Source organism: Oncorhynchus masou, chromosome 18 (assembly GCF_036934945.1).
Source record: "Oncorhynchus masou masou isolate Uvic2021 chromosome 18, UVic_Omas_1.1, whole genome shotgun sequence".
Classification (NCBI taxonomy): domain Eukaryota; kingdom Metazoa; phylum Chordata; class Actinopteri; order Salmoniformes; family Salmonidae; genus Oncorhynchus; species Oncorhynchus masou.
Genome location: NC_088229.1, coordinates 49,567,533 through 49,711,711, shown reverse-complemented (window position 1 = coordinate 49,711,711; position 144,179 = coordinate 49,567,533). Strand labels below are relative to the sequence as shown.

General features: G+C 42.1%; 1 protein-coding gene, 1 long non-coding RNA gene, 19 other non-coding genes and 1 pseudogene across 21 annotated transcripts; 19 read left to right on the top strand and 3 right to left on the bottom strand.

The window, feature by feature from the left end:
• Positions 1 to 28,757: 28,757 nt before the first annotated feature.
• On the bottom strand, positions 28,758 to 28,874 carry LOC135505329 (U5 spliceosomal RNA). The gene has a single exon (XR_010450262.1). It is a non-coding gene; the product is annotated as a U5 spliceosomal RNA (small nuclear RNA).
• A 331-nt stretch (positions 28,875 to 29,205) lies between these two features.
• Positions 29,206 to 29,429, bottom strand: LOC135505313 (U2 spliceosomal RNA; annotated as a pseudogene).
• An 11,222-nt stretch (positions 29,430 to 40,651) lies between these two features.
• On the top strand, positions 40,652 to 40,768 carry LOC135505328 (U5 spliceosomal RNA). Its single transcript, XR_010450261.1, has one exon. It is a non-coding gene; the product is annotated as a U5 spliceosomal RNA (small nuclear RNA).
• Positions 40,769 to 43,748: 2,980 nt separating this feature from the next.
• On the top strand, positions 43,749 to 43,821 carry trnav-cac (transfer RNA valine (anticodon CAC)). The gene has a single exon. It is a non-coding gene; the product is annotated as a tRNA-Val (tRNA).
• Positions 43,822 to 45,632: 1,811 nt separating this feature from the next.
• Positions 45,633 to 45,705, top strand: trnav-cac (transfer RNA valine (anticodon CAC)). The gene has a single exon. It is a non-coding gene; the product is annotated as a tRNA-Val (tRNA).
• Positions 45,706 to 46,057: 352 nt separating this feature from the next.
• trnav-cac (transfer RNA valine (anticodon CAC)) lies at positions 46,058 to 46,130 on the top strand. Its single transcript has one exon. It is a non-coding gene; the product is annotated as a tRNA-Val (tRNA).
• A 6,313-nt stretch (positions 46,131 to 52,443) lies between these two features.
• On the top strand, positions 52,444 to 52,516 carry trnav-cac (transfer RNA valine (anticodon CAC)). Its single transcript has one exon. It is a non-coding gene; the product is annotated as a tRNA-Val (tRNA).
• Positions 52,517 to 55,106: 2,590 nt separating this feature from the next.
• trnav-cac (transfer RNA valine (anticodon CAC)) lies at positions 55,107 to 55,179 on the top strand. The gene has a single exon. It is a non-coding gene; the product is annotated as a tRNA-Val (tRNA).
• Positions 55,180 to 55,742: 563 nt separating this feature from the next.
• Positions 55,743 to 55,815, top strand: trnav-cac (transfer RNA valine (anticodon CAC)). The gene has a single exon. It is a non-coding gene; the product is annotated as a tRNA-Val (tRNA).
• A 990-nt stretch (positions 55,816 to 56,805) lies between these two features.
• trnav-cac (transfer RNA valine (anticodon CAC)) lies at positions 56,806 to 56,878 on the top strand. Its single transcript has one exon. It is a non-coding gene; the product is annotated as a tRNA-Val (tRNA).
• Positions 56,879 to 58,057: 1,179 nt separating this feature from the next.
• Positions 58,058 to 58,130, top strand: trnav-cac (transfer RNA valine (anticodon CAC)). Its single transcript has one exon. It is a non-coding gene; the product is annotated as a tRNA-Val (tRNA).
• Positions 58,131 to 60,373: 2,243 nt separating this feature from the next.
• trnav-cac (transfer RNA valine (anticodon CAC)) lies at positions 60,374 to 60,446 on the top strand. The gene has a single exon. It is a non-coding gene; the product is annotated as a tRNA-Val (tRNA).
• Positions 60,447 to 60,802: 356 nt separating this feature from the next.
• On the top strand, positions 60,803 to 60,875 carry trnav-aac (transfer RNA valine (anticodon AAC)). Its single transcript has one exon. It is a non-coding gene; the product is annotated as a tRNA-Val (tRNA).
• A 2,012-nt stretch (positions 60,876 to 62,887) lies between these two features.
• On the top strand, positions 62,888 to 62,960 carry trnav-cac (transfer RNA valine (anticodon CAC)). The gene has a single exon. It is a non-coding gene; the product is annotated as a tRNA-Val (tRNA).
• Positions 62,961 to 63,945: 985 nt separating this feature from the next.
• trnav-aac (transfer RNA valine (anticodon AAC)) lies at positions 63,946 to 64,018 on the top strand. Its single transcript has one exon. It is a non-coding gene; the product is annotated as a tRNA-Val (tRNA).
• A 349-nt stretch (positions 64,019 to 64,367) lies between these two features.
• On the top strand, positions 64,368 to 64,441 carry trnav-cac (transfer RNA valine (anticodon CAC)). The gene has a single exon. It is a non-coding gene; the product is annotated as a tRNA-Val (tRNA).
• A 2,911-nt stretch (positions 64,442 to 67,352) lies between these two features.
• On the top strand, positions 67,353 to 67,425 carry trnav-cac (transfer RNA valine (anticodon CAC)). The gene has a single exon. It is a non-coding gene; the product is annotated as a tRNA-Val (tRNA).
• A 355-nt stretch (positions 67,426 to 67,780) lies between these two features.
• Positions 67,781 to 67,853, top strand: trnav-cac (transfer RNA valine (anticodon CAC)). Its single transcript has one exon. It is a non-coding gene; the product is annotated as a tRNA-Val (tRNA).
• Positions 67,854 to 68,204: 351 nt separating this feature from the next.
• On the top strand, positions 68,205 to 68,277 carry trnav-cac (transfer RNA valine (anticodon CAC)). Its single transcript has one exon. It is a non-coding gene; the product is annotated as a tRNA-Val (tRNA).
• Positions 68,278 to 72,235: 3,958 nt separating this feature from the next.
• trnav-cac (transfer RNA valine (anticodon CAC)) lies at positions 72,236 to 72,308 on the top strand. Its single transcript has one exon. It is a non-coding gene; the product is annotated as a tRNA-Val (tRNA).
• A 15,234-nt stretch (positions 72,309 to 87,542) lies between these two features.
• LOC135503715 (uncharacterized) lies at positions 87,543 to 87,999 on the top strand. Its single transcript, XR_010449995.1, has 3 exons — positions 87,543 to 87,614; positions 87,737 to 87,817; positions 87,928 to 87,999. It is a non-coding gene; the product is annotated as an uncharacterized LOC135503715 (long non-coding RNA).
• Positions 88,000 to 116,772: 28,773 nt separating this feature from the next.
• On the bottom strand, positions 116,773 to 130,950 carry LOC135559381 (low-density lipoprotein receptor-related protein 2-like). Its single transcript, XM_064993540.1, has 6 exons — positions 130,863 to 130,950; positions 130,531 to 130,638; positions 130,077 to 130,319; positions 123,571 to 123,910; positions 117,009 to 117,126; positions 116,773 to 116,861 (listed from the first exon to the last, which is right to left on the bottom strand). The coding sequence occupies exons 1-6, from the start codon at positions 130,948 to 130,950 to the stop codon at positions 116,820 to 116,822; spliced, it is 939 nt and encodes a 312-aa protein (XP_064849612.1). The 3' UTR covers positions 116,773 to 116,819.
• Positions 130,951 to 144,179: the final 13,229 nt, after the last annotated feature.

Genomic DNA, 144,179 nt, shown 5'->3' with positions numbered 1-144,179 from the left:
ATGTCTTTGGCAGGAACCCAGGAGTGCTCCTCGGGACCGTAGCCTTCCCAGTCCACCAGATACTGCCAGGACCGCTGCACCCGGCGGGAATCCAGTATCCGATGGACGGTATAAGCCGGCTGGCCTCCAATGACACGAGGCGGAGGGGGAGGTCTGTCTGCCGGGACAAGGGGAGAAAAAACAACAGGTTTTAACAATGAAATGTGAAATGTGGGATTAATCTTAAGGGATCTGGGTAAGTGTAGGCGATAAGAAACTGGGTTAACTCTCCTGGCAACCTTGAAGGGACCGATGTATTTTTGGGACAGCTTGCGAGACTCCACCCGTAGAGGTAAGTCTCTTGTGGAGAGCCAGACTCTCTGGCCGGGGCGCAGGGTAGGCCCGGGACGGCGACGTCTGTTGGCTTGTTGTTGGTACCTCTGTGAGGAACGCATAAGATTAAGACGGGTCTTCCTCCACATAAGCCGACAGCGTCTGACGAACTTCAAGGCTGAAGGCACTCTGACTTCTGCCTCCTGGTTCCGGGAACAATGGAGGAGCTTAGCCAAACTGACACTCGTGCGGGGACATACCAGTGGAGGAGGAGGAGCGCAAGGTGTTGTGCGCGTATTCGGCCCAAACAATAAAGGATGACCATGTGGACGGGTTGTCACGAGTCATACATCGGAGGGTGGTTTCCAGCTCTTGATTCATCCTCTCTGTTTGGCCGTTGGACTCCGGATGGTACCCTGAAGATAGACTGGCAGAAGACCCCATGAGTTGGCAGAAGGCCTTCCAAAACCTTGAGGCGAACTGGGGACCTCTGTCAGAAACCATATCTTGAGGAATGCCGAAGACTCGGAACACATGATTAATAACCAACTCAGCCGTTTCCTTGGCAGAAGGTAACTTAGTCAGAGGGACGAACCTGGCCGCCTTTGAAAACCTGTCGATTATGACTAGGATAGTAGTATTGCCATGGGATGGAGGAAGTCCAGTAATAAAGTCCAATGAGATATGGGACCAGGGTCTGTGGGGAACAGGTAAAGGGTGAAGGAGTCCTTGAGGGCGGAGCTGAGAAGATTTGCCCTGGCAGCACACGGGACAGGCATTGACGAAAGTGGCAACATCTTCTCTTATGGTAGGCCACCAGAACTTACGCTGGATGAACTCCAAGGTGCGACGTACGCCCGGATGACAGGTGAGGCGAGAGGAGTGCCCCCACAGAAGGACCTGAGTCCTCACTGCCTTGGGGACAAACAACCGATTGGCAGGACCTCCTTTCGGGTCCGGTTCGCTAGCTTGAGCACGTCTCACGGTATCCTCAACTTGCCATGAGATCGGAGCCACAATCTTAGCAGCAGGAAGGACAGGCATGTCCGTGTCATCTCGAATGGCAGGAGCGTAGACTCGGGACAGGGCATCCGGTTTGAGATTCTTCGACCCGGGCCGATAGGTGAGGATAAACTGGAATCGATTGAAGAAAAGAGACCATCTAGCTTGTCTAGAGTTCAACCGCTTCGCCTGCTGGATATACTCCAGATTTTTGTGGTCCGTAAGCACTTGAAACGGGTGAGAAGCCCCCTCGAGCCAGTGTCTCCATTCCTTCAATGCCATCTTAACCGCTAGGAGTTCACGATCCCCCACATCGTAGTTCCTCTCAGTCGGGGTAAGCCGGTGTGAGAAGAAAGCGCACGGATGAAGCTTCTTGTCTTCACCCCTCTGAGACAGGACAGCTCCAACACCAACCTCTGATGCGTCTACCTCCACCACAAATGGTTCATCCGTAGTCGGTAGTATCAGGATGGGAGCAGAGAGAACGCGCTGCTTGAGTCCTTGGAAGGCCGTCTCAGCTTCTCTTCCCCACAAAAACCTTGCATTGCCACCCTTGGTTAAAGCTGAGAGAGGGGCTGCCATCAAGCTGAAGTTCTTGATGAACTTGCGGTAAAAGTTTGTGAAGCCCAGGAAACGCTGAACTTCCTTAACGGATTTGGGGGTGGGCCAATCCGCTACCGCCCCTACCTTCCTGGGGTCCATTTGGACTCGACCGGGTTCCACTACAAATTCCAGGAATTGTACTCGGGATGAATGGAATTCACATTTTTCCGGCTTAACGTACAGATGGCTGTCCAGGAGGCGTTTGAGTACTTGTCTGACATGCTTAGTGTGTTCTTGAAGGGAGCTCGAAAAGATGAGGATGTCATCCAAGTAAACGAACACAAATATGTTAAGCATATCCTTAAGCACATCGTTTATGAGCGCTTGGAACACCGCTGGGGCGTTGGTCAGGCCGAAGGGCATCACCAAGTATTCATAGTGACCAGTAGGCGTGTTGAAAGCGGTCTTCCACTCGTCACCAGGTCTGATCCGCACAAGATGGTATGCGTTCCGCAGGTCAAGCTTAGTGAAAACAACTGCTTCCTGGAGCAGCTCGAAGGCTGTGGCCATAAGGGGTAGCGGGTAACGGTTACGGACGGTTATGGCATTGAGTCCCCGGTAGTCGATGCAAGGACGTAATCCACCGTCTTTCTTGGCCACAAAGAAAAACCCTGCTCCTGCCGGGGAGGTGGATGGACGCATGAGGCCTGCTTCCAGAGCGTCCTTGATGTAGGTATCCATAGCAGCTCGTTCGGGTGGAGATAGGGAAAAGATCCGACCCCTGGCGGGGCAAGTGCCCGGAAACAGGTCAATGGGGCAATCGTAAGGTCTATGGGGTGGTAGCATGGTGGCCCTCTGTTTGCTAAACACCAGTTTGAGGTCATGGTAACACTCGGGAACTCGGGTCAGGTCGATGGATTCTAAAGACTCGGGAGTAGAACTCGGGAATTCTGGAAAATACAAGTAGCTTGGCACGTAGGACCCCACTGCTTGATAGTGCCCACAGACCGGTCGATGTGAGGGTTATGGCTGTGAAGCCAGGGGTATCCAAGGACGAGAGGGAACTCGGAACAGGAGATCAAATGAAAGTTCATCAATTCCTGGTGTTGTGAAACTGAAAGTCGCAAGGAGGTAGTGACATGAGTGACAAGTCCAGATCCCAAAGGGCTTCCATCCAATGTAGTGACCCTCATGGGTTCACTTAGAGGTTCAGAGGGAATTACGGCGCCATTCTCCTTCGCCCAGACACCATCCATGAAGTTACCTGCGGCTCCAGAGTCTACCAAGGCTTGAAGGTGAAGCTTGTGGTTGTCCCAGGAGAGGGTGACTGGAATGAGCAGACGGGAGTTGGACGGATGGGAGGAGGTTATGTTTCCCGTTACAGTTCCCCCGGTCTGTACGGGACAGAGCGTTTCCCTGGAGCCCGGGACACGTGGAACGGAAATGGCCCGGTTTGCCGCAATATAGACAGCGTCGCTCCCTCATCCGGCGGTCTCTCTCAGCCTGGGAGATGCGTCCAATCTGCATGGGTTCCGATGGAGCCAGCGAGGATAAAGGTGGGGACTCGGAGCTGGGACTGATAGGGGCTAGAGGTCTACGGTTGAGTTCTCTCTCTCTCAGACGCTGGTCAATGCGTGAGGCCAACTTGATCAGGGACTCGAGATTGTCCGGTGGTTCCCGAGTGGCCAGTTCATCTTGGATAGTGTCGGAAAGGCCTTTCAGAAAGCACACCGTGAGTGCCTCGTTGTTCCAGCCACTTGCTGCTGCCACCGTGCGGAACTGGATGGCATAGTCCGTCACGCTGCGCCAACCTTGGTGGAGAGTCAGGAGCTGTTTTGCTGAGTCAGAACCACTGCTTGGGCCTTGAAACACTCGTTTGAATTCCTCAGCAAATGCAGAGTAGCTGGCACAGAAGGAACTATGGGCATCCCACACAGCAGTAGCCCAGGCCAGGGCTTTCTCCGACAGCAGGGTGATGATATAAGCGATCTTAGACCGGTCGGTGGGAAACGACGAGGGTTGTAGCTCAAAGGAGAGAGAACATTGGGTGAGGAACCCTTTACAAGCACTTGGATCACCTGAGAACCGTTGGGGAGGTGGAAGACGAGGTTCAGCCAGGGGGTTAACTGCCATGGGTACGTGAATCTGAGGTACTGGGACGGGAACTGTTGCCGGGGTAAGACGATCAGATATTTGCTTAATGGAAGTCAGCATCTCCGACAGAAGATGAGAATGTCTAGCCATTAAGGCCTCTTGCTGAACCAGGGCGGCTTTGTGGCGTTGGACAGTCTCCTGGTGGTGGGACAGTATGGCAAAAAGGTCCTGGGAACTGGCTGCCTCTGGGTTCATTTTTGGCTCTGTGTTTCTGTCAGGACCCGGTTACGAACCTGGGTCTCCGGAGTGAGAAACAGTCACTTAACCAACTGAGCCACGAATAGTCAGCAGAACCCAGAAGATGAGGCAGACACAGCAGTACTTAAGACGGTGTATTTAATAAAGTAAAAAGGAGAAGTCCTTCAATACAAAAAATGGCAAATCCAAAAGGTGGTAGGAATAGCACAAAAAAGCCTCAAGAGATACTCAAAAACAAAAACAGAATTCCACAAGAGCATCCACCGGAATCGACAAGAATACACAGAACACTAGGGCTGGGTGCTAACATACATACACAGAGCACAGAACTGAGGGAAACTAAGGGTTTAAATACAATCAGGGGAAAAAGAGGCACAGGTGCAAATAATAATGGGGAACAAGGGAAAAAACATAAGGTCAAAAAGCACAATGGGGGCATCTAGTGACCAAAACCCGGAACAACCCTGGCCAAATCCTGACACTATAATAGGAAATTGTTTCCATAACTTTGTACAAGTAAGTAGTCACCGCCCCTTTGAGTGAGGTTTGAGAGTGTGTTAGCCTCACGAACCGGCCCTTTTGAAGAACTGCATAAAATGGTTTAAGAATTGACATATCAGACAAGAAATATGTCGACCTGCAGCTCATGTCCAAAGTGGTTTGAATTCTGAAATCTCAACGAGGTAGAGACGATAGTCACCTCCCGGACAATCACTGATGAGCTCCGTAGTTCTGTTCAGGACTACAGAACGGGTAGCCGGATGCCGGACGACGGCAGAGGAGAGCAAAAAGGCCCAACACCCTTTCCAAGAAGGACTGTTTCTGACAGAAATACACGAAGAACCAAGACATTTACACAAAAACATTAATGATTTCCTACTCCAAACGGGCAGCAGTTTGTGTGCAAAGTATCTGATTACTGTGAGAGTAGTTTCTAAATGTACCAAAGTATTATTCTCTGTCCCTCTCTCTTTTGCCCTCTCCATGTCTTTTGTAACAAGCCGCCATATTGTGTCAGTCCTCTAGAGACCTGTTTCTAATTTATGAAGTGTTTGTCGTATTTTACCATTTAGTTAGCTAGTAAATAAATAATTAAACCAATTTTTGTAGTACTGAATTATAAGTTGTTGTTTTTTTGCAGATGTATTTTTTATTTATCCGTTATTTTACCAGGTAAGTTGACTGAGAACACGTTTTCATTTGCAGCAATGACCTGGGGAATAGTTACAGGGAAGAGGAGGGGGATGAATGAGCCAATTGTAAACTGGGGATTATTAGGTGACCGTGATGGTTTGAGGGCCAGATTGGGAATTTAGCCAGGACACCGGGGTTAACACCCCTACTCTTACGATAAGTGCCATGGGATCTTGAATGACCCCAGAGAGTCAGGACACCCGTTTAACGTCCCATCCGAAAGACGGCACCCTACACAGGGCAGTGTCCCCAATCACTGCCCTGGGGCATTGGGATATTGTTTTAGACCAGAGGAAAGAGTGCCTCCTATTGGCCCTCCAACACCACTTCTAGCAGCATCTGGTCTCCCATCCAGGAACTGACCAGGACCAACCTGGGTGGTATAAAATGTATTTATATAGCTCTTCATACATCAGCTGATATCACAAAGTGCTGTACAGAAACCTAGATTAAAACCCCAAACATCAAGCAATGCAGGTGCAGAAGCATGGTGGCTAGGAAAAACTCCCTAGAAATGCCAAAACCTAGGAAGAAACCTGGTGAGGAACCAGGGTATGTGGTATGCAGCAGATTACAACTGTTCTGAATGAGGATATGATACAATGTTATGGTTAATAAGTTCACTGTTTATAGATGTGATAGGTCAAGACCTTTAGAGTTTAATTTGGGATATTGTAACTTTTAAAGAAACGTTCTTGTGGTGCCCCAATTCCTAATGAGTTAATAGTTACATTATTCATTTAATCGGGTAACAATTAAACATAGTTAGTTGATTAGATAAATAACAGTCATCAGATTAATGAAAGTAAAGTCACGACACTATGTACTTTCAATATTATTAAATATTTTGCAGGGTATATCAACATTTTAGTTATTGCAAAATCATTATAAAGCAACCATTTTAATTACAATGTTTCTACGCAGGAACAAGCAACTTAATGTAAAATGAAATGTACTGTGAATTATTCATACAATTACTATGTAGCTACTATGTTACAAAGATGGCAGTACTTGGGAATCCTTTAGTTAGTGGTTGTAGATGGTTTTTGCAGTGTTTCCACTATATGCATAAGCTCCTGTCGGATTTTAGAATTGCATTTAATTATATGGAAATCTTTCGTGGAATGTGTACTCTCCACTGCACATCTTGAGCCAGAACCTGCTGTATCCTTAACAGTTAAACATACAAAATCATGTTTCTAGGGGATACGGAGCAGTTCCTTGCTCCTCATCCCAGAAAAAAGACAACACATTTTTTTTAAATAAAATGTAATGCGGGAACACATTGTATCTTGCTTTTACTTTCTCTTACATTATCTCTACCGTGTGTGTGTGTGTGTGTGTGTGTGTGTGTGTGTGTGTGTGTGTGTGTGTGTGTGTGTGTGTGAATGAGTATGCATTATCAGTGTTTATTTGAATTTATAAGTGATAGGGGGAAGTTCAATACGCCTTATCTCTTTTATAGCGTCGCTCACCTCTGCTGTTGCATTTTTGGTGATCCTTCTTCCACATTGGTTGGGCGTTTCTTTAGAGCTGTCAAACGCTGGCTGTGAACGAAGGAACTCAGGTGCCACTAGCATGACCTCTGCCAAGTGGGCACTCCTCGCCACAGTGTTGTGATCCACACCCATGCTGTGGAAAGCAGTGGACATGCTTCCCTTCTTTTTGTAGGTCGCCGCGACCTTCTTGTACCTTTTCGCTATGTTGTCCGTGGTTTTGGCTGCTAACATATATACGTAAAGCAATTTGTGATTGAAATCTGAACACAATAGCATTTATTCTAAAAATACATATTTATATCTTTCCTTTTGACATAACTCAAATAAAGCTTAAGCTAGAAAAACAAATCAACTTCAGCATGTACAGAATGGATGAGGATGTTTAATTAGAAAACATGATAACACAGCCTTAATTAGGTTCATGATATACAGTAACTACATAGTAATGCTCTTAGTAACAACAATGGAGGTAAATAGTAATTGCAATTTAATTACAGTTGTGACATGTTATTACAGGAAGCCTTCCCCTGAGTCCTCCCTCTGCCATACCTTGTTCCACCGGTGTAATAATCTATGGTTCTAAACAATATCACCATGTAATTACATATTTGCAATTCCAATAAAACTACAATTGTTAATAAAATAATTACTATCTGGTAACTAATACTATGTAGTTACTATTACTACTCAGGTAATTTGTTCATTTTATACTTTAAACTATATCAAATACGTTATATTGCTTTTGCCAGCTGGCTCCCCACATGCGCAGGCGCAGAACAAGCTGTTCAAAAGATGTGATAACTCAACGTTGAGGCTGTGTGAACACTGTGTTAATAATAATGATTGGTGTGCTCTATCCTATGCAGGGTGAAGAGCAGTCAGCAAACTGTACGGTTGGTGCATTTTAGCCTTAAAGTGATAACTGTCAAAGGGCATTATGCCTAAAACTTGCCCTTAACTTCTTGAAACTCCCCATCCCGGATCCGGGATCGTGACTAAAGCCTCAGGCTCATTAGCATAACGCAACGTTAACGATTTCTGAAAATCGCAAATAAAATGAAAATAATGCGCCTACTCTCAAGCTAAGCCTTTTCTTAACAACACTGTCATCTCAGATTTTCAAAATATGCTTTTGAACCATAGCAATTCACTAATTTGTGTAAGAGTATGCTAAGCTAGCTTAGCATTTTGAGTAGCATTTAGCACGCAACATTTTCACAAAAACCAGATAACCAAATAAATAAAATCATTTAACTTTGAAGAGCTTCGGATGTTTTCAATGAGGAGACTCTCGGTTACATAGCAAATGTGCAGTTTTTCAAAAAATATTATTTGTGTAGGACAAATCGCTCCGTTTTGTTCACGTTTGGCTATGAAAAAAACCTGTATACAGTTATAGCCTGAAGCTCATTAGCATAATGTAACGTTAACGATTTCTGAAAATCGCAAATAAAATGAAAATAATGCGCCTACTGTCAAGCTTAGCCTTTTCTTAACAACACTGTCATCTCAGATTTTCAAAATATGCTTTTGAACCATAGAAATTGACTAATTTGTGTAAGAGTATGCAAAGCTAGCAATGCATTTTGAATAACATGTAGCACGCAACATTTTCACAAAAACCAGATAACCAAATAAATAAAATCATTTACCTTTGAAGAGCTTCTGATGTTTTCAATGAGGAGACTCTCAGTTACATACCAAATGCGCAGTGTTTCCTGAAAGCGTCTGTGTGTAGGAGAAATCGTTCCGTTTTCCACATTGCGTCTGGCTACCGAAACGAACCGAAAATTCAGTCACCTACAACGTAAAACTTTTTCCGGATTAACTACATAATTTCGACCGAAACATGGCAAACGTTGTTTGGAATCAGTCCTCAAGGTGTTTTTTCACATATCTCTTCATTGACATGCAGTTCGTGGAAGCTTGCTTTACTCTCTGTATCCCTTGGAAAAATAGTGGCAGGTGACTTTTGCGCACCAATTTCGGCGCAGGACACCGGGCGGACACGTGGTAAATGTGGTCTCTTATGGTCAATCTTCCAATGATCTGCCTACAAATACGTCACAATGCTGCAGACACCTTGGGGAAACGACAGAAAGGGCATTCTCATTCCTCTCGCATTCACAGCCATATAAGGAGACAAGGGAAAACAGAGCCTCAAAAATCCTGTTCATTTCCTGGATGCCGTCTCATCTTGGTTTTGCCTGAAGCTCATGTTCTAGGGCACGCATAGAAAATATCTTTGTATTTCTGGACACGTCAGAGTGTTTTCTTTCGAATCGTAGCAATTATATGCATAGTCGAGCATCTTTTTGTGACAAAATATCTTGTTTAAAACGGGAACGTTTTTCATCCAAAAATGAAATTGCGCCCCTAGAGTTTCAACAGGTTAAAAGTTTCCACGCTAACATATCCACGTAGGTCACTTACAGAACCCTTAAGCAACTGAAATTTTCCAAAAGTAAACATTAATTTTAGTGTTGTAAAAGTTAGTTTGTCCCATTTTTCTACTGCATCTGTTCAGAGCTCTACCCATAGTGCACTATTTTATTACAGGAGGGTAACCCAAGCAACGAAAGAACATCAAAGTTTTCATCTTGCACCTCTTTGCCAGCTAGCCTATGCAGGAGTGAGCTAGCTGCACTTCAAAGTGATTTTAGTAAAACAGGAATATGTGTTGACATAAACAGCAGGTATTGTATGTATTGACATGCATTATATATAATATGCTTTTGTTGAAATAGCTGACAGCAATTCAAAGACGTATGACCTTAGTTGTAAAATGTAATAATTTTGCTGGGAGAGACATTGAGTGACTGCTTTTGTTCCCCTTACAATCATCGGTCCTTTCCGATGTGACCCTGGTATTTTCCTTGGGTGTGGGCAAATATGGTTGAATTTCTACTCTATTGAGAGAACTTTAAATGTACATTTATTTACCAGGGAAGTTGACTGAGAACACATTCTCATTTACAGCAACAACCTGGGGAATAGTTACAGGAGGAGGAGATAAATGAGCCAAATGTAAACTGGGTATGATTAGGTGGCCATGATGGTATGAAAGCCAGGTTGACAATTTAGCCACGACACCAGGATTAACACCCCTACTCTTACGATAAGTGCCATGGGATCTTTAGTGACCACAGAAAGTCAGGACACCCGTTGAACGTCCCATCTGAAAGACTGCACCATACACAGGCCAATGTCCCCTATCACTGCCCTGGTGCATTGGGATATTTTTTTAGCCCAAAGGAAAGGGTGCTTCCTATAGGCCCTCCAACACCACGTTCAGCATCATCTGGTCTCCAATCCAGGGACTGACCAGGACCATCCCTGCTTAGCTTCAGAAGCAAGTCAGTAGTGAGATGCAAAGTGGTATGCTGCTGGCTTTGTGTTAGTGTACAATGAATATACATGCCAAATGACAGCTTGACTGTGCTAGATTGCCTTCAAAACATTTATGTTTGGTGATTTCAATTAAATCATTATTTCAAATGTATGCAGTGTTGTGACACATACAGTTGAAGACGGAAGTTTAAATACAACTGTCACGCCCTGGTCGAAATATATTATGTTTATTCTTCATTTATTCGGTCAGGCCAGGGTGTGACATGGGTTATTGTGGTGTGTTTTTGTCTTGGGGTTTGTGGAATGTCTAGCGTAGTCTATGGCTGCCTGAGGCGGTTCTCAATCAGAGTCAGGTGATTATCGTTGTCTCTGATTGGGAACCATATTTATGCAGCCATATTCTTTGAGTGTTTCGTGGGTGATTGTTCCTGTCTCTGTGTTTGTAGTTACAAGATAGGCTGTAAAGTTTTTTCACGTTTCCGTCTGTTGTTTTTGTACATTTCAGTATTTTCATGTCTAGTCATTTTTCATTAATAAACATGAGTAACCACCACGCTGCATTTTGGTCCGCTCCTCCTTCAACAGAAGAACGTCGTTACAGAATCACCCACCACAACAGGACCAAGCGGCGTGGTGACAAGCACCGGCTGCAGGAGCAGCGAAAGGAGGAATGGACATGGGAAGACGTTTTGGAAGGCAAGGGTTGTTACACTTGGGAGGAGATACTGGCTGGAAGAGATCGCCTCCCATGGGAACAGGTGGAGGCACTTAGGAGAGCAGAGGCAGCCGGAGAGAGGAGCCGGCGATACGAGGGAACACGGTTGGCTAGGAAGCCCGAGAGTCAGCGCCAAAAATTTCTTGGGGGGGTTCAGGGAGAGTGTGGCAGAGTCAGGAGTCAGACCTGAGCCCACTCTCCCTGTTTATCGTGAGGAGCCAAGGAGGAGACCAGAACCAGAGCAGGTGTTGGAGGTGAGCGAAGCAGAGACTGTGAAGGAGTTAATGGGGAAATTGAAGGAGAGAGAAATGAGGGAGTTACTGTGTTGGTACTTTTTGCATGGAATTCGCCCGACGGAACGTGTCAGGGATTTGATGGCACCTGGGTCAGCACTCCATACTTGTCCTGAGGTGCGTATTAGTCGGCTGGTGAAGTTGGTGCCAGCCTCACGCACCAGGCCTCCTTTGCACATCCCTAGCCTTGCACGTCCTGTGCCAACACTGCTCTCAAGATCTCCAGTACGCCTTCACGGTCTAGACCATCCTGTGCCACCTCCACACACCAGCCCTCCGGTGGCAGCTCCCCGCACTAGGCTTCCTGTGTGTGTCCTCGGCCCAGTACCACCAGTGCCAGCACCACGCATCAGGCCTACAGTGCGCCTCGCCTCTCCAGTGCTACCAGAGCCTTCCTCCTCTCCTGCGCTGCTGGAGTCTCCCGCCTGTTTCGCGCAGCCAGAGCCTTCCTCCTCTCCTGCGCTGCTGGAGTCTCCCGCCTGTTTAGGGCAGCCAGAGCCTTCCTCCTCTACAGTGCTGCTGGAGTCTCCCGCCTGTTTAGCGCAGCCAGAGCCTGCCTTCTCTCCTGCGCTGATGGAGTCTCCTGCATGTTTAGCGCAGCCCGAGCTGTCAGTCTGCAAGGAGCTGTCAGTCTGCAAGGAGCTGCCAGTCTGCATGGAGCTGCCAGTCTGCATGGAGCTGCCAGTCTGCATGGAGCTGCCAGTCTGCATGGAGCTGTCAGTGTGCATGGAGCAGCCAGAGCTGCCAGTCTGCAAGAAGCCGCCAGAGCTGTCAGTCTACATGGAGCAGCCAGAGCCGCCAGTCAGCATGGAGCAGCCAGATCCATCAGTCAGCCAGACTCTTCCAGGTCTGCCAGTCAGCCAGACTCTTCCAGATCTGCCAGTCAGCCAGACTCTTCCAGATCTGCCAGTCAGCCAGACTCTTCCAGATCTGCCAGTCAGCCAGACTCTTCCAGATCCGCCAGTCAGCCAGACTCTTCCAGATCCGCCAGTCAGCCAGACTCTTCCAGATCCGCCAGTCAGCCAGACTCTTCCAGATCCGCCAGTCAGCCAGACTCTTCCAGATCCGCCAGTCAGCCAGACTCTTCCAGATCTGCCAGTCAACCAGACTCTTCCAGATCTGCCAGTCAACCAGACTCCTCCAGATCTGCCAGTCAACCAGACTCCTCCAGATCAGCCAGTCAACCAGACTCCTCCAGATCTGCCAGTCAACCAGACTCTTCCAGATATGCCAGTCAACCAGACTCTTCCAGATCTGCCAGTCAGCCAGGATCTGCTAGAACCGTCAACCAGCCAGGATCTGCCGGATCCAACTACCTGGCTGAGCTTCCTCTCAGTGCTGGGCTTCCTCTCAGTGCTGGGCTTCCTCTCAGTGCTGGGCTTCCTCTCAGTGCTGGGCTTCCTCTCAGTCCCGAGCTTCCTCTCAGTGCTGAGCTTCCTCTCAGTGCTGAGCTTCCCCTCTGTCCCGAGCTTCCCCTCTGTCCCGAGCTGCCCCTCTGTCCCGAGCTGCCCCTCTGTCCCGAGCTGCCCCTCAGTCCCGAGCTGCCCCTCAGTCCCGAGCTGCCCCTCAGTCCCGAGCTGCCCCTCAGTTCCGAGCTGCCCCTCAGTCCAGTGGGGTTCTGGGTGAGGACTACTAGGCCATGGTCGGCGGCGAAGACGGACTATCCTAGGACACTAGGAGGGGGGACTAAGACATTTATAGAGTGGGTTCCACGTCCCGCGCCGGAGCCGGAGCCGCCACCATGGACAGACGCCCACCCGGACCCTCCCTATTGTTTTGATGTGCGTCCGGGAGTCCGCACCTTATGGGTGGGGGGGGCTTCTGTCACGCCCTGGTTGAAATATATTATGTTTATTCTTCATTTATTCGGTCAGGCCAGGGTGTGACATGGGTTATTGTGGTGTGTTTTTGTCTTGGGGTTTTGTGGGATGTCTAGCGTAGTCTATGGCTGCCTGAGGCGGTTCTCAATCAGAGTCAGGTGATTATCGTTGTCTCTGATTGGGAACCATATTTAGGCAGCCATATTCTTTGAGTGTTTCGTGGGTGATTGTTCCTGTCTCTGTGTTTGTAGTCACAAGATAGGTTGTATAGTTTTTTTCACGTTTCCGTCTGTTGTTTTTGTACATTTCAGTATTTTAATGTCTAGTCATTTTTCATTAATAAACATGAGTAACCACCACGCTGCATTTTGGTCCGCTCCTCCTTCAACAGAAGAACGTTGTTACAACAACTAAGCCAAATACATTTAAACTCAGTATTTCACAATTCCTGGTCAAATTTCCCTGTCTTAGTTAAGTTAGGATCATCACTTTATTTTAAGAATACAAAATGTCAGACTAGTAGTAGAGAGAATGATTTATTTCAGCTTTGTCACACCCTGGTCGAAGTATATTGTGTTTGTCTTCATTAATTTGGTCACGCCAGGGTGTGACATGGGTTTATTGTGGTGTGTTTTGTCTTGGGGTTTTGTTAGGTATTGGGTTTGTGGCTTAGTGGGGGTATCTAGCATAGTCTATGGCTGTTTGGAGTGGTTCTCAATCAGAGGCAGGTGTTTATCGTTGTCTCTGATAGGGAACCATATTTAGGCAGCCATATTCTTTGAGTGTTTCGTGGGTGATTGTTCCTGTCTCTGTGTTTGTTGTCACCAGATAGGCTGTATGGGTTTTCACGTTCCGTTTGTTGTTTTTGGATTGTTCGTTTTTTCATCGTCATTAAACATGTGTCAAAAATACCACGCTGCATTTTGGTCTGACTCTCCTTCGACGGAAGACAACCGTGACAGAATCACCAACCACAACAGGACCAAGCGGCGTGTCAACAGGCAGGAGCCGCAGGAGAAGCAACAAAGAGAAGAATGGACATGGGAGGACGAATTGGACGGAGAAGGACCCTGGGCTCAGCCTGGAGAATATCGCCGCCCCAAAGAAGAACTAGAGGCGGAGAAAGCTGAGAGGCGCTGGTATGAGGAGGCAGCACGGCGACGTGGATGGAAGCCCGAGAGTCAGCCCCAAAAATTTCTTGGGAGGCTCACGGGAAGTATGGCGAAGCCAGGTAGGAGACTTGCGTCAACTTCCTGTGGTTACCGGGGGGCTAGAGAGACCGGGCAGCCACCGTGTTATGCTGTGGTGCGCACGGTGTCCCCAGTGCGGGTGCATAGCCCGGTGCGGTATATTCCAGCTCCGCGTATTGGCCGGGCTAGATTGAGCGTCGAGCCAAATGCCATGAAGCCGGCTTACATGGCACCAGCCTTGCACACGGTGTCCCCGGTTTGCCTGCATAGCCCAGTACGGGCTATTCCACCTTGCCGCACTGGCAGAGTGACCGGAAGTATTCAACCAGGTAAGGTTGGGCAGGCTCGGTTCTCAAGAGCTCCAGTGCGCCTGCACGGTCCGGTCTACCCAGTACCACCTCCACGCACCAGCCCTCCGGTGGCAGCTCCCCGCACCAGGCTTCCTGTGCGTGTCCTCGGCCCAGTACCACCAGTGCCAGCACCACGCATCAGGCCTATAGTGCGCCTCGCCTCTCCAGCGCAGCCAGAGCCTTCCTCCTCTCCTGCGCTGCCGGAGTCTCCCGCCTGTTTAGCGCTGCCAGAGCCTTCCGCCTCTACAGCGCTGCTGAAGTCTCCTGCCTGTTCAGCGCAGCCAGAGCTGCCAGCCTGCATGGAGCAGCCAAAGCTGCCAGTCTGTATGGAGCAGCTAGAGCTGTCAGTCTGCAAGGAGCTGCCAGAGCTGCCGGTCTGCATGGAGCAGCCAGAGCTGCCGGTCTGCAGGGAGCAGCCAGAGCTGCCAGTATGTACGGAGCAGCTAGAGCTGTCAGTCTGCAAGGAGCTGCCAGTCTGCAAGGAGCTGCCAGTCTGCAAGGAGCTGCCAGAGCTGCCAGTCTGCATGGAGCTGCCAGTCTGCAATAAGCCGCCAGAGCTGCCAGTCTGTAAGAAGCCGCCAGAGCTGCCAGTCTGCAAGAAGCCGCCAGAGCTGCCAGTCTGCATGGAACAGCCAGAGCCGTCAGTCAGTATGGAACAGCCAGAGCCGCCAGTCAGCATGGAGCAGCCAGATCCGTCAGTCTGCCAGGATCCGCCAGTCAGCCAGACTCTTCCAGATCTGCCAGTCAGCCAGACTCTTCCAGATCCGCCAGTCAGCCAGACTCTTCCAGATCCGCCAGTCATCCAGACTCTTCCAGATCCGCCAGTCAGCCAGACTCTTCCAGATCCGCCAGTCAGCCAGGATCCGCCAGTCAGCCAGACTCTTCCAGATCCGCCAGTCAGCCAGACTCTTCCAGATCCGCCTGTCAGCCAGACTCTTCCAGATCCGCCAGTCAGCCAGGATCCGCCAGTCAGCCAGACTCTTAATCAGCCATATTCTTTGAGTGTTTCTTGGGTGATTGTTCCTGTCTCTGTGTTTGTTGTCACCAGATAGGCTGTATAGGTTTTCACGTTCCGTATGTTGTTTTTGTATTGTTCGTTTTTTCATCGTCATTAAACATGTATCAAAAATACCACGCTGCATTTTGGTCCGACTCTCCTTCGATGGAAGAAAACCGTGACAAGCTTTTATTTCTTTCATCACATTGCAAGTGGGTCAGAAGTTAAACTCAATTAGTATTTGGTAGCATTGCCTTTAAATTGTTTAACTTGGGTCAAACGGTTAGCCTTCCACAAGCTTTTGGCGTCCCACACACTGCGCAGCGTGCACAGAGTAGCCTTTTTGTACCAAACCACTCAGGTGGTTGTTTGAAGAAACGAAGCTTCAAACGTCATTGATCACATGCTTCCGATAAAGTGATACAGGCATCCGCACACTGTTTCGAAGTAAACTGCTTATCGATTTCGACGCATGCTCAGGAGCTCCGGGGTATCAAACAACACCAATAAAACGTGGACCTCGAAGCCGGTTCCACTGCTGGTTTTAATTATTCTCCTCAGATCTAGAACTGATTTAGATGTAGGACACGAAGTGGGAGCAATTCATTATCTGTCAGAACAGTGTAAAACTTCCGGGTTGGAGCGAGCGGTCGCATCTACACTTCGGTCCGCAGGTAGTATAACTTTTCATTACATTTCATTATAGTACAACGGTTTGATTTGTCTAACCTTAGCAATTTCTTCTTAGCTAGCTACATAGCCGTCTTTGTAGCCGTCTTTGTATCAAAGATAATTGCGTAATTATCGTATTTCGTCGTCCTAACGTAGTCTACACTGCTATCTGCCCAGCAGCTAGCTAACGTCCACCGTCTACCGAATACCAGCACTGTAGAAACTATTACACTCAACTGAACGACTTGATTAGTGTAGTGTTAGCTAGCTACATAGTTGTCTTTGCTGTCTTCGTATCCAAGATAATTGTGTAGTTTAGAGTGTGTAGACTTAGAGTGATTATCTTAATTTACCGAGGTTAGCTAGCCAGCTATTTGTCGTCCTTAAGAGCGTCTGCTAAATGACTTAAATGTAAATGTAAATGAGTGGAAAGAAGGAGGCAGAGAGGAATGAGTCAAAGGTAGACGTGGGGAGGTTAAAGTCACCCAGGACTGTGAGAGGTGAGCCGTCCTCAGGAAAGGAGCTTATCAAGGCATCAAGCTCATTGATGAACTCTCCGAGGGAACCTGGAGGGCGATAAATGATAAGGATGTTAAGCTTGAAAGGGCTGGTAACTGTGACAGCATGGAATTCAAAGGAGGCGATAGACAGATGGGTAAGGGGAGAAAGAGAGAATGACCACTTGGGAGAGATGAGGATCCCGGTGCCACCACCCCGCTGACCAGAAGCTCTCGGGGTGTGCGAGAACATGTGGGCGGACGAAGAGAGAGCAGTAGGAGTAGCAGTGTTGTCTGTGGTGATCCATGTTTCCGTCAGTGCCAAGAAGTCGAGGGACTGGAGGGAGGCATAGGCTGAGATGAACTCTGCCTTGTTGGCCGCAGATCGGCAGTTCCAGAGGCTACCGGAGACCTGGAACTCCACGTGGGTCGTGCGCGCTGGGACCACCAGATTAGGGTGGCCGCGGCCACGCGGTGTGGAGCGTTTGTATGGTCTGTGCAGAGAGGAGAGAACAGGGATAGATAGACACATAGTTGACAGGCTACAGAAGAGGCTACGCTAATGCAAAGGAGATTGGAATGACAAGTGGACTACACTTATCGAATGTTCAGAACGTTAAGCTTACGTAGCAAGAATCTTATTGACTAAAATGATTGAAATGATACAGTACTGCTGGAGTAGGCTAGCTGGCAGTGGCTACGTTGTTGACACTACACTAATCAAGTCGTTCCGTCGAGTGTAATAGTTTCTACAGTGCTGCTATTCGGGGGCTAGCTGGCTAGCTAGCAGTGTTGATTACGTAACGTTACGTTAAAAGAACGACAATAGCTGGCTAGCTAACCTAGAGAATCGCTCCAGACTACACAATTGTCTTAGATACAAAGACGGCTATGTAGCTAGCTAGCTACGATCAAACAAATCAAACCGTTGTACTGTAATGAAGTGAAATGAAAATGTGATACTACCTGTGGAGCGAGGCGGAATGTTGACCGGGTTGTTGAAGTTCAATTCGGAAGACGTTGGCTAGCTGTTGGCTAGCTAGCTAGCAGTGACTCCTACGTTAAGGACGACAAATAGCTGGCTAGCTAACCTCGGTAAATTAAGATAATCACTCTAAGTCTACACACTCTAAACTACACAATTACCTTGGATACGAAGACAGCAAAGACAACTATGTAGCTAGCTAACACTACACTAATCGAGTCGTTGAGTGTAATAGTTTCTACAGTGCTAGTGGACGTTAGCTAGCTGCTGTGCTAGTGGACGTTAGCTAGCTGCTGGGCAGATAGCAGTGTAGACAACGTTAGGACGACGAAATACGATAATTACGCAATTATCTTTGATACAAAGACGGCTATGTAGCTAGCTAAGAAGAAATTGCTAAGATTAGACAAATCAAACCGTTGTACTATAATGAAATGTAATGAAAAGTTATACTACCTGCGGACCGAAGTGTAGATGCGACCGCTCGCTCCAACCCGGAACCGGAAAAACTCCTCTCCTCTTTTGACCTCACCCTCTCACCTTCCCCCCCTACTCACAAGGCAGGCAATACGCCCGACCTCATCTTTACTAGATGCTGTTCTTCCACTAACCTCATTGCAACTCCCCTCCAAGTCTCCGACCACTACCTTGTATCCTTTTCCCTCTCGCTCTCATCCAACACTTCCCACACTGCCCCTACTCGGATGGTATCGCGCCGTCCCAACCTTCGCTCTCTCTCCCCCGCTACTCTCTCCTCTTCCATCCTATCATCTCTTCCCTCTGCTCAAACCTTCTCCAACCTATCTCCTGATTCTGCCTCCTGAACCCTCCTCTCTTCCCTTTCTGCATCCTTTGACTCTCTATGTCCCCTATCCTCCAGGCCGGCTCGGTCCTCCCCTCCCGCTCCGTGGCTCGACGACTCATTGCGAGCTCACAGAACAGGGCTCCGGGCAGCCGAGCGGAAATGGAGGAAAACTCGCCTCCCTGCGGACCTGGCATCCTTTCACTCCCTCCTCTCTACATTTTCCTCCTCTGTCTCTGCTGCTAAAGCCACTTTCTACCACTCTAAATTCCAAGCATCTGCCTCTAACCCTAGGAAGCTCTTTGCCACCATCTCTCCCTCCTGAATCCTCCTCCCCTCCCCCTCCTCCCTCTCTGCAGATGACTTTGTCAACCATTTTGAAAAGAAGGTCGACGACATCCGATCCTCGTTTGCTAAGTCAAACGACACCGCTGGTTCTGCTCACACTGCCCTACCCTGTGCTCTGACCTCTTTCTCCCCCTCTCTCCAGATGAAATCTCGCTTCTTGTGACGGCCGGCCGCCCAACAACCTGCCCGCTTGACCCTATCCCCTCCTCTCTTCTCCAGACCATTTCCGGAGACCTTCTCCCTTACCTCACCTCGCTCATCAACTCATCCCTGACCGCTGGCTACGTCCCTTCCGTCTTCAAGAGAGCGAGAGTTGCACCCCTTCTGAAAAAACCTACACTCGATCCCTCCGATGTCAACAACTACAGACCAGTATCCCTTCTTTCTTTTCTCTCCAAAACTCTTGAACGTGCCGTCCTTGGCCAGCTCTCCCGATATCTCTCTCAGAATGACCTTCTTGATCCAAATCAGTCAGGTTCAAGACTAGTCATTCAACTGAGACTGCTCTTCTCTGTATCACGGAGGCGCTCCGCACTGCTAAAGCTAACTCTCTCTCCTCTGCTCTCATCCTTCTAGACCTATCGGCTGCCTTCGATACTGTGAACCATCAGATCCTCCTCTCCACCCTCTCCGAGTTGGGCATCTCCGGCGCGGCCCACGCTTGGATTGCGTCCTACCTGACAGGTCGCTCCTACCAGATGGCGTGGCGAGAATCTGTCTCCTCACCACGCGCTCTCACCACTGGTGTCCCCCAGGGCTCTGTTCTAGGCCCTCTCCTATTCTCGCTATACACCAAGTCACTTGGCTCTGTCATAACCTCACATGGTCTCTCCTATCATTGCTATGCAGACGACACACAATTAATCTTCTCCTTTCCCCCTTCTGATGACCAGGTGGCGAATCGCATCTCTGCATGTCTGGCAGACATATCAGTGTGGATGACGGATCACCACCTCAAGCTGAACCTCGGCAAGACGGAGCTGCTCTTCCTCCCGGGGAAGGACTGCCCGTTCCATGATCTCGCCATCACGGTTGACAACTCCATTGTGTCCTCCTCCCAGAGCGCTAAGAACCTTGGCGTGATCCTGGACAACACCCTGTCGTTCTCAACCAACATCATGGCGGTGGCCCGTTCCTGTAGGTTCATGCTCTACAACATCCGCAGAGTACGACCCTGCCTCACACAGGAAGCGGCGCAGGTCCTAATCCAGGCACTTGTCATCTCCCGTCTGGATTACTGCAACTCGCTGTTGGCTGGGCTCCCTGCCTGTGCCATTAAACCCCTACAACTCATCCAGAACGCCGCAGCCCGTCTGGTGTTCAACCTTCCCAAGTTCTCTCATGTCACCCCGCTCCTCCGCTCTCTCCACTGGCTTCCAGTTGAAGCTCGCATCCGCTACAAGACCATGGTGCTTGCCTACGGAGCTGTGAGGGGAACGGCACCGCAGTACCTCCAGGCTCTGATCAGGCCCTACACCCAAACAAGGGCACTGCGTTCATCCACCTCTGGCCTGCTCGCCTCCCTACCACTGAGGAAGTACAGTTCCCGCTCAGCCCAGTCAAAACTGTTCGCTGCTCTGGCCCCCCAATGGTGGAACAAACTCCCTCACGACGGCAGGACAGCGGCGTCAATCACCACCTTCCGGAGACACCTGAAACCCCACCTCTTTAAGGAATACCTAGGATAGGATAAAGTAATCCTTCTCACCCCCCCCCTTAAATGATTTAGATGCACTATTGTAAAGTGGCTGTTCCACTGCATGTCATAAGGTGAATTCACCAATTTGTAAGTCGCTCTGGATAAGAATGTCTGCCAAATGACTTAAATGTAATGTAATGTAAATCTTTCCACAATAATTTGGGTGAATTTTGGCCCATTCCTCCTGACAGAGCTGGAGAAACTGAGTCAGGTTTGTAGGCCTCCTTGTTCGCAAATGCTTTTTAGTTCTGTCCACAAATGTTCTATATGATTGAGGTCAGGGGTTTGTGATGGCCACTCCAATACCAGGATTTTGTTGTCCTTAAGCCATTTTGCCACAACTTTGGAAGTGTGCTTGGGGTCATTGTCCATTTGGAAGACCCATTTGCGACCAAGCTTTAACTTCCTGACTGATGTCTTGAGATGTTGCTTCAATTTATCCACATGATTTTCATTTTCTCATGATGCCATCTATTTTGTGAAGTGCACCAGTCCTTGCTGCAGCAAAGCACCCCCACAACATGATGCTGCCACCCCCGTGCTTCACGGTTGGGATGGTGTTCTTCGGCTTGCAAGCCTCCCCTTTTTCCACCAAACATAACGATGGTTATTATGGCCAAACAATTCTATTTTTGTTTAATCAGACCAGAGGACATTTCTCCAAAAAGTATGATATTTTTCCTCATGTACAGTTGCAAACCGTAGTCTTGCTGTTTTGGGCGGTTTTGGAGCAGTGGCTTCTTCCTTGCTGAGCGGCCTTTCAGGTTATGTCGATATAGGACTCGTTTAACTGTGGATATAGAAACTGTTGTACCTGTTTCCTCCAGCATCTTCACAGGGTCCTTTGCTGTTGTTCTGGGATTGATTTGCACTTTTCGCACCAAAGTACGCGCATCTCTAGGAGACAGAGTGTGTCTCCTTCCTGAGCGGTATGATGGCTGCGTGTTCCCATGGTGTTTAAATTTGCATACTATTGTTTGTGCAGATGAACGTGGTACCTTCAGGCATTTGGAAATTGCTCCCAAGGATGAACCAGATTTGTGGAGGGACTACAATTTTTTCTCTGAGGTCTAGGCTGATTTCTTTTAATTTTCCCATGATGTCAAGCAAAGAGGCACCGAGTTTGAACGTAGGCCTTGAAATACATCCTCAGGTACACCTCTAATTGACTCAAATGATTTCAATGAGCCTATCATAACCTTCTAAAGCCATGACATAATTTTCTGGAATTTTCCAAGCTGTTTAAAGGCACAGTCAACTTAGTGTATGTAAACTTCTGACCCACTGGAATTGTGATACAGTGAAATAATCTGTCTGTAAACAATTGTTGGAAAAATTACTTGTGTCATTCACAAAATAGATGTCCTAACCAATTTGCCAAAACTATAGTTAATTAACAAGAAATTTGTGGATTGGATGAAAAAGAGTTGGGTTGGAGTTTTAATAACTCCATCCTAATTGTATGTAAACTTCCGACTTCAACCATACATGTGAGCAAGGCAGTTAACCCATTGTTCCCCGGTATGGTGTCATTGTAAATAATAATTTATTCTTAACTGACTTTCCTAGTTAAATAGAGGTTACATTTAAATCCCTCTTATTGTGTGTGAAATTTCTCGGTCCCTTACTTTAAAACAAAACTTTAAAGATGCCAATAAAGAATGCAAATAAACTTACCGATAGAAAAGAGCAGGACTTGGTTATAGGGAGAGAGTCTGACCCCCATGTCCTACAGTAAAGGGAGAAATAGAGAGAACATTCAGGCTAATGTCAGCCAACAGATGATTCGTTAAAGTCATTATCAGTGACAGTCTGTGATATACGCCACCTTCTCTTTTTAACATTTTTTTTTAATTTTTATTTTAATTTAATTTTTTTGAATGATGTATTACAAAAAAGACAAGAAAAGGGTAACATTAAAGTATTAGAACATGAACGACAAACAATACAGCATCAAGACACTTAAACATGTATCAGTTTTTCCACAACAGAGCCATCCGTATGTGTGAGGGTGCGTGTGCATGATAGTGATATAAAATATGTCATAGTTTCCTTTTTCATGATCGCAATCTTGTGAAACCCGAACCCTCCAAGATCCCCCCCACTGTTCCCCAATAGCTGTCCCTCAACCATTTGAGACCCCTCCCACAGCCCCCCCAAACAAAAAATAAAAAATACAATTAATTCCATTCCCCACCCCCAAGAATCCTCCAATGCACCAACAACCAAAAATAAGGAACTAAAGAGAAAAAAAAGACAGACGAAAACAGCAAACAATGCAAAAAAAGAATAAAACAATTGCATGTATGTGTGTGTTCTTGTATGTGTTTATTTGAATGAGAGTGTGTGTATATGCATGTGTACAAACACCTGCACGGCATCAGCCTCAGGCAAACCAGCATTAGTTGTAGTTGTAGTGTCATTCAAATGTACTTTAATTATGTTTTATTTTTCCTTTTTTTTCCTTTATCTTTTCACCATCATTCTCTCTCTCAACACAACAACTCCACTCCCACTTGTCTCCAATTCCACATACCAACCCTCAGCTGCCCTCAGCCCATACCATCTATCTCTGCTGGCCATCCACTTTGTGTTTCTACGCAACACCTATCTTTCAACTATGCTATGATGTCTAACGTACAATTTCAATCTATCTAATCGAATAGAATCTATAGATTGCGTGTTGAAGATAATATACTAATACTCTTAGTGAAAGTATTTATTAATTGACTGACCCATCTCTCCAGATCTCCTAACAGTACTATTTCTAGGGTAAATCTTTAGATCAATGCTATGCATTTTCAGCCATTCCTGAACCTGAGACCAGAAATGGGCTACCTGAGGGCAATACCAAAATAAATGGCCTATTGATTCTGTATCCTCACAACAAAATCTGCAGAAATTCGATGACTTCATTCCCCAAATATTCAACATTTTGTTGGTGGCAAGAATTCTATATAATAATTTTAGCTGAAAAGCACAAAGTCTTGAATGTTGCGTTGTTTTATATATCAACTCATACACCCTGCACCATGGAATTGGTACATCAAACATCTCTTCCCAACCATTTTTCAATCTGTATGGCACAGTTGTCAACATCCTGGTCCTCAAATGAAACTGGTATACTTTCCTATTTATGCTATTTTTATTCCTCCGCCAGTTTTGATCCCATATTGGGCAGACAGACCAGTTCCCTACCTCCGCCCACTGCCACCCGCCTTCTCCATTTTTGGGGCAATGCTGTAATCAATTGGTTGTACTCTTGGATTGAACAGATCTTTCCGTACAATTCTGATAACACCATGAAAGGACATAACTCTACCATTACAATTAAAAATGTAATTTAAAAACAAAATACCATTTTCAAACATCTTTCCCATAAAAACAGGTATTTTATCAACCAGCACATTTGAGTTCAGCCATTATATTTATTGTAATATTTATTCTATCGTTTCAGGAGGATGAAATTGAAATTGTAGCCAGCTCTGCAATGCTTGTTTGATAAAGACAGATACTTTGAAAAAAGTATCATTTTGAGACATGGCAATCTGCACAAAGGCAAAAAGGCCATTTTTAAACAATGGATGAGCTTTTCTTATTAATCTACTTGAAACATTTAAGGTTAAATTAAAACTTTTTAATTAGTGAATCTTTTAAAGAGGTTTAGTTCTTTTATATTTAATAATCTCAACCCACCCAACTCCTATTCATTATATAGATAGGCTTGTTTAATTGTGCCTGGTTTAGCGTCCCAGATAAAGCAAAATATTTTTTGCTCATATGATTTGAAAAACGAATCATCAGGAGTAGGCAGCGCCATAATTAAGTGAGTAAACTGAGATATGACTAAGCAGTTAATCAGGGCAATTTTTCAATAAATATACAGGTATTTACCTCTCCATGGTTGCAGGATCTTGTCTATTTTTACAAGTTTTCTATTGAAATTCATTGTGGAGAGCTTATTTATATATTTTGTGATATGAATACCGAGTATGTCTACTTCACCATCAGCCCATTTTATAGGTAAGCTGCAAGGTAATGTAAAAGTTGTATTTAAGGATCAAATACATAATATTGTACACTTGACTTAATTAGGTTTTAGTCCAGAGAGTCCAGAAAAGTTATCTACATCTTCAATGAGACATTGCAGGGATCTAGCGTATGGACTTAACATAAAATTTGAGTCATAGGCATACACCTTTGTTTTTAAGCCTTGGATTTCTAATCCTCTTATGTTGTTATTGGATCTGATGATAATGCAATAACATGAAATGTCCCCTCATTCATTATTAAGTACAGCTGTTTTCTTATTTTCCTTGATCTTTGCTCAGCTCCAGAAGGTTTGCATTTGAGAGTGTTTATTATAATTTGTCATTTCACTGTGTGAAGTTGTTATTTCATCATTTTATTATTACTGCTAAGCTCGGTACTAATTAACTTTCAGAATTGGGATTTGAACCCACGCCTCCATGGGAGACTGCAACCTGAACGCAGCGCCTTAGACCACTCAACCATCCTGACTACAGCACAGTAACTGGGTATTGGGTTAACGAGTATGGGGTAAAAGTAGAAATAGGCACAGCCTTCTAAAATCACCACAGAGACCAGTAAATTTATGCACGATATTGACTTGCACTTTCAATAGTCATTTGTTTATATCAATGAAAAACTCCAGTCATTGATTTAACCACGATATGGCCTTCAATGGGAAAAGAGTAGTAAATTGTCATTGAATGAACGCTAAACTGGCCTCAGAATATGGCCATTCTGATATAAATGATAAAATTCCTCAGATAAGACTGAAAAAGTGTCTTTAAATATCTGCAACCATCAGGGTAAGAGTGACAACAGGTCCATATGGGGGAAATCTTAACAAATGGCTTAATGGGTATTTTCAACGCAATCGTGTTATTATTCATTTTTAGGGTTTAACAAGGCAGCTCACCTGTGACCTGTGGCTTGACATTTTATGCAGCGACTTTGATTACCCTGCAGACGATATTTTTGTTCTTCCCGCCAATACAATCCACTGACAACGACGTGTCATTTATTTTACAAAGGTGCATGAAATGCAGGCGCTAAAAAGTTGTCAGGAGTGGGTTTCAAACCATGCCTATAGAGGGGAGTCTGCGACCTGAAGGATGTAATGGGGCGGCAGTGTAGCCTAGTGGTTAGAGCATTGGACTAGTAACCGTCATTGAAAAATAAGAATTTGTTCTTAACTGACTTGCCTAGTAAAATAAAGGTAAAATAAAAAGGATTTAATGGTTATTTTCAATGCAATCGTGATTTTTTCTTTTTCTTTTAGGGTTAAACAAGGTTTCTCACCTATGACCTGTGGCTTGACTTAGATGTGGCCAGTTCGATTACCCAGCAGACTTTAAGAGTGTCTTCAGAATATGGCCATTTTGACATGAATTGGCGTCGTGTTGGCTGTAGGCTTATTGTGTGGGCAGGCATAAGCTATGGACAACGAACACAATTGCATTTTATCAATGGCAATTTGAATGCACAGAGATACCGTCACGAGATCCTTCGGCCCATTGTCGTGCCATTCATCCGCCACCCTCACCTCATGTTTCAGCATGATAATGCATGGCCCCATGTCGAACGGACTGCATACTCACCAGACATGTCACCCATTTAGCATGTTCGTGTACAACAGCGTGTTCCAGTTCCCACCAATATTCAACAACTTCGCACAGCTATTGAAGAGGAGTGGGACAACATTCCACAGGCCATAATCAACAGCCTGATCAACTCTATGCGAAGGAGAAGTATCACGCTGCATGAGGCAAATGGTGATCACACCAGATACTGACTGGTTTTCTGATCCACGCCCCTACCTTTTTTTAAGGTATCTGTGATGAACAGATGCATATCTGTACTCCCAGTCATGTGAAATCCATAGATAAGGGCCTAATGAACGTATTTAAATTGACCGATTTCCATTTATGAACTGTAACCCAATAAAATCTTTGAAATTGTTGCTTGTTGCGTTTATATTGTTGTTTGTACACATTTGAGTGTATTGACTTTACCTGTTTCACTGACGGCAGGGGTCTGGTTCTGGGAAGGTGTTGGAGTGCAGTGGTTTTTCTTGTTGACCTTCTTTGTACACTGGGTAACAAACAGTCATTTATACAATAGGGGAAATTGCACACAAAAGGTATCAGTGTTTACCATCATACTGTACGTAATGAATAAAAATAATCTTTATAATTCGTATTTTGATGACATATGTACCTTTGGGTTGAGTCCACAGAGAGCACTGAATCTTCCTCTCTTCTTTTCCTTTCTACCAGTTGTTGGAAGCTCAGAATTACCTACCTCGTCACTGCCAAGTGCATTGTGTGATGACAACTGGGTCATGGAGGGAGGTGAAGAGCTAGCCTCATTGCATTTTAGTTAGTAGTTCCCTCGTTAATAATTTGACCAGGGCATCGTCAAATGCATAATCCGTTGACTTCATTGCAGCCTGGTGCAACTTCTCTGACCCGAATTCTTGAAGAAGCCACTTGTAGACAGCCTTGAAAATCTTTTTGATTTTTAGATTCTGGGGGTAGGCTTGAGTTGGTTCAAGGCCTGAGGTGCCACAGAACTCAGATAGAAGTTGCAACATTGAAATAGATAACTTTTTTTCCATAAACAAGCTCTAAATCATGTTTGATGCACTCTGGATGTAAGATTTTGCTGTGCTGTCTATTTGAGATGCAAGGAACATTGTGGACAGTTTTCAGCAAGTTGCAACATTGAAATAGAGAAGAAGAAAAAATCCATAAACAAGCTCTAAATCATGTTTGATGCACTCTGGATGTACAATTTATGATGTGCTGTCTATTCGAGATGAAATGAACATTGTGTACAGTTTTCAGCAAGTTGCAACAATACAGAAATAACTTTTTTCCAATAAACAAAGATGTAAATCATGTTTGATGCATTCTGGATGTACAATTTCTGCTGTGCTGTCTATTCAAGATGAAATGAGCACTGTGGACAGTTTTCAGCAAGTTGCAACATGGAAATACAGAAATAAGCACTTTTCCAAAAACAAGCTCTAAATCATGTTTGATGCACTCTGGATGTACAATTTTTGCTGTGCCGTCTATTCGAGATGAAACATGAACATTGTGGACAGTTTTCAGCAAGTTGCAAAATGGAGATATTGTTCACGTATCTCCCAAGAAACGCCTTCACCTACTCATCCGTTACGTGGGGATTATACATGTTGACTGTTATTACTCTGAAATTATTCTTGGCCAAGCTAGACACTTCATAGTGACACAATGGCCTCGTACCTCCCACCTCTCTTGCCTTCTTCATGATCTCATCATGTTTATCTTCTTTATGAAAAGTCACATCATAGGCCAATTCCATCGGGTTCCCTTGTAGGCATAAAACGTCTTTTACCTCCAGCTTCATAACCCCCATCAGAATTGTTCTTCCAAATGTCTCTCTCCCAAAAGGTTCCATCTCCTTGTTTTTCCACGTAAACCTCAAAGTATTTACCATCCCGATCCCTGGGATTGACTTGTTTGGCGTGTACCGAGCCATTTCTACCTTCTCAATGACAAGCACACCAAACAACAAAATAAACAGCTCTCTAAACAAGAAGCCACTGAAAAAATAATTTTGGGGCAAAACGATTCCTTCAAAACTGTATCGCCCTCCGGCCTTCGACTTCCAGCGAGGCGAGCTCTGGGGCACCACTGTACCAAGCTTGGTCTTAGCCGGAAGGCCGAGAAGCGATAACCCACAAATGGAACCCTGCAACCGCCGGGCCCCCGGGGGTCTCGACAGACCTCAGCGGGTTAGCAAAAGCCGGCTCCTCCCTCCCTCCCTCCCAACGTTTCCCCGGCGACAGGCAGGTGTTTTTTGGGGAAAAAGTCACTAATGCGTCTTTATTAAGTCACTAGCTCTTCACGCCTAGTGCCACTATTTGTTCAAAGCCCTCGGCAAATACGCCAGCCAGTCGTCCGTCATCGGGCTTGAACTCAATTGCCCGAGCGACGACTTACTTCTAGTGGAAAAATATGCCCGCCCGCCCGCCGGTCATCCGGCTCAAAGTCAAAGGCCTGAGCAAAAAGACTCGGCGGCTGGGTCATCTCTGTATATTTCTCTTGAAACAAGATACCGGGCTCAGCAAGAAGCAAAGCCCCTCCAAAAATACGTTGAACTCGTAAGTGTTCCTCTCCACGGAAGTCATTAGTAAAAGGCGAAAGGCTTGTGCGTAATGAAGAGAAACCAGAGTCGTATGGAAGTCAGAGGTCGGGGCCCGAGACACACTCTGTGCAATCTAGGCGGGGTCCCGCGGGTGCTCCCGGAACCCTATCTTCCAAGTTTTCGGGGGCTGTGGATAAAAAGAAGGTCACAGACACAGAGACACAGAGACAGAGAGAGAGAGAGAGACAAACACACACACACACTGGCCCAAGTAAAATGGTGGGAAACGGGGGACCCCATTGAAGGGCGCTTCACCCTTTTTTCAGTTTGAATGTTTCTTTCCTTCTCTTCTTCTGCTAGCTAGATAGCTTGCTGTTTACATAGCTTTGTAAATGAGTATTTTTCCTTGACAACGGGAGAAAAGTGTTGCACCGTTCCCGGAGGTACTGCAATACCGGGTCGATGCGTGGAGCGGACGGAGCAAGCCCCATTTCCGACTCCCTGTTCGAAAAATCCATTTAATATGTAGTCCCCCGATGGGGGACATATCAGATATTAAACTGATAAGAACAGATTTTTTATTTTTTTATTATTATTCTTTTTTTACCATTCATTTTAAACACTTCACATTTTCCAAAATACTGTACATTTTCAAGACATGGAAAAAACCAACACAATCAAATAGAAAATACACTTTGGCCAGACACTGCCACAAGGCCTCTTAATCATAAAGGTACTTCCAGCGTTCCTTAGAGGCATGGAAGCCGTATTTGTCCACATCAAATTCAAACATTTTCCTTAGATCAGCTCTAACCCTACTGACCACTCCACCCACACCCCAATCCACATTGGATTTAACCAAAACCACCCTTGAATCCCACAGAGCCGTCTTCCTCAAGGAAATCAGGAGCCAAGTTAAAAGGGAACCCCTACCGCTCCTTATCCCCAAACACCGCCTCAACATAATTGCATCAAAAGATGGAAACCCCAGCACCTGGAAGAAAGAGCCCAAATCCCCCCAAACCCTCCTGGCAAAGGAGCACTACCAAAAAGTGTGCCGGAGCGTCTCCTCGGCTTTACACCACCCCCTTGGGCATACCTTGACCTTTGACAGGCCGTGTCTGTAAAGGACCTCCCTAACTGGCAGACGCCCATGTAAACATAACAATTTTAGATCCTTCAACATTTTAGAGAGACCATTCTGCTGAATCGTCTTCCACACCTCCGGCCCCACCCCATAGACACCGACAGGACCGCGCTTAGCCACCAAGGTCCTGAATAAAGGACTTTGATCCATGCAAAGCAGACCCTCCTGGCACTCAGTATGCCTTCTGCTCCACTTCACTGCATGTTGGAAATGAGCCGAGAAGGGATTCCAGTTGGGAGTTGTCCCATGCTACCAACCTTCGCAGAGGGAAGGATAGCCAAAACAAAACAAAAGCCTTGAAGCCATGGTTACACGGGTTAACCAGACTTTTACATAGTGAAGAAAAGAAAATAGTGTCCAACTTCAGAGGGAGGTCAGGAACTCCCCTTCCTCCCTCCTCCACTGATTGCACCATCCAGTCCCTTTTTATATACTCATAGCTCCCCCAAACAAAGGAAAAAATAGTTTGCACTAAATCCTTCCTGTAACGAGGAGGCAAAGGAAAAACATAAGGCAAATAAATCAAGGACCGAAGAATGTCTGCTTTAATGACAAGAACCCGTCCACTCATAGAGAGCTGACGAGCTTTCCAAAGCCCCACCCTGGTGCGCACTTTCGCGATCCTCTGCCCCCAGTTGATGCCCTTGCTACCTGTCCCTTCAAAATCCACTCCCAAGACTCTCATAGGCCCCGAGCAGAGCGGGAGGCCACGGAGGCCTTCCTCTCTCCCAGCCCACGGTCCAAAAAACTTAACTGAGGATTTCCCCAGGTTGACCCTAGCCCCAGATGCCTGTCCGAACTCCCCCAGGACCTCCACCACTCTGGCGACACTCCCCTCGGACGTCAGAAACAAAGTCATGTCGTCCGCATACTGGGAGATCTTGACTTCAGAAGAGCCCCCGCCAGGGGGCCGGAGGCCCTTAATACGAGCGTCTGCCCGGATAGCTGCTGCCAGAGGCTCCATGTACAACACAAAGAGCAATGGAGACAACGGGCAGCCTTGACGTACCCCAGTCTGCTGAGGAACCACCTCCCCTACATGCCCATTTACTAAAACCCTACTTCCCACTGCCGTATATAGAATCCCCACCCACCTCAAAAACCCAGCCCCAAACCCCATCCTTTCCAAAACTGAAAAAAGAAACCCATGGTGCACCTTATCAAAAGCTTTTTCCATGTCTAATCCCACCAACATGAGGTGCACCCCTCTGTCTTGGGCCCAAGCAATACAGTCTCTAATCAAACTCAGGTTCCAATGTATGGACCTCCCCTCCACCCCACAGGTCTGGTCCTCATGTATGACATGGGGCAGAACCTTCCTTAGACGGCCCGCTAGGACACGGGCTACCACCTTATAGTCTGAACACAAAATTGTACTGGGCCTGTAATTCTCCAGGTTGTCCCATTCCCCTTTCTTGTAAAGCAGTGTCAAAACCCCCTCCCTCATTGAAGACCCCAGGAGCCCTGAGTCGTACACCGCTTTAATTACCGAAAGAAAATCTCTCCCCAAAATCTCCCAGAAGGTGACATAAAACTCCCGCGGAAGCCCATCGTATCCTGGCACCTTGTTGGCTGGTAAACCCCGCAAAGCAGCCTCAACTTCCTCAAGCTCGAAAGGGCGATCGAGATCAGAGGCCGCCTCCGGGGGAACCTTTTTCCTCAAAAACCCCAGAAAGACACTTTCTTTCAAACCATCTATGTCCATCTCCCTAAAGGATTCTTGGTAGAAAGAGGACGCTGCTTCCACCATCCCCTTTGGGTCAGAAACCATTCCCCCCCTTCTGTTCGCAACTGGGCAATAACTGCTTTGGCCAGGGCAACTTTAATCTGTTTAAAAAAATATGAGCTGCTAGCCTCACCAAACTCAAACTTATCTCTTTGACACCTGAAGAGAAAGTCCCTGGCCTTCCCCTGAAAATACATCCCCAACTTACTTTTTAAACCCTCCATCCTCTCCACATCCCTCCCCTCACCCTTATTCTCAGCTGACACCAAGGCAGTCAGCTCCCCCTGAAGCCGCTGAAAAACCTTCCTATCTGCTCGGGCCTTAGTGACACAGTGTGAAATGGCCAGGGTACACACATTGCGCTTTACACACTCCCACCATTCAACTAGGGAACCAAAAACATGCTTGAGATCCCCCCCAAATCTCGTAATTGGATTTAAAAGCCTCCCTAAAAGAAAGATCGGCCAAAATTTTGGAGTTTAATTTCCAAAAGCCTCTGACGAATATCAGCACATCTATCGAGAACAACTACCTGAACTTGGCAATGGTCAGAAAACCAAACCGGAGACATAGTAACTTGTGAGATTGGCACAGAAACTGGTAAAAAAATAAAATCTACACGACTACGGGAACCCCTTGAGTTTGCCCATGTCATACCCTCCCCATTGGGGTCGCAGACTCGGAAAGAGTCCCTCAAAGGAAAATCTTTAACTACAGAAACCAAATAGGGTAGGCTAAAATCCCCAGTGACTTCAAAAGAGACATTGAAATCCCCGCCCAAAACCACAGTTCGATTAGTAACACAAACATCTGGCAGAGCCAAAAAAAGATATTTTCTACCTCATGGTTCAGCAGGAGCATAAATGTTAACAAAACGAAACTTCGCCCCCCTCCAGTCTGCATCAACCACTAAAACCCTCCCTTGTATGACAGAAAAGAAACCCACCACACAAAAGTCCCTATCCCCAAACAAAATCCCCACTCCAGAGGAGTGCACTCCCCCTATCTCCCATCTGGACTCTCCTTTCGCCCACCCCCTTGTAAACACAGAAACATCCCCCATGTCCCTTATATGCACCTCTTGTAAAAAACAGAACTGGAAGGAGACACAGGAAAGGTACTGAAACACCCCTCCTCTCTTCCCCATATCCCTTAATCCCCTTACATTCACTGTTACAACTGTAAAGAAACCCATACCAATGAAGAAGAAACTAAACAAGACCACCCAGTCTCTATACGGTGAGGGAAGGGAAAGAATACTCTATACTGTCTGTCAGATAGGAGCCTCCCCCATCCCGAAGCCACTCACCCCTTCCAGGTATAGGTCACTATTCGGCGTGCCTGGTGCCACGAATGAGCGTTCAGGGCTGGAAAAGTCCTCACAGGTTAATACCTGTCCACAGACCTGTGATGCTTCCCCAGGACTGGAAGAGTGGTCTCCCCTGGACCGTACCTGTGCACAGTCCATTGAACCCTCTTCAGGATTGGTATCCATCTCCAACGTGCCTGTCCCAGGAAGCTCAGGAACCAAACAGGCCCCATGGACCTGCTCCCCAGACCCCCCACCGAGGTTTCAGAATCCGCCACCGCAGGAACCTTCGAAACCACGGGATCCTGGTTCTCAGCCCCCACATCTGACCCTTCATCCCCGGTATCCGGGTTCAGCACTAAAAACCGGTTGGAGATGGCCACCGCTGGCTTCTTATGCTCCTCCACCGCCACCCGGTCAGTAACCTTCCTCGACTCTCCATTATCTGAAGATGCCGATCCAGTCGACCCGTCCGCCGAGGACGACCTCATCTTCCAGGTAGGGGTTCGGGTAGCTGGGTCGTCTGACATCTCACTCATCAGACTATCCTCCCAGGCTCACGTCAGCAGCTCCATCTCCTCCTCAGTCCCCTTCGGACAGACCTCCTTTACTGCACTTCCCCCCGGGGATTTTGCCACCTCCACTCCCGCCGCTCGAATTTCCTCAAGAACCTCCACTATTTGCCGGAGGGGAGATCCCGCCACGCCTTCCTCAGGGCCGTCGCCGGCTGCCTCCGCATAGGTCTGTTGTCTATTGGGGCAGTCTTTAAACAAATGGCCCTGCTTCCCACAGCCATTGCAGACTCGAGCCTCCCTGCAGTTGGCTGCCCCGTGACCTGGTTTCCCGCAATTCCTGCACTTCAGCAGGTTGCACCCCGTGGCCACATGACCGAAGCTACGGCAGTGTCTACAAAACTTGGCTGGCCTGAATAAAATAGGTACCCCCGGTCCGCTCCAATGGAGAAATAGGCTGGTGGGTGAACCGACTTATCAGCTCCTTCCGGATCCCTATTCAGTGTGACACGGAACTGTCTTAATTCCAACCGGCACAAGGGGTAAACCTGGAAGTTTGAGAACGGCTCACTGGCTGCCTTCTCTTTGCAGGTGTCCATACATCTCCTGTACAAGGCCTCACTGTTTAGGGACAGGTCATAGCCCTCCGCCGCCATGTTCCCGCTGCAAGCAGTAAACGTGCCCTGGGTCCCCCAGACGCCTCACCGGAGCTACCCTCCACCAAAATGTGAGGGGCTGAAGCAAACAGGGAGGCAAATGAACCCCCCCCCGCCGATCTCTTAGCCCCCACCTCCCCCTCCACACCCCCCTCCCTCTCACTTCCTGTCGAGCTCCCCCTCCTCTTCCCTTTCTTCTTTGGTGAAGGAGGTAGTGGGGAGACACCACCTCCCTTCCCCGCTAGCTCCTCCACCATTTCCATTAGTTCTTCCACGAGGAAGCTCGACAGGCTGTCCCCCCACTCCTTTACTCCATCTTCTTTTTCCACTCCTGTTCCCGTCTCCACTTCTCCCTCCGCTCCCGTCACCGTTCCCTCTTCCACTCCTTCTCGCACCACTGTCCCCTTCTCCCTCTTCTCCGCTCCTTCACCTTCTTCCACCTCCTTTTTCTTCTCTCCTTCTTTTCCAGTCTTTCCTTCTCCTCGCCTCTTTCTTCTCATCCTCTTCCTGTGCCGTCTTTTCCCCTGTGCCATCCATGCTATCCGCACGCTTCCTTTCTCTTCTCCCCCCATCCCCCGCTCCCACTCCAGCTGCAGATGCGTATGACCTGTGACAGGCCGGGCAATCACGTCACAGGTGTACTTTCGGGCCACACCCGTGGCAAGCCTTGGGCTCGTCACAATCCTTGGCCTCGTACTCTCCCGACCCACAGAATCAACACTTCTTGGTGTTGCACGAGGCCAGGATATGGCTGTAGGCCATACAATGCCTGCAAAACGGAGGCTGACGGGCATATTATAGCGTCCCCCTATCAGCCCCCAGGGAGAACATCGCCGGAGGATGGAGGTAGCCATCCACACTCTTCGGTTCCTCACTGAGTAACACCTGGAACCCTCTCCTCCCGATCCAGAAACCCAGGGAGTCCCTGAGGGACCTCGCTGAGGAGACATTGTCCACGTACCTCCCCAGAAAGGCCCTCACTTCCTCTTCCTTCATGTGCGGATTATACATGTTTATGGTGACCACCCTAAAGTTGTTTCATGCCAGGCTGGTCACCGCGTAATGGCACAGGGGTCCTTCTTCTTTCCCTTCCCTCACCGTCTTCATAATCCCATCATGCTGTGTTGCGGACTGCCCAGTTTTGAAAGTCATTGCAGAGAGATTAAATGTGATAGAGAATCATTGCTGAGAGAGGAGGCTGATGGCTGTGGTTAATTTACTATGTTAGTTGTTGGTAGCAGTTGGTATGTTCAGTGAGTTTGTTTGCTCAGATAGAGCTTATACCCTGCTACAACTCAACTCTCCGTGATGTGAAAAAGGTATGGACTGTAGGTGCGAGTAAGGATGACAACAGACAGAATGTGGTACCGTTTACAAGGACTTTATTCCTTTACACGGTAATATGGGGAAAAGGGGCTGGACAGAACCAAAGCAAAGAAAGTAAATCTCAATGCCCCCCCTCTCCTATCTTACCTGCCTAACCAATACTTACCTAATTTACCACCACCTGGTGCCCTAACCAAAATACAGGGGGTGGTCCGCCCAGGTCTTACCTATTGTGCCTAGACAGTGAATATACTATGGGTATATGTATGCCCGCGGGCCTCTTGCCTAAGCACTCCCTAGGTGCCTTCCCCTTCCCCCCTGGGAACAAATGAAACAGGAGAACAAATAATTTCTCAAACAAACTAAGAAACAAAGGACATCAAATAAGCTCTATCTGAGCAAACAAACTCACTGAACATACCAACTGCTACCAACAACTAACATAGTAAATTATCCACAGCCATCAGCCTCCTCTCTCAGCAATGATTCTCTATCACATTTAATCTATCTGCAATGACCTCCCAGCAATCAAAAAATCTCCTGAACAGAACACTGGCTTTTATATAGCTTCAGAATGAATGTGTAACTGGAGACAGCTGTGTCTTGACGAGGGATGCGGGATCAGCTCTCCAATTAGCCATGGAGTCGATCAATCAGCTGCTTGAGGGATTTCAGGAAGCCATTTCCTGAAATAAACACATGCAAATACACAAACTACAACACAAATTGGGGAACATGCTGTTCTTCCATACCTTAAGGGAACATTTCGACATTTGCCATATGGTTAGTGAGAAAGTCCATATTGCAAATGTACGGTCCCTTACTAGACGTCCGAAAACATTTGTAAAATTCGGGGATGGCGTCGCCCGAGCGGTAGGGCCGGATCTACCGGGAAGTCATCAAATGAACTTTGTCTGACATTCGGTTTTCGTTTAACCTCTTGAAACTCCCCATCCCGGATCCGGGATCGTGACTAAAGCCTCAGGCTCATTAGCATAACGCAACGTTAACGATTTCTGAAAATCGCAAATAAAATTAAAATAATGCGTTTGCTCTCAAGCTTAGCCTTTTCTTAACAACACTGTCATCTCAGATTTTCAAAATATGCTTTTGAACCATAGAAATTGACTAATTTGTGTAAGAGTATGCAAAGCTAGCATAGCATTTTGTGTAGCATGTAGCACGCAACATTTTCACAAAAGCCAGATAACCAAATAAATAAAATCATTTACCTTTGAAGAGCTTCTGATGTTTTCAATGAGGAGACTCTGTCACATGCCAAATGCGCAGTGTTTCCTGAAAGCGTCTGTGTGTAGGAGAAATCGTTCCGTTTTCTACATTGCGCCTGGCTACTGAAACGAACCGAAAATGCAGTCACCTACAACGTAAAACTTTTTCCGGATTAACTACATAATATCGGCCGAAACATGGCAAACGTTGTTTGGAATCAGTCCTCAAGGTGTTTTTTCACATATCTCTTCATTGACATGCAGTTCGTGGAAGCTTGCTTTACTCTCTGTATTGTTTGGAAAAATACTGGCAGGTGACTTTTGCGCACCAATTTCGGCGCAGGACACCGGGCGGACACGTGGTAAATGTGGTCTCTTATGGTCAATCTTCCAATGATCTGCCTACAAATACGTCACAATGCTGCAGACACCTTGGGGAAACGACAGAAAGGGCAGACTCATTCCTCTTGCGTTCACAGCCATATAAGGAGATCATGACAAACAGAGCCTCAAAAATCCTTGTCATTTCCTGGATGCCATCTCATCTTGGTTTTGCCTGAAGCTCACGTTAAAGGGCACGCACAGAGAAGATCTTTGTATTTCTGGACACGTCAGAGTGTTTTCTTTCGAACAGTAGCAATTATATGCATAGTCGAGCATCTTTTTGTGACAAAATATCTTGTTTAAAACGGGAACGTTTTTCATCCAAAAATGAAATTGCGCCCCTAGAGTTCCAAGAGGTTAATAAAATAATCAAATTTTGGTCATTTTTCCGCTATCCCGGAAAATCCCACAAGAGGGCATAAGCAATCATATTGCAATTTGACAAAACATCACGAATCACGACGGGGCCTTATCTCGAAAACTGAAAATATTTCGAAGCCGAAACTTGGTGAGCGTAGGCTTGGCATAATGGGCAGTTGGCCCCGAACAAGATGGCGTCTAGGCCTCAACGGTTTTTGAGTTATGGCCATTTTGCTGGGATTAAAGGTCCAAAATGAAAATAGAGAAATTATTTTTTCACTTCCCGTCAAAGTCAAGGAGCCTCCGGTGTCAATAAAAAAAAAATCAGCCATTTATCTATCGTCATTTAAGAGAAATCGTACAATGACAGATTGTTGATGTTCAAATATAGGTGTTTTTTTTTCAACAGTTACAGATCCAGTTGCAGGGTGTTCATATGAATATTTTTAAAGTGCGCTGCGGAGCTCTGCGAGATTTCTGTGATTTTCTATGATTTTCTGAAATAACACACACTCACTAAACCCTCCGTAAATAACTCAGGATTCTGTAAAGGCATACCCCAATCAGGATATGAGTTTATTTATAGCTTCCTGTGCCAACCGGTGTCATAGTGACTGTCTCCAAGGGTTAAAAAATGTCAGATCTTTTCAAAACTTCATATGTGTGATTAGGCAACCCCCATAAACTGTAAGTCAATCATTTCTCCCAACAGATGTCACAGAAAAGCTCTCTCTCTCACACACACACACACACACACACACACACACACACACACACACACACACACACACACACACACACACACAGCAAGGATGGAGTGACAAAGTGCGGTGCTTAAAGACACAGAGAGCAGGCAATGGCATTACCATAATCCCTAGGCCGTGCCGAGTTCAACGAGATATCCCGCTTGACCGTAGCTCGCTCGGTCTAAGCGCAGCGACCATTAGAAAAGTAGGCCCAAAATGAAGCCTGCCCCACAACGTCATTTGCTTTTGGGTGACAGTGAGAGAACCGTTAGGGTGAGAAGCACAATTCGGCCTCAGGTACGTTCCTAAGGTCCTCCCGATCCGTGCAAGCCTAACCTCGACCGTGTGGCATTAACCCTTAACAGTTAAAAGAAGGTGTTTTCATCAAACAGTTTGCATTGACTTAGGAATAGGAATACATTGCCTGCACCCCTAAATTGGGACACATTGGGGTGCGTAAAGACATACAATGCCTGCATTAGTTAACCTTGTTGGAACTTTTAAAGAACCGTCAGACCTAGTGTTCTGAAACTTTAGAATCTTGTTCTAGACCTCAGGTCGATAGTGCGTGGTGAGTTACGTGGCTCTAGAAGGTTCTCAGACCGAGAAACAGCCTCGTACATTTGCAATGACTTCAATTCATTTTTGCATCACGAAAATGACGACATTTAGAAATGTCCCAGAGTCACAAGACTAGGTGCATTGCGACCGTCTCGGCCCATATAGACGGACCCCAACGTTTCTGTCCGATAGCTCATTCAAGGACCCCGTAGCAAGTCATGGAAAAAAGTGGATTGTCAGCACCAATGAGGGTCTTGCTCGGACACCAAATGACCTATCAAGCCGAAACTTGGGATTAGGGGTCGCCTCAGCTAGGCCTACACATGACATCTGAACTGGACCCGCAACTAGAACGTAACTACATGTTTTACGTTTTTATTATGGTTTGAATACAGTGCGTTGTGAATTTTGGGCCATCTCTGTAGTATGTGATAGTTGACTACTAAGCAAGTTGGAAAAAGTGGGTTTGGTGTCAGTTTGTATCAGTTTGGTGTCAGAATGATATCTAATTGACTGATGGACGGTGACTTGCTGGTGACTCTTGTCCATTTGCAATATGTTTAAACAGTGAGGTACCATCACCAAAGTGACATTCTGAAATCAACCCTAATGAGCGATTGAGAGGAACCAGAATCACTGCCCAGCCATCCCGAGTTCATCGGGACAGTCAATTTAGCATTTCTGCAGGATTTTTGAGCATGACAAATTCGTGAATGGTAAATGCCCATTGAAACATATTGCAAATGCACGTGCACTTGCAGGATTTTTATAGCATGACAAATTTGTGATGGTAAATGCCCATTGAACCATATTGCAAATGCACAGTGACTTTGCAAAAGTGAGAAAACATAAACAAATGGACAGAATGAAATCAACACAACGAGCAATGGAGAAGACCCACTATCAATGCCCAGCCATCCTGTGTTCATCAGGCCAGTCAATTTTGCATTTCTGCAGGATTTTTGAGCATGACACATTCGTGATGGTAAATGCCCATTGAAACATATTGCAAATACACGTGCACTTGCAATGTGATTCAACAGTGAAAAAATATCACCAAATGGACATGATGAAGTCAACACAACGAGTGAAGGAAAGGAGCAACTATCACTGCCCAACCATCCTGTGTTCATCAGGCCAGTCAATTTAGCATTTCTGCAGGATTTTTGAGCACGACAAATTCATGATGGTAAATGCCGATTGAACCATATTGCAAATGCACGTGCATTTGCAATATGATTCTATAGTGAAAAAAACATCACCAAATGGACATGATGAAATCAACACAACGAGTGATGGAAAGGAACAACTATCACTGCATGGCCATCCTGTGTTCATCAGGCCAGTCAATTTTGCATTTCTGCAGGATTTTTGAGCATGTCAAATTTCTTATGGCATTTGGTCCCCAAAAAAGTGACTTTTGACTTTGACTTCCTATGAAATCATGTTGCAAATGGACAAAACATGAAGTATGTTGATACAGTTCTTATACTTGTGTAATTGACACAAAATTCAAAAGAATTTCGAAAAACGGTCCAGAAAGCACTTTTTCAAGGGTGTGTGAAGTTTTTTATAAAATTTAGCTTGCTAGCAGAAGAAGAGAAGGAAAGAAACATTCAAACTGAAAAAAGGGGCGAAGCGCCCTTCAATGGGGTCCCCCGTTTCCCGCCATTTTACTTGATAATCAAAAAAATTGGGCCAGGATAGTGTGTGTGTGTGTTTGTCTCTCTCTCTCTGTATCTCTCTCTCTGTATCTCTCTCTCTGTATCTCTCTCTCTGTGTCTCTGTGTCTGTGACCTTCTTTTTATCCACAGCCCTCGAAAACTTGGAAGAGTGGGTTCCGGGAGCACCTGCGGGACCCAGCCTAGAGTGCACAGAGTGTGTCTCGGGCCCCGACCTCTGACTTCCATACGACTCTGGTTTCTCTTCATTACGCACAAGACTTTCACCTTTTACTAAAGTCTTCCGTGGAGAGGAATGCTTACGAGTTCAATGTATTTTTGGAGGGGCTTTGCTTCTTACAGAGCCCGGTATCTTGTTTCAAGAGAAATTGACAGAGGTGGGCCAGGATAGTGACTTAAAGATGCATTAGCAACTTTTTCCAAAAAACACCTGCCTGTCTGTCGCCGGGGAAACGGTGGGTGGGTGGGGAGGGAGGAGCCGGATTTTGGCAACCCGCTGAGGTCTGTCGAGACCCCCTGGGGCCCGGCAGTTGCAGGGTTCCATTTGTGGGTTATCGCTTCTCTGCCTTTTGGCTCAGATCAAGCTTGGTACCGAGGTGCCCCAGAGCCCGCTGAGTCAGAAGGTCGAAGTAGGTAGGCGGTACAATTTTTGCGTTTTGGATATTTTTGGATCTCGGAAGTCTGGGCCATTTTTGGCTTTTCTTTTTCATTTTCCTTTTTCCTGGAGGAGAGGAGTGGCCAAGTGTGCCAATCTATTTGGGTGATGGCGAAAAACTCGTCATATGGATCGGGCTTGCCAATACTCTGCGGTTTGCATCGAAAGAAAAGGAGAAGGAACCATTTGGAAGAGAAACCTTTGGTCGAACCATCTTGATGGGAGGTCTTAAGCTGGCGGTAAAGGATGTGTATTGCCTCCAAGGCAACTCGTTGGAGGGTGTTTTTGATGTGGCATTCTACACAGAGGTCAAGCATGATGAGATTCTTCAAAAGGCGAGAGCAGTCGGAGGGGAGAAGACGATGTGCAATTATGAAGTTAACTTCTTGAAACTCCCCATCCCGGATCCGGGTTTGTGACTAAAGCCTCAGGCTCATTAGCATAACGCAACGTTAACGATTTCTGAAAATCGCAAATAAAATGAAAATAATGCGTCTGCTCTCAAGCTTAGCCTTTTCTTAACAACACTGTCATCTCAGATTTTCAAAATATGCTTTTGAACCATAGAAATTGACTAATTTGTGTAAGAGTATGCAAAGCTAGCATAGCATTTTGAGTAGCATTTAGCACGCAACATTTTCACAAAAACCAGATAACCAAATAAATAAAATAATTTAACTTTGAAGAGCTTCTGATGTTTTCAATGAGGAGACTATCAGTTACATACCAAATGCGCAGTTTTTCCTGAAAGCGTCTGTGTGTAGGAGAAATCGTTCCGTTTTCTACATTGCGTCTGGCTACCGAAACGAACCGAAAATTCAGTCACCTACAACGTAAAACTTTTTCCGGATTAACTACATAATATCGACCGAAACATGGCGAACGTTGTTTGGAATCAATCCTCAAGGTGTTTTTTCACATATCTCTTCATTGATATGCAGTTCGTGGAAGCTTGCTTTCCTCTCTGTATCCCATGGAAAAATACTGGCAGGTGACTTTTGCGCACCAATTTCGGCGCAGGACACCGGGCGGACACCTGGTAAATGTGGTCTCTTATGGTCAATCTTCCAATGATCTGCCTACAAATACGTCACAATGCTGCAGACACCTTGGGAAACGACAGAAAGGGCAGGCTCATTCCTCTCGCATTCACAGCCATATAAGGAGACAATGGAAAACAGAGCCTCAAAAATCCTGCTCATTTCCTGGATGCTTTGGTAAGAAAACACTCTGACGTGTCCAGAACTGCAAAGATATGGATATTGACCATAAGAGACCACATTTACCAGGTGTCCGCCCGGTGTCCTGCGCCGAAATTGGTGCGCAAAAGTCAGCTGCAAGTATTTTTCCATGGAATTCAGAGAAGAAAGCAGGCTTCCACGAACGATATATCAATGAAGAGATATGAGAAAAAACACCTATAGGATTGATTCCAAACAACGTTAGCTATGTTTCGGTCGATATTATGGAGTTAATTCGGAAAACGTTTGACGTTGTAGGTGACTGAATTTTCGGTTCGTTTCGGTAGCCAAATGTGATGTACAAAACGGAGCGATTTCTCCTACACAAAGACGCTTTCAGGAAAAACTGCACATTTGCTATGTAACTGAGAGTCTCCTCATTGAAAACATCCAAAGCTCTTCAAAGGTAAATGATTTTATTTATTTGGTTATCTGGTTTTTGTGAAAATGTTGCGTGCTAAATGCTACTCAAAATGCTAAGCTAGCTTAGCATACTCTTACACAAATTAGTGAATTGCTATGGTTCAAAAGCATATTTTGAAAATCTGAGATGACAGTGTTGTTAAGAAAAAGGCTAAGCTTGAGAGTAGGCGCATTATTTTCATTTTATTTGCGATTTTCAGAAATCGTTAACGTTGCGTTATGCTAATGAGCCTGAGGCTTTAGTCACGATCCCGGATCCGGGATGGGGAGTTTCAAGATTAAGGTATGAAAGATTTTTCATAAATGCCATATTTTGGAAATTTGACTTTATGCAATGAATATCTGTAATATTTGGTTTACTCCTTGATGACAATTCAAGCAGCAGTTTCTGTAGTGTCGTGGTTTGCACGTTCACTTAAAATGCTAAAGGTCCCTGGTTTGAAACTGGGCAGAAACAGTCCTTTGACACATGCAAAAGTTATCATATTTGTAATAGAGAAATATTTTTCATGAATGCCATGTTTTGTAAATTTGACTTTATGCAATGAATATCTGTAAAATTTGATTTACTCCTTGCTGTGTTTTCAATAAGTAGTTTCTGTAGTGTAGTGGTTATCACATTAAATTCACATGTGAAAGGTCCACGGTTGGAAACAGTGATAATTTCTTTATGGAATAATTAATGTATTTGTAAAAGAGAATTATTTTTCATAAATGTCTTACTTTGGAAATTTGACTTTATGCAATGAATATCTGTAATATTTGGTTTACTCCTTGATGACAATTCAAGCAGCAGTTTCTGTAGTGTCGTGGTTTGCATGTTCACTTAAAATGCTAAAGGTCCCTGGTTCAAAACTGGGCAGAAACAAAGGTAATTGACACATGCAAAAGTTATCATATTTGTAATAGATAAATATTTTTCATGAATGCCACATTTTGGAAATTTGATTTTATGCAATGAATATCTGTAAAATTTGGTTAACTTCTTGCTGTGTTTTCTAGCAGTAGTTTCTGTAGTGTAGTGGTTATCACATTCGCTTCACATGTGAAAGGTCCCTGGTTCGAAACCAGGTGGAAACAGTGATAATTTTTTTAGGGAATAATTAATGTATTTGTAAAAGAGAAATATTTTTCATAAATTCCTAATTTTGAAATGTAACTTTATGCAATGAATATTTGACAAATTTGGTTTACTCCTTGATGACAATTCATGAAGCAGTTTTGGTAGTGTAGTGGCTATCACATTCGCTTAACACGTGAAAGGTCCCCGGTTCAAAACAGTGATACTTTTTTTATGGAATAATTAATGTATTTGTAAAAGAGAAATATTTTTCATAAATGTCTTCCTTTGGAAATTTGACTTTATGCAATGAATATCTGTAATATTTGGTGTACTCCTTGATGACAATTCAAGCAGCAGATTCTGTAGTGTCGTGGTTTACACGTTCACTTAAAATGTTAAAGGTCCCTGGTTCAAAACTGGGCACAAACAAAGGTAATTGACACATGCAAAAGTTATCATATTTGTAATAGAGAAATATTTTTCATGAATGCCATATTTTGGAAATTTGACTTTATGCAATGAATATCTGTAAAATTTGGTTTACTTCTTGCTGTGTTTTCTAGCAGTAGTTTCTGTAGTGTAGTGGCTATCACATTCGCTTAACACGTGGAAGGTCCCCGGTTTGAAACAGTGATACTTTCTTATGGAATAATTAATGTATTTGTAAAAGATAATTATTTTTCATAAATGTCTAATTTTGAAATGTAACTTTATGCAATCAATATTTGACAAATTTGGTTTACTCCTTGATGGCAATTTAAGCAGCCGTTTCTGTAGTGTCGTGGTTTGCACGTTCACTTAAAATGCTAAAGGTCTCTGGTTGAAACTGGGCAGAAACAATGGTAATTGACACATGCAAGAAGTTTATATTTGTAAACAGAAATATTTTTCATAAATGCCTTATTTTGGAAATGTAACTTTATGCAATGAATATCTGAAAAATTTGGTTTACTCCTTGATGACAATTCAAGAAGCAGTTTTGTAGGGTAGTGGTTATCATGTTCGCTTAACAGGCGAAAGGTCCCCGGTTTCAAGCTGGGTGGAAACAGCGTCTCATTGACACAAGCAAAAATTATTATATTTTAACAGAGAATTTTTCATAAATGCCATATTTTTGAAATTTTTTGAATTTATGCAATGAATATCTGTAAAATTTGATTTACTTCTTGCTGTGTTTTCTAGTAGTAGTTTCTGTAGTGTAGTGGTTATCACATTCGCTTCACAAGTGAAAGGTCCCCAGTTTGAAACCGGGCAGAAAAAGTGATAATTTTTAAATGGAATAATTAATGTATTTGTAAAAGAGAAATATTTTTCATAAATGCCTAATTTTGGAAATGTAACTTTATGCAATGAATATTTGACAAATTTGGTTTACTCCTTGATGACAATTCAAGCAGCAGTTTCTGTAGTGTCGTGGTTTGCACGTTCACTTAAAATGCTAAAGGTCCCTGGTTCAAAACTGGGCAGAAACAAAGGTAATTGACACATGCAAAAGTTATCATATTTGTAATAGAGAAATATTTTTCATGAATGCCATATTTTGGAAATTTGACTTCATGCAATGAATATCTGTAAAATTTGGTTTACTCCTTGCTGATTACTATTCATAAAGCAGAAAGTTTCTGTAGTGTAGTGGTTATCACTTTCACTTAAAATGCTAAAGGTCCCTGGTTGAAACTGGGCAGAAACAAAGTAATTGACACATGCAAAAGTTATCATATTTGTAATAGAGAAATATTTTTCATGAATGCCTTATTTTGGAAATTTGACTTTATGCAATGAATATCTGTAAAATTTGGTTTACTTCTTGCTGTGTTTTCTAGCAGTAGTTTCTGTAGTGTAGTGGTTATCACATTCGCTTCACATGTGAAAGGTCCCTGGTTCAAAACCAGGTGGAAACAGTGATAATTTTTTTAGGGAATAATTAATGTATTTGTAAAAGAGAAATATTTTTCATAAATTCCTAATTTTGAAATGTAACTTTATGCAATCAATATTTGACAAATTTGGTTTACTCCTTGATGGCAATTTAAGCAGCCGTTTCTGTAGTGTCGTGGTTTGCACGTTCACTTAAAATGCTAAAGGTCCCTGGTTGAAACTGTGCAGAAACAAAGGTAATTGACACATGCAAAAGTTATCATATTTGTAATAGAAAAATATTTTTCATGAATGCCATATTTTGGAAATTTGACTTTATGCAATGACTATCTGTAAAATTTGGTTTACTCATGCTTGCTGTGTTTTCTAGCAGTAGTTTCTGTAGTGTAGTGGTTATCACATTCGCTTCACACGTGAAAGGTCCCTGGTTCGAAACTGGGTGGAAACAGTGATAATTTTTTTACAAATAATTAATGTATTTGTAAAAGAGAAATATTTTTCATAAATTCCTAATTTTGAAATGTAACTTTATGCAATGAATATTTGAAAATTTGGTTTACTCCTTGATGACAATTAAGAAGCAGTTTTGTAGTGTAGTGGTTATCACGTTCGCTTAACATGTGAAAGGTCCCTGGTTGAAAAACTGTGGAAACATTTTTTTTGGAGTAATTAATTATGCTGTATCAAAGAGAAATATTTTTCATAAATGTCTTTTTTTGGAAATTTGAATTTATGCAATGAATATCTGTAAAATTTGGTTTACTCCTTGATGACAATTCAAGCAGCAGTTTCTGTAGTGTAGTGGTTATCACGTTCACTTAAAATGTTGAAAGGTCCATGGTTGAAAAGTCAGAAACAGATGCTCTTACACAGAGCAACTTACAAATTGGTGAATTCACTTTTCAATGAATGACATCCAGTAACAGCCACTTTACAATATTATCTAAATCATAAATTGAATTCACTGGGTGGTGAGAAAATTGACACAGTTTACTTTTGCTAGGTATTCTTGAAGAGGTGGGGTTTCTGTTATGCAATGAATATCTGTAAAATTGGTTTACTCGCTTGTCAATTCTAGCAGCAGTTTCTGTAGTGTAGTGGTTTGTTCCACCAATGGTCCCCGGTTTGAAAAACTGGGCTGTGGAAACTGTACTTCCTTGATACATAGTTGAATGTATTTGAAAGAGAAGATTTTTCATGAACGCTTATTTTGGTGCCCTTGCAATGAATTTGTAGGGCCTTGATCAAATTCAAGCAGTAGTTTCTGTAGTGTAGTTATCACAGTTCACTTAAGCAATGCAAAATGGTCTTGTTGATGCTGGTCAGAAACAATGGTCTTTGACACATGCAGTGGACATATTTGTAACAGAGAGCGGGGTATTTTTCATGAATGCCTTATTTGGAAATTTGAATATGCAATGAATATTTGTAAAATGGTTTACTCCTTTTTAAGAGAGTTTCTGTAGGGGTTTAATGGCACAGGCTGGGTGGAAAGGAGCCCATGACAAACCACTGTAATTTTCTGAAACAAAGGTCAACAGCGAGAAGTGATTGCATGAATGTATTTTGGAAATGAATTAACTTATGCAATGAATATCTGAAAATGCGTTTACTCCTTGATGGTAATTCAAGCAGCAGTTTCTGTAGTGTAGTGGTATCACGTTAGAGCAAAGGTCCTGGTTCAAACTGGGCCACCGCCATGAAATGTTGGTTGAGAATGCACAGGGTGTTGTCATTTGAAACAGCCAATTTTTCATGAATGCTTTTTTGGAAATTTGAGGACATGCAATGAATATCTGTAAAATTGGTTTACTCCTTGATGGGAGGAAGAGCAGCAGTTTCTGTAGTCAGTAGTGGTATCACGTTCATCCACATGCTGAAAGGTCCCTGTTTCAGACATGCAGAAACAGTGAAAATTTTTGACACATGCAGAAGGGGGAATTTGTCAAAGAGAAATATTTTTCATAAATGCCAATGAAATTTGTAAGAGATGCATGTGAGGTTATGACAGAGCCAAGTGAATATGGTGTATACGAGAATAGTAATAGAGGGCCTAGAACAGAGCAGTTTGACTCCTTGAAAATTCAATGGTTTCATTAATGCTTTCGTATTGCAAGACACCAGTTTCTGTAGAGCGCGTGGTTAGAAAGACATGATTTCGAAATTTACGCCACCTGGTAGGTGTCGTTATCCTGTTCGCTTAAGGGAAAGGTCCCTGGTTGAAACCGGGTGGAAACAGCCTCTTGACACATGGAAAGTTATCGTATTTGTAAAGAGAATCTATTTTTCATAAATGCCTTATTTTGGAAATTTAGAATACATGCAATGAATATCTGAAAATTCAGTTTACTCCTTGCAATTCAAGCAGCGTTTCTGTAGTGTAGTGGTTATCAGTTCGCTTAACAATGAAAGGTCATGCAAATGGTCAAAACTGGTTTGAACCTCAAGAAACAGTCATTCTGACACATGCAGTTACATAGTTGAAACTGGAAGAGAAATATTTTTCATTAATGCCTTTTTGGAAATTTGAAAAGCAATGAATATCTGTAAAACTGGTTATCCTTTGTTGACTTAGCAGAGTTTCTGTAGTGTAGTGGTTTTCAGATGGGGTGAAAGGTCCCACGTAGAGAAAATTTTTGAAAATGGAAGGAAACGTAGCCATTTGTCAGGGATTTTGATAGCTGCGAAATATTTTTAAGGGGAAGGTTCGGAAATGGTCTGTATTTGCAAAGAATATATGAAAAATTTAGGGTTTACTCCATGCAATGATAATTCAAGCAGGTTTTTTAGGCAGTAGTAGTTATCCGTTTGCTTAACACACGCAAAAGGTCCCCGATTTCATCTGGTGGAAACAGAGGTCAGACACATCCAGTTTGTATTTGTAACAGAGAACCATAATAGTTGTTTTTAATAAACTTATTTTGGAAATTTCGAATACATGCAATGAATATTTTAAAAAATGGTTTACTCCATGGTAATAATTCAAGCAGCAGTTTCTGTAGTGTAGTGGTTATCAAGTTCACTTACACAGGAAAGGTCCCTGGTTGAAAAACTGGTGGAAACATTGATCTTTGACACATGCAAAGTTTGCACTGTATTTGTAACAGAGAATTTATGTTCTATAAATTTAGTATTTTTGGAAATTCGAATACATGCAATAAATATCTGTAAAATTGGTTTACTCTTGCTGTAATTCTAAGCAGTTTCTGTAGTGTAGTGGTTATCACGTTCCATTTTGTTTAAAGGTCTGTTCTTGAAAGCTTACAATGCAGTTGTCATTGACCACGGAGCGGGAGAAACAGTGGGTGGTATCATGATGTTCCTGGAGACACGTTCACTTAAAACAGCACAAACAAAGGTAATTGGGACAGAGAATCTATGTTTTCATGAATGCATTTTGGAAATTCGAATACATGCAATGAATATCTGTAACACTCAGGTTACTCCTTGCTGATACTATTAGCAGCAGTTTCTGTAGTGTAGTGGTTATCACTCTTACACGTGAAAGGTCCCTGGTTCGAAACCGGGCAGAAACAAGGTTTTGACACATGCGTATTTATAGAAGAGATGAGTTTTTCATAAATACCTTATTTTGGAAATTCAAATACATGCAATGACTATAAAAATTCAGTTTACTTGCTTGATCTCAAGCAGACGTTTCTGTAGTGTTGGTTATCACGCGAGACGGGAAATGCGTTAACAATGCAAATGGTCCATTTTGGAACCTCTTGAAAACTATTGATGCAGTTGAATATCTGAAAATTCAATTTTTCATTAATGCCTTTTTTTGGGAATCAAAAGACAGTTTCTAGCGTAGTGGTTTCAACGTTCACTTAAAAATGTTAAAGGTCCCTGGTTTAAAACTGGGAAACAGGTAATTGACACATGCAAAAGTTATCATATTTGTAATAGAGAAATATTTTTCATAAATGCCATATTTTGGAAATTTGACTTTATGCAATGAATATCTGTAAAATTTGGTTTACTTCTTGCTGTAATTTTCTAGCAGTAGTTTCTGTAGTGTAGTGGTTATCACAGTTTGCTTAACACGTGAAAGGTCCCCGGTTGAAACTGGGTGGAAACAGTTTCTTATGGAATAATTAATGTATTTGTAAAAGATAAATATTTTTCATAAATTCTGTATTTTGAAATGTAATTTATGCAATGAATATTTGTAAAATTTGGTTTACTCCTTGATGGCAATTAAGCAGCAGTTTCTGTAGTGTAGTGGTTATCACGTTCACCTTAACATGCTAAAGGTCTCTGGTTGAAAAACTGGTTAGAAACATTGATCTTTGACACATGCAGTTAGTTATGTATTTGTAACAGAGAAATATTTTTCATAAATGCCTTATTTTGGAAATGTAACTTTATGCAATGAATATCTGTAAAATTTGGTTTACTCCTTGATGACAATTCAAGAAGCAGTTTCTGTAGTGTAGTGGTTATCATGTTCGCTAACAGGCGAAAGGTCCCTGGTTTCAAACTGGGTGGAAACAGCGCTCATTGACACATGCAAAAATTATTATATTTTCAACAGAGAAATATTTTTTCATGAATGCCATATTTTTTAATTTTTTTGAATTTATGCAATGAATATCTGTAAAATTTGGTTTACTCCTTGATGTTTTTTCCATCAGTATTTTCTGTAGTGTAGTGGCTATCACATTCGCTTCACATGTGGAAGGTCCCCGGTTCGAAACCTGGTGGAAACAGTGATACTTTTTTTATGGAATAATTAATGTATTTGTAAAAGAGAAATATTTTTCATAAATGCCTAATTTTGAAATGTAACTTTATGCAATGAATATTTGACAAATTTGGTTTACTCCTTGATGACAATTCAAGCAGCAGTTTCTGTAGTGTCGTGGTTTGCACGTTCACTTAAAATGCTAAAGGTCCCTGGTTCGAAACTGGGCAGAAACAATGGTAATTGACACATGCAAAAGTTATCATATTTGTAATAGAGAAATATTTTTCATGAATGCCATATTTTGGAAATTTGACTTCATGCAATGAATATCTGTAAAATTTGGTGTTCTCCTTGATTACAATTCAAGCATAAGTTTCTGTAGTGTCGTGGTTTGCACTTTCACTTAAAATGCTAAAGGTCCCTGGTTCGAAACTGGGCAGAAACAAAGGTAATTGACACATGCAAAAGTTATCATATTTGTAATAGAAAAATATTTTTCATGAATGCCATATTTTGGAAATTTGACTTTATGCAATGAATATCTGTAAAATTTGGTTTACTTCTTGCTGTGTTTTCTAGCAGTAGTTTCTGTAGTGTAGTGGTTATCACATTCGCTTCACACGTGAAAGGTCCCTGGTTGAAACCGGGAGGAAACAGTGATAATTTTTTTATGGAATAATTAATGTATTTGTAAAAGAGAAATATTTTCATAAATTCATAATTTTTAAATGTAACTTTATGCAATGAATATCTGTAACAAATTTGGTTTACTCCTTGATGAGAATTCAAGCAGCAGTTTCTGTAGTGTAGTGGTTATCATGTTCACTTAAAATGCTAAAGGTCCCTGGTTCAAAACTGGGCAGAAACAAAGTAATTGACACATGCAAAAGTTATCATATTTTAATAGAAGAAATATTTTTCATGAATGCCATATTTTGGAAATTTGAATTTATGCAATGACTATCTGTAAAATTTGGTTTACTTCTTGCAGGTTTTCAAGCAGTAGTTTCTGTAGTGTAGTGGTTATCACATTCGCTTCACACGTGAAAGGTCCCTGGTTTGAAAAATGGGTGGAAACAGTGATAATTTTTTTAGGGAATAATTAATGTATTTGTAAAAAGAAATATTTTTCATAAATGCCTTATTTTGGAAATGTAACTTTATGCAATGAATATCTGTAAAATTTGGTTTACTCCTTGATGACAATTCAAGAAGCAGTTTTGGTAGGGTAGTGGTTATCATGTTCGCTTAACAGGCGAAAGGTCCCCTGTTTCAAGCTGGGTGGAAACAGCGCTCATTGACACAAGCAAAAATTATTATATTTTCAACAGAGAAATATTTTTGTCATGAATGCCATATTTTTGAATTTTTTTGAATTTATGCAATGAATATCTGTAAAATTTGGTTTACTCCTTGATGTTTTTTCAATCAGTATTTTCTGTAGTGTAGTGGCTATCACATTTGCTTAACACGTGAAAGGTCCCTGGTTCGAAACCTGGTGGAAACAGTGATAATTTTTTTATGGAATAATTAATGTATTTGTAAAAGAGAAATATTTTTCATAAATGCCTAATTTTGAAATGTAACTTTATGCAATGAATATTTGACAAATTTGGTTTACTCCTTCATGACAATTCAAGCAGCAGTTTCTGTAGTGTCGTGGTTTCACGTTCACTTAAAATGCTAAAGGTCCTGTGGTTTGAAAAACTGGAAGAAAGTGATAATTTATTTATGGAATAATTAATGTATTTGTAAAAGAGAATATTTTTCATAAATGTCTTTTTGGAAATTTGACTACATGCAATGAATATCTGTAAAATTTGGTGTTACTCCTTGCTGATACAATTCAAGCAGCAGTTTCTGTAGTGTAGTGGTTTCACGTTCACTTAAACACGTGAAAGGTCCCTGGTTCAAAACTGGGCAGAAACAAAGGTAATTGACACATGCAAAAGTTATCATATTTGTAATAGAAAAATATTTTTCATGAATGCCATATTTCGGAAATTTGACTTTATGCAATGAATATCTGTAAAATTTGGTTTACTTCTTGCTTTGTTTTCTAGCAGTAGTTTCTGTAGTGTAGTGGTTATCACATTCGCTTCACACGTGAAAGGTCCCTGGTTCGAAACCGGGCGGAAACAGTGATAATTTTTTTTAGGGAATAATTAATGTATTTGTAAAAGAGAAATATTTTTCATAAATTCCTAATTTTGAAATGTAACTTTATGCAATGAATATTTGACAAATTTGGTTTACTCCTTGATGACAATTCAAGCAGCAGTTTTGTAGTGTAGTGGTTATCATGTTCGCTTAACATGCTTAACATGCAAAGGTTTTGAAACTGGGTGGAAAAGGTAATTGACACATGCATATTGAAATAGAAAAAATTTTTTTGAATGCCTTTATGCAATGAATATCTGTAAAATTTGGTTTACTCCATTGTTTTCTAGCAGTAGTTTCTGTAGTGTAGTGGTTATCAAGTTTGCTTCACACGTGAAAGGTCCCGGTTCGAAACCGGGTGGAAACAGTGATAATTTTTTTATGGAATAATTAATGTATTTGTAAAAGAGAAATATTTTTCATAAAATGCCTTATTTTGGAAATGTAACTTTATGCAATGAATATCTGTAAAATTTGGTTTACTCCTTGATGGTAATTCAAGCAGCAGTTTCTGTAGTGTAGTGGTTATCATGTTCACTTAAAATGCTAAAGGTCCCTGGTTCAAAACTGGGCAGAAACAAAGGTAATTGACACATGCAAAGTTAGTTATCATATTTGTAACAGAGAAATATTTTTCATGAATGCCATATTTTGGAAATTTGACTTTATGCAATGAATATCTGTAAAATTTGGTTTACTCCTTGCTTTTTTTCTAGCAGTAGTTTCTGTAGTGTAGTGGTTATCACATTCGCTTACACGTGAAAGGTCCCTGGTTGAAACCGGGTGGAAACAGTGATAATTTTTTTGGGAATAATTAATGTATTTGTAAAAGAGAAATATTTTTCATAAATGCCTTATTTTGGAAATGTAACTTTATGCAATGAATATCTGTAAAATTTGGTTTACTCCTTGATGACAATTCAAGCAGCAGTTTCTAGGTAGGGTAGTGGTTATCATGTTCGCTTAACATGCAAAAGGTCCCGGTTTTCTGGTGGAAACAGTAATTGACACATGCAAGTTACATATTTGAAACTGAAAATTCAATTTTTCATTAATGTAAAATTTTGGATTTTTTTCAAATTTCTGTAGTGTAGTGGTTATCACAATTCACTTAAGACGTGAAAGGTCCCTGGTTCAATGCTGGTGGAAACAGTGATAATTGACACATGGAATAATTAATGTATTTGTAAAAGAGAAATATTTTCATAAATGCCATATTTTGAAATTTAACTTTATGCAATGAATATTTGACAAATTTGGTTTACTCCTTGATGACAATTCAAGCAGCAGTTTCTGTAGTGTAGTGGTTATGCACAAGTTCACTTAAAATGCTAAAGGTCCCTGGTTCAAAACTGGGGAAACAGGTAATTGACACATGCAAAAGTTATCACTGTATTTGTAATAGAAAATATTTTTCATAAATGCCATATTTTGGAAATTTGACTTTATGCAATGAATATCTGTAAAATTTGGTTTACTCCTTGCTGGTTTTCTAGCAGTAGTTTCTGTAGTGTAGTGGTTATCACGTTCGCTTCACACGTGAAAGGTCCCTGGTTTGAAAAACGGTTAGAAACAGTGATCTTTGACACATGGAATAATTAATGTATTTGTAAAAGAGAAATATTTTTCATAAATGCCTTATTTTGGAAATGTAACTTTATGCAATGAATATCTGTAAAATTTGGTTTACTCCTTGATGACAATTCAAGAAGCAGTTTCTGTAGTGTAGTGGTTATCATGTTCGCTTAACAGGCGAAAGGTCCCTGGTTTGAAAAGCTGGGAAACAGAAACAGTGATCATTGACACATGCAGTTAATTAATATATTTGTCAACAGAGAAATATTTTTTCATAAATGCCATATTTTGGAAATTTGACTTTATGCAATGAATATCTGTAAAATTTGGTTTACTCCTTGATGTTTTTTCAAGCAGTAGTTTCTGTAGTGTAGTGGTTATCACGTTCGCTTAACACACGTGAAAGGTCCCTGGTTTGAAACCTGGTGCAGAAACAGTGATCTTGACACATGGAATAATTAATGTATTTGTAAAAGAGAAATATTTTTCATAAATGCCTAATTTTGAAATGTAACTTTATGCAATGAATATTTGACAAATTTGGTTTACTCCTTCATGACAATTCAAGCAGCAGTTTCTGTAGTGTAGTGGTTTCACGTTTGCTTAACATGTGAAAGGTCCCCGGTTTGAAACTGGTGGAAACAGTGATAATTGATTTATGGAATAATTAATGTATTTGTAAAAGAGAATTATTTTTCATAAATGCCATATTTTGGAAATTTGACTTCATGCAATGAATATCTGTAAAATTTGGTTTACTCCTTGATTACAATTCAAGCAGCAGTTTCTGTAGTGTCGTGGTTTGCACTTTCACTTAAAATGCTAAAGGTCCCTGGTTCAAAACTGGTGCAGAAACAAAGGTAATTGACACATGCAAAAGTTATCATATTTGTAATAGAAAAATATTTTTCATGAATGCCATATTTCGGAAATTTGACTTTATGCAATGAATATCTGTAAAATTTGGTTTACTTCTTGCTTTATTTTCTAGCAGTAGTTTCTGTAGTGTAGTGGTTATCACATTCGCTTCACACGTGAAAGGTCCCTGGTTTGAAACCGGGCGGAAACAGTGATAATTTTTTTATGGAATAATTAATGTATTTGTAAAAGAGAAATATTTTTCATAAATGTCTAATTTTGGAAATGGAACTTTATGCAATGAATATCTGACAAATTTGGTTTACTCCTTGATGGCTATTCAAGCAGCAGTTTCTGTAGTGTCGTGGTTTGCACGTTCACTTAAAATGCTAAAGGTCCCTGGTTCGAAACTGGGCAGAAACAATGGTAATTGACACATGCAAAAGTTATGATATTTGTAATAGAGAAATATTTTTCATAAATGCCTTATTTTGGAAATGTAACTTTATGCAATGAATATCTGTAAAATTTGGTGTTCTCCTTGATTACAATTCAAGCAGAAGTTTCTGTAGTGTCGTGGTTTGCACTTTCACTTAAAATGCTAAAGGTCCCTGGTTCAAAACTGGGCAGAAACAAAGGTAATTGACACATGCAAAAGTTATCATATTTGTAATAGAAAAATATTTTTCATGAATGCCATATTTCGGAAATTTGACTTTATGCAATGAATATCTGTAAAATTTGGTTTACTTCTTGCTTTGTTTTCTAGCAGTAGTTTCTGTAGTGTAGTGGTTATCACATTCGCTTCACACGTGAAAGGTCCCTGGTTCGAAACCGGGTGGAAACAGTGAAAATTTTTTTAGGGAATAATTAATGTATTTGTAAAAGAGAAATATTTTTCATAAATGCCTTATTTTGGAAATGTAACTTTATGCAATGAATATCTGTAAAATTTGGTTTACTCCTTGATGACAATTCAAGAAGCAGTTTTGGTAGGGTAGTGGTTATCATGTTCGCTTAACAGGCAAAAGGTCCCGGTTTCAAGCTGGGTGGAAACAGCGCTCATTGACACAAGCAAAAATTATTATATTTTCAACAGAGAAATATTTTTGTCATGAATGCCATATTTTTGAATTTTTTTGAATTTATGCAATGAATATCTGTAAAATTTGGTTTACTCCTTGATGTTTTTTCAATCAGTATTTTCTGTAGTGTAGTGGCTATCACATTCGCTTAACACGTGAAAGGTCCCTGGTTCAAAACCTGGTGGAAACAGTGATAATTTTTTTATGGAATAATTAATGTATTTGTAAAAGAGAAATATTTTTCATAAATGCCTAATTTTGAAATGTAACTTTATGCAATGAATATTTGACAAATTTGGTTTACTCCTTCATGACAATTCAAGCAGCAGTTTCTTTAGTGTCGTGGTTTGCACGTTCACTTAAAATGCTAAAGGTCCCCGGTTTGAAACCGGACGGAAACAGTGATAATTTATTTATGGAATAATTAATGTATTTGTAAAAGATAATTATTTTTCATAAATGTTTTACTTTGGAAATTTGACTTCATGCAATGAATATCTGTAAAATTTGGTGTTCTCCTTGATTACAATTCAAGCAGAAGTTTCTGTAGTGTCGTGGTTTGCACTTTCACTTAAAATGCTAAAGGTCCCTGGTTCAAAACTGGGCAGAAACAAAGGTAATTGACACATGCAAAAGTTATCATATTTGTAATAGAAAAATATTTTTCATGAATGCCATATTTTGGAAATTTGACTTTATGCAATGAATATCTGTAAAATTTGGTTTACTTCTTGCTTTGTTTTCTAGCAGTAGTTTCTGTAGTGTAGTGGTTATCACATTCGCTTCACACGTGAAAGGTCCCCGGTTTGAAACCGGGCGGAAACAGTGATAATTTTTTTATGGAATAATTAATGTATTTGTAAAAGAGAAATATTTTTCATAAATTCATAATTTTGAAATGTAACTTTATGCAATGAATATTTGACAAATTTGGTTTACTCCTTGATGAGAATTCAAGCAGCAGTTTCTGTAGTGTCGTGGTTTACATGTTCACTTAAAATGCTAAAGGTCCCTGGTTCAAAACTGGGCACAAACAAAGGTAATTGACACATGCAAAAGTTATCATATTTGTAATAGAAAAATATTTTTCATGAATGCCATATTTCGGAAATTTGAATTTATGCAATGAATATCTGTAAAATTTGGTTTACTTCTTGCTGTGTTTTCTAGCAGTAGTTTCTGTAGTGTAGTGGTTATCACATTCGCTTAAACACGTGAAAGGTCCCTGGTTCGAAACCGGGTGGAAACAGTGATCTTGACACATGGAATAATTAATGTATTTGTAAAAGAGAAAATATTTTTCATAAATGCCTTATTTTGGAAATTCAAATACATGCAATGAATATCTGTAAAATTTGGTTTACTTCTTGCATGTTTTTCTAGCAGTAGTTTCTGTAGTGTAGTGTTATCACGTGCGCTTAACACGTGAAAGGTCCCTGGTTTGAAACATGAAAAATTTTTTTATGGAATAATTAATGTATTTGTAAAAGAGAAATATTTTTCATAAATAATTTTGAAATGTAACTTTATGCAATCAATATTTGACAAATTTGGTTTACTCCTTTGGCAATTTAAGCAGCAGTTTCTGTAGTGTAGTGGTTATCAAGTTCACTTAAAATGCTAAAGGTCCCTTTTGAAACTGGGCAGAAACAATGGTAATTGACACATGCAAAGTTATGATATTTGTAACAGAGAAATATTTTTCATAAATGCCTTATTTTGGAAATTTGACTTTATGCAATGAATATCTGTAAAATTTGGTGTTACTCCTTGATTACAATTCAAGCAGCAGTTTCTGTAGTGTAGTGGTTATCAGTTTGCTTAAAATGCTAAAGGTCCCTGGTTCAAAACTGGGCAGAAACAAAGGTAATTGACACATGCAAAAGTTATCATATTTGTAATAGAAAAATAGTTTTTCATAAATGCCATATTTGGAAATTTGACTTTATGCAATGAATATCTGTAAAATTTGGTTTACTTCTTGCTTTGTTTTCTAGTGCAGTAGTTTCTGTAGTGTAGTGGTTATCACATTCGCTTCACACGTGAAAGGTCCCTGGTTGAAAACCGGGTGGAAACAGTGATAATTTTTTAGGGAATAATTAATGTATTTGTAAAAGAGAAATATTTTTCATAAATGCCTTATTTTGGAAATGTAACTTTATGCAATGAATATCTGTAAAATTTGGTTTACTCCTTGATGACAATTCAAGAAGCAGTTTTTGGTAGGGTAGTGGTTATCATGTTCGCTTAACAGGCGAAAGGTCCCCGGTTTCAAGCTGGGTGGAAACAGCGCTCATTGACACATGCAAAAAGTATTATATTTTAACAGAGAAATATTTTTTCATGAATGCCTTATTTTGGAAATTTGAACTTATGCAATGAATGTCTGTAAAATTTGGATTACTTCTTGATGTGTTTTATAGTAGTAGTTTCTGTATTGTAGTGGTTATCACATTCGCTTCACACGAGAAAGTTCCCCGGTTGGAAACAGTGATACTTTTTTATGGAATAATTAATGTATTTGTAAAAGAGAAATATTTTTCATAAATGTCTAATTTTGAAATGTAACTTTATGCAATGAATATTTGACAAATTTGGTTTACTCCTTCATGACAATTCAAGCAGCAGTTTCTTTAGTGTCGTGGTTTGCACGTTCACTTAAAATGCTAAAGGTCCCTGGTTGAAACTGGGCAGAAACAATGATAATTGACACATGCAATAGTTATGATATTTGTAATAGAGAAATATTTTTCATAAATGCCTTATTTTGGAAATGTAACTTTATGCAATGAATATCTGTAAAATTTGGTTTACTCCTTGATGACAATTCAAGAAGCAGTTTCTGTAGGGTAGTGGTTATCATGTTCGCTTAACAGGCGAAAGGTCCCCGGTTTCAAGCTGGGTGGAAACAGCGCTCATTGACACATGCAAAAATTATTATATTTGTAACAGAGAAATATTTTTTCATAAATGCCATATTTTGGAATTTTTTTGAATTTATGCAATGAATATCTGTAAAATTTGGTTTACTCCTTGATGTTTTTTCTAGCAGTAGTTTCTGTAGTGTAGTGGTTATCACATTCGCTTAACACGTGAAAGGTCCCTGGTTTGAAACGGGTGGAAACATTAATTTTTTTATGGAATAATTAATGTATTTGTAAAAGAGAAATATTTTTCATAAATTCTAATTTTGAAATGTAACTTTATGCAATGAATATTGAAAATTTGGTTTACTCCTTGATGCAATTAAGCAGCAGTTTCTGTAGTGTCGTGGTTTGCACGTTCACTTAAAATGCTAAAGGTCCCTGGTTGAAACTGGGCAGAAACAATGGTAATTGACACATGCAATAGTTATGATATTTGTAATAGAGAAATATTTTTCATAAATGCCTTATTTTGGAAATGTAACTTTATGCAATGAATATCTGTAAAATTTGGTTTACTCCTTGATGACAATTCAAGAAGCAGTTTTGGTAGGGTAGTGGTTATCATGTTCGCTTAACATGCGAAAGGTCCCTGTTTCAAGCTGGGTGGAAACAGCACTCAATTGACACATTGACACATGAAAAAATTATTATATTTTCAACAGAGAAATATTTTTTCATGAATGCCATATTTTTGAATTTTTTGAATTTATGCAATGAATATCAGTAAAATTTGGTTTACTCCTTGATGTTTTTCTAGCAGTAGTTTCTGTAGTGTAGTGGTTATCACATTCGCTTCACACTTGAAAGTTTCCTGGTTCAAAACTGGAGGAAACAGTGATAATTTTTTAATGGAATAATTAATGTATTTGTAAAAGAGAAATATTTTTCATAAATGCCTAATTTTGAAATGTAACTTTATGCAATGAATATTTGACAAATTTGGTTTACTCCTTGATGACAATTCAAGCAGCAGTTTCTGTAGTGTCGTGGTTTGCACGTTCACTTAAAATGCTAAAGGTCCCCGGTTTGAAACCTGACGGAAACAGTGATAATTTATTTATGGAATAATTAATGTATTTGTAAAAGAGAAATATTTTTCATGAATGCCTTTTTGGAAATTTGACTTCATGCAATGAATATCTGTAAAATTTGGTGTTCTCCTTGATTACAATTCAAGCAGAAGTTTCTGTAGTGTAGTGGTTTCACTTTCACTTAAAATGCTAAAGGTCCCTGGTTCAAAACTGGGCAGAAACAAAGGTAATTGACACATGCAAAAGTTATCATATTTGTAATAGAAAAATATTTTTCATGAATGCCATATTTCGGAAATTTGACTTTATGCAATGAATATCTGTAAAATTTGGTTTACTTCTTGCTTTGTTTTCTAGCAGTAGTTTCTGTAGTGTAGTGGTTATCACATTCGCTTCACACGTGAAAGGTCCCTGGTTCGAAACCGGGTGGAAACAGTGATAATTTTTTTAGGGAATAATTAATGTATTTGTAAAAGAGAAATATTTTTCATAAATGCCTTATTTTGGAAATGTAACTTTATGCAATGAATATCTGTAAAATTTGGTTTACTCCTTGATGACAATTCAAGAAGCAGTTTTGGTAGGGTAGTGGTTATCATGTTCGCTTAACAGGCGAAAGGTCCCCGGTTTCAAGCTGGGTGGAAACAGCGCTCATTGACACAAGCAAAAATTATTATATTTTCAACAGAGAAATATTTTTGTCATGAATGCCATATTTTTGAATTTTTTTGAATTTATGCAATGAATATCTGTAAAATTTGGTTTACTCCTTGATGTTTTTTCAAGCAGTAGTTTCTGTAGTGTAGTGGCTATCACATTCGCTTAACACGTGAAAGGTCCCTGGTTTGAAACCGGGCGGAAACAGTTTTTATGGAATAATTAATGTATTTGTAAAAGAGAAATATTTTTCATAAATGTCTAATTTTGAAATGTAACTTTATGCAATCAATATTTGACAAATTTGGTTTACTCCTTGATGGCAATTTAAGCAGCAGTTTCTGTAGTGTCGTGGTTTGCACGTTCACTTAAAATGCTAAAGGTCCCTGGTTGAAACTGGGCAGAAACAATGGTAATTGACACATGCAATAGTTATGATATTTGTAATAGAGAAATATTTTTCATAAATGCCTTATTTTGGAAATGTAACTTTATGCAATGAATATCTGTAAAATTTGGTTTACTCCTTGATGTTTTTTCAATCAGTAGTTTCTGTAGTGTAGTGGCTATCAGATTCGCTTCACACGTGAAAGGTCCCTGGTTCGAAACCTGGTGTATACAGTGATCTTTGACAATGGAATAATTAATGTATTTGTAAAAGAGAAATAGTTTTTCATAAATGCCTAATTTTGGAAATTAAATTTATGCAATGAATATTTGAAAATTTGGTTTACTCCTTGCATGACAATTCAAGCAGCAGTTTCTGTAGTGTCGTGGTTATCACGTTCACTTAAAATGCTAAAGGTCCCTGGTTCAAAACTGGGCAGAAACATGATAATTGACACATGCAATAGTTATGATATTTGTAAAGAGAAATATTTTTCATAAATGCCTTATTTTGGAAATTTGTAACTTTATGCAATGAATATCTGTAACATTTGGTTTACTCCTTGATGACAATTCAAGAAGCAGTTTTGTAGTGTAGTGGTTATCATGTTCGCTTAACAGGCGAAAGGTCCCTGGTTTTCAAACTGGGTGGAAACAGCGCTCATTGACACAAGCAAAAGTTATTATATTTTCAACAGAGAAATATTTTTGTCATGAATGCCATATTTTTGAATTTTTTGAATTTATGCAATGAATATCTGTAAAATTTGGTTTACTCCTTGATGTTTTTCTAGCAGTAGTTTCTGTAGTGTAGTGGTTATCAGTTTGCTTTACACGTGAAATGGTCCCTGGTTTGAAACAGTGATACATTTTTATGGAATAATTAATGTATTTGTAAAAGAGAAATATTTTTCATAAATTTCTAATTTTGAAATGTAACTTTATGCAATAAATATTGTGAAAATTTGGTTTACTCCTTGATGGCAATTTAAGCAGCAGTTTCTGTAGTGTAGTGGTTATCACGTTCACTTAAAATGCTAAAGGTCCCTGGTTGAAACTGTTAGAAACAATGGTCTTTGACACATGCAATAGTTATGATATTTGTAACAGAGAAATATTTGTCATAAATTCCTAATTTTGAAATGTAACTTTATGCAATGAATATTTGACAAATTTGGTTTACTTCTTGATGACAATTCAAGCAGCAGTTTCTGTAGTGTCGTGGTTATCATGTTCGCTTAACAGGCGAAAGGTCCCTGGTTTCAAGCTGGGTGGAAACAGCGCTCATTGACACAAGCAAAAATTATTATATTTTCAACAGAGAAATATTTTTGTCATAAATGCCATATTTTTTATTTTTTTTGAATTTATGCAATGAATATCTGTAAAATTTGGTTTACTCCTTGATGTTTTTTTAATCAGTAGTTTCTGTAGTGTAGTGGCTATCACATTCGCTTAACATGAAAGGTCCCTGGTTTTGAAACAGTGATAATTTTTTTGGAATAATTAATGTATTTGTAAAAGAGAAATATTTTTCATAAATGTCTAATTTGAAATGTAACTTTATGCAATGAATATTTGTAAAATTTGGTTTACTCCTTGATGACAATTCAAGCAGCAGTTTCTGTAGTGTCGTGGTTTGCACTTTCACTTAAAATGCTAAAGGTCCCTGGTTCGAAACTGGGCAGAAACAAAGGTAATTGACACATGCAAAAGTTATCATATTTGTAATAGAAAAAAAAAATTCATGAATGCCATATCTTGGAAATTTGAACTTATGCAATGAATATCTGTAAAATTTGGTTTACTTCTTGCTGTGTTTTCTAGTAGTAGTTTCTGTAGTGTAGTGGTTATCACATTCGCTTCACACGTGAAAGGTCCCCGGTTCGAAACCGGGCGGAAACAGTGATAATTTTTTTTAGGGAATAATTAATGTATTTGTAAAAGAGAAATATTTTTCATAAATTCCTTATTTTGAAATGTAACTTTATGCAATGAATATCTGTAAAATTTGGTTTACTCCTTGATGACAATTCAAGAAGCAGTTTCATAGTGTAGTGGTTATCATGTTCGCTTAACATGCGAAAGGTCCCGGTTTGAAAAGCTGGGTGGAAACAGCGCTCATTGACACATGCAAAAATTATTATATTTTCAACAGAGAAATATTTTTGTCATGAATGCCATATTTTTGAATTTTTTGAATTTATGCAATGAATATCTGTAAAATTTGGTTTACTCCTTGATGATTTTTCTAGCAGTAGTTTCTGTAGTGTAGTGGTTATCACATTCGCTTAACACGTGAAAGGTCCCTGGTTTGAAACAGTGGAAACAACTTTTTTTATGGAATAATTAATGTATTTGTAAAAGAGAAATATTTTTCATAAATGTCTAATTTTGAAATGTAACTTTATGCAATCAATATTTGAAACAAATTTGGTTTACTCCTTGATGACAATTTAAGCAGCAGTTTCTGTAGTGTAGTGGTTTCACGTTCACTTAAAATGCTAAAGGTCCCTGGTTGAAAAACTGGGCAGAAACAATGGTAATTGACACATGCAATAGTTATGATATTTGTAATAGAGAAATATTTTTCATGAAATGCCTATTTTGGAAATGTAACTTTATGCAATGAATATCTGTAAAATTTGGTTTACTCCTTGATGACAATTCAAGCAGTTTTCTGTAGGGTAGTGGTTATCATGTTCGCTTAACACGCGAAAGGTCCCCGGTTTCGAAGCTGGGTGGAAACAGCGCTCATTGACACATGCAAAAATTATTGTATTTGTAACAGAGAAATATTTTTTCATAAATGCCATATTTTTGAAATTTGAATTTATGCAATGAATATTTGTAAAATTTGGTTTACTCCTTGATGGTAATTCTAGCAGTAGTTTCTGTAGTGTAGTGGTTATCACGTTCGCTTAACACGTGAAAGGTCCCTGGTTCAAAACTGGGTGGAAACAGTGATATTTTTTTATGGAATAATTAATGTATTTGTAAAAGAGAAATATTTTTCATAAATTCTATTTTTGAAATGTAACTTTATGCAATCAATATTTGACAAATTTGGTTTACTCCTTGATGGCAATTTAAGCAGCAGTTTCTGTAGTGTCGTGGTTTGCACGTTCACTTAAAATGCTAAAGGTCCCTGGTTGAAAACTGGGCAGAAACAAAGGTAATTGACACATGCAAAAGTTATCATATTTGTAATAGAAAAATATTTTTCATGAATGCCATATTTCGGAAATTTGACTTTATGCAATGAATATCTGTAAAATTTGGTTTACTCCTTGCTGATGTTTTCTAGCAGTAGTTTCTGTAGTGTAGTGGTTATCACATTCGCTTCACACGTGAAAGGTCCCTGGTTCGAAAACCGGGTGGAAACAGTGATCCTTTTTTGGGAATAATTAATGTATTTGTAAAGAGAAATATTTTTCATAAATGCCTTGGAATTTTGGAAATGTAACTTTATGCAATGAATATAAGAAAATTTGGTTTACTCCTTGATGACAATTCAAGCAGCAGTTTTGTAGTGTAGTGGTTATCATGTTCGCTTAACAGCGAAAGGTCCCGGTTTCAAGCTGGGTGGAAACAACGCTCATTGACACAAGCAAAAATTATTATATTTTCAACAGAGAAATATTTTTGTCATGAATGCCATATTTTTGAATTTTTTTGAATTTATGCAATGAATATCAGTAAAATTTGGTTTACTCCTTGATGTTTTTTCTAGCAGTAGTTTCTGTAGTGTAGTGGCTATCACATTCGCTTAACACGTGGAAGGTCCCTGGTTTGAAACAGTGATACTTTTTTTATGGAATAATTAATGTATTTGTAAAAGAGAAATATTTTTCATAAATGTCTAATTTTGAAATGTAACTTTATGCAATCAATATTTGACAAATTTGGTTTACTCCTTGATGGCAATTTAAGCAGCAGTTTCTGTAGTGTCGTGGTTTGCACGTTCACTTAAAATGCTAAAGGTCCCTGGTTGAAACTGGGCAGAAACAATGGTAATTGACACATGCAATAGTTATGATATTTGTAATAGAGAAATATTTTTCATAAATGCCTTATTTTGGAAATGTAACTTTATGCAATGAATATCTGTAAAATTTGGTTTACTCCTTGATGACAATTCAAGCAGCAGTTTCTGTAGTGTCGTGGTTATCATGTTCGCTTAACAGGCGAAAGGTCCCCGGTTTCAAGCTGGGTGGAAACAGCACTCATTGACACAAGCAAAAATTATTATATTTTCAACAGAGAAATATTTTTGTCATGAATGCCATATTTTTGAATTTTTTTGAATTTATGCAATCAATATCAGTAAAATTTGGTTTACTCCTTGATGTTTTTTCTAGCAGTAGTTTCTGTAGTGTAGTGGCTATCACATTCGCTTAACACGTGAAAGGTCCCTGGTTTGAAAACTGGGTGGAAACAGTGATGACTAATTTTGAAATTTTTTATGGAATAATTAATGTATTTGTAAGAAGAGAAATATTTTTCATAAATGTCTAATTTTGAAATTGTAACTTTATGCAATGAATATTTGACAAATTTGGTTTACTCCTTGATGACAATTCAAGCAGCAGTTTCTGTAGTGTAGTGGTTATCACGTTCACTTAAAATGCTAAAGGTCCCTGGTTGAAAACTGGGCAGAAACAAAGGTAATTGACACATGCAAAGTGTTATCATATTTGTAACAGAAAAATTTTTTCATGAATGCCATATTTGGAAATTTGACTTTATGCAATGAATATCTGTAAAATTTGGTTTACTTCTTGCTTTGTTTTCTAGCAGTAGTTTCTGTAGTGTAGTGGTTATCAAGTTCGCTTTACACGTGAAAGGTCCCTGGTTCGAAACCGGTGGAAACAGTGATAATTTTTTTTATGGAATAATTAATGTATTTGTAAAAGAGAAATATTTTTCATAAATGCCTTATTTTGGAAATGTAACTTTATGCAATGAATATCTGTAAAATTTGGTTTACTCCTTGATGACAATTCAAGCAGCAGTTTTGGTAGTGTAGTGGTTATCATGTTCGCTTAACATGCAAAGGTCCCCGGTTTCAAGCTGGGTGGAAACAGCATTGACAAATCCAGCTCATTGACACAAGCAAAAATTATTATATTTTCAACAGAGAAATATTTTTGTCATGAATGCCATATTTTTGATTTTTTTGAATTTATGCAATGAATATCAGTAAAATTTGGTTTACTCCTTGATGTTTTTTCTAGCAGTAGTTTCTGTAGTGTAGTGGCTATCACATTCGCTTAACACGTGAAAGGTCCCCGGTTCAAAACAGTGATACTTTTTTTATGGAATAATTAATGTATTTGTAAAAGAGAAATATTTTTCATAAATGCCTAATTTTGGAAATGGAACTTTATGCAATGAATATCTGACAAATTTGGTTTACTCCTTGATGGCTATTCAAGCAGCAGTTTCTGTAGTGTTAGTGGTTATCACGTTGCGCTTAAAATGCTAAAGGTCCCTGGTTGAAACTGGGCAGAAACAATGGTAATTGACACATGCAATAGTTATGATATTTGTAATAGAGAAATATTTTTCATAAATGCCTTATTTTGGAAATGTAACTTTATGCAATGAATATCTGTAAAATTTGGTTTACTCCTTGATGACAATTCAAGAAGCAGTTTCTGTAGTGTAGTGGTTATCATGTTCGCTTAACAGGCGAAAGGTCCCCGGTTTGAAAAGCTGGGTGGAAACAGCGCTCATCTTTGACACATGCAAAAATTATTATATTTTCAACAGAGAAATATTTTTTCATGAATGCCATATTTTTGGAATTTTTTGAATTTATGCAATGAATATCTGTAAAATTTGGTTTACTCCTTGATGTTTTTTCTAGCAGCAGTTTCTGTAGTGTAGTGGTTATCACATTCGCTTAACACGTGAAAGGTCCCTGGTTTTGAAACAGTGGAAACATTTTTTTATGGAATAATTAAGTTTGCACTGTATTTGTAAAAGAGAAATATTTTTCATAAATGTCTGTATTTTGGAAATGTAACTTTATGCAATGAATATTTGAAAATTTGGTTTACTCCTTGATGACAATTTAAGCAGCAGTTTCTGTAGTGTAGTGGTTATCACGTTCACTTAAAATGCTAAAGGTCCCTGGTTGAAAACTGGGCAGAAACAAAGGTAATTGACACATGCAAGTTATCATATTTGTAATAGAGAAATATTTTTCATGAATGCATATTTGGAAATTTGACTTTATGCAATGAATATCTGTAAAATTTGGTTTACTTCTTGCTTTGTTTTCTAGCAGTAGTTTCTGTAGTGTAGTGGTTATCACATTTGCTTCACACGTGAAAGGTCCCTGGTTCGAAACCGGGCGGAAACAGTGATAATTTTTTTATGGAATAATTAATGTATTTGTAAAAGAGAAATATTTTTCATAAATTCCTAATTTTGAAATGTAACTTTATGCAATGAATATTTGACAAATTTGGTTTACTCCTTGATGACAATTCATGAAGCAGTTTTGGTAGGGTAGTGGTTATCATGTTCGCTTAACAGGCGAAAGGTCCCCGGTTTCAAGCTGGGTGGAAACAGCGCTCATTGACACAAGCAAAAATTATTATATTTTCAACAGAGAAATATTTTTGTCATAAATGCCATATTTTTTTTTTTTTTTGAATTTATGCAATGAATATCTGTAAAATTTGGTTTACTCCTTGATGTTTTTTTAATCAGTAGTTTCTGTAGTGTAGTGGTTATCACATTCGCTTCACACGTGAAAGGTCCCTGGTTCGAAACCGGGCGGAAACAGTGATAATTTTTTTATGGAATAATTAATGTATTTGTAAAAGAGAAATATTTTTCATAAATGCCTCATTTTGGAAATATGACTTTATGCAATGAATATCTGTAAAATTTGGTTTACTCCTTGATGACAATTCAAGCAGCAGTTTCTGTAGTGTCGTGGATCTCACTTTCACTTAAAATGTTAAAGGTCCCTGGTTCAAAACTGGGCAGAAACAAAGGTAATAGACACATGCAAGATTTATCATATTTGTAATAGAAAAATATTTTTCATGAATGCCATATTTTGGAAATTTGACTTTATGCAATGAATATCTGTAAAATTTGGTTTACTTCTTGCTTTGTTTTCTAGCAGTAGTTTCTGTAGTGTAGTGGTTATCACATTCGCTTCACACGTGAAAGGTCCCTGGTTCGAAACCGGGCAGAAACAGTGAAAACATTTTTATGGAATAATTAATGTATTTGTAAAAGAGAAATATTTTCATAAATTCATAATTTTGAAATGTAACTTTATGCAATGAATATTTGACAAATTTGGTTTACTGCTTGATGAGAATTCAAGCAGCAGTTTCTGTAGTGTCGTGGTTTACACGTTCACTTAAAATGCTAAAGGTCCCTGGTTCAAAACTGGGCAGAAACAAAGGTAATTGACACATGCAAAAGTTATCATATTTGTAATAGAGAAATATTTTTCATGAATGCCATATTTTGGAAATATTTTGGAAATTTGACTTTCACATGCAATGAATATCTGTAAAATTTGGTGAAAAATTTTTACTCCTTGAATATTTGACAAATTTGGTTTCAAGCAGCAGTTTCTGTAGTGTAGTGGTTATCAAGTTCACTTAAAATGCTAAAGGTCCCTGGTTCAAAACTGGGCAGAAACAAAGGTAATTGACACATGCAAAATTTATCATATTTGTAATAGAAAATATTTTTCATGAATGCCATATTTGGAAATTTGACTTTATGCAATGAATATCTGTAAAATTTGGTTTACTTCTTGCTTTGTTTTCTAGCAGTAGTTTCTGTAGTGTAGTGGTTATCACATTTGCTTCACACGTGAAAGGTCCCTGGTTGAAACCGGGTGGAAACAGTGATAATTTTCTTTATGGAATAATTAATGTATTTGTAAACAGAGAAATATTTTTCATAAATGCCTTATTTTGGAAATGTAACTTTATGCAATGAATATCTGTAAAATTTGGTTTACTCCTTGATGACAATTCAAGAAGCAGTTTTGTAGGGTAGTGGTTATCATGTTCGCTTAACAGGCGAAAGGTCCCCGGTTTCAAGCTGGGTGGAAACAGCGCTCATTGACACAAGCAAAAATTATTATATTTTCAACAGAGAAATATTTTTGTCATAAATGCCATATTTTGGAAATTTGAATTTATGCAATGAATATCTGTAAAATTTGGTTTACTCCTTGATGATTTTTCAGTCAGTATTTTCTGTAGTGTAGTGGCTATCACATTTGCTTCACACGTGAAAGGTCCCTGGTTGAAACCGGGTGGAAACAGTGATCTTTTTTTATGGAATAATTAATGTATTTGTAAAAGAGAAATATTTTTCATAAATTCCTAATTTTGGAAATTTAACTTTATGCAATGAATATTTGAAAATTTGGTTTACTCCTTGATGACAATTCAAGCAGCAGTTTCTGTAGTGTCGTGGTTTACACGTTCACTTAAAATGCTAAAGGTCCCTGGTTCAAAACTGGGCAGAAACAAAGGTAATTGACACATGCAAAAGTTATCATATTTTTGAAATTTGACTTTATGCAATGAATATCTGTAAAATTTGGTTTACTCCTTGATGGCAATTCAAGCAGAAGTTTCTGTAGTGTAGTGGTTATCAAGTTCACTTAAAATGCTGAAAGGTCCCTGGTTCAAAACTGTGCAGAAACAAAGGATAATTGACATGGAATGCAAAAGTTATCATATTTGTAATAGAGAAATATTTTTCATGAATGCCATATTTTGGAAATTTGACTTTATGCAATGAATATCTGTAAAATTTGGTTTACTCCTTGATGACAATTCAAGCAGCAGTTTCTGTAGTGTCGTGGTTTGCACGTTCACTTAAAATGCTAAAGGTCCCTGGTTTGAAACTGGGCAGAAACAAAGGTAATTGACACATGCAAAAGTTATCATATTTGTAATAGAGAAATATTTTTCATGAATGCCATATTTTGGAAATTTGACTTCATGCAATGAATATCTGTAATATTTGGTGTTCTCCTTGATTACAATTCAAGCAGCAGTTTCTGTAGTGTCGTGGTTTGCACTTTCACTTAAAATGCTAAAGGTCCCTGGTTTGAAAAACTGGGCAGAAACAAAGGTAATAGACACATGCAAGATTTATCATATTTGTAACAGAGAAAATATTTTTCATGAATGCCATATTTTGGAAATTTGAATTTATGCAATGAATATCTGTAAAATTTGGTTTACTCCTTGATTTTTCAAGCAGCAGTTTCTGTAGTGTAGTGGTTATCACTTTCGCTTAAAATGTGAAAGGTCCCTGGTTGAAACGGGCAGAAACAAAGGTAATTGACACATGCAAAATTATGTATTTGTAATAGAAGAAATATTTTTCATAAATGCCTAATTTTGGAAATTCAACTTTATGCAATGAATATCTGAAAATTTGGTTTACTCCTTGATGACAATTCAAGAAGCAGTTTTGTAGGGTAGTGGTTATCATGTTCGCTTAACAGGCAAAAGGTCCCTGGTTTCAAGCTGGGTGGAAACAGCGCTCATTGACACAAGCAAAAATTATTATATTTTCAACAGTTCACTTAAGAAATATTTTTGTCATGAATGCCATATTTTTGAATAAATTTTTTGAATTTATGCAATGAATATCTGTAAAATTTGGTTTACTCCTTGGTAATTTTTCAATCAGTATTTTCTGTAGTTTAGTGGTTATCAAGTTTGCTTACACACGAGAAAGTTCCCCGGTTGGAAACAGTGATACTTTTTTTATGGAATAATTAATGTATTTGTAAAAGATAAATATTTTTCATAAATGCCATATTTTGGAAATTTGACTTAATGCAATGAATATCTGACAAATTTGGTTTACTCCTTGATGGCTATTCAAGAAGCAGTTTCTGTAGTCTCGTGGTTTGCACGTTCACTTAAAATTTTAAAGGTCCCTGGTTCAAAACTGGGCACAAACAAAGGTAATTGACACATGCAAAGTTATCATATTTGTAACAGAGAAAATATTTTTCATGAATGCCATATTTTGGAAATTTGAATTTATGCAATGAATATCTGTAAAATTTGGTTTACTCCTTGCTTTGATTTTTAGCAGCAGTTTCTGTAGTGTAGTGGTTATCACATTCGCTTCACACGTGAAAGGTCCCAGGTTGAAACCGGGCAGAAACAGTGGTAATTTTTAAATGGAATAAGTAATGTTTTTGTAAAAGAGAAATATTTTTCATAAATGCCATATTTTGGAAATTTGACTTAATGCAATGAATATTTGACAAATTTGGTTTACTCCTTGATGACAATTCAAGCAGCAGTTTCTGTAGTGTCGTGGTTTGCACGTTCACTTAAAATGCTAAAGGTCCCTGGTTTGAAACTGGGCAGAAAAAATGGTAATTGACACATGCAAAAGTTATGATATTTGTAATAGAGAAAAATTTTTCATAAATGCCTCATTTTGGAAATATGACTTTATGCAATGAATATCTGACAAATTTGGTTTACTCCTTGATGACAATTCAAGCAGCGGTTTCTGTAGTGTTGTAGTTTGCACGTTCACTTAAAATGCTAAAGGTCCCTGGTTCGAAACTGGGCAGAAACAAAGGTAATTGACACATGCAAAAGTTAACATATTTGTAATAGAGAAATATTTTTCATGAATGCCATATTGTGGAAATTTGACTTTATGCAATGAATATTTGTAAAATTTGGTTTACTCCTTGATTTACAATTCAAGCAGCAGTTTCAGTTGTGTCTTGGTTTGCACTGTCACTTAAAATGCTAAAGGTCCCTGGTTCGAAACTGGGCAGAAACAAAGGTTATTGACACATGCAAAAGTTATCATATTTGTAATAGAGAAATATTTTTCATGAATGCCAAATTTTGGAAATTTGACTTCATGCAATGAATATCTGTAAAATTTGGTTTACTCCTTGATGATAATTCAAGCAGCAGTTTCTGTAGTGTTGTAGTTTGCACATTCACTTAAAATGCTAAAGGTCCCTGGTTTGAAAAACTGGGCAGAAAAAATGGTATTTGACACATGCAAGATTTATCATATTTGTAATAGAAAAATATTTTTCATGAATGCCATATTTTGGAAATTTGACTTTATGCAATGAATATCTGTAAAATTTGGTTTACTTCTTGCTGTGTTTTCTAGCAGTAGTTTCTGTAGTGTAGTGGTTATCACATTCGCTTCACACGTGAAAGGTCCCTGGTTTGAAACTGGGCAGAAACAAAGGTAATTGACACATGCAAAAGTTATCACATTTGTAATAGAGAAATATTTTTCATGAATGCCATATTGTGCTTTGATAAGCCGGAGCTTTACCTAGCATAGACTTAGAAATAACCTGGAGCCAGTGGTTCTGGCGACGAATATGTAGCGAGGGCCAGCCGACTATGAGGTTTCTGTGTTATGCAGTATAGCCCATGACCATATACAGTGCCTTGCGAAAGTATTCGGCCCCCTTGAACTTTGCGACCTTTTGCCACATTTCAGGCTTCAAACATAAAGATATAAAACTGTATTTTTTTGTGAAGAATCTACAACAAGTGGGACACAATCATGAAGTGGAATGACATTTATTGGATATTTCAAACTTTTTTACAAATGAAAAACTGAAAAATTGGGCGTGCAAAATTATTCAGCCCCTTTACTTTCAGTGCAGCAAACTCTCTCCAGAAGTTCAGTGAGGATCTCTGAATGATCCAATGTTGACATAAATGACTAATGATGATAAATACAATCCACCTGTGTGTAATCAAGTCTCCGTATAAATGCACCTGCACTGTGATAGTCTCAGAGGTCCGTTAAAAGCGCAGAGAGCATCATAATGAACAAGGAACACACCAGGCAGGTCCGAGATACTGTTGTGAAGAAGTTTAAAGCCGGATTTGGATACAAAAAGATTTCCCAAGCTTTAATCATCCCAAGGAGCACTGTGCAAGCGATATTGAAATGGAAGGAGTATCAGACCACTGCAAATCTACCAAGACCTGGCCGTCCCTCTAAACTTTCAGCTCACACAAGGAGAAGACTGATCACAGATGCAGCCAAGAGGCCCATGATCACTCTGGATGAACTGCCGAGATCTACAGCTGAGGTGGGAGACTCTGTCCATAGGACAACAATCACTCGTATATTGCACAAATCTGGCCTTTATGGAAGAGTGGCAAGAAGAAAGCCATTTCTTAAAAATATCCATAAAAAGTGTCGTTTAAAGTTTGCCACAAGCCACCTGGGAGACACACCAAACATGTGGAAGAAGGTGCTCTGGTCAGATGAAACCAAAATTGAACTTTTTGGCAACAATGCAAAATGTTATGTTTGGCGTAAAAGCAACACAGCTCATCACCCTGAACACACCATACCCACTGTCAAACATGGTGGTGGCAGCATCATGGTTTGGGCCTGCTTTTCTTCAGCAGGGACAGGGAAGATGGTTAAAATTGATGGGAAGATGGATGGAGCCAAATACAGGACCATTCTGGAAGAAAACCTGATGGAGTCTGCAAAAGACCTGAGACTGGGAGGAGATTTGTCTTCCAACAAGACAATGATCCAAAACATAAAGCAAAATCTACAATGGAATGGTTCAAAAATAAACATATCCAGGTGTTAGAATGGCCAAGTCAAAGTCCAGACCTGAATCCAATCGAGAATCTGTGGAAAGAACTGAAAACTGCTGTTCACAAAAATGCTCTCCATCCAACCTCACTGAGCTCGAGCTGTTTTGCAAGGAGGAATGGGAAAAAAGTTCAGTCTCTCGATGTGCAACTGATAGAGACATACCCCAAGCGACTTACAGCTGTAATCGCAGCAAAATGTGGCGCTACAAAGTATTAACTTAAGGGGGCTGAATAATTTTGCACGCCCAATTTTTCAGTTTTTGATTTGTTAAAAAAGTTTAAAATATCCAATAAATGTCGTTCCACTTCATGATTGTGTCCCACTTGTTGATAATTCTTCACAACAAAATACAGTTTTATATCTTTATGTTTGAAGCCTGAAATGTGGCAAAAGGTCGCAAAGTTCAAGGGTGCCGTATACTTTCGCAAGGCACTGTAAACATTGCCTTATTTAAAAAAAATAGCTATCATGCTATAATCAGAATAATTTCTCTGACGAAATCTTCAATCTGGTATAAACAAAGCAATCTGATCATACTCCAGTAAAATACACGATACAGGGAATGCAAAAAAAAATGGCTTCTGCAAAGCACATATACATAGTCCAATCAACATCCACACATTGATTTCATTCTTCAGGTCTTTATTCAAACACAACCACACTTGGAATAAAATGCTCTTTCAGTGTCATGTTGCAGGTTGTGCAAAGTTCAAAAGTGTCTGAGAGATTAGCATTAATGTGTGTGTATGTGTGTGCGGTCAAGTTTGGACGGTCGTACATATGCAAAAAGCCAAGATGGTATATTTCAGGACCATGGACAGCGCGATATCGGCATAGCGATATCTGGCTTCAGAAACACATGACAGTAGACAGCAGCCATCTCATGTGAAGTTGGCACTGGGGAAATACCATGTAATGAGAAACGAGGCCTAGGAGGCAAAAAGACTGAAGGAGAAGACTCCCACAAGAACTCTGCTCTGCAACATTAATTTCAAATGTTACATCTTTCAATTTGTAAATAATAGTGAATACATCTGCAAATAATTGAAACTGACTAATTAAACTACACTGTACAGCTTTAGTGTGTCTGTGCATCATAGGTACAACTGTAAGCAATTCCGTTCTCAAATGTCTGTTTAATGTTAGAAACAAAATGAAAAACACTTGTTAGACCATTACTATGCGGACTGTCATGCATTTTTACTATTACCAACAAGACAACGAAGTGATACGTGCCATGGAGACTTATAACGGATACTTTCCCAAACCAAAAGTTCCCACGCTGAGCGATTGTTTACTACACTATTATGCAAACAATCCAAGTCATACATTAATTGTCATTCATATTCTTAACTGAATATCTTTCCAAAAGTGTTCATTGTGTCAATTCAGAGCTCGGAAATATTGGAAAAATGTGCTTAAGGGGGACTGACACTCAAGGCGCAAAGCAGGATAACACAACAACCACATTTTCAATTGACAATCATTGCTTTAACCTCTTACACTTATGGTGGAGCTATTTCATTTTTGGAAGAAAAACGTTCCCGTTTTAAACAAGATATTTTGTCACAAAAAGATGCTCGACTATGCATATAATTGCTACTGTTCGAAAGAAAACACTCTGACGTGTCCAGAAATACAAATATCTTCTCTGTGCGTGCCCTTTAACGTGAGCTTCAGGCAAAACCAAGATGACTTGGCATCCAGGAAATGACAAGGATTTTTGAGGCTCTGTCTTTCATGATCTCCTTATATGGCTGTGAACGCAAGAGGAATGAGTCTGCCCTTTCTGTCGTTTCCCCAAGGTGTCTGCAGCATTGTGACGTATTTGTAGGCAGATCGTTGGAAGATTGACTATAAGAGACCACATTTACCACGTGTCCGCCCGGTGTCCTGCGCCGAAATTGGTGCGCAAAAGTCACCTGCCAGTATTTTTCCATGGGGCACAGACATGTACAGAGAAGCAAGCTTCCAAGAACTGCATGTCAATGAAGAGATATGTGAAAAAACACCTTGAGGATTGATTCCAAACAACGTTTGCCATGTTTCGGTCGATATTATGTAGTTAATCCGGAAAAAGTTTCACGTTGTAGGTGACTGCATTTTCGGTTCGTTTCGGTAGCCAGGCGCAATGTAGAAAACGGAACGATTTCTCCTACACACAGACGCTTTCAGGAAACACTGCGCATTTGGTATGTGGCTGGGAGTCTCCTCATTGAAAACATCAGAAGCTCTTCAAAGGTAAATGATTTTATTTATTTGGTTATCTGGCTTTTGTGAAAATGTTGCGTGCTACATGCTACACAAAATGCTATGCTAGCTTTGCATACTCTTACACAAATTAGTCAATTTCTATGGTTCAAAAGCATATTTTGAAAATCTGAGATGACAGTGTTGTTAAGAAAAGGCTAAGCTTGAGAGCAGACGCATTATTTTCATTTTATTTGCGATTTTCAGAAATCGTTAACGTTGCATTATGCTAATGAGCCTGAGGCTTAGTCACAATCCCGGATCCGGGATGGGGAGTTTCAAGAGGTTAAATGGATGTGGTCAATAGATTTGTATAGACATATACAGTGGGGCAAAAAAGTATTTAGTCAGCCACCAATTGTGCAAGTTCTCCAACTTAAAAAAAAGATGAGAGAGGCCTGTAATTTTCATCATAGGTACACTTCAACTATGACAGACAAAATGAGAGAAAAAAAATCCAGAAAATCACATTGTAGGATTTTTAATGAATTTATTTGCAAATTATGGTGGAAAATAAGTATTTGGTCAATAACTAAAGTTTCTCAATACTTTGTTATATACCCTTTGTTGGCAATGACAGAGGTCAAACGTTTTCTGTAAGTCTTCACAAGGTTTTCACACACTTTTGCTGGTATTTTGGCCCATTCCTCCATGCAGATCTCCTCTAGAGCAGTGATGTTTTGGGGCTGTTGCTGGGCAACGCGGACTTTCAACTCCCTCCAAAGATTTTCTATGGGGTTGAGATCTGGAGACTGGCTAGGCCACTCCAGGACCTTGAAATGCTTCTTACGAAGCCACTCCTTTGTTGCCCGGGCGGTGTGTTTGGGATCATTGTCATGCTGAAAGACCCAGCCACGTTTCATCTTCAATGCACTTGCTGATGGAAGGAGGTTTTCACTCAAAATCTCACGATACATGGCCCCATTCATTCTTTCCTTTACATGGATCAGTCGTCCTGGTCCCTTTGCAGAAAAACAGCACCAAAGCATGATGTTTCCACCCCCATGCTTCACAGTAGGTATGGTGTTCTTTGGATACAACTCAGCATTCTTTGTCCTCCAAACACAACGAGTTGAGTTTTTACCAAAAAGTTATATTTTGGTTTCATCTGACCATATGACATTCTCCCAATCTTCTTCTGGATCATCAAAATGCTCTCTAGCAAACTTCAGACGGGCCTGGACATGTAATGGCTTAAGCAGGGGGACACGTCTGGCACTGCAGGATTTGAGTCCCTGGCGGCGTAGTGTGTTACTGATGGTAGGCTTTGTTACTTTGGTCCCAGCTCTCTGCAGGTCATTCAGTAGGTCCCCCCATGTGGTTCTGGGATTTTTGCTCACCGTTCTTGTGATCATTTTGACCCCACGGGGTGAGATCTTGCGTGGAGCCCCAGGTCGAGGGAGATTATCAGTGGTCTTGTATGTCTTCCATTTCCTAATAATTGCTCCCACAGTTGATTTCTTCAAACCAAGCTGCTTACCTATTGCTTAACTATTGCAGATTCAGTCCTCCCAGCCTGGTGCAGGTCTACAATTTTGTTTCTGGTGTCCTTTGACAGCTCTTTGGTCTTAGCCATAGTAGAGTTTGGAGTGTGACTGAGGTTGTGGACAGGTGTATTTTATACTGATAACAAGTTCAAACAGGTGCCATTAACCTGTTGAAACTCTAGGGGCACAATTTCATTTTTGGATGAAAAACGTTCCCGTTTTAAACAAGATATTTTGTCACAAAAAGATGCTCGACTATGCATATAATTGAAAGCTTTCGAAAGAAAACACTCTGACGTGTCCAGAACTGCAAAGATATTTTCTGTGCGTGCCCTAGAACGTGAGCTTCAGGCAAAACCAAGATGAGACAGCATCCAGGAAATGAGCAGGATTTTTGAGGCTCTGTTTTCCATTGTCTCCTTATATGGCTGTGAATGCGAGAGGAGTAAGTCTGCCCTTTCTGTCGTTTCCCCAAGGTGTCTGCAGCATTGTGACGTATTTGTAGGCATATCATTGGAAGATTGACCATAAGAGACCACATTTACCAGGTGTCCGCCCGGTGTCCTGCGCCGAAATTGGTGCGCAAAAGTCAGCTGCAAGTATTTTTCCACGGAATTTAGAATAGAATGCAAGCTTCCACGAACGATATATCAATGAAGAGATATGTGAAAAAACACCTTGAGGATTGATTCCAAACAACGTTTGCCATGTTTCGGTCGATATTATGGAGTTAATTCGGAAAAAGTTTGACGTTGTAGGTGACTGAATTTTCGGTTAGTTTCGGTAGCCAAATGTGATGTACAAAACGGAGCGATTTCTCCTACACACAAACGCTTTCAGGAAAAACTGCGCATTTGGTATGTAACTGAGAGTCTCCTCATTGAAAACATCCGAAGCTCTTCAAAGGTAAATGATTTTATTTATTTGGTTATCTGGTTTTTGTGAAAATGTTGCGTGCTAAATGCTACTCAAAATGCTAAGCTAGCTTAGCATACTCTTACACAAATTAGTCAATTTCTATGGTTCAAAAGCATATTTTGAAAATCTGAGATGACAGTGTTGTTAAGAAAAGGCTAAGCTTGAGAGCAGGCGCATTATTTTCATTTTATTTGCAATTTTCAGAAATCGTTAACGTTGCGTTATGCTAATGAGCCTGAGGCTTTAGTCACGATCTCGGATCCGGGATGGGGAGATTCAAGAGGTTAATACAGGTAACGAGTGGAGGACAGAGGAGCCTCTTAACCTCTATCCGGGAGCGTAATCATAGCCTCAAGCGCATTACCATAACGCAACATTTCCTATTCATGAAAATCGCAAATGAAATTAAATAAATATATTGAAACACAAGCTTAGCCTTTTGTTAACAACACTGTCATCTCAGATTTTCAAAATATGTGTTACAGCCAACGCTAGACAAGCATTTGTGTAAGTTTAGCATGGCATAATGCTATGCTAGGCTGTGCTGGCAGCAGGCAACATTTTCACAAAAATAAGAAAAGCAACCAAATTAAATAATTTACCTTTGAAGAACTTCAGATGCTTTCACTCAGGAGACTCCCAGTTAGATAGCAAATGTTCCTTTTTTCCAAACATAATATTTTTGTAGGCGAAAAATGTCACGTTTGTTCAACCTGCTTGGCTGAGAAAGACCGAAAATACTTAAACTATAACGCCAAACTTTTTTCAAAATTTGCTCCATAATATCGACAGAAACACGGCAAACGTTGTTTAGGATCAATCCTCAAAGTGTTTTTAACATATGTATTCAATAATATATCCATGGAGGCAGTTGGTTTCTCATAAGAAACTATTGGAAAAATGGCCACCTCAGTATTTTACGCAACGTTTTCTCCGGGAGACACCATGCGTCCACTCGCCCTATATGGTCTCTTACAGCCATTCTCCAATGGAAATGCCTAAAAAGACGTCACAATGCTGCAGACACCTTGGGGAAAACGTGGAAAATGTAAGCTGACTCCTAGCTCCTTCACAGCCATACAAGGAGTCATTGGCATGAGGCTGTTTCAAAAAATGCGGCACTTCCTAATTGGATTTTTATCTGGGTTTCGCCTGTAACATCAGTTCTGTGGCACTCACAGACAATATGTAACGGCGTTCTTCGTTTGTCGCAAGAAAGTCGGACCGAAATGCATCATGTAGGTTACTCATGTTTATTAGTGAAACAAACAACGGAACTATACATGAATAACTAATAAATACAAAACAACAAACGGAACGTGAAACCTATTACAGCCTGACTGGTGAACACTAACACAGAGACAGGAACAATCACCCACGAAATACGAAGCGAAACCCAGGCTACCTAAATACGGTTCCCAATCAGAGACAACGAGAATCACCTGACTGATTGAGAACCGCCTCAGGCAGCCAAACCTAAGTAACACACACCCCTAATCAGCTACAATCCCAATAACTAAAAAAACCCACTAAGAATACAACAAACCCATGTCACACCCTGGCCTGACTAACTAATAAACTAAAACACAAAATACTAAGACCAAGGCGTGACACAATATCTTTGCAGTTTTGGAAACGTCAGAGTGTTTTCTGTCCAAAGCTGTCAATTATATGCATAGTCGAGCATCTTTTCGTGACAAAATATCTTGTTTAAAATGGCAACGTTTTTCATCCAAAAATGAAAATAGCGCCACCTATATCCAAGAAGTTAAAGAAGATGTTACATGTCTGTGAGAGCCAGAAATCTTGCTTGTTTTGTAGGTGACCAAATACGTATTTTCCACCATAATTTGCAAATAAATTCATTAAAAATCCTACAATGTGATTTTCTGGATTTTTTTTCTCATTTTGTCTGTCATAGTTGAAGTGTACACATGATGAAAATTACAGGCCTCTCTCATCTTTTTAAGTGAGAGAACTTGCACAATTGGTGGCTGACTAAATACTTTTTTGCCCCACTGTATAAACAATGTATTTAACTTGTAAACCAAGGTTGGATTAGTAGGTCTAACCAACATGTCCCTGGATAAGCGCGTCATGAATCGGGACGGGCTCCTACGTCCTCACATACACATTATGACATAATAAAGAGTTTAATATTTCACGAAATAAAGACAGAGTAGCCTACACAATTATACAGGTTCTACACATTATATTTCTCCGTGGTAATAGAATGTAAACATTCTATTTTGCGCCAAACATCGCCTACAACTCAATTCTAAGTGCAGCATATTGGACGACTCCACAGTCATTTATCCTTCGCAACTTTAAGTCATTCCTGTTATCTCTAGAGCATCCCGTATATCTATAGCGCTGCATTTCTTCCCCATCTTACCATGGATAGGGTGTGGTGCATTCCGGAGTTCACTTATGGTCCCACAAAGGTAATCTTAGGAGAAATTCATTTTAGCATACTGTAAATGCCTGTGCATAATGTGCACAACAAAGCATCATTATTTTCATTATCTTCAAAAGGAATTCAGTTGAAGCAGCCTTTATTTTCAGACTCTGCAGGCCTGCTGGGAGGAAACATATTTCAATTAACAGGTAAGATTCATCCCACAAAAACATAAACAACAGAAAGAGAGTTGTATTTCAAGACAGTTTAGAGAAGGTGGTCATAAGAGTTCTTAATATCACTTGCAAATTGTGAGGCATGAGCAGTTGTGAAATGTTGCTAGAGGCCCTTCTGAAAGCACATATGGTATTTCGTGGCACGGTCTCACACCTTACCTCATCTTGCAAAAGAAGCTCATGGTCCACTATCTGCTGCTCCAGAGTCAAGGCTAGGTCCAGCCCCATGTCACCACAGAGCACATGAGCAACTGGCTGGTGTCTCAGGGCAAAAAAAAATCCCTTAGGGAGAGGTGAGTACCACGTCAGCACTCACCTTCACTGCCATTCCCTGCCACCAGCAGCACTCCAGGAGATGTGGGTAAAATGAACAACAGAAAAATCAGAAGCCAGGAAAGTTGAATTGCTCTGTGTTATATTTGAAGGGTGTGGAAGGAAACCCTGGAGGAGAGAAACGACCTCGCTCGGCTGGTAAGAGAATGAGACGTAGAGACATACTACAAGTTAGTGAGCTCTTTACTAGCCTTTCAACGAGTTAGCACAGCAGAATAGACCCATTGTGAAATTACACTAATAGGACTTCCTGTTTCATACTACAGGCCTGGGAAGTAAACACTTGCCTAAAAATGATGGACATAGAGCACGAGGCTTTCTGCATGCTCTGCCGCTCCATGCACCCCACCTCGCCAGCTTACATGTGAGTTCCATGTACTGGCCTGCATATGACATGATCCATTCATCTACACATCTGGAACTACGCTGAAAAAGACTAAGACAGTGTTCTATGTGAGCACATTGCACATCGTTTATTTTTTCTTCTCCTTTTTGTTGATTTCAGCGATCCTAAGATCCACAGCATCGTGGAGAGAGCTGTGAGGAGCATTCTGGGCGAGCAGTCCAATGAGCCCCTTAGCAACCTGCTCAGCCCATCTCAGGTGGTGGTGCAGGTGGTGCCCAGGCTCCTCCTGGCCCTGTGGCTTCAGCCAGAGGAAAGCAATTCAGAGCACCCAATCCTTATAAGCTGGATGGCCGTGGGCATGGTGGCGGCCGTAGTGGAGAAGCTCTCCTGCATGTTAAAGGACCCTTCCCCTCACATCCCTTTCTCCCGGGCTTCTGCTTTTGACTCTGTGTGGTTGATCCTCGGGAGATTCAGTCAGTCCTTCTCCACGGATGACCTCCAGAGCCCTTTTTATATGAGCTCTGTCTGTGTCTTTGTGGCGGACGAGGTGCAGTGCTGCTTCCAGCCCCTTGCGGCCACCATACCAGTCCCCCCTGTCCTTGCTGTGGCCGTCTCCACCACACTACCAGCTGACATCTAAACAGGTGAGTAGCAATGATAGAGAACACTCTGACAGATGCCTGTTCTGATGACATCTTGGTGCCTTGTAGTAGTAGAGCTCATCAGGATTGCTGTTGTCATCAGACCTTCAGAAATGGGATTGAAACATAGACCATGAAATTATTCACATTACAGTATAATTGGACTCAATTCTGCTTTTCTTCGGTTTACTACTTAATTTCAGAAAATTTCTATAAACTTTCACTTTGCAAGTGTGGTGTAGGTTATGTAAATAAGTGGGAAACATCACAATTTTAATGCTTTTAATAATTTACTTTGTATATTTAAAAAAATGTAATATTTGACAACAAAAAACGGAGGGCGCTCAACCAACGTTGAGGTGCAACCAAAAATTTGAATCATCATAGAAAAGGAAAAAGCCCAACTCTTGCTCACTATAAAAAATGCATTGTTTTATTCAGGCAAGGTTAAAAGATTAACGTTTCGGCCTAGTCTATGGCGATAAGCAAGTTGTGTTTGCCCAGTAGAAGGGTGACCCAGACTCACCCTGGTTCTTGAGGGTTGAAGACAGTGAAAAATGATCATTAAGTAAATTGGACTGTTCAATTCTTTAATTAAAATCTTTAATGAACATTAATTTAAATACAATTGACTTGAGGATCAGAGCAGGCAGGCTGACTGGCTAGCCCTGAAAGGCCCTCTGCCTCTACCTCTGTGTGTAATCTCTTTCGGTGTGTTGAGGGGTTCAGTGGTTTTGGAGGGAGTCTGAAGTTTGATCTCTAGCAATGAGTTTGGGGGCTGTCCCATGGTGGTGTCCCCCTCCCTCCTAAGGAGGAGCCACTGACACATGTGATGAGGCCAAGGAAGATCACTCTGCAAGGACGGGATAGGACACATCACAACACCGCTGCCCATTCATATTCAAACACACCTCAGAGTATGGACACAAACATGGACGCCCCCCCCCCCCCACACACACAATGAACTTACCTGTACATATCAGAATCATACATTCGACAGCCACCTCTTCCCCCACATGTATTGATCCCCCAGCCAACTTGACACAACTGTGGGAAGCATTGGAGTCAACATGGGCCAGCATCACTGTGAATGTGTTGTACACTCAGTACATTAATAGTATTGGTACCGTGTTCTTCTTGCCGTAACCTTTAAAGCTGGAGCAGCCTGCGAGGCAGGGGGAGGTGTAGGTGATGCCGTTGTCTGATCACACAGGGTCCCACTCTTCAGCCAAGCAGGAGCAGTCTCTGTTACACTCTGACAACAGGCTGCCATCGTACACCAGGGGACCTGGGGGACAGAGAAAATGGCTGGTAATAATGATGTTTAAATAATTGTTGCTTAACTATCATTGACACAGGCACAGTGACAAAACAGCCAGGAATCCTGGCTCAGTAACAACCACACTGAATATTCCCACATGAGGGAACCCCGGCACAAGCCCATGTGTGTTTTGGTCTAACTCACCCTCATATTCCACTGATCAAAACTTTTGTTTTAATCAACCCACCCACCAACCAACCAATCAGATGTCATATTTACTCGTTGTAGGACACGGTCAGACCTGCCACCTGAATTTTGTCACACTTAGTGCCAGACTGCAGAGGGAGGAGGAGGTAGGCCATGAAGGAGGTAATGAAAGATAGCTGGGCTCCAGACACAACGCCAAGCTTATACCTCTTCATCAGTAGACCTCCCAGGAATATCCCCACCGCACCCACAGGCAGGTTCAACTCAGCTGGAAAAGTTATACTCACACGTCTTTAGTGCTACCAGTGTGCTGGAGTTTCAATTCCACTCATGTTAAACAAACCTACAGGGGATGGGAGAGAACAAAAAAGTGTATTTAATGCCATTCAACATCAGTGCTGACAGGAGTGAACATTTCAGTTGGAGCATGTCCAGGTTTCTATGGCTTCGTTGAGGCAGGCAGCCCAAGTCAGTCATTGTTTTGAGTAACGGTTGTAACTTTAATGTGTTACAGAGTTAATGTTTAAGTTAATTCATTGAGCTGTATCTAAAGATATTTCTTTACAGGTATTTACCTATGTAATTGTATTGGTTAGTATTGAATTACGCTTTTGACTGCAAGTTCCAGAATGCCTTGCGACAGGAATGAGAGAGAGAACGCGCCAGTTATGTGCAGGTGCAAAGTGATTAAGCTGACCTTTCCGCTACCATTTTACCTGCATTGCTCTGCAGAATCTAAAGTTGTTACATGTAACGTGAACAAGTAATATTACTAAAAGAAGCTTTCATATCAACCCTGACGTCCCAAATCATTACTTTGAAGACAGTTATTCTAAAAGTAATTGCTCTTTTGAACAATCAGATATGCTCTGAAAAAGAGCTGATGCGAAAATATCAAACGTGATGATTTCAGATCATTATTCTACAGGCTAATGGGTTTCCAGTTGTCTATATAAAGAGCATCCTTATTAAGTTTGGGAATCAAAGTAATTACACCTTGCTTTAAGGAAGCCGGCAACTCCCCTTTTTCTATTGATTTGTGAAACATCGCAAGAATGAAAGGAATCAATTTATCATTGAATGCTTTATAAAACTCTCTTATTAAACCATCATTTCCAGGGGACCTATTGTCCTTAAGGCTTTTAATACTGTATTTTATCTCAATTTCAGATAACTCATCAACACAAAAATCCCTGAAATCATTATCTATCTTCTTAGCAATGTTTGCATCACGTCATGCTCTATCAACTGAGCTACGGAGGAGCACGTCGACGTCACTAGAATGATGACAAGCCATTTTAACGGATTCTAAAGGGAATCATAGAATTCCAAACTCATTTCTATGGCAACACAGTTTTCAATTTTGTAACCAATCATTTTCGAACGTGTGTTGCCAAGAGACATCTAACCAACGTTCTATGGAACGTTTTCTGTGCGAAAACCACAACTTCAATTTGCTGCTGACAACAAACTTGTTTGATTTTTGAGACCTGAGAACAATCGACTGGAAAATGCCTGGGTGCTTTTCAAGACTGGGGGAGTGAGTGCGTGGACGTCGGCGGCCTACTGCGTCGACAGGTTGTTCAAATTAATTTGTGGCTTGTTTTTCTTGTCTTTTTCTGTTTTGCAGGGTTCGTGATCGTCGACAGGTGGACAGCGACTTCAAAGAGGGTATGTGGAGTTTAAAACTCTTAACAATGTCATTATAATTTGCGAAATGTTGTGTATTTCTATCATTCAGACTTGGCAAAAATGCTTGTGCTAGAGATGTTGTAGCTAGCTAGCTTGCTAGCTAACATTAACTTTAGTAACTGTTGCTAAGCAATAAAGTTTTGCTACCTAGCTAGCTAGTATTAGCAATCTTCCTATTTTTTATTTCCTAACAATAGTTTATTTTATGTTCCTCATTTTAGAAATAACTGTCCTGGATGAGGTCCAGTTGGATGTGCCATTGGATGATGTGCCAGATGTTCCACAGCTGGCAGTCCTCCTTGATGTCTAGAATGCTGCTATCATCCTTGAGGATGTGCCAGATGTGCAGAATATCCTTGAGGTACAATTTTCTGAAAGTTTGGGGTTTTATGTTTGAAAAATATCCCAGATATTCAAGTTGTGTCTCTTTAACATGAAACAAATCTTTTGTCTGCTTTCCGCTTTAGGAGGCCACTGGCAATTGGCAATTGATTCCGATTAGGTTCAGCCCCCTGTACTGTGGGCCTGTTGTGATCAGGGTAAGAGACCCCCCCCCCCCCCACACAGTCACATCACTGTTACAATGTTTACTGTTTCCAACATGAATGTATTGTAATGTGCAGAACAATGCCGGTCCGGTGGTTAAAGTTTGGAGAACTTTCCAGTTCATCAGCCCCATCATCACCTACATGCGTGGGGGATCCCAGTTATGTGTCTTTGTAACTTCCTAATCATAATCTACATTGTCAGTCATTTGATCTTGATGGAAATGTGTCACAGCAATTGCTGAAGTGGTTTTGTTGATGTTGTCTTGTTTATCTCAACAGCAGGTGGTGGTGAGGATGCACCACGTGAGTAGGGTGAGAGGCCTGGAGACTCAACTGGTGTGGGCCATCTCCAAGGAGACAGCCAGGCTTAGTCCAGAGGGCATCCCCTACTGTGCCACCAAAGTGCAGTCCATCACTTGGATCCAGGTAAGACGTAAATACTACTGAAATAGTATTAGATTAGGCTTTTCTTCACTTATTCCATTTGGCCTTAACATGTATTCTCTCTTTGTCAGCGTGTGGCTGGCAGGGTTACCCACTATGCGTCTCACCTCCGCTACGAGACATCTGTGGACGTGACGCTTGGCTGCTACCAGGTAAATAAACGATTTCCTATGTATATAGACTAGACATTACTGGGCATTTTTGCATTCGATTTAGTGTGTTTTCTAATAACGTGTGTGTGGTAAACAGGTGTGTTGTGTGTGTTTTGAGAAGCAGACTGATGTCTCAGTGGTGTACACAACTCTCCACATGGGGCTGGACGGGCTTCTCTCCTCTTCAGCATGGTCGGAGGCTGCCTCCTTCTCTATGCCCACCACTCAGCAGTTCACTGACCCAGAGCCTGAGGGCCACAACTGCTATGAGGTCAGACGTTACACACACATACTATTGACTAGGAGCATTAAGATCCTTCCATTGACCGATTGTTTGTTATGTCATTGCACTGGTCACTGATTTTGAATGATTGTTTTGTTGTCGCAGGGCTGGGAGGAGGACCTGCTGCCTGAGGAGAGGGAGGTTCCTCTGCTAAAGTGAGTTCCTCTAAATGTCTGTGTAGTCTGGGCTTGTCAAATGCTGAAGGATAGTGGTCATAATGCTGTTATCCCCCATTGACTAATGGTTGACATGCTTCATTCCCTCCCTTTCACAGCCTCTACCTTACCACCAAGAGAGTGGAGGACATCGCCCTGAGGCTTGTCTCCCTGCGCCAGGCCTTCACTGTGAGTGGACCCACTGTTATTTTTGTCTCTGTGACTTCTTGTTCTGTCTCCAAGAGGAAGATGTCTCACCCTAACTCTTCCCTCTTCCCTAGACCCTGCTTGGTTCCACCCTGAGCAGGAACCATCTGTTTGTGGCGGGAAAGGTCCTCCTGGGTGCCCTTGTTCAGGCCAACCACATGGTAACTCACTAACTCATTCTCTTTCAAGGGAAAGAGTGCGTTCCTGAGGGGAAATGTGTTCTGTTCACTAAGATGCTCTTTTCTTTGTCATAAGACGAGGCCAAATTCATCCGTACTTATAACGACTTTGTGGACTACCTGAGTGACCCCTCCAAGCGGAATGACATTGAGAGGGAGCTGGCTGAGGCAAAGGTGAGTTCATTAACTCTTTCAAGTCTCACTGAGTTCTTCCACATGCATGTCTTTTATACATCACAGTAGCTGATCTATATGAAATCATTCCTATTTTCTCCAAACGTGTTTTCTTGTCCTAGATCCATCATGTGAACATGATAGATGTCCTCTTTGAGCTGGTGCTGTTTGGGATGATGACAGCTCAGAAGTCCCTGATGGTGGTAAGAAGCATCTCACTGGAACATGTTTTGATATCTCTCTATTAGCAGTTTCACTTAAATTCCTCATCTCTTCTATTCTCTCCTCTTTTCTCCTCCGTTGTTTCCTTTAGCACCCTGGTGGGTTTGTGGAGCATCTATACGCTCTCCTGTACTCCTTCCTGCTCACTGCTGCCAACATGGAGCCAGAGGCTGACAGATACCTGCTGCTTCTCAATGTAAGAGTCAAGAGGTTACTTCCTGTTTACTTCCATATTCTTAGTGTACTTCCTTTTGACTTCCTTATTCATGGTTAACCAGGTTTCAATGCCATTTTAGGGGGAGTATTTCTAATTGTCTCTCTCCTCTTGATAAGCTAGTAACTCAGATCCATTTTCTATGTGTTGTGTGGTGTTCTCTTCAGGGCGGGCTGATGACTCTGCTAGATGACATGTTTGGCCAGCAGCTGGCCTGGTATTTTAACCCAGAGTCTCTGGTCAATGAGCTCTCCACCCTCCTGGAGTACCACTTGGAGAACCTCATGGCCAGCATGTAGTCCTACTGCAGGGACCATACTCCTTTCTCCTTCTCTCTCTCTTTTGAAGGAATTGAGGACTTGAAGTGCTTTGTTGTACGCTGATTAGTTAACACCCAATTAATTTAATGTATTCTCTTGTTTTCTCTCCCCACAGGATTATTGTGACACTTTGCCACCCAACAGGGATCTATACACCAATGCACTACATTACTTTGCACTGAATTTGACATTTTTGTTTCCGTCTTTTCATCTATTTGATTTTATGACCATTTCCTCTTCCTAGAGTTATAATGCTAATATTAGATTATTACATGAACAATGATGCTTTATTATCTGCATATGGAAATAAAAAACAACGTTTAGTTGATTTACAGATACTACTTGTGATACTGGGGTGGCAGGGTAGCCTAGTGGTTAGAGCGTTGGACTGGTAACCGGAAGGTTGCAAGTTCAAAACCCCGAGCTGACAAGGTAAAAATCTGTAGTTCTGCCCCTGAACAGGCAGTTAACCAACTGTTACTTGGCCATCATTGAAAATAAGACTTTGTTCTTAACCTGTCTGGCACACCCAGGACACAACTGCACCCCCTGCCAACAATAAATGCAAATGCGCTACACCAAATGCTAATAGCACTTGTTAAAACTCAAACATTCATTAAAATTCACATGCAGGGTAGTCAAATTCAAGCTACTCTCGTTGTGAATCTAGCCAACGAGTCAGATTTGTAAAATGCTTTTCGGCGAAAGCATGAGTAGCTATTATCTGATAGCAGGCAACACGCCAAAATACCAGAAGGGGGCGTAAACAAAGGAATTAGCGTAGCCGGCGCTACACAAAACGCAGAAATAAAATGTAAAACATTCATTACCTTTGACGAGATTCTTTGTTGGCACTCCGATATGTCCCATAAACATCACAATTGGGTCTTTTTTTCGATTAAATCGCTAATTGTGTACCCAAAATGTCCATTTATGAAGACCGTCAGATCCAGTAAAAACACATTTTTTAAACGCAACGTTATTTTTTTAAAATTAAAAAAGTTGCCTATAAACTTTGACAAAACACTTCAAACTACTTCTGTAATCCAACTTTAGGTGTTACTAAACGTTAATAAACGATCAAATTGATCACGGAGCGATCTGTATTCAATAGGCGCAAGTTTGGGAAACGTAGTCAACTTTTCCGGTTCCATTGTTTACAGCTGTGGACTTGACAACCGGATGTGGCTATTACTCAGATGACCAACGATTTAGTTGAATCGAAATCACAACACTGGCGACATCATGTGGAAGCTATAGGAACTGTATCCTCAGCCTTAAGTATTTTTCCTTCCAATAGACAATACATGGACTGGCGGATTGATTTTTTCTCCGTCGATTTAGTGACCAGGTTTTCTGGCGATTTTGACCACGGAACTTATTCTGTTATAGTCACAGGCACCATTGAACCAGTTCTAGAAACTTCAGAGTGTTTTCTATGCACACATACTAATCATATGCATATACTATATTCCTGGCATGAGTAGCAGGACGTTGAAATGTTGCGAGATTTTTAACAGAATGTTGAAAAAAGTAGCCCGATCTCTAAGAGGTTTTATTAAGTAATAATTTGACTCAAATCCATGTATTGGTGTGTGGCCATTGACTTTTACGGAGAGACCGCCCCACATTTTCTGTGCCATTTCCTGGGCATTTCATGAACTCCACATTCTAAGTTCTGCGGATCCCAGCGCTTGGAAAAATCAATGGTACAAGACCTAAGATATTGATCTTTTAGGAGGTGCGTAATGGGCTGCAGGGAAGTTAGGCGCAGGAGAGCAGAACTGGGTTATAACCGGAGCAGTTTAATGAGGAGAAAACCAACAGCACCCAGAACAACAAAATATGGGTTGAAATAACCCATCACAAACCAGTCTGAAGTGCACATAAACTTTACAACAAACAATTCCACACACAGACATGGGGGGAACAGAGGGTTATATACATGTCAAGCAATGAGGAAATGTAAACCAGGTGTTTGGGAAAACAAGACAAACAAATGGAAAATGAAAGGTGGATTGGCAATTGCTAGAAGACCGGTGACGTCTACCCCCGAACGATGCCTGAACACGGAGAGGAACCGACTTCGGGAGAAGTCGTGACAGTAATTCCCCCCCTTGACGTGGGGCTCCAGCAGCGTACTGACACCGACCTCGGGGACGACCCGGGGGGGCGAGGTGTAGGGCGATCCGAACAGAGACGGTGGAAATCCCGCAGAATTGAATTGTTCAACACGTCCTCCACCGGAACCCAGCATGTCTCCTATTGACCGTGCCCCTCCCACTCCATGAGTTACTGAAGGCCCCTCGCCCGATGCCTCGAATCCTCAATGTCCAGAGGGGGCAGAGGAACCTCCCGCACCTCAGACTCCTGGAGCGGACCAGCCACCACCAGCCTGAGGAGACACACATGATTGAGGGGTTAATAAAGTAATCGGGTGGGAGCTGTAGCCTGTAACACACCTCGTTCAGTCTCCTCAGGACATTAAACGGCCCCACAAACTGCGGTCTCAGCTTCTGGCAGGGCAGGCGGAGGGTCGAGAGCCAGACCCGGTCTCCTAATGAGGGAATGTAAACCAGGTGTGTGGGAAAACAAGACAAAACAAATTGAAAATGAAAGGTGGATCGCCGATGGCTAGAAGACCGGTGACGTCGACCGCCAAAGCAGTGGAAGTCTTGACAGATCTGTTTAAAACAATCAATCTTGTCATCGTGATGTCTATAACCTTTTAGACTAACATCACCAATCTGAGGTTAACATTTTGTGTAATTCCACTAAGATTTCTAGGGTGAAAATGCAAGCTTGTATAAGGTAGTAACACACACTGTCCGCATTAGGGACATTTGAGGAATATACAATTTACTATGGCAAAGAAATTCAACATGTCAATTTAAGTTGATTGTATTTGCTGCCTACTCACAAAGTATTAGCAAAAGTACAGTGTAGGATCGGAGGTGCTGGGGGATGGAATGGACGGACCCCGATCCGGACATCCGCGGGTGGCCACCAGGTTATCCAGCCAAATGGATAAATCCACCAGCTGGTCGAGGGTAAGGGTAGTGTCCCTGCAGGGCCCTCTCATTCCATCCCACGCTGGCAGTCAAGGTCCTGAAGTCCAGGTGATGGAGGGGAGGACAGCGGTGTGGGTTGTGGTGTTGGTTGGGGTGAAGTTGATGGAGGTGTGGGAAAACCCCCTCTCTCCCATTGCTCCTTGGTGAGCAGCAAACGATCCATGGCTGTGCCAGTATGTTGGAGCATAGTCGCGTGCTGCTGGACGCGTTCCTCTACTGGTACAGGAAGACTGGGTGCACCTGCTGATTACATATTTTTGGTGCGTGATTCTGTCAAGTGTCAGTGTGCAGAGGTGAGGACGGAGTCAGGAGCAGGACACAGAACTGAGTAAAATAACGTAGTTTACTCGAAAAATAAACAATCATAAATTCCACGCAGGGAAAAACACACAATGACACAGAAGACTAACACTCAACAAGGAACAATCACGCACAAAACATAATGGGAACCAGAGGGTTAAATAGGGAAAGAATTATAATGTAATGGGAACCAGGTGTGTACAATCAAGACAAAACAAATGGAAAAAGAAACGTAGATCGGTGGCAGCTAGAAAGCCGGTGACATCGACCCCCGAACGCCGCCCGGACAAGGAGAGGCACCAACTTCGGCAGAAGTCGTGACACAACTAAACACCCTGGAATCTTTACACACACATTGAAAGGCAAAAATCTCAAATTTGGACTCATCAGACCATACAGATTTCCACCAGTCTAAGGTCCATTGCTTGTGTTTCTTAGCCCAAGCAAGTGCCTTCTTATTATTGGTGTCCGTCCTTTAGTAGTGGTTTCAATGGAGCAATTCGAACATGAAGGCCTGATTCCTCAGTCTCCTCTGAACAGTGTATGTTGAGATGTGTGTTTCTTGAACTCTGTGAAGCAATTATTTGGGCTCTAATCTGAGGTGCAGTTAACTCTACTGAACTTATCCTCTGCAGCAGAGGTTACTCTGGGTCTTCCTCATGAGAGCCAGTTTCATCATAGCGCTTCATGGTTTTTGCGACTGCACTAGAAGAAACTTTAAAAGTTCTTGAAATTTTCCGTATTGACCGACCTTCACGCCTTAAGTAACGTTGGACTGTTGTTTCTCTTTGCTTATTTGAGCTATTCTTGGCATAATATGGACTTGGTCTTTTACCAAATAGGGATATCTTCTGTAAACCATCCCTACCTCGTCTCAACACAACCTATTGGCTCAAAAGCTTAATCAGGAATGAAATTCCACAAATGAACTTAAGAAGGTATACCTGTTAATTGAAAAACATTCCAGGTGACTACCTCATGAAAAGGTTTGAGAGAATGCCAAGAGTGTGCAAAGTGGTCAAGGAAAAGGGTGGCTACTTCGAAGAATCTCAAAATATAAAATATATTTTGATTAGTTTTAACACTTTTTTCTTACTACATGATTCCAATTGTGCTATTTCATAGTTTTGATGTCTGGACTATTATTCTAAAATGTAAAAAATTGTAAAAAGAAAGAAAAACCCTTAAATGAGTAGGTGTGTCCAGACTTTTGACTGGTACTGCATATATTGTGATATTGCAAATATGGTACAATCCAAGGGTGCAAAGCTTTTGGAGACTTACCCAGAAAGACTCAGAGCTTTAATCGCTGCCAAAGGTGATTCTAACATGTATTGTGAATATTTCAATGTGAATACTGTGTGAATATTGTAAACTAGATATTTCTGTATTTAATTTAATACATTTGAGGAAAAATAAAAAACATTTTATATTTGTCATTATGGGCTATTGTCTGCAGCTGGGTGAGATGATAAAAAAACTATAATTTAATCCATTTGGAATTCAGGCTGTAAGAAAACAAAATGAGGAATAAGTTAACCTGTTACATCTATGGGGGCGCTATTTCATTTTTGGATAAAAAGACGTGCCCGTTTTAAGCGCAATATTTTGTCACAAAAAGATGCTTGACTATGCATATAATTGATAGCTTTGGAAAGAAAACACTGACGTTTCCAGAATTGCAAAGATATTGTCTGTGAGTGCCCCAGAAGAGAAGCTACAGGCAAAACCAAGATGAAACTTCAACCCGGAAATGAGTAGGATTTTTGAGGCTCTGTTTTTCATTGTCTCCTTATATGGCTGTGAATGCGCGAGGAATGAGCCTGCCCGATCTATCGTTTCCCCAAGGTGTCTGCAGCATTGTGACGTATTTGTAGGCATATCATTGAAAGATTGACCATAAGAGACTACATTTGCCAGGTGTCCGCCCGGTGTCCTCCGTCGAAATTGGTGCGTCATCTTCAACTGCACGTCTTTTTCCAAGCGATTCACCGGAGAAAGGAGACTACCACGAATGATATATCAATGAAGAGATATGTGAAAAACACATTGTGGATTGATTCTAAACAACGTTTGCCGTGTTTCAGTCGATATTATGGAGTTAATTTGGAAAACAGTTTGCCGTTTTGATGACTGAATTTTCTTTTTTGGCACCCAAACGTGATGTACAAAACGGAGCGATTTCTCCTACACAAAGAATCTTTCAGGAAAAACTGAACATTTGCTATGTAACTGAGAGTCTCCTCATTGAAAACATCCGAAGTTCTTCAAAGGTAAATTACTTTATTTGAATCCTTTTCTGGTTTTTGTGCAAATGTTGCCCGCTAAATGCTATGCTAAATGCTACGCTAGCTATCACAAATGCTTGTTTTGCTATGGTTCAAAAGCATATTTTGAAAATCTGAGATGACAGTGTTGATAAGAAAAGGCTAAGCTTGAGAGCTAGCACATTCATTTCATTTCATTTGCGATTTTCATAAATAGTTAACGTTACGTTATGCTAATGAGCTTGAGGCTATAACTGGATACAGTTTTTTTCATAGCCAAACGTGAACAAAACGGAGCGATTTGTCCTAAACAAATAATATTTTTTGAAAAACTGAACATTTGCTATCTAACGGAGAGTCTCCTCATTGAAAACATCTGAAGTTCTTCAAAGGTAAATGATTTTATTTGAATGATTTTCTTGTTTTTGTGAAAATGTTGCAGGCTGAATTCTAGGCTTATAGCTATGCTAGCTATCAAAACTCTTACACAAATGCTTGTTTAGCTATGGTTGAAAAGCATATTTTGAAAATCTGAGATGACAGTGTTGTTAACAAAAGTCAAAGCTTGAGAGCAAATATATTTATTTCATTTCATTTTCATGAATAGTTAACGTTGCGTTATGCTAATGAGCTTGAGGCTATAAATAGAATCCCGGATCCGGGATTGCACGACGCAAGAAGTTAAGGGGTATACTTTCTGAAGGCACTGTATATCTGCAAGAAAGTGATTAATGAGCGACTCTTTGAAAGGGGGTCATATAAACATTGCCTTATTTAAAAAGTATAAAAAATAGCAATCATGCAAAAAAAATGGCTTCTGCAAAGCACATATACATTGTCCAATCAACATCCACACATTGATTTCCTTCTTTGGGTCTTTATTCAAACACAAACACACTTGGAATAAAATGCTCTTTCAGTGTCTTGTTGCAGGTTGTGCAATGTTCAAAAGTGTGTGAGAGATTAGCATTAATGTGTGTGTTTGTGTGTGGGGTCAAGTTTGGAAGGTCGTACATATGCAAATAGACGAGATTGTGTATTTCAGGACTATGGACAGCAGGGATATTGGCAAAGCGATATCTGTCATCCAGCACCACATGACAGTAGACAGCGGCCATCTCATGTAAAGTTGGCACTGGGGAAATCCCATGTAATGAGACTTTGGTTTCCAGGACGCTACCCGGCAGGTCATGGGAATAACTTCGCCGGATCGCAAGTTGGCATCGTTTATGGTCGGAACTACGACGGTATCTGATAGTCTCCGAACCTCCGACTTTCGTTCTTGATAAATGAAAACATTCATGGCAAATGCTTTCGATTTCGTCCGTCTTGCGCCGGTCCAAGAAATTCACCTCTAGCGGCACAATACGAATGCCCCCGGCCGTCCCTCTTAATCATGGCCCCAGTTCAGAAGAAAAACCCACAAAATAGAACCGAAGTCCTATTCCATTGACCCCGCGGGACACTCAGTTAAGAGCAGAGGGGGCGCCAAGAGGCAGGGGCTGGGACAGGCGGTAGCTCGCCTCGCGGCAGACCGCCAGCTCGATCCAGAGATCCAACTACGAGCTTTTTAACTGCAGCAACTTTAAGATACGATATTGGAGCTGGAATTACCGCGGCTGCTGGCACCAGACTTGCACTCCAATGGATCCTCGTTAAAGGATTTAAAGTGTAGTCATTTCAATTATAGGGCCTCGAAAGAGTCCTGTATTGTTATTTTTTGTCACTACTTCCCGAGTCGGGAGTGGGTAATTTGCGGGCCTGCTGCCTTCCTTGGATGTGGTAGCCGTTTCTCAGGCTCCCTCTCCGGAATCGAACCCTGATTCCCCGTTACCTGTGGTCACCATGGTAGGCACAGAAAGAACCATCGAAAGTTGATAGGGCAGACATTCGAATGAGACGTCACCACCACAAAGGGCGCGCGATCGGCTCCAAGTTATCTAGAGTCACCAAAGCGGCCTGGGCAACCGAGATTGGCCTGCATGGGTTTTGGGACTGATAAATGCAAGCATCCCTGGAGGTCAGCGCTCGTTGGCATGTATTAGCTCTAGAATTGCCACAGTTATCCAAGTAATGTTTGAGCGATCAAAGGAACCATTACTGATTTAATGAGCCATTCGCAGTTTCACTGTACCGGCCGTGTGTACTTAGACTTACATGGCTTAATCTTTGAGACAAGCATATGCTACTGGCAGGATCAACCAGGTAGCCACTCCCAACGTAGATGTTGTACCTGGGCGCACTAAGTAAAGAACACCAGGGACCGGTCGACTCCCGTCAGGGAGGAGGCCCTGGCGCAATCCACCGTGCGCCCAGCGGGAGGCCCTGAACTGCTCATGGTCGGAGCCACAGGTGCCGGGGCGCCGCTCGAGCGGTATCTTGTCTAGCTGGAGCGCCCATTCGGAACGCCATCAACCGGGCAAAAAGGAACCACAACCTCGGACAGACCGCTTGGGTCAACCGGGTAGGTCCACGTTAAAGACAGGGTTTGAGAATACGTGTTTCTGGCGCCGATGCGTTATGGGATGACCATCACCACATGCTTCGCAGCCTGAGTGTGCCACTCCCCGCACCGGAACACCAATGTAGGGCCACTTGGTCAGACAGTTCGGCTCGACCTCGCACAAACTTTGTGCGGCTGGAGCGTATCAAATTAGGGGGTCAACCGTTTCCGAAAGGGGCTCCCCCGATAGAGGCATATCCACTTGGGTCGGGAGGGAACATCCATCAGAACACCAGTAAAAGGCCGGCCGATAGAGGCCCTCCCAGGTGGAAAACGAATGCAAATCGATCAGAGGAAATTAAACTGGCTGGACAACAGAGGAGAACCATGGAGACGCACCGGGAAACAAGTGTGGGACTGGACTGGATAGCTAGCCCTCACTGGGGCTAAACAACCACCAATCGGTCGCCGAAGGGACGGGCACCTTCATTGGACCAGAACCATGGTCATTGATGAACCAAACCCACAAGGTAATAGCTGGGATAGAGCACCTGCCCAGGACAAGGCTCAATATCCTCCCACCACCAAGCTGGGAAACATGGATCAAAAGTTAGGACAAATCGGGCGCCGAAGCGCTGGTCTAACCCACTAAATTGGTCGCCGGCGGAAAATGTCAAAAGTACCATGGTTCCGAGGGGTTCACATCCCTCAAAAGTGTCCTTTACTCATTTACTATTCGGGCTGAGCAGTTTGACACCACCCCCGTCTCTCTGGAACATGGAAGTCTTGTCAAAAACCAGGTTTCTGATTTCGCACCGGTACCTGTCTGGTCGACCCGCCACTGTGTCACAACGGGCAGGCCAATTTTGGAACCCTCACAGGGCTTTTGTGTGCCCCGCCATTGGGGGTCAAATTCAGGACACCAAAACGTGAATAAATCAAAAAGTACACATCCAATCTGGATGGGTTTTTTTTGCACGAAAGGGCACATATAGACGAGCATTTCCATTGAATTAAAACCGTTTTTGTATAAAAAAAATTTAATAGGAAATCGTGTTTTAAGTTTTGGGAAAAAAATGCATGTTACCGGAAGCATAGGTGCCTGTGGATCTGAAATGTTTTTTTTTTACATGCTCTCCTTGTTGCCCATCACGAGAGAGGGTATGAGACGAAATTTGGGACCTCAGCCCTTCGGGAAGTATTTTTAATCATTTTTTGAAAATTTCCGAACTTGGTCGACAGAGTCCCCACTTTTCACAGCCGTGCACCTGGTGATTGAAAATCGGCACCGAGTAACCTAAAAGTTAAAATACGGTTCTAAATGCACTTACCGGTGTTCCACATATCCATGCCCACTCTGTGAGCACCCTACTACGGCCCTCTATCCATGGGCGCCCTCCCTGAGTGATTTATGGACAGTTTAAAATATTTTGGTGGATGCGGATGCGGATATACATCCGTGCAACTGGTGATTGAAAATAGACACCTGGGAACCACTCCGAGCCGCTTTTTAATCCTTGCGATTTCTTCCCTAATCTAGGTACTCCTACATCACGGAACCCACCCTCCAGAGAATCAACGCCCTTTTTGGCCTTTTTCTTCAACGGACCTTCATAGACACCCAGACCATCAAGCCTCAACTACACATATACCCACACACACCCCATTTCTCTGGTCCAAAATATGTCCTTTTTACCGTACTACGACCAAGTGCACCTATTTTGCACCTTTCTTTTCTCCTCCCTGCCACCTGATAAGCTGAGTAAGGCAGAAACGCGTCATGGCTGGGCTACCCCTAGACCCGTTGTGCAGCTGTAAGGAAGGCAGGTTCCACACGGACTTCGGGGGTACCTCCTTTTGGCTAACTATTTTCATTTGTACTTTTCTCTTACCCTTATTTTGAGTTTTACACAGGGACACACTACAAAGGAAGACCTACGAGACAACGAGGACCCCGGGCACTCTGATGGCAACTCCGACCCCCTACTCTACAACAAAACGGGCCCAAAAATTTAGACGGGGCATAGATACTCACTTAGACCCTCTACACCTTTTAAGAAGAGACGCACAGAGGGGCCAGCCGAAAAAAAGTTTCGACTGGCAACCGAGTCTCATTGCAGGAACGTCGACTTCGCCTAACATAACGTCTCTTTTTCAGGCTTCAACGAATGGCAGAACAGGCTCCCACCACTACAACTCCGACCACACAGGACAACCCGGTCTCACAAACCCAAGACCAACTGGAGCCGAGAACAAAGAAACCCTTCTAAAAAAGAGGCCAAACCCCCACCATACCAGAGGACCCAGAGACCCGGTCATACCCTCACAAGGTTGACATAGGGAAGGGCTCCTTTTGGGCAACACAAACCCTCCTAACCTTCCCCCACATCATACCCTGACCAGGGTGATTGAGGGAAAAGAGCAGAGGCAGAGTGTTAAGGTGGCCTCTGCATTTTCATCTCCATCCCATACCCAGACCTGGGTGGTATGGAATGATAATCAGCAGGAACAGGTTAACACTCCGTTACCACCTACCTCCATACTCTCTTCCCAGTCAACACCATCATTCATGGGATTGCTGGACAGAATCACTGGATGACATCCCCAGCAGGCAACCAAACCCACAGCCAATCCCACATGATGCGAATCCAGGACCTTCTAGACACCTAGCCCCTCGAGTAGGACACGACTCAAACCTGCCAAACAGGTCACCTCTTCAAACAGAAAACCACCACCGCTCACCACACCATAGGATGTAGAGATAGGACGTGGACACCCCAGAGGATGGTCCCCCACATAGGACTAGAGGTCACCAGTACTAAACCACCTTTACGAGCACTAAGATGCTGCGGGAAACTCAAAGATCACCATCAACGTCCTACACCCCAACAGAAGCTATCCATTTCTGGACCATGACTCCGTTCTATGTCCCCCTCCAGAAACCCCACGGCCCGGATCAACCCACCTGCCCCATCAAGCAGCTAAACCCAGCGAAAGGCGAAGCCCTCACCGATCCAGTACCGCAGGGTTAATGCCTCCACAGGTGGGACAATACCACAGCAAAATATAAGAAACCGTTTGGAACACCAGGCCCTCACCACTACCACACTGAAAACACGGGACAACCTGGCCTCACCAACCAAAGACCAACTAGAACCAATGTTAAAGAAACTCTCCCAAGAAAGAGGCTCCACCCCACCATACCTAATGGCCCACTTCCACCATACAACTCACCAAGCTACCGGGTGGCGACCCACATCCAGAAGAGACTACGGTCAAAACAACTACTCCCTCTTCACACACCGACCCTGACCATCAAAGGAATAAAAAACCTCAAGGATTCCTTGGGAAACAGCCACCTCTAAAGACCACGACAAGGAACCAAAGAATCTCACCGGGACCCACGGACCAAGGATGGACCTCCCAAACCCCTCGAGGACCAACACCACTTCCAACAGGAACCGATGTTAAAGAAACTCTCCCGAGAAGCGGATCAACCCCACCATACCCGATGACCTACCCCCACCATACAACTCACCATCTTCCGAGTGGCTACTCGCATCCCCCAAAAATGATGACTCAAATCCAAACAACTCCCTCATCACCTACCCATCCTGGCCTTCAAAAGGAACAAAAAAACATCAAGGATTCCTTGGTGAGCAACCACCCCTAAAACAAAACTACAACTTAGAAATCAAAGTATAAACACCGGGACTCACGGATGGACCACCCTAAACCCCTCCAGGACCAACACCACTACCACGGGTGGGACCACCACTGAGGCTCCCAGTACAGCGGAGGAACATCTGGACATACACTGCACCCTCACCCTACACACCCCACATAAAAAATAGGGGGTCATTTAAACCACAAAAATAGGCCTCCAATAGCACTATAGAGTTACCATGACCACGGACTCTCAAATATACTTACCTTTAAATCACTTTACTTACACATAAAAAAAGGTATATATATATATATATATTTTTGTTTTTGTTTTTTTAGTTTCTGGAAGTAAGGGTTACCATGACCATGGACCCTTGACGAAAAGAAACAATAAAATAGAACACAAATAGACCACATTTAACAACAAAAAAACCTTCACCAACCCACCATCCTTCTAAAAACACTTTTTTGTAGATACCCACCAGCACCCCAACGGACGAGAACTTTTTTTCTAAAACTACTCTGAGGATCCCGACCTGGCAACTCCCCCGCAGCGATTAAACCCTAAGCAATTAAGCTCTTCCATACACCAAGCAAGAAGACAGGAGGAAATGGATAGACCGGACTCCTTCGGGACCTCTCGGGGTCCTGTTGGCAGACCAATCTGCTAAACCCTCCCAGCCCCACAAAAACAGGAGACTCACGTACCGCGCTGAACGACTATCTACCCCAGTTTAGAATTGGATTGGCAGTATGTTCAGTAGCGCGTGTTTCATCCTAGCGGGTTGGGGCAGTTGAGTCCTCGAAAAGTGGGGTTTTGGGTCAGGCGCTGCGGCTGGAGGTTTCGCTTCGGCTGTGTAATCACTGGGGTGCCCAGATTACGTCTGGCGGAGAATTGGATCCCACAGAACAATTCTTTACTGGGGGACTCCTTACCCCGCCGCACTAAGCCCGGACAACCGAACCACTTTTTTACGTGTACTACGAAAAAATTCACTGTCTAGGGTTGGCATACCACTGGAACACTACGATCCTGGAAGGGAGTAGCTCCACGGGTCACTATCACCCAAACCACTGAATTACCTACAACTGAGATGGTGGGGATGGACACATGGCAATCAACTTCTACTACTGCCGGACGTACAATACGAAAGCCAGAGAAGATTTGCCTGATCCTAAACCCTCCATACACCTACCGAAACACAGGACGGAACTCCAAGGGCGGATGCATGACAAACGTAGAGAGGGCTCGCCTTCTGGGTTTTTGTCTGCTCAAACCACTGGTAGTTTAAAGACGAACCACTTGACAGGGACACATGGCAACCAACTTAGGTCCGGGCCTGCACAAGGTACGCAACTCGATGGTTTTGCCTGACCCTACGCCGAGTATACTCATACAGACCAGCTGGATTCGACTAGACATGAGTTAATTCAGAGTTAGGATCCTGGATGGGAATAACTCCTGAATTACACACGATTTAAAAAAATCAAGGACCAAAAGACTGACGAACACGGAAGTAAATACAGAGACAACGTGGAGCTAAAAAAGAAGGATCCGACAGAGAGTAAACTCCTAGGTTGCACTATGCTTTCCACTTCCGCTGACAAGCGGACCTAGACATCATGACCATACCACTCGACATGGACACATGGCAACCAACCGAGGACCGGACCTGCATAAGGTTCGCAACTCAAGGGTTTTGCCTGAACCTACGTTGAGTTGGCAGACCTACCTAAACCTAACCTTAAACTTTCTTAAAAACTATACCTTACCCTAACCCTAACCTTAGTCACTCTAAAACTCATACCTAACCTTAACCATAACCCTAAACCTAACCCTAACCATTATAAAAACTATACCTTACCCTAAACCTTAACCCTAACCTTAACCACTCCAAAAACTATACCTAACCCTACAGACAGACTTTCTTCAAACCCAACCAACGGGTCAATCTACAAGTGGGCAACCATGGGGCCTACGACTTTGGCCAGCCACGCCCGGACCCCTCCGGCCTACGCGCATATGATGTGGAGTGCACCCCTTCCCTTCCCCCCTCCGATTTCCACGTGTCAGAGATGGAAGTGGATCAACCGACTCAAAACTAGAACCCTAACCCCTACCCTACAGACAGACTACTTTTTAACCCAACCAATGGGTTAATCTACAAGTGTGCAACCATGGGGCCTACAACTTTGGCCGGCCACGCCCGTACCCTCTGGCCCGCGTGTATATGATGTGGAGTGCACCCCCTCCCTTTCCCCCTCCGGTTTCCACGTGTCAGAGATGGAAGTGGATCAACCGACTACTAGAAACAACTAGAAACCAAACACTTGGCGAGTCACCGCTGCGTTGCCTGCTGGAGGGTCTGGACGCAGTAAGACAAGGAAATTTCATCCCTGATATATACTGGGATCCTCTCAAATCCGGCTTTTTATAGGGGTGTTAATCCTCCACCCATTGTACTTATAGGATTGGTCTGATGGTGAACAGGTCAAAAATCATCATTCGATGAAATACCTCCTAAAATGACACTACTCTCCTCCTGACCCCTGGATGCACACCACCTCCAATTTTCCAACTTCAAGGCATTTTTTTTTTGACCAAAGAACCTGGATTCAACTACAACATACTCCAACTGGATCTTTTGATGAACACTACCCCCTCCACTTTTCAACTAAAGAGGACTTCTTTCAAAGATATCACCTTTTCCAACTAAAGACAAAGATTTTGTTCAAGACATCACCTTTTTCAACTAAAGACAAACCTTTTCACCAAGGAACTAGACTTTACCACACTGACACAGGTGTAAGAGACTTCTACCTATCCTGACGACCGTATCTCCAATTTAGGAGCAAAAGGAAACAAATTATAATACAGGCTCACCACACTCACACCCCTGCACTATACACAAACATACCAAAAACCCAGGTAAGTACCAACATCCTACACCAGACCCTCCCCCAGGTAAGTATTCCCCCCACTGGAGTAGTTACATCAACTTCGGAGGACACACATCACTGGAAACAACCCAAAAAGTTTTTCCAGGACCCGTATCTCCCATTCCCCAAGTTGACACAAACTAGACAATACGGCCAAATTTACATTTACATTTAAGTCTGACGCTCTTATCCAGAGCGACTTACAAACTACCGTATCCACAGGATCCCAAATGGACAAAAACGCGATGGAAGCTACACTCCGTTAAAAAGCACCAACTAAAGACGACAAGTCTAGCACCACCCCGAAGCAGGCCAAAGTGAAACTACCCCCCAGAAACCCTACCTACCACTACCCATCAACAAAGAAACAAGGTTATAATTCCCTACACACCATGAAATGACCAGATTTCACAGCCTCCACTTCCCCTACATATCACACCTTACTGCATTTAATGACGTGACTCCAAAAGCGGGAAAATATCTACCACTTTTGAAGGCTTATAGCTAGACCTATGGGTTACCTAGAACTTCAACTATAGTCTCATCATGTTCCTACAGATGTCTACTCTACCCTCAACCGGTTCTGAAACCACAGAACCTCATCTTGGACTCTTTCTAGGCCCAAACCCTCAACCAGAGCAGACCGCTCCCGACGCTAACACACAAGTCAATGGTGACACAAAGGTCAAACAACTTTTTTACAGGGGGAATCTACCACACTTCTACACATCACAATAACTCCACGTATGGCTCAGCCTGACCCCTAAGAATTCTAGTCTTACCCAAAATTGACCTGATACGTCTGGGACACCCAAAACTCAAACAGCACCCCAAAAGCAAAGTTCTATCCTTCCCATGTCATTCCCCATAGGAATCAATGATGGAGGCTCCCCTACACCAAACAGACGCCTCACCAAAAAAAAAAAACGGAAAAATCTCATTGGACAAGAGACGAGCATGCCTTTCACATGTACACCACATGCACACCTTGTACACCAATAGGATTCGATCTTTGGCTAACCACACCTCCATTATTTCCCATAAAAAGAGGAGCATCCCTCAGTCTCAGCATCATTAGGGTCAAGAGACCCAGAAGAGCCTTCAACTGGACAAAGACTCAAGCTGGAACACTACAAGGACAACCTCTTCCTCAACGGATCGACTGGGCTCTAGCTATATGCTTAACCCTAAAAGACACCTCACCGGGATCAAGACATCAAGCTGGGGCTTCACACACCCCTTGGGCTCTAGCTACATGCTACTCCCTCAAAGACATCTCTTCAGGACCTAGACATCTAGCAGGGGCTTCACACACACACACACACACACACCCCCCCCTTGGGCTCTAGCTATATGCTTAACCCTAAGAGACACCTCACCGGGATCAAGACATCAAGCTGGGGCTTCACACACCCCTTGGGCTCTAGCTACATGCTACTCCCTCAAAGACACTTCACCGGGATCAAGACATCAAACTGGGGCTTCACACACCCCTTGGGCTCCAGCTACATGCTACTCCCTCAAAGACATCTCTCCAGGATCTAGACATCAAGCAGGGGCTTCACTCACACACACACACACACACACCTTTGACTCTAGCTATATGCACTCTCTAAAAGACACTCCACCGGGATCTAGACATCAAGTTGGGGCTCTGTACTCCCTACGGGCATCTCATCGGAACGACTGGGCTCTAGCTATACGCTACTCCCTAAAAAGACACCTCACCGGGATCAAGACACCAGCTGGTACTCTGCACCCCCACACACCTCTTATCCCCTACACATTCTCCTCCCGGAGAAAAAAAGCCTACAGCTTTATGCCACACCGTGAATTCGGTTTACTTCAAGCTGTACCCTAATCCCTACAACTTCCTCCCTACATATAGATACTCCCACAACGGACCTTCATAGACCTTCCAGACCATCGAGCCTCAACCACACACACACCCACACACACACACATCCCAATTATTCCGGTCCATAATAGGCTTTTTACTGCATTATGACCAAGTGCGCTTTTTTGCACCTTTTTCTCCTCCCTGCTACCTGATGAAGCCGAGTAAGGCAGAAACGCGTCGTGGCTGGGTTACCCCTAGACCCGTTGTGCAGCTGTAAGGAAGGCAGGTTCCACACGGACTTCGGGGGTACCTCCTTTTGGCTGCTTGTTTTCTTTTGTACTTTTTTCTTAACCTTACTTTAAGTTTTACACAGGGACAGACTACACACGGAAGATTTACGAGACAGCGATGACTCTGGGCACTCTGATGGCTACTCAGACCCCTACTTCACCACAAAACAAGCACAATTTTTTTTGACGGGGCATAGTTATCCACATAGACCCTCTACGCATTTTAAAAGAGACGCACAGAGGGTCCGGCCGAAAAAAAGTTTTGACCGGCAACCTAGTCTCATCATAGGATCTTCGCATTCACCTTACATAAGCCTCTTTTTCAGGCTTCAACGAATGGCACAACAGGCTCCTACCTACTCCGACCATACAGGACAACCCGGTCTCACCAACCCAAGATCAACTTAGAACCAAAGACAAAGAACCCCCCAAAGAAATAGCTTACCCCCACCATACCAGGGGACCCAGAGACCTGGTCATACCCTCATAAGGTTGACATAGGAATGGGCTCCTTTTGGACAACGGAAACCCTCCTAAACTTCCCCCACATCATACCCTGGTCAGGGTGATTGAGGGAACGTAACAGAGGCAGAGTGTTAAGGTGGCCTCTGATTTGTTTATCTCCATCCCACCCATTTCCCATCAGCAGGAACAGGTTACAACTCCACAACCCCAAGACACCCAAACCTCTCAAAAGGACAAGCTGCAGACCTCACATACAGATCACCTCTTCAAACAGCACACCACCACCGCTAACCACACCATAGGATGAAAATAATAGATACGGATGCCCCAGAAAATAATCCCTCACACAGGGGTAGACTACACCTACACCGGTCCACTGTTACTCTACAGAGATGGATATAGCTAAACAAAGCTATCTACTTGAGGAACCCAGCTCCGCTAAAAGGTCCACCTCCAGATACCCCATGGGCCGGATTTATCCACGTCATTCTGTCCAACAGCACAACCAGCTAAGAGCGATACCCTCACCAATCCAGCATCATTGGATCAACGCCTCTAGAGGAGGACTGAAACCACAGTAATATAGATACTGAATGGAACATCAGGCCCCCATCACTACGGCTGGACCACCACTGAAGCTTTCAGTACAGTAACCTTAACCCTCACCCTAAACCCTAACCTTAACCATTCCACCAACTATACCTAACCCTAACCTCTACCCTACGGACAGACGACTTTTTAATCCAACCAATGGGTTAATCTACAAGTGGGCAACCATGGGGCCTACAACTTTGGCCGGCCGCGCCCGTACCCTCCGGCCCGCGCGTATATGATGTGGAGTGCACCCCCTCCCTTCCCCCCTCCGGTTTCCACGTGTCAGAGATGGAAGTGGCTCAACCGACTCAAAACTAGAACCCTAACACCTAACCCTAACCATCCTAAACATACATTTAAGGGAATAATAGGGTTAGGGTAACCCTAACCCAAACAATAACCCCAACATCCAGGTAGACAGTTACCCAGGGGCAACATTCTATCATTTCATAAAAGTACTGGAGAAAACCCCCATACATACAGACGCAACGACTGTTGTTATCTCGGTGGGCTTGAACAACAAGGATCATGACCCATTCCAAACATCACTAAAACAGCTGTCAGGTATGCACAAGGAGGCAAAGAAAACATTTCCAAACGCAATAATATACATTGCTGTCATCAGCCATTCACCTCTTCTTACTTCACAGCAGAAGAGAAACCTTAAGCTCATCACCGCTTACATTACCACCAACTTCCCAACCCTATTAGAGATCCCACAAGACACATTTCACACAACAGATCTCATACACTGGACATCCACCACAGCAGACCACATCTTTCAACACTGGTGTAGACAGTTAAATTTACATTAACCACAAGCCACAGTTTGGATAGAAATAACTTTTCTTGCCATCTCTTTCCTTCCCTAATAACCAGTGCAGATCCTTCACCAAGGGGAGCAGCGGACCAGTCAACAACTAATATGATGAATCTTTCCAAATCTTTCATACCCACAGCAGCACAGGTAAAGCTTCTGGAGAGAGGGCTGACATTCATCCCTCGCCCAAACAAATTTGATTGGGAGGAACTTCAAAGGGACACCCACAAATATCATAGAAGACTTAAACTGTTGGACTATTTTGACTACAACACAGATGACAATCACCTACCATTTACTTTACCATCTACCTGGGAACCTAAAACCTCCCAGATAGATGGTAGAATAAGGAGACTAATCAGCATGGACAAAAACACACTTCACAACCATCAGACTCACACGGATAGGGAGGATAACCTCACACACGTAGAAAGACAGGCAATACAACAACTTAAAAACAACCCACACATAATCATCAAACCAGCAAATAAAGGTTAAAAAATAGTAATATTGAATAATCATCACATGTATGAAGCCAACAGACAGTTATCAAACACCAAACATTATAAACAAATAGAAAACAGTATACAACCACAGACACAGCTAAGCACAATAATAAAAAGACTCTACGACCAAAACTACATCACAGCAAAACAACGGGACTTACTCTACGGTACAGACGACCCACGACCTAGACTATTCTACTTACTGTTAAAAGTACACAAGGAACCGGAGACATGGACAATTCCCTTTGAAGTTCCTCCTGGCAGACCGATTTTCTCAGACTGCAATAGTGAATCCTATAACATTTCACAATATATAGATCACCATATCAACCCTCTCTCCACAAGGCACCCTAGCTTTCTCAGGGACACCTACCACTTCATGGAGAGGATTGGACCCATAGTTGTTCCCTCCCCACACACACACATATTCACGATAGATATTGATAGCCCATACACCAACATAAATACAGCAACAGGAATACAAGCAACTAGAAATATCTTTAAGAGATACCCAGACAACACTAGACCGGACAAAGACATATTACAACTATTAGAAATCAGCCTGACTTGCAATGACTTTTTATTCAATGATCATTATTACCTGCAGGTGGAGGGAACAGCTATGGGCAAAGAATTTGCACCTGCTTACGACAATATATACATGGCTGAATGGGAGAGAGAGGCACTGGCCAAGTGTCCATATCAACCCACTTTTTATTACCGCTTTTTAGACGACATAATAGGAGCCTGGCCCCACGACATCCTATTATTCACAGATTTTATAAACATTCTCAACGGTCATCATCCATCCATTAAGGTTAAATACACAATTCATCCGCAAGAAGTCAACTTCTTAGACACAGTTTTTTTCAGTAATAACAATCAATCACAGAAAACACTACACACCAGAGTTTACTTCAAACCAACAGACACACATGCTTTACTTCATAAACACAGTCACCATCCTAAACATACATTTAAGGGAATAATAAAATCACAAATCATACGGTTCTACAGGATATCATCTTGCAAGCAAGACCTGGATCATGCAATAAATACACTATTCAATGCACTTAGAAGAGGATATTCAAAACGATTTTTAATAACCATTAAAAACAACACATTGGCCGCCCTCCCTCCCATTCATCCAACACTCACAGACCATAGCAAATCATCCACCTCTCTTAACCTTAACCTCAATCCTACTACTAACCTTAACCCCTCCCCAAACCTCACGCCTAACCCTAATGTGTACCATTACCCTAACCAGGGTTCTCATCCTATCTCACTCCCTCACCCTAATCTTGACTCCCCTATGGAAAGTGATCTGCACCAATCACTAAACCGAAACACTTCCTCTGTCTCTTCTCCCTTGTCATCAATTCTCAATCAACAGACAATTATCATCCCCCTAGTAACCACATTTTCACATAGAATTAGACCCCTAAATCAAACACAACTTCTCTACAGTTCAGCACACTTACATACCACTCAAACCATACAGAATCGTTTCAGCATTTAGATAAATGTTTGTTCTAAAGGACCTCCTCACCAAAGCAAGATTTAGTAGTAAGCCACCACAAGACCTCAAACCTCAATTTCCATTTTCGACAGATAAAGTTCATTACAAATATACACAGCCACACATCAGCACCAGTACAAGAATCCTATTCATTGAACACACATACCACCATTTATATCATTACATGTACACTTTGCAATAAACAAAACATTGAAGAAACCAAACATACCATAGAAACCAGACTCAAACACCTGTATAACATTAAAAGGGCACACCTACAAACGGAACTCATAACCCAATTCCAGGAGCACCCCATCACTCACCTCGCCATATCAGGGATACAGTCACATATAGGCTGGACCTGTGGGCAGCGAAAGAGGGTAGAATGGGAGTGGATCCAGCACCAGACAATAACGCCAAATGGCCTGAACGAGAGGTTTTAGAAAATGGGTTTTAACAGACAGGAAAATGGATGGAGAAGAACATGGTTTTATTCATATTTTAGTTTTACTCTATATATTTATTGTTTCTTTGGTTTTAGTTTGGCACTTCCTCTTAGGTTTTTCCTTTCCTTTAACAAAACAATAAAACCATTTAAATGCACAATATGGTGTTTATGTTCACATTTAACACTATGGTTGAATGAATCTCTCACCACATCGACTTCTGCACTGCCACCCAGAAAAAGAGGCAACTTGGAGCTTACCTCAGTTTAATTTATGATCCTAGGAGGACATCTATGGGCCTTTTTAAGTACTACACCTATTATATCAGATCAGGGTTAGGACCTGTGCACCGTAAAACTAACTAGTTGAAACGAAACACAATTATATTCAAAACCTAACCCTGACCCTACATTCCTAATCTTAACCACAATCTTAACCAAGTTTATTTCAATCCCTAACCCCCAAACTTCGGCCCCAATACCGAACATATTTCAACCTCAGCCTCAAATTTAGGTCTAATTTGGACCCCAAGCCTACCGCCTTGGCCCACCCTAACTATAAGCCTAAAACTAAGCTTAAAACCTAATTTTATTCTGACTATAACCCTAAACTTAACCTCTCTTAACCTTAACCGTAGCAATCCCCACCCTAGCTCTAACCTTAACCCAGATCCTAAATTTAACCTCAGCCCTGACAATAACCTCAGATCTAATCCTGACCCTAAACATAATCCTAATTTTAACCCCACTTTAATAAACCCTAATCCCAGGGCAATTTTTTCATAACCCTAAACCCCAACTCTAACCCTAACCTTATAAGCCTAAAACCTAATTTTTACTATAACCCTGACCTTAACCTCACCTTTAACCGCAGCAATCCCCACCCTAGCTCTAACCTTAACCCTGATCCTGAAATTAACCTCAGCCCTGACAATAACCTCAGATCTAATCCTGACCCTGAACATAATCCTGACCTTAACCCCACCTCAAGATCTAATCCCTAATCCTGAACCTTGACCTAGATTCTGACTTGAATTCAAACCCAAGCCTCTAAAACTAACCCTAACCTTAAGCCGAACCCCTTGGACTAACAACATTGACATGAGGAATCCCTTCAGGCCTGATAGAGATTAACTAGCCTAACCCTCAACTGGATCCTTAAACTTGAACTCGGGCTCCATAAAGAGGCATCCTGAAGAACCTGGGAATTAGGGAGCAGGTGTCGATGCATTGCCTGGGGGTTTATCCACTTGGAGGAAAAGGTTAATTTAATTTGCTTTCCTTCCGGTATGAACCATAACCCCTGCTCTTGGGGAATACCTCCTAATTTCCCATAGAACAATTATGTATCCTTAGGAGCAATAGAATTAAAGAACAGGTGCCCGTGTATTTGGTCCTCTTGAAGGGCAATTTTCCTCTAACCCCCTAACCCCAACTGATTTGACGTGTATCAGATTGCATAGTACATCTTAAACGTTCAGAACAGAAAAGCATGGAATGCCTGAAGTTGTTTTGCATCATCCCTCCATAGAACAAAAATATCAATATACCGTTTCCAAATAATGATGTTAGGCAAGAAAACATTTGAGAGGATTGAAAATAGACTTACTCCATGTAACCCACATACAGATTAGCATAGTTCGGCGCCATGGGGGATCCTATAGCAGTACACTTCGTCTGAATAAAGAAATCAATTAGAAACATGAGATAGTTGTGTGAGTACTATTTCAGCCAATGTTATAATGCAGGCACTGGAAGGTAGTTCATTAGGGTCACGTTGCAGAAGAAAATGTTCCATAACTTCAATACCACCCTCGTGTGTAATGTGTGTATAAAGACTCAACATCAAAAGTAACTAACAAAGTTAGGGAGAGGATCAAGAGATTCAGTGATAGAGATCATACTGCTAGTGTCCTTTATAAAAGGAGGGGAGCTGTTCTGCGAGTAGTCTAATAAAGAAAGTAAACAAAAGTAGATGGAGGGGACGTTACCGCATCAATGCTTGCTACAATAGAGCGCCCTGGAGGTTTTGTAACATTCTTGTGTAATTTAGGCAAAGTATAGAAAGGGTCCATTTTAGGGTGTTGAACAGCCAAAAAGTAATTTCTTTGGTTCTGACCAGATCTTTAATGCCCATCTAGGACAGTAAAGATAGTATTCTGAAATTGGGAAGTAGGGTCACTGAGTTTCTGGTAAAAGGTGTTGTGACGCAGCTACAGTGCCTTGCGAAAGTATTTGGCCCCCTTGAACTTTGCGACCTTTTGCCACATTTCAGGCTTCAAACATAAAGATATAAAACTATTTTTTTGTGAAGAATCAACAAGTGGGACACAATCATGAAGTGGAACGACATTTATTGGATATTTCAAACTTTTTTAACAAATCAAAAACTGAAAAATTGAGCGTGCAAAATTACTTTCAGTGCAGCAAACTCTCTCCAGAAGTTCAGTGAGGATCTCTGAATGATCCAATGTTGACCTAAATGACTAATGATGATAAATACAATCCACCTGTGTGTAATCAAGTCTCCGTATAAATGCACCTGCACTGTGATATTCTCAGAGGTCCGTTAAAAGCGCAGAGAGCATCATGAAGAACAAGGAACACACCAGGCAGGTCCGAGATACTGTTGTGAAGAAGTTTAAAGCCGGATTTGGATACAAAAAGATTTCCCAAGCTTTAAACATCCCAAGGAGCACTGTGCAAGCGATAATATTGAAATGGAAGGAGTATCAGACCACTGCAAATCTACCAAGACCTGGCCGTCCCTCTAAACTTTCAGCTCATACAAGAAGACTGATCAGAGATGCAGCCAAGAGGCCCATGATCACTCTGGATGAACTGCAGAGATCTACAGCTGAGGTGGGAGACTGTCCATAGGACAACAATCAGTCATATATTGCACAAATCTGGCCTTTATGGAAGAGTGGCAAGAAGAAAGCCATTTCTTAAAGATATCCATAAAAAGTGTTGTTTAAAGTTTGCCACAAGCCACCTGGGAGACACACCAAACATGTGGAAGAAGGTGCTCTGGTCAGATGAAACCAAAATTGAACATTTTGGCAACAATGCAAAACGTTATGTTTGGCGTAAAAGCAACACAGCTCATCACCCTGAACACACCATACCTACTGTCAAACATGGTGGTGGCAGCATCATGGTTTGGGCCTGCTTTTCTTCAGCAGGGACAGGGAAGATGGATGGAGCCAAATATAGGACCATTCTGGAAGAAAACCTGATGGAATCTGCAAAAGACCTGAGACTGGGACGGAGATTTGTCTTCCAACAAGACAATGATCCAAAACATAAAGCAAAATCTACAATGAAATGGTTCAAAAATAAACATATCCAGGTGTTAGAATGGCCAAGTCAAAGTCCAGACCTGAATCCAATCGAGAATCTGTGGAAAGAACTGAAAACTGCTGTTCACAAATGCTCTCCATCCTACCTCACTGTGCTCGAGCTGTTTTGCAAGGAGGAATGGGAAAAAATGTCAGTCTCTCGATGTGCAAAACTGATAGACATACTCCAAGCGACTTACAGCTGTAATCGCAGCAAAAGGTGGCGCTACAAAGTATTAACTTAAGGGGGCTGAATAATTTTGCACGCCCAATTTTTCAGTGTTTGATTTGTTAGAAAAGTTTGAAATATCCAATAAATGTCGTTCCACTTCATGATTGTGTCCCACTTGTTGTTGATTCTTCAAAAAAATAGTTTTATATCTTTATGTTTGAAGCCTGAAATGTGGCAAAAGGTCTCAAAGTTCAAGGGGGCCGAATACTTTCGCAAGGCACTGTATATATATATATATATATGACACCCATTTATATAAGCTGTCCTATCCACGAGTACAACCGAACCACCCTTAGCAGGATGAATAAGGACTGATGTATCGGATTGTAAATCAAGCAAAGCTTGTTTTTCATCCATAGGTAAATTATGGAAGATTTGGACCCTGTTTGTTCTTGATAAGGAGATGCGCAACATCTTTTTCAACAAGTCTGCAATACGTCTCGATAGAGTGATAGCGATTGGCTGGAGTTATAAAGTAACTCTTGCTTCTAAACGGAGTCGGAGTATGTACAGGTGAGTAACCGACTGGTTCAATAGAAATGTCAGGATTGGGGGAGCTAAGGTATTCCCTTAAACGGATGTTTCTAAAAAACTTAAACATGTCTACCTTAACATCAAAATCGTTGCACTGGGTTGTAGGCACAGAAGATACCCCTTTAATTAATCAAGCAAGATATTGAGCCCTGCCCATGTCTCTTTGCTTAATAAAGACTCAGTCCCGTGGGTTCTGGGACCGTGTGAACGGTCTCCTCTGCCTCTGATAGCCGTTTCTTCTTACCTGTGGCCACCTCCGCCCTTCCGTCGACCCAGTCTCTCGTTGAATAAAAAAAACTACCACTGGAAGCCGTTGAGGCGCTGGTTGTAGAGTGTTGGTCAGATGGGGGTGGATTGAAGCAAGCATCATCCCTCCTGCGTCTGCCTTGGAGAGGAGGAGCAGGACCTCCTTTGTCAGCATTTCTCCAGAAGTAGACTATCCTCGGCCATCTTTTTTGTCTTGGTTGAAACTTTACTTTATTTCTGTAGACAACTTTTCCTGGAGCGCTTGGTTAGTTTATCAGTTCATTGAATATGCCATCATCATTAACAACTATTTGTAGAGCTGTTCTTAATCTTTTTTCAACTGGTCAACAAATCAATGAAGCATTTGTTCAGGAAGGCACACCAGCGCTCACAGAAATCTGTGCGCTGTCCCAATGATGGTTATTTTTGCCACCTGAATCCCAGTGGAATGCTTTGACGCAAATAATCACTAAGAGTGACTATATCTAGATGCGTTCTCATCTGGCGCTAAGATAAATGTAACAATTCTTTTGGGAGGTTAGAATTACCTCCTGGCCTGTCAAAAAGGGACTCCGAAACAATGATCTTATCACGCTCCCTTTGGCTATCAAAAGTAATCTTGTATGGGTCTATGACAAGTGTCAGGAAAATAATTATCATTATTATAATTATTTGAGCTTTTTTTAGACCTGACCTACAATTCCATACAAACAAATGCAGACCGCATTATCTACCAGGAGAATTCTCTTTGATCATAATCACAGTTGTGTGTATCACTACCCAATCAGACACATCGACTGCCCTGAAAGAACTTCATTTGACTATGTAAACTGGAAACATTTGACACATCCAATGCATTTATTGTATCTGGGGATTTTAACAAGGCTAATATGAAAACAAAGGTTTCCTACATTTTATCAGCATATCGAATGCACGACCTGGACTGGCAAAACCCTGGATCATTGTTATTCTAACTTACGAAGCATATAAAACCCTCCTTCACCCTCCTTTCGGAAAATGTGACCACGACTACATTGTCTCTCCCAGCCCATCGACAGAAACTAAAACAGGACGTGCCCATGCTCAGGTCTGTTCAACGCTGGTCCGAACAACCGGATTCCAATAACATTGAGGAATACGCTGATTCGGTGAGCGAGTTTTTTTTAGCAAGTGCATCGGTGATGTTATACCCACAGCTTTTATTAAAACATTCCCAAACCAGAAACCATGGATTGATGGCAGCATTCGCGCAAAACAAAGGCGAACCACTGCTTTTAAATCTGGGCAAGGTGACCGGAAACATGACCGAATACAAACAGTGTAGCTATTCTCTCCTCAAGGTAATCAAACAAGCTAAGCGTCAATATAGATACAAAGTAGAGTCGCAATTCAACGTGTCAGACACGAGGTATGTGGCAGGGTCTACAGTCAGACTACAAAAGAAAACCAGCCCCATCGCAGACCACGATGTCCTGCTCCCAGACAAACTAAACTTCTTTGCTCGCTTTGAGGACAACCGTGCCACTGACATGGCCCGCTACCAAAACCTGCGGACTCTTCTTCACTGCAGCCAAAGTGAGTAAAACATTTAAACGTTTTAACCCTTGCAAGACTACCGGCCCAGACGGCATCCCCAGAGCATGTGCAGAACAACGTAGTACCCTTCAAACTCGTCAAAGCTCAAGACCCTGGGTCTCGACCCCGCCCTGTGCAACTGGGTCCTTGACTTCCTGACGGGCCGCCCCCAGGTGGTGAGGGTAGGTAAAAGCTCCACCCCCCTGACCCTGCACACTGGGGGCCCACAAGGGTGCGTTCTCAGCCCTCTCCCATTCACCAATGACTGGGTGGCCATGCCCACCTCCAACTCAATCATCAAGTTTGCAGACGACACTACAGTGGTAGGCTTGATTGCCAACAACGACGAGACGGCCTACAGGAAAGAGTTTAGGGCCCCCGGAGTGTGGTGTCAGGAAAATAACCTCACACTCAACGTCAACAAAACAAAAGGAGATGATCCTGGACTTCAGGAAACAGCAGAGGGAGCAGCCCCCTATCCACATTGACGGGACAGTAGTGGAGAAGGTGGGAAGTTCCTCTGCGTACACATCACGGACAAACTGAAATGGTCCACCCACACAGACAGCATGGTGAAGGCGCAGCAGCGCCTCTTCAACCTCAGGAGGCTGAAGAAATTTGGCTTGTCACCAAACAAACTTTTACAGATGCACAATCGAGAGCATCCTGTCGGGCTGTTGCCTGGTACGGCAACTGCTCCGGCCCACAACCTTAAGGCTCTCCAGAGGGTAGTGGGCTCTGCACAACGCATCACAGAGGGCAAACTACCTGCCCTCCAGGACACCTACACCAGATGTCACAGGAAGTACCGGTACTTGTCCTCCTTTGTCATGCTACTCAAAAACCCACCACATCTTGGCAGTGGTTAGGAGCGTTCCCCGAACAGTCCATGATCTTCTTCTGGAAACAGCATGCAGTCCTTGATGTTATACTTCAGTCACTACATTACTAAGCCTGGCTACATGCTGTATTGCCATTAGCCTTTACTGAGAACAGAAATGGGAATATTAATGACATTACTTCCTCTTTCAATGCCATGTCTGTGGTAATGAACTTGAATGGTGCATCCGTCTCCTGCTGGTCTTTCTACATCCACTAACTGGACAGTTGTCCCTATATTTAAACCGTCCCCTCTTTCTTGACCACCACCAGTGGTGATTCATTGTCCATCTATGTACCTCACACTAAGCTAACCCCCATAACAGGTTTATGACCACAACTTTTCATAATGGGGCCAGGAAACGGATCTACATGGCTGTGATGTTCAGCTACACATGATGTCTGAGAAAATAAAACACCATGAGGTTCAACATCCTAGACTTTATTTCAGAGCAGAAGAGAAAAGACAACATTTACAGATGTTGAGATGTCCCATCAGCAGACGAGATCAAATCCTGAAAAAAAAAGTTAATTGAAAATACTATCATATTCATGGTGGGGAACAAAGCATGGCAATGCTGTGGCAGACCAAAACGCTCTGGTTTTAAAGCTCTTAGCTAAACCCTAACATATAAAAGACTTTTATGCTAACTTTAAGGTACCTGGTCAGGATCATACAGATCGTTGTTGAAAGACACAGCGTAGACTGTCTCTTCATCCATATTGGTCATCAGAGTCTCCTTGTCTGTGGACTGGCCCCGAGCTGCAGCTCTTGCTCTGCTAAACACAGAGTAGGGTATATATGTTTATGGTAGTATGATATACAGGTATATAACAGGGTATACAATGTAGGTATAGAGCAGCAGGGTAAACAGTAGTAGGGTAAATAGCCCTAAAGTATATAGTAGTAGGGTTAGGAGCAGGGTGTCATGAAGTTGGCTTGTGGGTAAGGTTTATGACCCCCCCATAAATACCTTTCTCCCTTCCCGTCTCTGACTCTACAGAGGGACTCTTGATTAGTCTTTGTTAAACATAAAGTCTGGGAACATCAAACAAGTGGAGGGAAAGGAAGCATTTTTCGGTAATAGAACCAGTTGAAAATATGCATTGGTACTTAATGAATATTATGTCAGTTGGGTTGTCATCTGAGACATTATGACTGATGACAGGACGACACTATCTGGGAAAGTCTACACATTATAGTTATCAGATTCAAGTGGAATTGTTGTGCAATTTAAATGAAACTTGTGAAAAGATTAAATGCAATTTTAGTTTCCAAATGAGAGAATTGGGTTTTCGTAAGATTAGAGCTCTGCTCAAATCAGTGGCCCGCCCCTGTGAAGAGACATGGGTTATAAACTAATGAAACACCCTTCTCTCCCGCCACTATATAAGCCCTTGACAAAAATGTAACCTGTTTCGGGTACATTAGGACGACGGTCCGATGTCAGGATTCAGATAATAACTACAGAACGAAGCCAACTTCAGCATTTGCATTGATTACGAATGGTATAAACTTTGAACTCCAATTCACTACAGAAGTGATACCTCCTAGCCGTCGAGTTAGCAGCAGCCACTGTAAAACGTGGGCTAGGAGAGGACAGAGAGTATCCCGTCTACCACACAACGACGACACTACAACATTTCCTGTTCACCACCAGAGACACTCTTCAAAGGACAAAGACTTGTTGGGCAACACAGGCTTCCATCTACCACCAACCTATGGAAGCGCAGCTCAGAGTAAATATTTATTTCATTTTCCTTTTCCAAATGGGCGGTAATTTAGAATGCATAACATTCTGTATTTACAATAGAGTAGCTGCCTACGGCCCGATAGACATAACTTCTCCTTTTGTTCTTCAGTCTTCTCGCTATTTCACTCAAACCCAACCCCATTTTCTTTGAGTAACCAGCTGTCATATCTGTTCCATCCGCTAGGGATGTTTTCCTTTATGACAATTTGTAATCAAGGTATGATTAATTCTATGTGTATGTAAATCTGTGTGGTTACAAACACAGAATTAGGTGATTAGGTATTTAGTAAATAAATAAACTACATTTTGTATTGCTGATATAACTTGTTAGCCAGGGTTCGTGAAGATCACCAAGAATTTACAACTCAGATGAGACTGAAATAAAGTGACAATTAGTTTTTTTTTCGATTGCTAAAAGACAGTGGACACAACTGGAGTCACATGTGCAAAACCTTAACTACAGTCTGCACAGCAGCAGTTCATGTGGACCAAACTGTAGTTCGTTTTTCATTGCTTGAACACAGTTTTCAAAACTCTACACACTTATCCGATGACTTTAACCAACCTGCACAACACTGGATTTTCAGCACTTTGTTCAAATGCTAACACACTGCTGTCAAAACTGTGAACCACACATTCAAAACGGAATAGATTTCAGCCTTGTGCTGATTGCAATTTCAGCTGAAAGGCTAAGCAGGTGTCTTGTTTTAGACTTGTTAGTGAACACACACACACATATTACAGTATATATATATATATATATATATATATATAGGTAGAGCTCAGAAAGACTCATTTTGGAAATGGAACAAGGAAGATGGGTTTGTGGAGGGAGAAGGGTGGCCGGGAGAGGGCGGATGCATGGAGGAAGACAGACAAAGAGCTGTTATTTCAGATGAAGTAAGGGCTACACTTATAGACCATGTCGTGAACCATGGTCTCTCATTGAGAGAGGCAGGGTTGAGAGTGCAACCCAATCTGCAAAGATCCACAGTGGCATCTGTAATGCGAATTTTCCATCATACAAACAGGTGAGAGTTACATCCTTACATCAGTAAATGAAAACATTACAGGAATCTATTTTGTATTGCAATTATAGAATATTTACACAGATATATATTACAGTAAGTTTGACTGTAAAATATGTTTTTACAACAGGACCCAAAGGCTGCCCCCAACAGGGGGAAGAGGAAAAATATTTTCAGATGCGCAGGAAAATGCTATTGTTGACATGGTTGTTGTCAACAATGCAATAAAACTGCGGGAGATTCAAGATAGAGTGCTGGCTGATAATGATATATTTGAAAATGTTAATTCTGTCAGCACAACAACTATTGCTCAAGTCATAAAGAAACACCAATTTACAATGAAACAGTTATACACTGTACCGTTTGAGAGAAACAGTGAACGGGTAAAAGAGCAAAGATACCAATATGTCCAGGTAAGACGTCTGAGGTTACATACACAGCTATACAAAATATTTACAGTAAAAAAAAAAACACTAGCATTTCTACAGTAAAACTGTGCACTTACTGTTTTTCAGAGAGTAATGGAGGTGGAAGCACTGGAAAGACCACATTCATTTGTATTTATCGATGAAGCTGGATTTAACCTTGCCAAAACACGGCGCAGAGGAAGGAATGTTATCGGTCAAAGGGCCACTGTGGAGGTTCCAGGCCAAAGGGGGGGAAATATCACCATGTGTGCTGCAATGGCCAATGATGGTTTGCTTCTCAACACACCACTCATTGGCCCATACAACACAGAAAGGCATATTGCTTTCCTAGAACAGCTCTATGCTCAGCTAGTGCCAGCAGAACAGGGGGAGCCAGTAAGAAACCCAAGTTTTTGTCATAGTTTGCAATAACGTTGCTTTTCACCACTCTGCAGCTGTCACAGATTGGTTTGCAGCACATCACAGATTTATGGTTTTGTACCTGCCTGCATATTCACCCTTACTCAACCCAATAGAGGAGTTTTTCTCTGCCTGGAGGTGGAAAGTGTTTGGTCACCACCCACATGACCAAATGTCTCTTTTGGAAGCCATGCGTGCCGGACGTGAGGACACGAGTCCAGAGGACTGCCAGGGATGGATAAGGCACTCCAGAAGGTTCTTCCCCAGGTGCATGGCAAGAGAAAACAGATGTGATGAAGAAAACCTGTGGCCTGATGCTAGAGAGAGGCAGGATTAGCCCCTCAATTATTTGTTTGAATTACAGTATGTACTTTTAGTTTCTACCTTTTTTTTCTCATTACTGTAATTCCGTAAATTACTACAGACTATTGAAGCAAACTGCTAATTTTCATTTACCTTAAAGAATTATGTCCTAAACTTTTTTATAAATCATGTGAAAGAATGTCACTCTTTTCTTTGAAGAAAATATTACTTTGTATGAAGTCACTGAAATTGTTCAAACTGTAAAGATGAAAAGTTTGTATTTTCTGTATTGGCGTTTGATGCTAGTGTTTTTACTCAGTGTGTTCTGAGTGACAGTGTGTGTTCTCAGTGAGGGTTGTGCATAGTGTTTGGAAGCTCTGAGCGTGTTTTGAGCCATGTGTTAAGAGTTGTGTTGCTTGGAATGAGTTTTGCAGGTGATGTGAACTGTTTATCTCAGGTGACTTAGTAGTGCAGACTGTAGTTAGAGTTTTGCACATGTGACTCCAGTTGTGCCCACTGTCGTTTAGCAATCGAAAAAAACTAATATTGACTGCCCATTGATGTAAAATATTACTAGGTCTTTAAGAGTTTATTCAGAAGATAACAGCTCTATAAATATTATTTGGTGGTGCCCCGACTTTCTAGTTAATGACATTTAAATTTTTAGCTCAATAGGGTAATATTAATTACAGAGAAAGGATTTTATAGAATAGCATGTCTTATTACTTAATCTGACATAGCCAAAGACACGACAGTAGTAATACAATAGTAGAGTATAGAGGGTATGCAGCAGTTGGGTATGCAGCAGTTGGGTATGCAGCAGTTGGGTATGCAGCAGTTGGGTATGCAGCAGTTGGGTATGCAGCAGTTGGGTATGCAGCAGTTGGGTATGCAGCAGTTGGGTATGCAGCAGTTGGGTATGCAGCAGTTGGGTATGCAGCAGTTGGGTATGCAGCAGTTGGGTATGCAGCAGTTGGGTATGCAGCAGTTGGGTATGCAGCAGTTGGGTATGCAGCAGTTGGGTATGCAGCAGTTGGGTATGCAGCAGTTGGGTATGCAGCAGTTGGGTATGCAGCAGTTGGGTATGCAGCAGTTGGGTATGCAGCAGTTGGGTATGCAGCAGTTGGGTATGCAGCAGTTGGGTATGCAGCAGTTGGGTATGCAGCAGTTGGGTATGCAGCAGTTGGGTATGCAGCAGTTGGGTATGCAGCAGTTGGGTAAGGGGTAGTCATTGGGTTAGGGACAGCAGTAGGGTAAACAGCAGTACGGTATAGAGTAGTGGGGTATATAGGTACAGTACCAGTCAAACATTTGGACATTACTCATTCTCGGTTTCTATATTTTCCCATTTTCTACCAAAAGTTTTCAATCAAAATATATTTTATATTTGAGATTCTTCAAAGTAGCCAGCCTTTGCCTTGACAGCTTTGCATACTCCTGGCATTCTCTCAACCAGCTTCATGAGGAAGTCACCTGGAATGCATTTCAATTAACAGGCGTTCCTTCTTAAAAATGTACGTGGAATTTCATCTTCTTGTGTTTGAACCAATCAGTTGTGACAAGGTAGGAGCTCTCATGAGGACCAGCACAGGAGTGGAAGACCCAGAGTTACCTCTGCTGCAGAGGATACGTGCATTAGAGTTACCAGCCTCAGAAATTGGCCCCCCAAATAAATGCTGAACAGAGTTCAATAGCACACCCTCACCATACCTCCTTCATGATTTACAGTGGGAAATACACATGTGGAGATCCGTTCACCCACACAGCGTTTGAACCAAAAATCTCAAATTTTGACTCCATACCAAAGGACAAATTCCCACCCGTCTAATATCCATTGCTCGTTTCTTATAAGCAATCGTTTTCTTATTGGCGTCTTTTAGTTGTTGTTTCTTTGCAGCAATTTGGCCATGAAGGCCTGATTCAGTCTCTGAACAGTTAATGTTGAGATGTGTGTTACTTTAACTCTGTGAAGCATTTATTTGGGCTGCAATTTCTGAGGCTGGAAACTAATGCACTTACCCTCTGCAGCAGAGGTAACTCTGGGTCTTCCACTCCTGTGGTGGTCCTCATGAGAGCCAGTTTCATCATAGGACTTGGTTTTTGTGACTCCACTTGAAGAAACTTTCAAAGTTCGACAGTTTCCATATTGACTGACCTTTATGTCTTAAAGTAAATGGACTGTGGTTTCTCTTTACTTATTTGAGCTGTTGGGTTCTGAGAAATGTTACGTATTCATGTCACTGAAGGAGTGCTAAGGTTCAGGGTCTACAACAGAAGGTAAGGGTTATAGGAAGGTATATAGTGGGGACAACTAAGCTTGGAATGTGTTGAGTTCAGGGAAGCGATTACATGTGGCAGGCATTGATAAGGGTAAACGGGTGGAGATCCTAGAAACTAACAATGCCACTGAGGGAGAGAGGGTAATGTATAACATTTACATTATGTCAGGATATGTTACTGACATCAGGGATCCTCTGTTAGAAGAGACCGTCTGGTATCAATAACCATGACAGCCTTCAGTTGGGGAGGAGTGAGCACTTTGGGGTAGAGTTCATGTCAGATGAAGTGAGGAAGAACAGATATCACTAAGGTTCTTCCTAGCAACAAGGATGCATTGGCTATTCGGTTGTGTAGGAGACCTAGCCTAGGACAAAGGGTTATATCAGTGCTTGTGTGAAATTTTGTTTTTGTCTGAATTACAGCTGTAATGACTCTTTGGGAAGAATTATACTTGGTTAAGCTTCTCTAGTGTCTGTGAGTTATTTACTCTGAAAAATACGACCCTAACAGAACCATTCTTGCCATAATATACACTTGGTATTTTACCAAATAGGGCTATCTTGATCACGGGAATAGTTGGGAACAGATTTCTTGAATTAGAATCACTTGGAGCTGATTTGTGTATTTACAGTATAAAGAAATACAAAAAGAAAAACTAATTATATATTATTTTTTCTAGAAGACTTGGGGGGCCAAATAAAACCACCCGCAGGCCAAATCCGGCCGTGGGTCGCCAGTTGGGGAACCCTGATCTACAGGTTATATGAATGGTAAGCATTTGGCCTACAAGTTAAAGAGGTGGACTGTAGAAAACTTTAGGTTTGCTCATTCAAAGTCCTAGGTATGACATCAGAGGTAAACCAGAAGACTGCGAATACATCTACTGACATTGGGGCCTTGAGAACACTTCATTCCACTAGTGTGTGTGTGTGTGTGTGTGTGTGTGTGTGTGTGTGTGTGTGTGTGTGTGTGTGTGTGTGTGTGTGTCTCAGGGGTTGGAAAATACTGAACACATTGATTTTATGAGACTACCTCTTCCTGATGATGACAGCAGCGATGAGGACTCCACCAATGAGGCTGAGGATGCCTAAAGCGAGGGGGGCATTACTGACCCCTGGACCCTCACCCTCCTCACAGAACACACCATGGTATCCCAGAACACACTGGCAGGTGGTTTCTCCACCCCTTGTCACACATTTCCCATGTCCATTACACTGCTGGGCATCACATGACTCAGAGTCCAGCTTCTGCACCTCTACCCCCCCGGAGGTGGTCCTCCCAGACCAGTCCTGGCTAGGGGGGACGGTGCTCTCAGCATGCCCCAGGGAAGGTTTACTATGGCTGACATCTTGGGGCTTCACTCCAGACCAACCTGGAGGTTACAGAGAAATTCTTGGTTATAATAAGAGAACAGGGTGTTAGAGAACCAGTGTTACACTTACTGTTTTCACATTGGATTTACGGTAATTTCCTAATAAAAAATATTGGGTAATGATTATGCAACTCTAACAGGCCCATTTTTGCATGCATTTTCGAGCACGCTGGGAATGAATGGTAGTAGCGGTCTGCAGATGTAGGTGGGCGGCCATTTTAAAATCCATTGATAATACACACCATCAAAAATACATATATTATTCATGAAATTAGGCAGGTCCTAAGGAACAATTAATCAAATATATTTTCAAAAGAAAGGAATAGCATAGAGTTTAATTAGGCCTATTTTACAGGTCAATGATATCACTATGGTTGTGCATGTCACTGCAACAACGTCAATAGACCAGCCGTAAACCAGCCTTGAGCCGTAGGCAGAACGTTACAGAAATAAGGTCGTAAGGTGGAAATAAAAGTTTTTTTTCATAACGGCAATACCATTCAGATAAAGGAAAAAAGTTGTCAGAAAAAAATCTTTGTATGAAAGGGATGTTAGTAGGGCTAAATAATCACAACCCAAATTAAAATCTGTCTAAAAGTACAGCAAACATGCACTAATCAACCAGCAGTTTCATTCTATATACTAGGTTACCAGTGAACATTTCCTACACTGGACATTTCCTACACTGTCACTGATAATAAACCCCCCCCCCATGTCATTACATTATGATTTAAGGGGGGATTCATAGCAATTTTCTATAAAATTCACCAGTTGATTTAAAACCCGTTTAACCCTTTATCAGCTTGTCTGACCACAAGTCAGAGACCACTATGATGACACACCAAATGTGTTTGATGGATCGCAGGAAAAGTGCAGGAACAGGCTTTTGTGGTGGTTCTTCCAATGGTGCGACTGCTGTCGGCATCCAATGATTATCCAACTTGAATAAATGCTTGGAAGTAAGGATAACAGCAGTGGTGTAGTCTATGGCAATACGGATTTCACATATTTTTGATAACTACACAGCGCATAGATGTGAATAATACTGCGGTTCTCTCATTTAGCTAATTGCGCCTTACGGCTTGTTGTTGTGGATGGCTGTTCAAATTAAGTGTATTTGAACCATTTAATGGTTGAATTGAAGAAGTTTAAGATGCCCATCAATCATTGTTTTTGAAACCAGTGGCCAGCCGCTCTTGCAACAGCTGCATTGTGCAGATCCCAGCCTATTATGGGAATAAAAGTAGGGATTTTATTGCTCAACCTAATTCATTGGGATAAAATAAATAAATATAACAATTTATTTATTCTTTGTTTAACTCGGTAAGTCAGTTAGGAATAATTTCTTATTTACAATGACAGCCTAGGAACAGTGGGTTAACTGCGTTGTTCAAGAGCAGGAGGACATTTTTACCTAGTCAGTATGGGGATTTGATCTAGCAACCTTTTGGTTACTGGCCCAACACTAACCACAAGGCTACCTGCCGCATAAGCCTAATAGACAAATGCTCAAACTCGCACAGTTTTGATAGACTTAAAGGGGCAATCTGTAGTTGCCCCACACATCTCCAATGATTCTTGAACAATATAACTTATACATGCCTCATGAGCTTAGTTCAACTGTCACTATGAGAACACCAAAAATAAGCTTGTTCTAATGTTTGTAAACATTCTTGTGCCTCATATCATGGTTAAAATGATTTTGATATCATGGTCAGTCCTTGCATCCACACCTCTATTAATCGAATAGTCACCCATGATATGCAACTGTTCAGGGAAGTCAGGAACCAAAACACACAGAAAGCATAGGCTTGCTTTTTCAAACAGAAATTTGAAAGGCACTAATGTCTATGGAGAACAAGAGCACCTCCTCCCAGCTGCCCACTGCACTGACGCTATGCGACACAGTCACCACCGATAAATCCAAGATAATTGAATATTTCATTAAGATTTTTTTTATGGCTGGCCATGCTTTCCTCCTGGCTACCCCAACCAACAGCTACTGACCCCGAGCAGCAACCTGCCCGAGCCTCTGCAGCCTCTCCTTCACCCAAATCCAGATCGCAGATGTTCTGAAATAGTGCTAAACCAGGACCCGTACAAATCAGCTGGGCTAGAAAATCTGGACCCTCCCTTTCTAAAATTATCCACCGCCATTGTTGCAAACCCTATTACCAGTCTGTTCAACCTCTCGTTTCTTCCGAGATCCCTAAAGACTGGAAAGCTGCCGCGGTCATCCACCTCTTCAAAGGGGGTGACACCCAAGACCCAAACTGTTCGACCTACATCCATCCTGCCCTGCCTTTCTAAAGTCTTCGAAAGCCAGGATCACTGATCACTTCGAATCCCACCGTACCTTCCCCGCTGTGCAATACGGTTTCCGAGCTGGTGACGGGTGAAACTCAGCGGGTTCAGACCTAGAATACATGGACAACGACAAATGCCTAGGTGTCTGGCTGTATTCTTTAGTCGGCTGGCCCTCACTACATATTCGTCGCTGGACTAACTGGCTCCTGGTCATCTATCAGTCTATGCTAGGTAAAGCTCTGCCTCATGTCAGCTTACTGGTCATAATAACACAGCCATAGCACGCCCTCCAGCAGGTATCTCACTGGGCATCTCCAAAACCAACACCTCCTTTGAGCGCCTTTCCTTCCAGTTCTCTGCTGTCAGTGACGGGAATGAATTGCAAAAATCGTTAAAGCTGGAGACTTACTTTTTTCCTCACTAACTTTAAACATTAGCTATCCGAGCAGCTGTACATAGTCCATATGTAAAAAGCCCACCCAATCTACCGACCTAATCCACCATATTGTTTTTATTTACTTTGCTGCTCTTTTGCACACCAGTATCGCTACTTACTTCCCATCATCTGCTCATCTATCATTCCAGCATTAATCTGCTAAATTGTTATTACTTTGCTACTATGGCCTATTTATTGCCTTACCTCCTCATGCTATTTGCACACAACTGTGTCGCACTGCTTTGCTTTAGCCAGGTCACAGCTGTAAATGAGAACTTTTTCTCAACTAACTTACCTGGTGAAATAAAATTAACAATTTCTTATCTGAATGTAGTTACATTTCTCCAGCCCCATCCCTCAGCTTTTTACCAAAACAGAGGCAGGGTGTCCATTTTGTTACCATTTCAGCTGTGGATTTGTCCTTTAACCTCTTGAAGTTAGGGCACTTTATGTTTGGAAAAATAACGTTCCCAAAGTAAACGGCCTATTTCTCAGGACCAGATGCTGGAATATGCATATAATTGACAGATTAGGATAGAAACCAACAAAGTTTCCAAAACTGTAAAAATGTTGTCTGAGTTAAACAGAACTGATATTGCAGGCTAAAACCTGAGGAAAATCCAATCATGAAGTGCCCCTGTTTTTGAAACCTCTGTTCTTATGCATCCCTATTGCCCATTTAAAGGGATATCAACCAGATTCCTTTTGCTAGCGTAAAAGAGGTGTCTGGGTAGCCCTTTGATTAGCTGTTCAGGAGTCTTTTAGCTTGGTGGTAGAGAAGAGAAGCCTTTTGGACCTAGACTTGGTGCTCTGGTACCGCTTGCCGTGCGGTTGCAGAGAGAACAGTCTGACTAGGGTGGCTGGAGTCTGACAAATTGTAGGGCCTTCCTCTGACACCGCCTGGTATAGAGGTCCTGGATGGCAGGAAGTTTGGCCCCAGTGATGTACTGGGCCGTATGCACTACCCTCTGTACTGCATTGCGGTCGGAGGCCAAGCAGTTGCCATAACAGGCGCTCAATGGTGCAGCTGTAGAACCTTTTGAGGATCTGCCAATTGGTCAGTTCATGCTTGGAGTACACGTCCTGGTAAACCATCTGGCCCTGCGGCATTGTGAATGTTGACCTGTTTAAAGGTCTTACATCAGGCAACGAAGAGCGTGTTGGTAGTTCTCATGCTCCCTTATAATTCTCAGTGATTTCATTTTTGATCTGTTTGGTTCCCGCCGCTTCAATTGAATGGCGTTGCGCTACTCTGTTACAGTAAACCACGTGGTTAGTATGAGGATGACATTAATGTTGGCTTCAACTTGGCTTCCATACACATCCTTCCATTCAAAAAAGAAACCTGGCTTCCCAAATGGCTGTGGTCTAAGGCACTACAACCCAGAGCAAGCTGTGCCACTAGAGATCCTTGTGGGATTTCTGTCTCATTGCGCTCTAGTGCCAGGAGCAACGCACACTGACACGGCGCAACGCACACTGACACGGCGCAACGCACACTGACACGGCGCAACGCACACTGACACGGCGCAACGCACACTGACACGGCGCAACGCACACTGACACGGCGCAACGCACACTGACACGGCGCAACGCACACTGACACGGCGCAACGCACACTGACACGGCGCAACGCACACTGACACGGTCACCAGATGTACTGTGTTTCCTCTGACACATATTTTTTACCTTTACATTGGTGCTGCTGGCTTTCGGGTTAAGCAGGTGGTGTGAAGAAGCAGTGCGGCTTGGCTGGGTTGTGTCGGAGAACGCATGGCGCTCGAGTTCGTACGGGAGTTGCAGCGATGAGACAAGACTAACTATCAATAAGTTAAACAAAGTTGGCTAGTTTTAGGTCACTAAAAACTGATGGTGAGATTCATGGTTTATTATGTGTGCCTGTGTTGGCCACATAGGCTACAGAAACGTGAATGTCCACGTTACTCTTACATTTTAGAATGCAATAATTAGAAAATCAAGGTAAAAAAAGTGGTTATAGCCTACTTTTTCATACACTTTGTGGGTGGATGGGGTTTTTATATTAGTACAAATATTATATGTACAACTACTGTATATAAATAACATTGAGATCCTTAAACTGCAATTGAGTGCCTGAAAGTCCTTGAATTTGACATGCCAATGTCTGTATGAAGTTCAGATATGGGCTAATTTGCATTCCTCCAAGTACACGTGGAATTGCATACATCTATATTTTGCTACAATGTCACATTAGACCCATTTACTTCAGAAAGTTCACACCTTGACATTTTCCAGTTTGTTCTGTTTTCAGCCTGAATAAAAGTATTCAATCCATTTGTTATGGCAAGACTAAATAAGTGAATGAGTAAAAAAAAACTGATGAATTCAGCATTAGTAGGACAATAACCTAAAACACAACAAGAGTTGCTTACCAAGAAAACACTGAATGTTCCTGCGTGGCCAAGTTAGCTTTGACTTCACTTTACTTAAATCTATGACAATACCTGAAAAATGTTCGTCTGGCAATGAATAAACACCAAATTTTACAGAGCTTGAAGAAATGTGAAAGTAATAAAATATGCAAATATTATCCAATGCTCTTTGAGACTTAGCCAGAACGACTTTTAATCACTGCCAAAGGTGCATCTACAAAGTTGACTCAGGGGTGTAAATAGTTATGCAAATTAAATCTATTTAATTTCCAATTAAATGTACAAACATTTCTAATAACATGTTTTCACTTTATTATTATGGGGTATTGTGAAAGATGTGAGAATTTTTTTTTAAATACATTTTGAATTCAGGCTGTAACAAAATGTGTAATAAGTCAAGGGGTATGAATACTTTCTGAAGGCACTGTACATGCAGAAAAAAAGCTTCAAATTGATGTTGAAAGTAAGATGAAGTGTTGTATTGTGCATGTAATTACAAAGCAGCAAACCAGAGGGGTAATTCTAACCAAACAAGTTGTCATGTAGTGGTGTAGTCTCATTCCTGCTGATACTGAACACAGAGCTCACACACGATATGGGTGATTAATAGAACAGCTCCAATGTTATGAAGGCATAATGAGATCTTAAATATATTGTTACTATTGTTGGTTAGCTATCTATAATTTTCTCTCTCCATATTAGCATAGATCGGACATCAGTGAAAACACCAGAAAATAAGATGCAATGAGCAGCTTCTTGTCGTTGTTACTAGCTATCTGAACCCATAACGCACACCTTTTGGCCACATCGATTCGAGTATCATTTTTGTGAATTTTTCAGCGAACCTGTACAGTTTATTTCTATGTAAGTCAGGGGGTATAAACTGTTCACTTAATTTCTATGGGTGAGTTAGGTGTAGTCTTTTCACTGTATTTATTTGGATGAGTCAGGGGTATAGTCTATTCACTAATTCTTTATGTGAGGCAGGGCAGACGGGGTTGGGGATACTCACATTTGATCTCGTCTGAATGGTCGAGGCAGTCGGTTTGGTGGTTACAGAACTTTGTGAGGGGGAGGCACCTGCTGCCGTCGCTACAGGCCCTGCTGCCCTCTGGACACTGGAGGGAGGGGAAGGGGCTACACGTTTTGGTGTCGACAGGTTGGTAACCACGTCCACATCGGCAGCTACGCCCCTCTGGGTAGGCCAGGCACAGCTGACTGCAGCCTCCGTTCCGCTCTGAGCAGCTGTTAGTTCCTGGGACAGAGAGGACAGAGTAGAGTTGGTTAGACCATTGGCAGAGCTAGATGTAACACTACTTACCTCCAAAAACACTACACGCAGAAGAAGTGTGCTTGTTCAGTGTCTCTGCACAGTGACACCGTTATACCGCCACCGTACTGCAGAGTGACAGCATTACAACGTCACCTAACAGTGACACATTCACTGGGCCGTGGTGGACACTCACCTTTCTGACTGGTCTTGCTGTAAACCCTCAGTGCCACTACATTGGTATTGACCTCAAACCACAGCTGCTTGGGCTGAAATCCATCACTGAACCAGATTCTAGTCACATCTACAACAGAGAGGCAGAGCCAGAGGGTGTTATTTAATGGAAGCCTCTAATATAATCCAGATAGAAATCAGGCATTCCCCAGTGTAGCTGTCTAGTCCCTTCACTTGTTTCAATCTTTACTAATGACATGCAGCCAGTGAACCATGTATGCAGATTGCTTCAGTCACCGCTGTTCCATAAGGTGAAAGTTATTTTTATCTGATTCTACTGCTTGCATCAGTTACCTGATGTGGAATAGAGTTCCATGTAGAGCTGTACGCCTCCAGTAGTCTTTTCTGGACTTGGAGATTGTGAAGAGACCACTGGTGGCATGTCTTGTGAGGTATGCATGGGTGTTTGAGCTGTGTGCCAGTAGTTCAAACAGACAGCTCGGTGCATTCAGTATGTCAATACCGCTCACAGAAACATGAAGTCAATCTCTCCTCCACTGAGCCAGGTTAGATTTACATGCAGATTATTAATGTTAGCTCTGTGTACATCCAAGGGCCAGCCATACTTCTGAGACAATTGTAATTTTCTTACGGCCCCATTTGTGGGACCTGACCACACGACTGAACAGTAGTCCAGGTGTGACAAAACACGGACCTGTAGGACCTGCCTTGTTGACAGTGCTGTTAAGGCAGCGGAGCAACACTATTATGGGCAGATTTATTTACACAAAGCCAGTGGCATGTCGTTAGTATAGATTGAAAATGTAAGCTGCCAAGACAGCTGCCCTGGGGAATTCTTGATTCTACCTGTATTATCTTGGAGGCTTACAAGAACACCCTCTGTTCTGTTAGAAAGGTAACTCTTTATCCACAATATAGCAGGGCATAACAGTGACAAGAAAGTGTAGTCTTTGGAAATACCTGGATTTCTGCATAAATTGGTCAAAATTTGAACTGAACTTCATCAAGGTCAACACAATATGCTAAAACAAATAAAAAAAATATATATATAAATGTTTAACAATGAAAACATTCACATTGCAGCATGGAAAAAGAATGTGACCCCTTGGATATACTAACTGATTGACCCTCCTTTGGCAGCAATAACAGCAAACATTTTCTGTAGTTGCAGATCAGAACTGCAAAGGTCAGGAGGTATTTTGGACCATTCCTCTTTACAAAACTGTTTCAGTTAAGCAATATTCTTGGGATGTCTGGAGTGAACTGCTCTAATGAGGTCATGCCACCGCATTTCAATCAGGTTGAGGTCAGGACTAACTGGGCCTTTGATTTACTAATGTGTTTTGGTTTGTTGTCCTGTTGCGTCACCCAACTTGTTATGCTTCAATTGGTGGACAGATCGCCTTAAATTCTCCTGCAAAAAGTCTTGATAAACTTTAATTTTTCCATCGATGATAGGAAGTTGCCCAGGTTCTGAGGCAGCAAAGCAGCCCCAAACCATGATGCTCCATCCGCCAAACTTTACAGTTGGGATCAGGGTTTGATGTTGGTGTGCTGTACCTTTTTTCTCCACAGTGTGTGTTCCTTCCAAACAACTCAACTTTAGTTTAATGTGTCCACAGAATATTTTCCCAGTAGCGCTGTGGAACATCAGGTGCACTTTTTCAAACTTCAGACGTGCAGCAATATTTTTTTGGGACAGCAGTTGCTTCTTCCATGGTGTCCTCCCATGAACACCATTCTTGTTTAGTTTTTTTTTTTTTTTTTTTTTTTTTTTTTTTTTTTTACATATCGTAGTCTCGTCAACAGAGATGTTAACATGTTCCAGAGATTTATGTAAGTCTTCAGCTGACACTAGGATTCTTCTTAATCTCATTGAGCATTCTGTGCTGTGCTCTTGCAGTCATCCTTGCAGGACAGCCACTGCTACGGAGAGTAACAGTGTTGAACTTTCTCCATTTATAGACAATTTGTTTTACCGTGGACTGATGAAAATCAAGCCTTTTAGATGTACTTTTGTAACCCTTTTCATCGTTATGCAAGTCTACAATACTTAATCTTAGGTCTTGAGATTTATTTTGGTCGAGGCATGGTTCACATCAGGTAATGCTTCCTGTGAATAGCAAACTCAAATTTTGTGACTGTTTTTTATAGGGCAAGGCAGCTCTAACCAACATCTCCAATCTTGTCTCATTGATTGGAATTCAGGTTAGCTGACATACTTTTTCCAACCTACACTGAATGTTTAAATGACGTATTCCAATATAGACAAGAAAAATACAATCATTTGTGTTAGTTTAAGCACACTACATTTGTATTTTGCTGTGATTAAGATGAATATCAGATCAATTTATGCAGAAATCTTGGGAATTTCACAGGCTTCACACTTTTCCTTGTCACTGTACATTTTTCCAGCAACAGACTGATCAATAATGTCAAAGACGCACTGAAGTCTTAACAAAACACACCCCCCCCCATATTTTAATCATCAATTTATATCAGCCAATCAGTCATTTGTGTAAGTGCTGTGCTTGTTGAATATCCTTCCCTAAAAGCACACTGAAAGTCTTGTCAATTTGTTTACTGGTCAAAACATTCTTTCCCAAAGTTTACTAAGGGTTGGGTAGAGGCTGACTTGGGCCAGTAAAAGGGGATTTTACTATTCTTAGGTAGTGGAATGACTTTAGTTTCCCTCCAGGCCTGAGGGCACACACTCTATTAGGCTTAAATTGAAGATGGGGCAAATATGAGTGGCAATATCATCCGCTATTTTCCATCCAAGTTGTCAGACCCCAATGGCTTGTCATTGGTGATAGACATTTCTTTCACCTCTTCCAAACTCACTTTACAGAATTCCAAATGAAGGGTGGGGCTGTGTCTTTCAGCGGTTTGGGCTAGGGGTGGGGCTGTACTGTTCAGGGGTTAATGGTGTGAGGTGTGGAATGTAGGGTGAGGTGTGAGAGGCTGTACTGTTGTCAAGGTTAGAATTAGTGGTGCCAGGGAGGTTACGCACAGTTCAGACGCCACACTTATGGCGAGTCGTATTGAATCGAAATTAAGAGCGAGCTGGCAAGTTTAAGCGTTTTGCTTGATGTACCGATTGGATTCATACAACCGCTCAGACTTCCTCGTTGGTTATGGGTGGAATTCAAGCATAACAGCGATCTTTCCTACATCTGCGAATATGAGACCATGATTGCGCTTCCGTGGAGGTTGGTAGAGAAGCAACCTTTATTTGCATCAATTAACATGTATTAATATAAATTACCATTCCTCCCAACAGTGGAAGAAGTGCTCTGGCACACTGCATGAGTGCTTCATCAGCACCGCATTGACAGAACGGCAGAGGCTGTCCTACCAGACGCAACTAGTGGTTTCAGATCGCACTCTATCCATCCACCTCTTCTAAAGAATAAGTGAGGTATTTTTTCCCCGTGCAGCGATAGAGCTGTGTTTGATCTAGGGCTTATGGGTGTACGGTGTGGATTAGTGAGGTGTAGAGCTGTACAAGGTGTGGATTAGTGAGGTGTAGAACTGTGTGATCTCGGGTTTAGGGGTGTCGGTGTGGATTAGTGGTGTGAGGTGTACCATACCTTTATCCAGGCTGCTCCACAGGAGGACGTTCTCAGCCAGTGTGAAGGACATGAGGCCGGGATCTGCTTTAAACTGTTTATATCCAGAACCATCCAGAAGAATGGAGGCGATCACTCCAGCACCTGCAACAAGGGACATGTTTTCACTGAGGACAGCAAGTCTGAGGAAATCAATTCATCCCAATGAGGTATTCCACATTGCTTGTAAAGTGCCATAATAATCTAGGTCGGCCCAGTTAGTACAGGTTATCATATCTCTTTCCGGCTACCCGGATAAAGCACTAAATAAACTTCAGTTAGTGCTAAATATGGCTGCTAGAATCCTGACGAGAACCAAAAAACTTGATCATATTACTCCAGTGCCAGCCTCCCTACACTGGCTTCCTGTCAAGGCAAGGGCTGATTTCAAGGTTTTACTGCTAACCTACAAAGAATTACATGGGCTTGCGCCTACCTATCTCTCTGATTTAGTCCTGCCGTACATACCTACACGTACACTACGGTCACAAGACGCAGGCCTCCTAATTGTCCCTAGAATTTCTAAGCAAACAGCTGGAGGCAGGGCTTTCTCCTATAGAGCTCCATTTTTATGGAACGGTCTGCCTACCCATGCAAGAGACGCAAACGCGGTCTCAACCTTTAGGTCTTTACTGAAGACTCATCTCCTCAGTGGGTCATATGATTGAGTGTAGTCTGGCCCAGGAGTGGGAAGGTGAACGGCAAGGCTCTGGAGCAACAAACCGCCCTTGCTGTCTCTGCCTGGCCGGTTCCCCTCTTTCCACTGGTATTCTCTGCCTCTAACCCTATTACAGGGACTGAGTCACTGGCTTACTGGGGCTCTTTCATACCGTCCCTGGGAGGGGTGAGTGGGTTGAGTCACTGATGTGATCTATACTCGGCCTTGTCTCAGGATGGTAAGTTGGTGGTTGAAGATATCCCTGTAGCGGTGTGGTGGCTGTGCTTTGGCAAAGTGGGGGGGGTTATATCCTTCCTGTTTAGCCCTGTCCGGGGGTGTCCTCGGATGGTGCTATAGTGTCTCCTGACCCGTCCTGTCTCAGCCTCCAGTATTTATGCTGCAGTAGTTTATGTGTCGGGGGGCTAGGGTCAGTTTGTTATATATGGAGTACTTCTCCTGTCCTATTCGGTGTCCTGCGTGAATTTAATTGTGCTCTAATTCTCTTTCTCTCTCGGAGGAGGACCTGAGCACTAGGACCATGCCTCAGGACTACCTGACATGACTCCTTACTGTCCCCAGTCCACCTGGCCGTGCTGCTGCTCCAGTTTCAACTGTTCTGCCTTATTATTATTGGACCATGCTGGTCATTTATGAACATTTGAACATCTTGGCCATGTTCTGTTATAATCTCCACCCGGCACAGCCAGAAGAGGATTGGCCACCCCACATAGCCTGGTTTCTCTCTAGGTTTCTTCCTAGGTTTTGGCCTTTCTAGGGAGTTTTTCTAGCCACCGTGCTTCTACACCTGCATTGCTTGCTGTTTGGGGTTTTAGGCTGGGCTTCTGTACAGCACTTTGAGATATCAGCTGATGTACGAAGGGCTATATAAATAAATTCGATTTGATTATAATCTCACCCAAATCAGCTTAGTACAGGTTACAGTCTCACCTATGTCAGCCCAATACAGCCGAGTGCCCTTGTTGGAGAATAGAAGGGAGGTTGGCATCACAGCCTTCCTCCAGAGCAGCTTCTGACTACGTCCATCCATGAAGGCACAGTCCACCTGCGGCAGGCTCCTCAAATTCACCTGGCCCAAGGCCGTGAAGCACAGGCGTCCTGTGGGGGGGTGCAGGGCAATGGAGGTGGTTCCCTGAAGGCCTAGTTGGAGTAGAGGTGCAGTGTGCTGCCCCCTGGTGGTGGTGACATGTAGGTCAGGTTGCTTCCTGCTGCTCCAGTACAAGTTAAGTGTGACCCAGTCCACAGCCAGAGCCATCACTGTATCATCCTGGAGATTCAGGACTCTGCTGTCTGATGTCAGGCCTGAGCTACTCAGTTTCAGGAGATCGACTGAGCCCTGGGCAGCATCAGCCAGGTATAAATTCCTCTCCTGTACAGCCAAATCCAGCCCCGAGGCCTGGTGCACCCACGGCAGAGACCATATATGGTGCTCAGGCAACCGCTTCAACCCCACACCATTATGGATGGTGCTAAGGTATATCTGAACAGAAAGACAAGCAGAAAAATGTATCTAGAGTCATCTATAGGTGGAGGCTATCTGACCAACAGTCAGGTTTAGGTAAAATCACAGATCACTATACTGTCCTACATGACTGACTGCAGTTGGAGTCACATACCTGTGTAACTGCAGTAGGAGAGAGGAGCAAGAGGAAGGTGGTGTCGACAAGGGTGGAGCAGGTGAGGCCGTCCCCAGCCAGGGGAAGCCCTGCTGCACATCTACACACAGCTTTGGGTCCCGTAGACCCAGCCCTGGGGCCTGTAGACAGTCCTGGAGCCAAGAGACAGACGTGGGAACACTGGAGCTTCTCACAGGGGCTGGACACGTTGGTCTGTAGGAGGGGGTGCATAATCTACACAGACAGCACGAGAGAGATACTTTTTACTGACCATTATAAACACAGGAACATAAGCAACTTCATTCTTTTTTGTACATCTTTATTTAACCATGTAGGCCAGTTGAGACCAAAGAAGTGCAAAAAAAAATCAAACAGTTACAAACATAGTCAATAACAGAAAAATCTTCAGTGCAAATTTAGAAGTGTAGAAGATTAGAGGTAAGGCCATAAATAGGCCATTGAGGTGAAATAATTACAATTTAGCATAACACTGGAGTGATGGATGTGCAGATGATGTGCAAGTAGAAATACTGGGGTGCAAACACACAAGAGGGTAAGGTAGTTGGGTGTGCTATTTACAGATTGGCTATGACAGGTACAGTGACAGGTACAGTGATCGGTTAAACTGCTCTGACAGCTGATGCTTAAAGTCATAAAGGAAGATATGACTCCAGCTTAGTGATTTTTGCAATTCATTCTCATCATTGGCAGCAGAGAACTGGAAGGAAAAGAAAAGGAAGTGTTGGCTTTGGGGATGACCAGTGAAATATACCTGCTGGAGCGCATGCTATGGGTGGGTGATGCTATAGTGATCAGTGAGCTGAGATAAGGCAGGGCTTTACCTAGCAGACTTGGATGACTTGGAGCCAGTGGGTTTGGTGACAAATATGTAGTGAGGGCCAGCCAACGAGAGCGTGCAGGTCGCATCGGGTGTATGGGGTTTTGGTGACAAAACGGATGGCACTGATAAGACTGCATCCAGTTTGCTGAGGAGTGTTGGAGGCTATTTTATAGATGACATCCCCGAAGTCAAGTATTGGTAGGATGGTCAGTTTTATGAGGGTATGTTTGGCAGCATGAGTGAAGGAGACTTTGTTGTGAAATAGAAAGCCGAATAAAAATGTAATTTGGGATGAGAGATGCTTAATGTGAGTCTGTAAGGAGAGTTTAGTCTGACCAGACACCTAGGTTTATGTCGTTGCCCACATATTGGGGCAGCAGGGTAGCCTAGTGGTGAGACTAGTAACCGGAAGGTTGCAAGTTCAAACCCCTGAGCTGACAAGGTACAAATGTCATTCTGCCCCTGAACAGGCAGTTAACCCACTGATCCTAGGCAGTCATTGAAAATAAGAATGTTTTTAATTGACTTGCCAGGTTTAAATAAATAAATACAAATATTTTAATTCTGAACCGTCCAGAGTAGTGTTGCTAGTCGGGCGGGAGAGTGCGAGCAGAAATTAGTTGAAGAGCATGCACTTAGTTTCACTTGCATTTACAACACTTGCAGGCCTCGGATGGACTGGTGTATGGAATTGAATCTCGTTTGGAGGGGTTTTAGCAGTGTCCAAAGGGCCAGATCTATACAGAATGGTGTTGTCTGCGTAGGGGTGGATTAGAGAATCACCAGCAGCAAGAGCGACATTGATATTTACAAAGAAGTCGGCCCAAGAATTGAACCCTGCGGCACCCCCATAGACTGCCAGAGGTCCAGACAACAGGCCCTCCGATTTGACACACAACTATCTGAGAAGTAGTTGTTGAACCAGGCGAGGAAGTCATTTGAGAATCCAAGACTGTTGAGTCTGCCGATAAGAGTGTGGTGATTGACAGAGTCGAAAGCCTTGGCCAGGTCAATGAAGACTGCACAGTACTGTCTTTTAATCGATGGCGGTTATGACATCGTTAAGGACCTTGAGCGTGGCGGAGGTGCCAGCTCGGGAACCAGATTGCATAGCGGAGAATGTACGGTGGGATACGAAATGGTTGGTGATCTGTTTGTTAACACGACTAAGATTTTAGAAAGTCAGGGCAGAATTGATATAGGTCTATAACAGTTTGGGTCTAGAGTGTCTCCCCTTTGAAGAGGGGGATGAACGCAGCAGCTTTTCAATCTTCGGGTATCTCAGACGACAGAAGAGATTGAACAGGCTAGTAATAGGGGTTGCAACAACTTTGGCTGATCATTTTAGGAAGAGGGTCCAGATTGTCTAGCCAAGCTGATTTGTACAGGTCCAGCAGCTCTTTCAGAACATCTGCTATTTTGGTAAAGAAGAAGCTGGGGAGGCTTGGGCAAGTAGCTGCGGGGGGTTCGGAGCTGTTGGCCGGGACTGAGGTAGCCGGGAGGAAAGCATGGCCAGCCATAGAGAAATGCTTATTGATATACTCGATTGTGGATTTATTGGTAGTGTTAGTCTCAGTGCAGTGGGCAGCTGGGAGGAGGTGCTCTTACTCTCCATGGACTTTACAGTGTGCCAGTACTTTTTGGAGTTGGAGCTACAGAATGCAAATTTCTGCTTGAAAAAGCTAGCCTTTGCTTTCCTGAGTGACTACGTGTATTGGTTCCTGACTTCCCTGAACAGTTTATTTAACCTTTATTTAACCAGGTAGGCTAGTTGAGAACAAGTTCTCATTTGCAACTGTGACCTGGCCAAGAAAGCATAGCAGTGTGAACAGACAGAGTTACACATGGAGTAAACAATTAACAAGTCAGTAACACAGTAGAAAAAAAAGAGTAAATACATTGTGTGCAAAAGGCATGAGGTAGGCGTATAATTACAATTTAGCAGATTAACACGAGTGATAAATGATCAGATGGTCATGTACAGGTAGATATTGGTGTGCAAAAGAGCAGAAAAGTAAATAAATATTAACTGTATGGGGATGAGGTAGGTAAAATTGGGTGGGATATTTACCGATAGACTATGTAAAGCTGCAGCGATCGGTTAGCTGCTCAGATAGCACATGTTTGAAGTTGGTGAGGGAGATAAGTCTCCAGCTTCAGCGATTTTTGCAATTCGTTCCAGTCACAGGCAGCAGAGAACTGGAACGAAAGGCGGCCAAATGAGGTGTTGGCTTTAGGGATGATCAGTGAGATACACCTGCTGGAGCGCGTGCTACGGGTGGGTGTTGCCATCGTGACCAGTGAACTGAGATAAGGCGGAGCTTTACCTACCATGGACTTGTAGATGACCTGGAACCAGTGGGTCAGGCGATGAATATGTAGCGAGGGCCAGCCGACTCGAGCAAACAGGTCGCAGTGGTGGGTGGTATAAGGTGCTTTAGTGACAAAACGGATGGCACTGTGATAAAATGCATCCAGTTTGCTGAGTATTTCAAGCTATTTTGTAGATGGCATCGCCGAAGTCGAGGATCGGTAGGATAGTCAGTTTTACTAGGGTAAGTTTGGCGGCGTGAGTGAAGGAGGCTTTGTTGCGGAATGGAAAGCCGACTCTAGATTTGATTTTAGAATGGAGATGTTTGATATGAGTCTGGAAGGAGAGTATACAGTCTAGCCTAACACCTAGTTACTTATAGATGTCCACATATTCTAGGTCGGAACCATCCAGGGTGGTGATGCTAGTCGGGCGTGCGGGTGCAGGCAGCGAATGGTTGAAAAGCATGCATTTGGTTTTACTAGCATTTAAGAGCAGTTGGAGGCCACGGAAAGAGTGTTGTATGGCATTGAAGCTCGTTTGGAGGTTAGATAGCACAGTGTCCAAGGACGGGCCGGAAGTATACAGAATGGTGTCGTCTGCGTAGAGGTGGATCAGGGAATCGCCCACAGCAATGGCAACATCATTGATATATACAGAGAAAAGAGTCGGCCCGAGAATTGAACCCTTTGGCACCCCCATAGAGACTGCCAGAGGACTGGACAGCATGCCCTCCGATTTGACACACTGAACTGTCTGCAAAGTAGTTGGTAAACCAAGCAAGGCAGTCATCAGAAAAATTGAGGCTACTGAGTCTGCCGATAAGAATATGGTGATTGATAGAGTCGAAAGCCTTGGCAAGGTCGATGAAGACGGCTGCTAACCCTAACCCAAGAATTCACAAAAATGTGACAAAAACCAAATTGAGAAAATGCATGCAGATTTCTGCAAAAATATCCTCTATGTACAGCTGAAAACACCAAATAATGCATGCAGAGCAGAATTCGGTCGATACCGGTAATGGGCAAAATCCAGAAAATAACCTACATCCACCAAAAAGGAAGCAATACACAAACCTTCCACAAAGTCATCACCTACAGAGAGATGAACCTGGAGAAGAGTCGCCTAAGCAAGCTGGTCCTGGGGCTTAGTCCAAACAGACCACACAGAGCCCTAGGACAGCAACACAATTGGACCCAACCAAATCATGAGAAAACAAATTCTTGACACACTGGAAAGTAATACAAAAAACCAGCAAGCTAGAATGCTATTTGGCCTTAAAACAGAGAGTACACAGTGGTAGAATACCTGACCACTGTGACTGACCCAAATTTAAGAAAATCTTGTACAGACTCAGTGAGCATAGCTTTACGATTGAGAAAGGCCGCCCAAGGCAGACCTTGCTCTCACTAGACAGGCTATGTGCACACCCTAAACCAAAATGAGGTGTAAACTGAGTTGCACTTCCTAACCTGATGCCAAATGTATGACCAGGTTAGTGTCACATATTTCCCTCAGACAACACAGATCCAAAGAATTTGAGAGCAAATCCAATTTTGCTTCCATCTATCTCTCTACATATATATAATGAAACACCGGTGTGCAATCACAGAAGCCACAAGAAAAAGGGCAACCAGTGAAGAACAAAGAGCATTGTAAATACAACTTACATATCTGTTGGTTTATTTTCCCCTTTGACCTTAAACTATTTGTACATATGACACTTGAAAGGTCACTTTTCTTGGAGCTTTTGTGATTCATGTTCCCTGTAAATTAGTATCGTTTCAATATTGTTTATTATCTACATATGTTTACCATGCCAATAAAGCCCTTAAATTGAATTGAGAGAGCGAGAGAGACCACGAGATACTTTTAGATTGAGGGAGAGAAGGGTAACATCATGACCACTACCACTGATTATAAAGTTGAACCCATGCCCTTAACCCCAATCCTCGTCTAAAGCCTTACCCTGATGCCAAAAGGCTGTCCAGGTCTTTTGAGTAAAACTTTGCGGTTCTTGCCCGTGTTCTTGTGGGATACTTGAATAGTTCTCCTCTTGGTGTCAGACCAGTATACCATGTCATTGAAAACCATTACAGAGAATGGACTGGGCATTTCAGTCAGCTGCAGAAGCTTTTGTGAAGACAGACAAGAGCAAAAAGAACCATCATAACCAGTCACATTCCATGTTTACTGTAAAGTTCATATCTAGACATTCCATGTTTACTATAAAGAGTATAACCATAATTCATGTTAGCTGCAGTGTTACCCTGACATTGTGTCCTTCCAGGGATACAGAGCCGATGCACTGCAGTTTTTCATCTGCCCAGTAGATTCGGTCAGTGAGAGTGTCCACAGAGAGACTGACTGGCCAGCTGAGACCACGAGTCAACACCACCTTCCTCTCAGAGCCATCCATCCCTGACCGCTCTATCTGGGGATTGCTACCAACCTCTGACCAATACATCAACCTGGAAGAGAAAGAACGATTAGTCTACATCAGGGGTAGGCAACCCTGGTTCTGGAGTGCCCAAGGAACTTCAAGTTTTTCATTTAACCAACCTGGAAGACACAGTGTGTTGAATTTAGGCAATCATTACTAAGCTGATCAATTAGCTCAGTTGGGACAAAATCCTGCAGTAGCTGCAGCACTCCAGGAACAGGGTTGCCTACAGCTATCAGTTTACCAAAATCTGTCCTACAGTCCACAACTTCAGACGAGTTTATGCTTTATTATATTCTACTGAAGCTTTATTTTAACACCGTCCCCTCACCCACCTTTGTGTGGCAGCTGCCCTTTCACAGGTGATATATTTTATGACTGCTGCAAAATTAATTGCCTGTGAGGATATTGAAGTTCTGAATACTGGCTCGAGCAATTAAACATGTAAGGGGGAGGAGTGTTTTTACAACCAACATAATAAAATTAACAACCCGTCTTCCTTCAGGCTCAACCAAGCAGAGTGAGGTTCTAAAAAAATAGGACAGACTTTCATACGAACTTCTAAACAGGTGGAAGCGCCAGAGGGACCTGCTCATCTATCATTAGGGTTAACCCTATCATAAGACTGAATTAGGCCATTTTGATTATGAAACATTTTCCCCGCACCATTTACAAACCAACCACATTGGGAACCTAAGTTTGAGTCCGTGTCAAACTATACAGACCCTAGGGCCTCCCGAGTGGCGCAGGGGTCTAAGGCATTGCATCGCAGTGATTGCTGTGCCGCTAGAGATCCTGATTCAAGTCCAAGCTCTGTTGCAGCACGGCTGCGACTGGTAGACGCATGCAGCGGCGCACAATTCGCCCAGCGTAGTCTCAGTTAAGGGAGGGTTTGGCCGGCAGGGATGTCTTGTCCCATTGCGCTCTAGCGACTCCTGTGGCAGGCCTGGCACATGCACGCTGACACTGTCGCCAAGGGTACAGCGTGTCCGCCGACACATTGGTGTGGCTGGCTTCCGGGTTAAGCGGGAATTGTGTCAAGAAGCAGTGTGGCTTGGTTGGGTTGTGTTTCGGAGGATGCACGGCTCTCGACCTTCACTGCTCTGAGTCCGTACGGGAGTTGCAGCGATGAGTTAAGACAAGACTAACCACCAATTGGATACCATGAAATTGGGGAAATAAATGTAAAATTAAATATATGAACTATACAGACTCGTATATAGAGATTTGGTTTCATTTTCACAATTCGGACCAATTGTACTTGTCATGATTTATGGGCTAAAACATTGTATGATTAATTTTATTTTATTTGTGGATTTTATAGAAAGTGCGTGATAAATTCCATATGCCTATTTTAGTTTTAATTGGATTGAATTATAGTTGTCTATAAGCATTGTTTGAAGCTCAGTTATATTCAAATCAACCTACAATCATATCTAAGCCAATGACCCCATTAGAGGAAAATTTGCAAATCAACACTCCGACTCATGAGCGAGAACCACAAGGAAAACAAATTGTTCAGTTCCATATTGGCTTAAATGTTTGTTTTTTCACCTCCCACTAGAAAATCCGCTGTTAATATTCAATAAATTCTAACTACATCATTTCTGTTACCATTTTTCATTATTGATTACTTTTACCTAACTTGTATTGCTGTATATTATGTTGAATAATCAACTTCCGTGGTAAACATCATGGAAATTGAAAACAAAAACTATGTGAGTGAAGGCATGTACCTGAAGTCCCCCCCAAAAAAAACGGAAATTCACATGAGCACCACAATGTCTATTTATTTTACCTTTATTTAACTAGGCAAGTCAGTTAAGAACAAATTTTTATTTTCAATGATGGCCTAGGAACTAAAAATATGTCATTCTGCCTGTTCAGGGGCAGAACGACAGATTTGTACCTTGTCAGCTCAGGGATTTGAACTTGCAACCTTCCAGTTACTAGTCCAACGCTCTAACCACTATTCCACCCATGCTCTATCGAGGTTTTCCTGCACACAGCTATGACGGTCTATTGTACTTCAAACAATTTGTACACATGTTGCTTTAAGTCTCAACCTCCTCAAAGCCTGATTCATACTCTTCAGATGGATAATGGACTTTTCAGTGTCGTGTTATAAAAACAGAGTGATAGGTATATTAAT

What these genes read in the sequence shown, in the direction of transcription:
- LOC135559381 (XM_064993540.1), bottom strand. Translation starts at nt 130,950, where the DNA reads ATGCCACCAGTGGTCTCTTCACAATCTCCAAGTCCAGAAAAGACTACT. An exon ending in GGAACTCTATTCCACATCAG is followed by an intron (nt 130,639 to 130,862) that starts GTAACTGATGCA and finishes TCTCTGTTGTAG; the next exon opens with ATGTGACTAGAATCTGGTTC. An exon ending in CCATTCAGACGAGATCAAAT is followed by an intron (nt 123,911 to 130,076) that starts GTGAGTATCCCC and finishes TGTAACCTCCAG; the next exon opens with GTTGGTCTGGAGTGAAGCCC.